Below are 144,179 nucleotides of genomic sequence, written 5' to 3' on the forward strand. Positions count from 1 at the left end.
TGCTTTTTGGAGCAACTAGGTGGTCCGGTGGGTAGAGAGCTGGGCCTGGAGTCAAGAAAACTCATGCTTCTGAATTTAAATCTAACCTCAGATACTTACTAGCTGGGTGACCCTGGGCAAGTCACTTAAGCCTGTTAGCCTCAGTTCTTTCATCTGTAAAATGAGCTGGAGAAGGAAATGGAAAACCACTGCCGTATCTCTGCTAAGAAAATCCCAAATGAGGTCACGGAGACTGGTCACGACTAAATTGACTGAATAACAACACATTGCTTGTTCCTTCTCCACAGGAAAATTTCAGTACTCATTTCATCTTATTCCTTGACTGTCTTCAGGGAGCAACTTCTTCCTTTCTTTATTCAAAACCCCCCAAATTCCGGTATTTTCACCTCCTTCAGGAAACCTTTCTTATCTAAATAAGTTCCCTTTCATGTCAGCCTTACCCCCTCCCTTAAGTATACATGACTTCTAGCTTAGTGATTTCCCTTAATATTGAATTAAATAAGCTTATTTTCTTTGCAGCAGCATAGTAGGCTTAACTGTGAATTTGTTCAGTTTTGTTTCCTCTGTATGTCTTTAGTAATTCTGTCTGTGCTTGTGTTCTCTTAGATGGGAAATTAATAGAGGGCAAGGCTTTGTCTATTGAAATCACTTTCCGTGATACCATAAGGATATGCTGGTGACTAATGATAAAACACTAGATAAGGCCTAACCCTTAACATTACGTGACTCCTTCCTTCTGCCTACCCAATTCCCATTCCCAGGCTGCTGAATACTACTGAAGAAAATAGTGGGATTGTGCTGATGACAGATTTGTGCTAGCTTCAGCTGGGCTCTTATTGCAACATGATAGTCCGAGTCATCTCTTACCTTATGACTTCCTAACGACTCTATTATAATCTCCATAATTACAGAAATCAGACTCTCAGAGCCAGAAGGGATCCCATAGCGGAACAAGAATCCTCCCTTCGATGTAATGGACAAGCAAACAGTGAATCCATTTGTCTTGAGGTTCTTCAGTGAGAATGATCCCACCATCTCCCAAAGAAACCCAGTTCATATTTGCATAGCTGTAACTGTTAGGAAGTTTTTCTTTGTGTTACAACCTCTGCCACCACAATTCAGGCCTTCCTTCATAACCTGTAGACTGTACTGTTTTAGTGGCTTCCTATTTGGTCATCCTGCCTCATTTCTCCCCACTCCAACCCATCATCCACACAACTATCAAACATGTTTTCTCCTTGAGCACAGATTTTTGAAACTCCATTGAGTCTAAGGTAAAATATTAACTCCTCAGTATGGCTTTTATGGCCTTTCACAACCTGGCCCTAACCTTTTTTTCTAACTTTCTTGTATTTTATACTGTTCTACACTCTGTGGTTCAACGACACTGGCCTTCTTTCTATTTTTCAAACATCACACTTCATCTCCAGTCTCTATACCTTTTCATGCATCATCCACCATTCCTAAAATCTCCTCCTTCCTTACTTCTGCCTAATAGAATCCTTTCTTTTCTTCAAGACACAGCTCAAGCCCAGCCTTCTCCATGAATGAAACCTTTCCTTATTCCTCCCTCCCAAATACTAGAGTCCTCCTTTCCTCATTCCTCCCTCCCATATACTAGAGTCCTCCTTTCCTAACCACCTTGTATTCATTCTCTACATATTCACATATTTATATTTCCTCTCCCTCTAAGAGCTGTAAGCTCCTAAAGAAAAAGGATTTTTAAAAAAATATCTTGAGTACTGTGCCTGACACAGCAAGGCACTTAATTAACAAATGCTTGTTGATTAGTTGAAACCTAAATTTGCCTCTTTGCAGCGTTTATTCCTTGTTTCTAGATCTGCCCTCTTTGGCTTAATAGTGCAGTAAGTTTTAACCATTCTTCCATTTGACAACCAAACCTTACATGGCATGATATGGAGGCCCTTTATTATCCTTGTGGCACTTCTTTGAATATTCTCTAGCTTTTCAATGTCTATCCAAAATACGCTGATCAGAACTGAACAAGTATTCTGGGTGTGCACCTCAGTGTTTTGGAAAAATTGTGCTTCTCTGACTGTAACCCAAGATGGCATTAACTTTCTGGGCTGACATAATGCACTGCTGACTCATTGAGCTTGTAGTCTATTTGCTCCCCTAGGATTCTGTCACGTAAGTGGCTATCCAGGTATGCTTCCCCCATCTTGTGTTTATGAAATTGATTTTTTGAGTCCAACTGTAAAACTTGACATTTATTTCTATAAAATTTCATCTAAGTATATTTGATGCAACATTCCAATTGGTCAAGATTCTTCTGAATTACGACATAGTCATTCAAATATTCAAATTCATATGCTAACTGTCCCAAGATATACGGTACTTATCAACAAAGTTGATAAACATTTTATCTACACTTCTTCAAGTTACTAATAAAAATATTAAATAGCACAGGGCCAAACACAAATCCCTTTGTAGCTCCACAGATTCCAAACCGACCTTCTTGTTGTTGCATCATTTCAATTGTGTCCAACTCTCCCATTCGGGGTTTTCTTGGCAAAGATAGTAGCATGGTTTTCCATTCCCTTCTGTAGCTCATTTGTACAGATAAGGAAACTGAGGCAGGCAGGGTTAAGTGACTTGCTCAGGATCACACAGCTAGTAAGTGTCTAAAGGTAGATTTGAACTCAACCTCCTGACTTCAGGGCTGGTGATCTATCTACTGCACCACCAAGCTGCCCTCCAAATTAACATGGTACTATTAATTACCACTTTTGGGCCCTGCCGTTGAATTGCGTTTCATTTGCAGCCTTTATTCTTTTCTCTGTTTTAGATATTAAGACAGCCTTTGCTCTTTTCCAGTTTTGTAGTACTTCTCCTATTTTCCATGATCCTTCGCAGATGACTTTCCAGTTGTTGTATTACTCAGGGATGTTGTTCATGCAAATCTAAGTAAGCACTTGAACTCTTCCTCAAGAGCAGCTAGTTGCACTTTTATCCCCTCCAGATTTTACATGGTTACCACTTTCCTACTAGTCATTTTTGTTCTGGTCTTTTCCTTTCCAAATAATGTTCTGCTTGGCAGAAAAAAACATCTATGTAAACAAAATAAGCATTGAGCAGGTAATACTCCTCCATCATAATTATCTGTGGTTACCATTGTCCTGACCACCCCTTAGTAGTGGTCACTACAGCTAGGTGACTCAGTAGATAAAGCACTGCCCTTGGAATCAGGAAAACTCATCTTCTTGAGTTCAGATCTGGCCTCGGACACTTTTTAGCTGTGTGACCTTGGCCAAGTCATGTCACCCTGTTTGCCTCAGTTTCCTCATTTGTAAAATGAGCTGGAGAAGAAGATGGCAAACCTCTCCAGTGTCGCTGCCAAGAAAATCCCAAATGGGGTTACGAAGACTGACTGAAACAACTGAACAACGATGGTCGAATCCCCTCCTTTGATATTCTTTTCCGCAAGCTTAAAAAAAAAAAACCACAAAGATTTTCTTCCTAGACTCAACTCGTTCTAAGACTGAAAACTTCTGGCACTGTTTTTATAGGTCTGTGTTACCTTCCCTGGTTTCTGTCTTCTTCCTCTGACCAGAAGTGTATGCTTTCTCACTTGACAGCACCTGTAGATCTCCATCTACTTAGAAGACATGCAGCTTCTTCCTCTTCAGAGCAGCCTCATCACTTTTGTTAGATCTACCCAAGCCAGCAATCCTTCTTTTCCGTGTGGACATTCGTGTACCTTCCAATCTCCTGACAATAGGTCAAGATCTCACTGGCTTCCTGGACTTTCTCCTCGAGTCCCAACTCAGATCTCATCTTTTTACAGCAATTGTTTTCTAACCCCTCTTAATTTTAGTGCCTTCTCTCTGTTAATTATTTCCTATTCATCCTGTAGATAGCTTTTTTTTTTTGGCATATATTTGTTGACATGTTTCCTCCCCCATTAGATTGTGAGGTCCTTGAGGGAAGGGACTGTCTCTTACCTTTCTTCGTATCCCCAGTGCTTAGCACAGGGCCTGGCATGTTTGATTGTTTCTTTGATTTCATATTGAAGTCTTTCTTCCATTTTTAAAAGGAACAGTTCTTTTCCTTTATAATCTATAGAGTGCAGAGGTACATGATACAAAGGTAGGGTATCAACCATGAGCTTATGACCTGAGTTTATTGATGACTCTTTGTTTTGGAAAAATAATTGCCTTCTTTTTTGCTCACCAGGAATGGGATCCCACAGGTCATTTACACCTGTTGGGATAGTATATGCGTACTGTTTGGTAGAGTTCATCTATTATCCTGAACATCTCAGGCCGTCTCAGAGACTTTCAACCTCAGGTGCCTGATTTGTCCCTCTAAGATGCTGGGATGTGAATCACTTTAGAGGATCATACAAATAGTTAGCATATTCAAATTTCATTCATTATTGGAACTAACTAAGCATGTCTGTCCTCTAGCTAAGATCAAATCAAATCAAATACTATCAATCTGTCAGCTTTTCTTTGTCCAGACTGAGGGAGTCTGGACACATTAAGTAGCAAGAGCTATTCCTGGTGGTTCTGTTCCCACAATCCCTTCAAGTTTCTTCTTCCATGAATATCCTGTCGAGAACCCAGATTTTGGTCTCCTGAAAGCTGCCTTGAAGGTCACATAAGTGATTTTTTGTTTGTTTTTGTTTTTAATGAGAGTAGAGGAGGATGTGATGCACAAATAAGCATCATATATTTAAAAGAGATAATCGTGGGTAAATACAGGAAATTAGGGCAGGGTCTAGGAAGCATAGTAGAAAACATTTGGATTTTCAAATATCTTGGGCAAAAATAGGGCAGTATTGTCATCAGAGTATACTGCATTACATCTGGGCAGCAATAAGAAATAGAAGAGGAGTTTGTGAAAGTTAACAAAGCCACGATGTAGTAATGATGGGCAACTCCGTGAGATTCATGCTCAACTTTGTAATAATTGGAATTAGGACCACTCTCTTTTTATCTCAGTAAAAAAAGAAGGAAATAAGCTCTTATGGAGTGCCTACAATGTACCAGGTATTGCACTAAACTATTTTACAAATATCTCACTTTATCCTGAGAGGTAGATACTGTTATCATCCTATTTTACAGTTGAAGAAACTGAGACAAATGGAGGTTAACTGACTTGCCCAGAGTCACACAGCTAGTAAGTAAGGTAAGATTTGACCTCAGGTCTTCCTGATTCTAGCCCCAGCTAGAAGCCCTGTTGCACCACCAGCTGAAGTCCTCCAAGCCTCAGTTTCCTCATCTGTAACATAGGTTATTGTAAGGTTTGGATGAGATTTAATTTTTGTGAAACACTTTGCAAATCTTAGAGCATTATATGAATATTAATTATCGTCATTCATTATATCCTCTCGCCCTTGGTGGAATTTATCCACTTCAGGGTTTCAGTTATCACTTTCAGGCAGCTGACCCTCAACCTGTACCCCCACTTTCAGCCAGTCTCATATTTCCAACCTCCTGAGGGAAATTTTCTCCTGCATCTCTCACTGGTATCACCAGCTTAACATGTTTAAATGGAAATTCTCATCTCTGAACACGTTGCTGACCTACCCCTCCTCCTAACTTATCTGTTTCTATTAATGTACCAATCACCGTGTCCCATCCCCTCCTCGCTTCCCCCCTCCATGCTACCAACCTGCCCCCTCCTCCTGGGCAGTCCAGTCTTTTGTAACCTTTAACTCATCTGCCGTCTCTTACTCTTAACTTATTATTAACTGTCTTTGAGTTTTTGTTGTTCAGTGTGTTTGGTCATGTCAGACTCTTAGTGACCCCATTTGGGGTTTTCTTGGCAAAGACACTGTAATGATTTGCCATTTCCTTCTCCAGCTCATTTTACAGATGAGGATATGGAAGCAAACAAGGTTAAGTGACTTGCCCAGGTCACACAGCTGCCTGAGGTCACATTTGAACTCAGATCCCCCTGACTCCAGGGCTGGCACTCTAGCTTCTTTTATATGCCACACAAAGGCATATGAAAAAACCCTTTAATGTATGTATGTATAGTTATTCTTTATTCCAACTGACCCTAAACATGGTTCCTTCTTTTACCCCTTTGTAGCAGGCTCCCTATCTCCTTCCTCCAGCTATCAGCCAAGCAGCTGTTCTGTTTTACTGAACTTCATGTCCCCTCTTTAAATCTTTGTTCCTATAATGGCACAGCAATTTGTCTGTCTGGTAACCCCCCTCCTGGTTTATGAAGAGAGAACAGAGCCTGGTACATCATGTGTTTTGATAAATGCTTCTTGATTGTCTAACTTCGTATTTTTCTTGGAGGCTTTTGATGTAGGCTCTTTGACTTTGTTGACTTCTTCTGGCTGTATGTTTTGATCTTCTTTGTCACCAAAAAAGGAATCTAGAGTCTGAGTTTGAGCCTGAGTTTGTTTTTGCTGCCTGTTCATGTTCCCAGCCAACTACTAGACCCTTGAACTTTTTGTCAGGGTATGACTGCTTGTAGAGTAGAGAATACTTTGTCCCAAGCTTCAGGGTCTGCACCACTGTTTTCAGTTACTTCTACTCCAGCGTCACCGCAGGCTGTGCCACAGCAGCGCTCCTCCTCCCCAAAGAACCGCTAACCAGGACCATAATGCAGATCCAAGCAGGGCACAGCGAGAGAACCTGCCTCTGTGCCCAGAAAGCGCTCCTCGCACTCCCGCTCCGATCCCCTGCTAGATGCCTCCCACCGTGTGAGCCAGGGACTCGGGAAGCAGCTGACACTGGAGCTCTGGAAGCAGCCTCAGGCGCTTCCTGCCGCTGCCACTGCCACCACTACCGCTGCACCACCTCCACCACCCCCGGGGCTGGTGGCTGGACCGCTCTGAACTCCATCCCGGAGTTTCCCACTAACCTGCTCTTTGGGTTTGTGGGTTGAGAAGTCTGGTAACTGCCACAGCTCAATGATTCATGGCCCTAAGGCCTACTCCAGCTGGCTGACTCCAGGTCTGGTCTGTCCCGGCGCAGCTCAGCTCCCAGCACTGTGCGATAGACCCTTCCCAGCAACCATCCAGGCCGTCCTGGGCTGGAGCCCTGCTTCCCTCTGCTATTTCGTGGGTTTCGCAGCTCTAGAATTTGTTCAGAGCCATTTTTACGGGTGTTTGGAGGGATCTGGGGGAGAGCTTAAGCAAGTCCCTGCTTTCTAGCCGCCTTCTTGGCTTCGCCCCCCTTGATTATCTAACTTGCTGGCAGAATAGTATCAAACATAATAATACCAAGCATATATGTAAGACGTTTTGAGGTTCATAAAGCCACATACATATCCCATGTCTCACAAGTACCCTGCGAGGAAGGTGCTATCCCTTTCCCCTTTTTACTGATCTTGAAATTGAGGCCAACAGAGGTTAAGTGACTTGTCCTGGAACACACAGCTCGGAAGTATCTTGAGTCAGAATTTGAACTCCAAACCCACCCACCTAGAAGATGAGGTCACTAGCAAAAATACTATCTGATGGTAGAGAGATTGTAATGTGATCATCTCTCCTCCTTTAAAAAAGAGGGAGGGCAGGAGCTTTTTATAAAATTATTAATTAATGACTTATTTAGCACTTGCCAAAGCAAGGTTAGCTAACTGGTTAGATCAAGAAGGAGGCACAGCACACAGTTTAGATGGGGGTGGGGGTGGAAGGGAGGGAAGGATAGGACACAAATGAGGAGAAAGGAAAAGAACCTTCCAGGTAACTTTTAGGAAGCTGTCCAGGCAGATTTTTGCCTGAGGCTGCCCCTGGCTATTCACCTGGACTTCCCAGTTCCCACAGGTTGCTGCTGACCCCTACTCCCAGTGATTTACCAGGGAGATAACCCCTGTGTTGTTAGAATGCAGCCGGTGGTTAAGTTCAGACAGAAGGAATGCTTGGGTTTTGAGTTTCTCTGGTTTAAACCCAAGTCACAGTTTATTTCGGAAGCATCAACTCTCTCTGTTCACGAGGTCTGTTTTCTCAGTGCTATAATTGGTCAGAAGCATGTGAACAAATGGATCAGAAGAATACACTTGAGTCCCTGTGGTACGTACATGCGCTCTCTCTCTCTCTCTCTCTCTCTCTCTCTCTCTCCCTCTCTCTCACCATCTGTGGTCTTAAGAAACTCACTAAGATAACAATACTCTTTCTTTTTCTTGTTCTTTTACCTATATAAAAAACCTGGGGCTTTTGCAAACTCTCCCTGCCTCCATTTCATTGGTACAGGGCACCCCCTCAACTACACACATGTATATCTTTACAGCAACTTTTCTGAGCAAAGATGCAGATCCAACCATGCCATCCCTTGCATCCCCCCCTCCCTCCACTTTATAAATTTTAATAGCTCCCTATTGTTTCCAAGAGCAAATACAAAATGCCGTGTTTGGCAGCCAAGGCCCTTCATCACTTACCCTCCTACCTTTCCAGTCTTCTTAACTCCCTACTCCCTAATGTGTACTCTTCTATCTAGTGACACTAGTCTCCTGGTTGTTCCACATACAAGGCACTCCATCTCTGGCTCTGGGCATTTTCCCTGTCTGTTTCCCATACCTGAAATGCTCTCCTTCCTCCTCTCCAACCACTGACCTCTCTCCCTGGGTTTTCTTTAAGTCCCAAACAAAATCCCACCTTCTACAAGAAGACTTCCCCAACCCCTCTTAATTCTAGGGTCTTTGCTCTTTTAATTACTTCCTATTTATTCTGTGTAGTGCTTGCTTTGTATACATTTGTTCGCATGTTGATTCTTCCATTAGATTGCCGACTCCTTGAGGACAGGGAACTGTCTTTTCCCTCTTTTTGTAACACCAGAGGTTATTACCGTGCCTGGCACATAGTAGGCACTTAATAAGGGAACGTAGAGTAGAACTTGAGACCGCTGGAATTTTTACATAGGAGTTTGAATCTGAAATCATAGTAGGTTTTCTAGAAGCATTAAGTTACATATTCTCTATATTTCCCAAGCTGACCTAATGGGTCTGTATTAGGAGGGCAGAGTTTATAATCTCAAAGAGGATCATAAACATGTCTGAAACGTTCGGAACCGCCGGATATAAGAAACTCTCAAAGTAGAAGGCAAAAGAATCAGAACATATATTTAGGCTCCACAGTAACCAACCCATGAACCAGCAACCCCATTTTGATATATTGATCAAAAGCTTCCAGGCCCAATAAGTACGCCTTGAAAGAGTAACCAGGAGGCTACAGAGAAGCATGATTGCGTAAAGCAAAATCATGTTTCCCCCTCTATGGTAATAAGATTACCCACTGGACTGAAGTCTTTGTTCAGCTTCCTCCCGTAGGTCAGCTCTGCTACTGGCAGCTCCTGCTTCAGCTGTGGCTGTGGCTGTAACTGTAGCTGTAACTGTCGCTGTAACTGTCGCTGTAACTGTCGCTGTAACTGTCTCTGGCTCCAACCGGAAAAGGAAAAGAGGATCTTCAAGCTGTCCTCTCCCGTCTTATAGAGTTTTTGACATCATCAAGCACCGCCTGAACGACCAGGGCCGATTGGTTCTTGACTTGGCCCCTCCCCCTAGCATAGCCGTTAACACCTCCCCTCAGCCAGCCCCATGACTCCTCACACAGGAAGTTGTCTGCTTCCTGGAATGCTCTTTGGGCTTCCTGCCCCGGAAGAGCAAGCCACAGTGTCCAGAGGCTCAATGAGGTAAGCTGAGTCATTCAAAGAAAACAAAGGCCATTCTGGCTACACTCCACCCCTTGTTATAGGATACATAATCTAATCAGCCATGTATCCTAGAACATACATTGTGATCCAATTACAAAGGAAACTAAAACATATCATTCATTATAAAGCAAAACATATCATTTGGTGACATTCCTAAATATTGGTTTACGATTCAAATGTGATCCACCCCTAGGTCCCAGCAAGATAATCTCTTCAATCAATCATCCCCAAAATAATTATTAATAATTCAAATGTCCACCCCTAAATCCTTGTATCCATTACATAGGATCAATAATATCATAACAATAAAACAACACAGCAAGGATAACACAAAATAAGTAAACAGAACACTATCATCATTTCCACCCCCCTTGAACGATTGGGGCTCAAAATCTTGGGGTGAGGGGTGAAGGTCTCATTTTCCATAGCTTCTTCATGCTGAAATTGGATGTAGAGATGGCCCTGCCCCCAAAAAGTCCCATTCCAGAGGTCATTTCTTTAACAAGCTGGCAGGAATTCCAAGAATGCTACATGCTTAGGCAGTCACCGGAAAGTGCAGGGTGCTTAAGCCTGAAGGAAACAAAACTAGCAACAAGGTTAGCCAAAACAAAGGACAAAAAGAATAGACAAGTATGGACTATAATTCTTCAAATAAAATCATCTCAAGTTTGGTTGAGATTTCAGTTATGCAAAGATCCAACATCAGAGCCAAACTCAGGTGGGAAATGTTTCTTTTCAAAAGGAACATAATGAGGAAGCCAAGAGGATCCCACCCTAGATAGAGACTAAGATTGTCCTCTCAGCCTTTCCCCAAATGTACAAGTTTTCATCCGTTAATCACACAAGGTCACCTTCAGTCTGAGTGGCTTGTGGGCTTGCAGGAGCAGTTCTTATTTCCCTATTTCTCGTGTTATCAAGTCCTCTATACATTCTGTATAATTCATTGGTTGGAATTCCATCTATCATTTCAAAACCTACCCCTGCTCTCAATAAAGCAGTAAACATTTCTTTCCTTGTTACTCTCCTTTGGCGCCAAGTTTGCTGGTTATTCACCCTTCTCTCTCGAGGAGATCTATCCCTTCCCCAGTCACCTAAGTCATGTAACTGTAAAATCTTATTTATCACTGTTGTAAGACAGCTCCCTACTTCTCCAAGTAATAAATTCAAAATTAGTTGTTTATAAGCAGGGGGAGCTGTCCTAATTATTAAATTCCTATGAGGCAGTCCCATTGGATCATTGTAATATTTGTCTGCAGTTCCTATCATAATGGCAGTCTTCATTACCTCCTCCTTTAGTCTCATGATACAATCTCTAAGTGAATACCAGGGTCTGTGCTCAGTGGGCCACATAGAATCAGTAGCATATCTCTTATTGCATCCCACAGCGGCTAATGCCAACAGAGTAGTCCTGCTATCACCATCTCCTTGCTGATGATGTTCCCTAAAAGCTTGTTGAACTAGAGGATCATGGCTGATACCTATGAATCTCATGCAGTCTGTCCTATCCACTGATATTCCACTGGCCCCTTGATCACTGAGTCTTACCATCCAAGATATCAATGGTTCTCCTATTCTTTGGCTGAATCTACTCAAAATATCTGTGACCTCTTGCGGTGAGAAATCTTCCTGAATTTCCCTTGTAACTGAATCTTCACCTCGGGTTTCTGTCTTCCTCCTTTGTATGGGTCGAGCCCTTGTCTGATCATTTAACCATCTCCTATTCTCTGTGTGAGGCACATCCTGAACCCCAGTAGTGTTTTGTGCCTCAGCCCCTAACATTGTCTCATTCTCTCCCCACTCACTTCCTCTGCCACCATGGCTAGGACGAAGCAGGCAGTCAGGCTCTTTCTGGGCTGGGTTGAAATGCACTCTGGGCTTTTTTGGTCTCCTGTTGCTCTTAGCCACATTAATAGAAAAGTTCTCATTTGAGTCAGTTTGGTCTCCTGCTATCTGAGATTCCCCTTCTTCCTGTGGGGTAGGAGTGCCCCCATGTCTTTCACTTAATCTCAATCTTTCGTATACTAGCCGGTAGGCTGATAACACTATCCAGCTTTGCCTAGATAGTGATGCCCCTGACTGAATCCCAACTTCTCGTAAACACTTTTCCAAATCCCTAGGATCTCCTCTCCGTAGCCTTGGTTCCCAGTTTTCACAGGGTCCAGCTTTTTTAGCCAATTCTTTTGCTAGGGAGGAATAAAATGGATCCTCCCATCCTGGGATATTCATCTCTTCCTCTGGAATTGTTCTGCTTCTAAATAGAGATCTTATACCTAGCGATCCCATCCTCGTCGCCAAATGTATTAGGAGGGCAGAGTTTATAATCTCAAAGAGGATCATAAACATGTCTGAAACGTTCGGAACCGCCGGATATAAGAAACTCTCAAAGTAGAAGGCAAAAGAATCAGAACATATATTTAGGCTCCACAGTAACCAACCCATGAACCAGCAACCCCATTTTGATATATTGATCAAAAGCTTCCAGGCCCAATAAGTACGCCTTGAAAGAGTAACCAGGAGGCTACAGAGAAGCATGATTGCGTAAAGCAAAATCATGTTTCCCCCTCTATGGTAATAAGATTACCCACTGGACTGAAGTCTTTGTTCAGCTTCCTCCCGTAGGTCAGCTCTGCTACTGGCAGCTCCTGCTTCAGCTGTGGCTGTGGCTGTAACTGTAGCTGTAACTGTCGCTGTAACTGTCGCTGTAACTGTCTCTGGCTCCAACCGGAAAAGGAAAAGAGGATCTTCAAGCTGTCCTCTCCCGTCTTATAGAGTTTTTGACATCATCAAGCACCGCCTGAACGACCAGGGCCGATTGGTTCTTGACTTGGCCCCTCCCCCTAGCATAGCCGTTAACACCTCCCCTCAGCCAGCCCCATGACTCCTCACACAGGAAGTTGTCTGCTTCCTGGAATGCTCTTTGGGCTTCCTGCCCCGGAAGAGCAAGCCACAGTGTCCAGAGGCTCAATGAGGTAAGCTGAGTCATTCAAAGAAAACAAAGGCCATTCTGGCTACAGGGTCTTAACTGTAGATAGCTGTAGATAAAGCTGAATAGGCAGCTGAAGTTTCTGGGCGCTTAATAATTATCAAACACGTGCTTTGTGTCCCTGGAGCTTACCACCACCCCTGGTATGTAACAAACCCTAAAAGTCTCTACAGATGTGTGGACTTGTCTAGGCACTGAGAAGGATATGGTGTTTAGGGGATAAATTGTCCTTGACCTCAGTGAACTTGAGTCTGTAAGTGTGATAGAGGACAGCTGGGATAGTGGAGAGTTCAAATCCGGCCTCAGACACTTACTAGCTGTGTGACCCTGGGCAAGTCACTTAACCCTGTTTGCCTCATCTGTAACATGAGCTAGAGAAGGAAATGGCAAACCGCTCTAGTACCTTTGCCAAGAAAACCCCAAATGGGGTCACAAAGAGTCAGACGTGACTGAAACTACTCAACAGCAACAAAATGTGATAGAATTGATAGAATTTGAATTTTTCAGTGAGATCGTGGGATTATCAGCTTAAAGCTAGAGATCTCCAGGCTCATTTCTTCATTTTACTGGTGGAGAAACCGAGGTTGAGACAGAGGAACGGACTTGACCCCGGTTGCACAGATCATAAATAACTGAAAGGATTCAAACTGACTCCAGACGCGTTGTTCTTTCTACTGTACAAAATGCAAGACAGGTAGGAACTTTGTGGTGAGTAATTTCGTATTTAAAATAGATTTGACATTTCCAAAGGTATTAAATCCATTATTTCCATAGTTCCTATCAGTAAGGAGACACGTCAGCATCTCCTTATAAGTCCGTGATGGGCTCTAGATTTTCCCCCTATCATCCGATGCTATAGATAGACTGATCGAGTACTTCCTTTTGGTATTTGAGAGCTTTATTTTTATATGTGTCCTTGGCAGTCTTTTCATCCCGCCGGCAATTCCTGTTTCGTAAAGCCAGTTTAGGAGTGATGGCACAGGGTAAGAAACTTATGGTTTGGGGAAGTTTTGTTTTCTTTTTTTTTTTTTTAACGATGCCTTTGTGTGCTTGGATTGTTGTTTTATTTTAAATTGTGTTTTAGTCCTTTTTTCTTCCAGCCTTAATTTAATAGGTTAGTAGGGTTAACTAATAATTATTTAATAATGATTTAAAATAATATATTAAATGTAGTTAAGTAATATTTATTTAATATTTTGTGTATTTAATAGAAAGAAGGGGCCTTTTGGCACATCTAGCTATGATAACAGTAAGCACAGTTTATTTTAATCATTTGATTAGATTACGTTATTATTATATATTTATTTTTCTTAGATATATCTAGTTTCTTTTGGATTACTTACCTTTTTTTGTTTTCTACAATCAGTCGGTCAGTCACTTTCCGTTTTAGAAATTAGGCTTGTATTGGAGTATCTTGAACTATGGTCTGGTAACAGCTCTGATTTGAATAACATGAAATCTTCACTGATAGCCACACCGAGATCTTTTAAAATACAGTTTGTAGTTCTTAGTATCATAAATGGCCATGTTGTCCGCAATTACTGTATTGTTTCATGGAGCCTAAGGCAAACCAGGAACAGAGAGAATCTGAGTCCAAGGTGTCCCAGTGAGCAATTGGCCGACCCAAATGGGCCAGAGCTGATTGGAACTCAACCCTGAACCCTAGTCTTCTTTCCATGAAGAAAATGAGAAATAGTACATTTGTTTTCCTTACAAGGGAGTCATGTCCATTTTCATAAAGGATGGTAAATATTTATGATCTTTATTTGTTTTACTAGTTTAAGAAGGAAAATCTACCACAATTAGCTAGAAAGCAAAATAAATGAGATACAATATGCAGTGAACTGGGTTTTGAGAATTAGACCTCAAGTTCTTTCTGTTGCCTACTTATTTTAGGAGGGTCAGTGTACTTACAGATAAAAATCTTTTGAAGTTTTAGAAGTCAATCTGTCTAGCTAGGTTTGCACAGCTAAACTAAAGTAAGTTTGTTGTTTTTTTTGTTTGTTTTTTAAGGAAGTAGGCATCACATGAATTGGAGGAAAAATAGTTTTGCTGACTTTAAATTTCTTAGATTGGTCGCAAATGAACTATTTAAAAAGATTAAAGAGTACATCTATTTTAATATTTCTTGTTGTTGTTAAGTAGTTTCAGTTGTGTCTGACTCTTTGTGACCCCATTTGGGGCTTTCTTGGCAAAGGTACTGGAGCTGTTTGCCATTTCCTTCTCTAGCTCATGTTACAGATGAGGAAACTGAGGCAAACAGGGTTAAGTGTCTTGCCCAGGGTCACACAGCTAGTAAGTGTCTAAGGTTGGATTTGACTCAGGTCTTCCCCATTCTAGTCCTGGTACTCTATCCACTGTGCCACCTAGCTGCCATTTTGATACAAGATTATTTACATACATATGCCCGTGCATGCACACGTGCACACACATACAGACAACACACAATTTTTATGTCACTTCTACTTTGTAGACCTGGCATATAAATATCTTATAGTAAATAAGTAACTGAGAGACACGAATGGACCAGTGCTCACCAGATTCCAAATTCTCAATCAGGGAAGGTTGGAGGAACGTTGAGAAATAACATAGATATTTTAATTTTTAGAATGGACATCTCTGCAGAAGATAGGAATTACCAGATATTGCGAAGGAATAATTGCATAGCACCTTAAGTTTTGCAAAGCATTTTACATATATTACCTCATTTGAGCCTTCCACCTCTCTGAATTAAATACTTTGGGTATTATTATCCTAATTTTGGCAGATGAGAAAACTGAGGTTCAGATTTAACTACGTGCCCATAGCCATACAACTAGCAGATGTTAGACAGCATTCAATCCCAAATCTCTCCCAAGACCAACCCAAGTACTATTTCCCGTGTAGAGTGTTGCCTCTCATTGGCCTATTAAGAAATAGAGATATTTAGAGATAATGTTAGAGATATATAAATATATCCTTATTTGATTGCCTCATCATGATATAGACCTGACTGGTACCCTGAAGGCTATAACAGAAGAGAACCAACTCTTTCAGATTCTGATACACTAGAAAGACAAAAGTTCCTAACCTGGGGTCTTTTAACTTTTTTTTTAATGTTTTGATAGATATTTTAGTCAAATTGGTTTCCTTTGTAATACTAATTATTTTATTTTATACATAGAAAAATTTTTGAAAAGAAATATATATAGGTTTCAGCCAGATTGTGAAAAGAAGGCTGTGACAAAGTATGTTGGGTTCAATTTAGGCTGGTGACATACTAGCTGGTAGCCAAATGTGGAGAGGATTGGTCATTAGGTTTGCAAGAGGGTGGTGGACCCTTCTGACCCTGGCTATTTAGGGGGGCCGTCCACCCAACTGAACAGAAGATACAATTTCTGTCAGTAGAAGAAGCCCCGTACTGATAGAATCACAGATCCTTGGTGTATATCACAGGCATAATGGTGTTTTCATACAGTTTTGATAAATATGTCCAAATATCTTAGTCTATGTTTTACAGCACTTCTTGTACGATATGGAAAGCAATGAGTTGTAGGAACTCGAGTTTAATGAGGTCATAGAACTTTATGTCTCTTTAGTGCCTTTCTTTAATTTCCTGTCAAGCATAACTAGTCTTTCCTAACAATTTGCTTTGGACCCTGAAAATGTCAGTTAGGAAACAGTGATTAATCAGGAAATAAATGTGTGTGTGTGTGTGTGTGTGTGTGTGTGTGTACGCACATGCATCTTCTCTTTAATTACAACAGAACAGGAAAAACTTAAACTTCTTTAATGAATATGTATATAAACTCATTTCTGTTCTTTCCATTCTATCTAGAAGGTTGGTGGGTAGGAGAAAACCCATGCATGTTTTTACAAATGTTAGCAGTGCCCCAAATGGAAAAACAGAGTAGGGAACAGCGGATGATATGATGTGGCATCACCAGATTTGGTCCAGCGGAAGGAGTGCTAGATTTGGAACGCGAAGACCTGGGATCAAATTTGGGTCCTGCCACTTGTTACCTGGATTACCTCAGACAATTCATTCAACCTCTATCGGTTTCAGTTTACTTGTTTGTAAAAGGAAAGGGGCTCTGGGTTCGATGTCCTTTGACGTCCCTTAGAGCTCTAAAGCTATGACCGTAATCTCTGTCAGGGTACTCAGCCACAAGGTGAAGATGTTGTAAGAAACTCCAAAAATCTGCTAATTTCTCCAGTGGTGTTTGTTGGCCTGACCGCACCCCAGATATAGAATGAGGACGTAGCTAATGCAGAGTGTTACCTAGCTGGGCCTCTGCTTCCTGACTCCATTCTTTCAGGTTTCTCAGGTAAGGGATGGAATCCTGTGATTAAGGTCCCCACAAGCAGCGGTGTCAAACTCAAATAGAAAACAGAGCCACTAAACTGTACATAAGGATCCTGGCTGGCCACATATTGACTTAGAAAACCACATATCAGCATTATCTGTGTTCTATTGTATTTTTATTTATTTTGTTAAATATTTCCCAATTACATTTTAACCTGGTTTAGGTTCCACTAGGGAGTGTTGCCTGCTGGTTTGTTTGATAACTCTGCCCTATAAGTGACCTCCTGCTATCACAATTTATATTTCAACAGCCTTTTGCTATATCTCAAGTCAGTTATAATAACAACTCACATCTCTGGTGTTTTCAAATTCACCAGACTCCCCCTTAATAATTCTGTGAGGTAGATTGTGTAAGTATTTTTATTATTGCTACTATTAAATATGCCCATTTTACAGATAAGCAAACAGTTTCAGAGAGGGAGAGTAACTTAATGCAAGGTCATACAGCCAGTAAACAGCATCGTCTAGCAAGACGCACACTTTCCAAGTTTACTAATCTTTCTCCTTCCCTGTACTGCCTCAAGTTAACAATTATTTATTAAGCACTGAAGAAAGGGTAACCGGACCTATTCTTGGAGTGTCTTTCTAGTCTGGTTTCTTTGGAATGCTAATGCCTTCTAGCAATCTGTATTTTTCCCTCCTCCTGGTTCAGTATAGTAGAGAGCTGGTTTATTTTCCTAAAGCCCATCCTGCTTCTCTTCCCCTCCACTTTTTCCGCTCTCCTCCCTGATACCCTGCAGTGTGAGATTAGTACCGTTGGATAGAGGATAGAAGAAAAATACAACGAGGATCTGAAGGGCGAGTCACGCTATGGATTGCTTAGTTTGTTTGCCTCCACACACTAGCTGACTCTCCACGTCTGGATTCCTTCCAGTATTATTCTGGAAAGCAACCTTTAAATTTACTTTGGTCGATTTAGTAGGAGTTGTCTGATTATAGCTTGGAATCCATAGCAGTTGGCCTAATGAGGTGTTAAGATAAAAACATTTATTTGTTCATGCTAGCACAGAACCATAGCCTTGACACTTCAACATTTTTCACAAAAGCATGGCTTGTTGGAGCTTGTAGATTGACATTCCTTCTTAAAGGGCCATCACAGGCTGACTTTCCATGTGAGCATATGTGTTAAGATGGTTATTGATCCCGATTTCTCCCACCATCCATCTACATCAAGCCAAGCACACTTGCATTTCAGTCGCCTCTCCTGTCTGCCTTCATGGTTCTTTCAATATATTGCATGGTGGATGGGGAGTAGAAGGTAGGCTGGTAGGATTGGTGCTGCTTCCTGCTAGGGCTCTCTTCTTCCCCATAGAATGCAGGAGGGCAAACCAAGAGGGCACAAGGGCATTGAAAAGGAAGATTTCTGTCATTCAGAGATTCTGGCACCAGTCGCCTCCTTGTTATGGTTGCCTTATAACTCCAGGACTGGAGGGAGAATTGGGGGTGGGGAGGAATGGGTGGTAAGGGAATGGCCTGCCGTTTCTTCACATTTCCAAACTGTAAAGACCTAGAGCATACCTAATGTTTTGCCTGAAGTTCCAACACTTCAAAGGAAAACTTTTATTTTGTTTGTTTCCCTTAGTTTTTATATCCCATTCATTTCTGAAAAAGGTCATCACCTCTTGTCCCCCAAGTTTAGTCATTATAATTATGTGACATTCTTTTACTTACTTTGTGCGTACTGTTTTCCTGGTTTTGCGTACTTCTTTCTAGACCTATTCATGAGATTGTAGGCTCATAGATTTAGAGCAAGAATAGGCTATAGAGTCAATCTAATTCAGTCCCCTAAAAAAAAAAAGATGCTTTCTAAGTTTCTTAGCGCCTCTAAGACTCCATGATTCTATGTACTTATTCAGCTAAGTCATCATCGTAGCCTAGTCTTTTGACAGACCAAGCATTTTGTTGAGGTTTTTGAAAATAGTACAAATGGACCAAATCTGCTTGTGATTCAGTACTGAAGAGAAAAAAAAGAATGTGAGCTGGTTAATATAATGAGAAACTTGTATAATGTCAGTGTTTGATACCTTAGGGCAAGGGTGGAGAACCTGCAGACTTGAGGCCATATGTGGCCCTCTAGGTCCTCAAGTGTAACCCTTTGACTGAACCCAAACTTCAAGTCTTCAAGTGTGGCCCTTTGATGAAATCCAAAGGGCCACACTTGAGGACCTAGAGGACCACATGTGGTCTTGAGGCCACAGGTTCCCCATTGCTGCCTTAGGGTGTCAAATAGTGAAGCAGGAATATCCTTTAATACATATGATTGAATGTAGTCTGTGTTCTGGATGTCACTGTTCTCGCATAAAGAAGTTAATTAGCTAGACCCTCAAATGGAGTTGTTTTAGGGGAATTTGGTTTTGTATTACGTTGATGATAAAAATGACAACTTAACATTTTAAGTGACTCTTCTATTAATATGCCTCTCTGCACTTAACTGGATAGGGCCTTAGAATATAGACACAGCCCTTTGACATCAAATAATTTCCCACCTGGTGTCCCATAAAGTCAGTTCCTTCTGATTCACTTACACTGCTACCAGTCTAGCTCAGCCCACCCCCTGGATCACTTCATGAATGCACAAAGTGTCTGTGGGCAAGGGGGAGTGGTAGAAGGTGGGCCACAAACTTACTGAAGCCTACATGCTTGGGGCAGTTCACTGCTCTGGGCTTTGCCCTTGGATATGTGTCTGCATCACATGTCTCTTTGGGCTGTACTTCCACCTAATGAGCTTCCCTTCTCTCCTCCTGGTCCTCCTGTTACTCTGCAGTAAGGCCTTTTCTAGCTCACAGCGGCCGGAAGCCTGGGGTCTGCAGAGCTTTACAGGTTCTAGGTATGCTCCCTCTGCTAGGCACTGAGACAATACAACTCTTTCAGGGAAAAATCATTTTCTTCAAGCCTGGGCTCTATAAAGCTATTCAGTTATGCTTTCCAAGGACTTTTGAATGGTCTCCCCCTCTCGAGTCATTTTGTTGCTCAGTCATTTTCAATCATGTCCGACTCTTTGTGACGGTTTTCTTGGCAAAGATATTAGGGTAGTTTACCATTTCTCTCTCCAGCTCATTTTACAGATGAGAAAACTGAGGCCAACAGGGTTAAGTGACTTGCCCAGGGTCACACCCATAGTAAGTATCTAGGTTTGAACTCAGGAAGGTGAATCTTCCTTACTCCAGGCCTGGCACTCTGTCGGTTTCTCCACGTATCTGTCCTAGCCATAGAGGCTGGTAAAGGACAATGCAATGGGTTCCCCGTTCTCAAGCTGCAGATAGTACTAGAGAGCAAGGCATTCTTTCTTATTTTCAGCATCAGTCCTTCATCAAATCAGATCAGCTCCCACACAGCTTAAAGATTCATGTCTCTAGCCAGCTGTGTAACCGTGCTTAGCCCCGATAACTTCTGAGCTCTGTTAGCTTCAGTTCCTTTTTTTGGCTTTCAGCTTCAGTGTCATTTTGCGTAAGTCTTCTCAACTGGCTTCCAGTGTGTCAAATCAGTCAATCAGTCAAGCAATGAAAAGGCCAGGCACTGTGCTCAATACTGGCCTTTCTTGTGTATAGTGACCTACATCCATCCTAAATCCACATTTTTGACAGATATGACACAAATAGTTAATATGCAGTAATCCCCAAATAGGTTTTTGAGTCAGAGTTTTCCAGCAATAAACTTTTGGGTCCCAAAACAGCGGCATATAAATTAGTTGCTGCAAAATTAATAAACTGTAGCAAACTTTAAAATCAGAACTTTTACTTCTGAGGGACAGGCTTTTACTGTAGCTCTGTCAGACATCCCTGTGTTCCTTGGGCTCTGTAGTTTTACAAATGAGGAAACTGAGTGCAAACAATGGCTGTCTTAAAGTCACTTATCTAGTTAAGGGGCAGGGTAGATCTTAAAATCTTGGATCCTGACTCCTAGGATTTTTTTTCCTCTACTCCCTCCCTTTTCATTTGTTTTTGCTGCTTAGCCGTTGTAGGTGAAAGCTGTACTACTTCAAAGCACTACACACACACTACGCACACGCACGTGCACATGCACACGCACATGCACACGATCAGAATATGGGATTGGATGTCTTTTTCTATGACTGTTTCTCCCTCTGTCTCCATCTGTCTCTATGCTGTCAAATATGTAATGGCTGACCCTTTTGTGAAGATATGAATTTCCAGTGAGAATATCATTAAAATAGAAACTAGAGGTTGCAAGTATAAATTTCCACATATACTTTCAAACTCACATAATTCTTTTTTTTTATGAATTTATTTTTAGTTTACAACACTCAGTTCCACAAGTTTTTGGGTTCCAAATTTTCTCTCCCTCCCTTTCCTCCCCCCTCCCTCCCCCAAGATGGTGTGTAATCCAATGTAGGGTCTACATATACCTTCATGTTGAACTTATTTATATAACAGTCCAGTTGTAAAAAAGAGTTATAACCAATGGAATGAATCACGAGAAAGGAGAAATGAAACCAAAAAAGAAGGAAAAAAAAAAGAGAGAACAAATAGTTTGCCTCAGTCTGCATTCAGACTCCATAATTCCTTCTCTGGATGACTTGCACAATTCTTGATAACTCATTATGAACTGTTTTACCCTAATAGTTATACTCCTCCTATGATTATATTTTTATTTTGAAATAGGAATACGGGAAAAGAAATGGGAGGAGTTGGCCAATTAGAAGTGAAATAATTGATAAATTGTATTTAATTTATATAGATTGACATGGTCAGATAGTTGAATAAGAATCAAAGAAAGATATACAAGTAAAGTCTCAAGAAAAAGTACCCCAAAACCTCCTCAAAATTGCCTCTCAAACAAAATCATTACATATACGTTTCTGAGCCTGGCATCTAAAGCTTTGACAGTCTGGCTTTCCTGTCTTCATGTTTCTCATTCCTCTTCGCAGAATCTCCATTCATACACATGGTCATTCCAGATTGGCAATTGGGTTTGTGTCATAAAAACCTTTGGTGTAGGAAGTATTCTTAGTTCATGGGTCTTTTTATGATGGAATAGATGTTAACTTAGTGCCTGACACATAACAGGTGCTTATGTTTATTGATTAATTACGTGTGAGGTACTACGCTAGGACAAAGGAGAAAGAGAACATAGAAAGGAGGAGAAAGAAAAAATTAAAAACCTTATTTACCACTGTAATAATGGGACTAATGAAAAAGCTCATTAACGGAGGAAGTTGAAATTTGCAAATAAACTTACATTTTTTAAAAATTCCATTTGTGAGAACTTCCATTTTTTTCATGTTTCCCTAATGGTAAAGGATAATGGAGTATTTGAACATTTTAGCTTTGATGTTTTAATTCTCATACTTGAGAGGTTATTAAGCCCCTGTTGCTACACTCAGCCTTCCTTCTCTTTCTCTCTCTCTCTCTCTTTCTTCCTCCCTCCTTCCCTCTCTCCCTCTGGTCTAGGGTTAGGCTTGCCCTTTGACACGGTACTTCCTCTGAGATTTTGCTTACTGTTGGGTACTCCTGTTGAGTTTTTCAGAAAAGGTCTTTGACACACCTTGCCCGGTTGAGACCAAAATAATTTTGCCTATATCTAAGTCACCTCCTAAAAGCCGTCTTCAGTATTAAAAATAAAATAAAATTAAATTTTTGTAAGATAATGTTGGGATGGAACCCATCAACAGCAGTGCCTCTTCCGGGGAAGAAGAGGTCATCCAGGGACTACTTTTTGACTCTTTCCCACCAACATTTCTATCCAATGAAATAGTTAAAATAAACATCATTGAAAATGGTACAAATGGACCAAATCTGCTTGTGACTCAGTACTGAAGAGTAAAAAAAGAATGTGAGCGGGTTAATATAATGAGAAACTTGTATAATGTCAGTTGGAGAGGAAAAATTCCCCCAAAAGGCAGCCACATGCATCCTGAGAGCTATACAGAAGAAAGAAGAGGGGACACTGTAATTGTCTTCCGGTGATTAAAAGGCTATTCAGGTTGGCCCCAGAAGGCAAGACTAGAAGGAGGTGTAGGCTGCGCAGAGACTAATGTAAGCTTGACGGAAGAAAGGTCTTCCTAAAAGTCAGAGCTGTCCCATAATGGGTGGCCTCAGAAAGCTCTCATTGGAGGTCTTTGAGCAAGGTCTGAATAACTCCTTTTTAGGCATGTCACAGAGATCTTAGTGCACTCCAAGGCTCTTCCAACCTTGAGATTCTGTGATTCTGAGAAAATGGCAGGTCATGTGGCAATGGAGAGCTTGTTTGTACATACGTGATATTCAGGCTTTTTTTTTTTTAAGCCATAGTTTGAAGGGCACTGACATTTCCTTCTCTCTTAAATCACTGCTCTGAGGTGACATGGAGAATTGATAGAACAATGGTTTGGGCAGAGCTTATGGCCCTGCCCTCAGGATCCCGGTGCTAAGGAGGATAACCAGAATTAAGAATTTGTCTGTGCCTTCTTCTGAGGCTACTATCTAATTCTAAGCACAGGATCCTAGATCGGGAGACAGAAGAGATCTCAGAGACGGTCTAGTCCAAACAGATAAGAAAACCAGACCCCATGGAGGCAGTGACTTGCCCAGGGTCACACAGAAGGTGACTCTCATAGGTAGAATTTTTGAACCCAGTTTTCCTGGGTTCAAAAAGTCAGTGCTCGTTCTACTGGACCCCTGATATTGTTGCATTTATTTGTTCATGGGGTGGACTTTAAGCTCTTCATATTAGGATATCTGGAGGTTCTTTGAAAAGGCCAGAGATTGTCCTAGCCTGTACATTTTTTTCAGTACAGGTTATGAAGGTTTTGAGTGATTTTTGGTCACGTTACATAGATTCGGTGGATAAATGGTCTCAGAAGTCATGGAATCCAGTCCTCTTATTTTACTGATTAAAAAAAACAAAACCCAGAAAAGTTAAATGACTTGGTCAATATTAGTCAATAAACATTGATTAATCACCTACTGTGTGCCAGGGACTATACTAAGTACTGATGATACAAAGAAAGGACTACCTTCAAGAAGTTCTCATTCTAATGGGGGAAACAGCTTGTAAATCACCGTGTACATACTAGAAATATCTGTAGTGAATAGCAGGTAATCTCCACCCTCCCTAGCAGGGTGAGGGGCTGTGGGGAGATGGGGGAAAGCTTCTTAGAGAAGGTGGGATTTAAGGTGAGGCCTGAAGGAAGCCAACTGAGAGGTGGAGATGAAAAGGAAGGGCATTCTAGGCTTGGAGGACAGCCAGTAAAAACCAGCGTCAGGAGAGGAAGGGTAGTGTTCCAAGAACTGTGAATAGGCCAGTGTGCCAGGATCGCTAAAATTCAGGAAGGGGAATAAAAATGTGAGAAGAAAGGCAGGAGCAGGTCAGGTGGAGAAGGACTTTAAATGTCAAACATGAGAATTTATATTTGATCCCAGAAGAAATAGGGAGTCACTTCTGTAACTCAGGCAGTTACATGGGCAGACCTACAATTTAGGAAAATCCCTTTAATAGCTGGATAGAGATTTGGATTGGTGTGGGGTGAGTTGAGGCAGGGGCTCCCAGTTGGAAGGCTGTTGGAGTATGCCACTAGGGTGGCAGCTGTGTGAGTAGAAAAATGTGTCTGTGTGTGTGTGTGTGTGCGCATATATGTATATGTATGTGTGTGCATATATGTATGTGTGTGTATAGACACATACACATGAGATACTGTAAAAGTGGAAATGTTAAGATTTTACAGTTGTATATGTGAGGTGAATGGAAATAAAGTCAAAGATGACCTTGAGGTTATGAGGCAGGGTTACTGGAAGGATAGTATTGTCCTTGATAATAATAATAGGAAAGGGGCAGCTAGTTGGCACAGTGAGTAGAGCACCTGCCCTGGAGTCAGGAGGACCTGAGTTCAAATCCAGCCTCAGACACTTGACACATGTACTAGCTGTGTGACCTTGGGCAAGTCACTTAACCCCAATTGCCCTGCCTTCCCAATCAAAAAAAAAAAAAAGAAATGAAAAAAAAAATAATAATAATAGGAAAGTTGGAAGGGTTTTTTGCATGTGAAACAGTGACTTCTGCTTTGGACATATTGAACTTGAGGTGCCATAGGACATCCAGTTTCAGATGCTCAAAAGGCATTTATTTGGTGCTGCCAAACTAGAATTGAAGGAGAGAGACTTGAGCTGGTATATCGATCTGGGAATGATCTTCATAGAGATGATAATTGGACCCTCATGAGATCACCAAGCCAAATAGTATAGAGGGAAAAGAGAAGAGAGCCTAGGGGTGGGGTGGTAGCTGTCCTGAGTAGGCATAGAATGAATACTGAGAAGGAGCAGTCAGACAAGTAAGAGGAGAACTAGGAAAAAACAGCATCATGAGAACCTAGAGAGAATAGAATATCCAGAAGATGGTAATCAACAGTGGTGGAGACCATGAAAAGGTCAGATTGGATGAGAATTGAGAAAGGACCATTAGATTGGTTGGACAATTTAAGAGATCATTTAATTTTGGAGAAAAGTCAGTTTCAGGTGAACGATGAGATTGGAAACCAAATTATAGAAGGTTCAGGAGTGAAGGTAGAAGAAACGGAGGCAACTTTTGTAGATGAATTTCTCTAGCAGTTCAGTCAAGAAGGAAAGGAGAGATTCTAATGATAAATAGTGGGAATGGTCAGATCAAGCAAGGATTTTTGGTTTGTTTGTTGCTTTGTGTTTGTTTGTTTTGGACAAGGAGTTCATAGGAATGTTTGTAGGTAGCAGGAAAAGAGCCAATAGATTAAAGATTAGAGACAGGGTATGTTACTAGGGGTAGTCTGCCATAAAAGACAGGAGGGAGGGAGCAGATGGGATCAAAAGGTAGGTAGAGGTGTTAACCTTGTCAGTGAAATGGGCCACCTGTTCATTAGAGACCAGAAGTAAAAGAAGAGATAAGGTGCCGGAGGCAGGGTGAAGATGTCTGAATGATGTGAGATGAAGAGGAGGGGAGAAAAGAAATAAATAATATATAATAAAACAAGGATGAAGGCCTGGGTGCTCCAACTCCAACCCTATCTTTCTTTTCACTGCACCCCCCTGTGTCCTATTGACTGTTACACCAAGTTAGATTTGTCGAATGCTGTGTTTTAGGGGAAAAGGTGTGGACAGGATGCTAAGCACATTCACCCACTTCCTAGGGTTGAACCAGACCTGTTCAGGAACAGATGCCAATGAGCCATCTGATGCAGTGAGGCACACCCCGCCGTAGGCAGATGAGCACAAACATGACTCAGGCTGAGTCACACATGCCAAGATCGTGCCTGCCGCAGCAGGCTTGCTGCATTCCAATGAGAAGGCAAAGCCACCATTATTCTGAGTTTTCAATGGAGCACCAGCTTAAGTGAGATTTGCTGCTCTTAATGAAAAGCATCATTCAGGACCTTCTGGTTTGACTAGTAGCTTATAGAAGGAGTACTTGAACTTCAGTCACGTTAATGCTAGGACGCATGTGAGACTTTCACCCTACAGGTTGTTTTGGGGACTCAAATGTAATCTCTTTGCAAGTACAGGTTGTTTCTTAGGAGTTGTTTTCAGTCTTCAATGTGATCTTTTTCCAAGTACAAATTGTTTCTATCATATTAGCATCTGGTACAATCCCTGGGACACAGAAGACATTTAATGCTTGTTGATTGGTAATAGGTGTGATTTAATGGGACTGGGCTCACAATCATTAGGTTTTGTCTCATTATTATGAGGAAACTGAGGAAGAGAGGTTTAGTGAATTGTCTGAAAAAGCCACACAGCTAGTCAAGTAAGTGTCTGAGGAAGGCTTTAAACCCAAGTCTTTCTGACTCCCAAGTCCAGAACTTTATCCACCATACTACTTTGCTGCCTGGGATCATGGATCTAGAGACTGAAAGGGACCTCCGAGGCTATCTAGTCCCAACTCTCTCATTTAACAGATGGGAATATTGAGGCCCAGAGATTTTACATGATTCACCAGAGGTCACATAGGTAGTAAGGATCAGAAGGAGGATTTGAACCCAGAAACTCTGACTCGAGATCCAGAGTTCTTCGAAGGGAGGAGAAAGAGTAGTCATAACTGCAGGTGTTTGAAGAGGGATTGCCATATGGAAGAGAAATTAGAATTGTCTGGTCCTAGAGGACAGACTGAAGGGCTGTGGGTAAAAGTTGCAAAGAAGCAAATTTAGGCTTGATGTAAGAAAACACTTGGGCAGCTAGGTGGTGCAGTGGATAGAGCACCAGGCCTAGAGGCAAGAAGACTCCCCTTCATGAGTTCAAACCCAGCCTCAGACATATACTAGCTGTGTGACCCTGGGTAAGTCACTTAACCCTGTTTGCCTCAGTTTCCTCATCTGTAAAATGAGCTGGAGAAGGAAACAGCAAACCACACTGGTATCTTTGCCAAGAAAACCCGCGATGGGGTCGTGAAGAGTTAGACATGACTGAACAATGACAAGGAAACGCTTTCTAATAATTAGAGCCATTTAAAAGAGCAGTGGGCTGCTTTCCTTTTCACTGGGCGTTTTCAGGCAGCAAGTGGATGATCCCCTGAATTGTAGAGGGAATTCTCTTGCAGGTATGAATTGAATGGTCCTTGATGTCCTTTCCAGATCTGAAAGAACTTTGATTTGTGAAAAGGAAACAGAAGGGACAATCCCTCCTCTTACTTTTCATACTGGTCACCCTTGAGCTTGTCATTACTCTTAAATTAGTCACCAGAAAAGACAGGGAAGCTGATTTGGAGAAGAACCATTGTGGGAATTTGGTGGTTTTTGTTTTTTTGTTTTGTTTTGTTTTGTTTTGTTTGTTTTTAGCTATAACAGAAAAGTAGAATACTATTGCATTCTAGGAAAAGTTTTACTAGAAAAAGTGACGAAAACATTTAAACCACAGTAAATTGTACATACTACATGTACTTAACATGTCCTGAACTCATGTTTGGTCTCTATCATCTTTGTCTATTCCCACGATCCAAGTTGGATTCCTGATCTGTGAGTTTTAACAGTTATCACCAAGTCATCTTGCAATAGAATTCCTTGATGATAGGAACCATTTCTTAACTAACTTTTGTCACTATATCCAGCCCCACAATACTCTCTTTCACTACTCTCTCTTTCACACCTCTCTCTCTCTCTTTCCCTCACTCTCTCTGTGTATGTATATGTGTGTGTATATATGTTGTATCTGTGTACATATATGTACCCACCTGTATGTATATATCATAGCTTTACATATATGTGCATGTATTACAGCATAGATATAGACACTATATACATATATATGTACATACAATGTGCACTATATAATATACAATCATTTGTGGTCATATATTACATGATAAATAATATACTGGATTAAATATACAATCATTTAATCACATGATATATGAGATAACATGTATACGTATATATTTATATATGGTTAATAAATGTTAACTAGATGAGATGGTCATATTTATGGATAGTCTCAGACAAGTTCCTAATGTATACCCTCTAAACTAATCATACATATATTGCAGTAAGTCAATCAGTAACATGCTATTACACTCCTAAAGGTCACTAAAATAATTTCCTCTAAATAAAAACATCAACACATAGACATTAGGAATTTCTTCTTAAACTCAGTAGTGCACCTCCCCCCCCCCACCCCCCACCCCCACCCCCACCCCCACCCCCCCACCCCGCTGTCCTGAAATCTAGCTTCCTTAGGCAGTCACTTTTGCCTTTATTTAAAGTTTAGATTCTGTCTTCAGCCCACATTTGTCGTCCTCGGAGATGTCTCTGCTCTTGTGAATTTCTTGGAAGGAAACCCTTGTCTCAGTTCTGTTGAGGTGTTTTGGGGGTCGCTCAGGGCCCTGCACTCCAACCTCTGTGGTGAAGCTAATGCAGCCTGTGCAAGCTGACGGCACTGTTTGTTGGCCTAAGGACGGCTTTCACTAGTCAGCCCTGTGGCACCGGGCTTTTGTGGCTCTTAGGGAGCTGCGCCTGGCTTAAAGTGATTTATAGCTACTGGAAGTGGCTTAGAGAGAGTCTGGGTATTCCTTACACATTCATACCTAGTTTGATTGTGTGTTAGAAGTAGGGTGTGTAGGATGTATTTATGGCAAATGGGTGGAATAAGTATAAGAAACAAGTTTCTGTTATTAAATATTTGTAAAGCATTCCGTGAGCCTGAATGATCACGGCCAAAACCACAGGTCTCTTACCAGGAGAGTAGACATAAATACTTCTGAGAAGCAATGTTAAAATTTGTTTTACTTCATTATCTTAACCTTCTAACCACACAGTTATTCTCATTTTTCCTCCCCCCGCCCTCTTTTAAATCCTTTACCCATGATATCCCATAGAGTCTTAAATTTAGTTAAACCAAGGCTTTTTTTTTTTTCAGCTTAACATTTAGTAAGTGCCTGCAGTATATACAAGGTACTGTCTTAGGCACTGGGGATCGAAAGACAAAAATGGAACAGTCTCTGCCCTCAAGGAACTTCTGCTCTTTCAGGGCTGGACTTCAGTAGTAGTTTTAATGAGTCCTCATCATTCGGTTCTTTTCAGTCTGGGACTATGGAAGTCCAGTTCCCACGTGAGTTGTTCCTAGAATAAATGTATAAAGTAACAAAATGTAATTCAGAGGGGGAAAAAAAGGCTAATAACTGGAAAGATCATGAATGGTCTCATGTAGGAGGGCAGCACCTGAACTGTGTTCTGGGAAAAAAAGCTAGGGTTTCTGTAAGGCAGGTGTGAAAAGGAAGGGAGGGACCAACCACTACAGGGGAATGAGGAAAGAGATATAGGGGCTGCCTCTGACACTTACTAGCTCTGACCCTGGGTAAGTCACATAACTTCTCTTTGCCTCAATTTCTCTTTGGTACAATGAGGAGATTGGATTAGACCTTGATTAGTGATTGAGATTGTCTCTTCCTCCTCCTCCCCTTTCCTGCCCCCATTAGAAATGATCCAGCCATACTTAGCATATAAGTTATAATTGTTGCATGTGACCCTGCCATCTCCCATCACCAAGTCTTTGCACTAAGTGTCCCCCTCCTGCCATGCCTGGAATGCTGTTCCACCTCATCTCCACCTTCTGACTTCTTCAAGGATCGGTTCAAACCCCACCTTCTATAAGAACCTTTCCTGGTTCTCCCTTAATGCTGGTGCTTTCCCTCTAAGAATGCCTTCTCTCTGCTTTTCTGTATATGTCCTTTTTTTGCCCCTATTTATGTACATGTTGTCTCTCCCATTAGAACGTGAGCTTCTTGAGAGCAGGGACCGCGTACCTGCCTTTCTTTGTCTCCCCTGTACTTAACTCAGTGCCTTAGCACATTAAGCATTTAATAAATTTTTGCTGACTGCATGCAATACTTTACAAGACTGAATACTAACATAAGCAATTTTATGTACATAATAACATTTGATATAATTTATTTGGTAAACGTTAAGATTTAAGATTACCCAGTAATTTCTTTGGTACCTAGAAAGAGCTGTGATTTCATCATTGTGAGCGCTTGCTCCCTGGACATTCTGTTCATTCCCTATAAATAGATTTCATGTGTTGCTGTAGATGTCCTCTTCCTGCTACCATCACAGTCCTATCCCCAATGCCACCTCACCCCTCCCAGGCCCCCCTCCAGAAAAAAGATTACCTTGAATAAGTCAACCTTGTGATTTCTAATCTAAGCCTGGCTGGTCTTCAGTAATGGACACAGTCTGTCATGAGGCTCGTCCTCCACATGTCTTTAACAGGCATGGGGCACATCCATGCCCCATAGGCTCATAGATCTAAAGCTGGACGGAACCTCAGAGACCATCTAGTCCAACCCCTTATTTCAGAGATGTGGAAAGTGAGACCCACAGTGAGGCATCCAAATAGGACTTTGGAAGAGGGCTTGATCTCCCTCAGTGGTAGATTTGCTCCCTTATATACCAGCTAATCCACAACATGCTTTTCATGTTCTTAAAAACATCTGGCAATCTAGAAAAAAAAAATGTGACCCTTCTTGCTTGAGGTCAAGCTCCCCTAAGGAAACCCCAAATGGGGTCACAAAGAGTCAGATATTATTGAACAACAACATTAGGAGGAGGAGGAGGGGAGAAAAGGGGGAAAATAAATTTACATGATAACCTTTTTATGTATTTAGAAGGAATAGCAAGTTGTATATAATAGATTTGCAGCTCAGTAATCTTTCATACTGTGTTATGGAAATGCTTGTTTTATTCCATGAATTAAAAGTAAAATAAATTTTAAAAATAATTAATGGAGTTTGCAGTAGTTTTCTGTTCAAGTCAGGGCAATTGGAGTGCTAACCTTACAAATAGGTTACAGGTTAGATTTTGGCAAAGGTCCAGGGAGGTGGTGTTTGTGTTTATTGAGTAGAAGGAGCTCAGGTTTAGACATCAGGGCCTAGTGGCCCTGAGCAATCTCTTCTGGAATTACCTCTGCCTCCACCCAGCTGAATGACCACAAGAAAGTTAAGTAATTTTTTTGGTTCTCTGCTTCTTTATCTGTCAAGTGAAGAATTAGGACCTGGTCATCTTTAGAGTTTCTTCTTTAAGCTTAGCTCAAGCATGACCCTCCCAGATGAGAGCGCCTTCTTTCCCTCAATTATCTTACATTTATGGGTAGTTTCTATGTAATTATAAATGTGTGTATTGTCTCCCCTGATGGAATGTAAACTCCTTGAGGACAGGGACTTTTTTTTCTTCATGTATGGCACATAGTAGGCACTTCATAAATATTTGCTCTGTGTGTGTGTGCATCTTTGTAGATGATGCATATTTCTACACACATATACATATGTATGCACACATCTGTGAGTGTTGTATGGATCCATATAAGTACATATAGATAATACACAATGCATCATAAGGTTATTTGGCTGTTTATATATCTTAAAAAGTGAAGCCTGGCTTTCTTTGATTTCCATTTTAACATAGTGATGGGCTTATGTATATTTTTTTTATTCCTTTTTCACATACATTATTTTTCCTATCTACTTGGTTTGAAATATGACTTTCTTCTTTGCAGAGGGAAGGATAGGTCAGGGCAGGGGGAATAAGTATACCCAAACTGACAGCTAAATGTGACCTCTCCCCTTTGCAGTCCTAACTCTGAGAGACTATTTTCTTATTCTAATGAGATTTCTATCGTGAGACATTTTTTGGTGTGCTCTCCTTTGACCGTCCTCACTGGTGGCAAATCTGCATCATCTGAGGGTTTGTATGAGCTCAGGAAACCAAGCTGGTGAAAAAGGTGGATGTTCAAGCTGCATTATATTGGTTTTGGTTTTTTAAAGGAAAAAACCCACTGATGCATTCATTCTCAGTGCTCAGCACAATTTTGGAAGTCTTCTCTTGCTTTAAGAGAAAGTTTATGGGCGGCATGTAAAATTGCATAACTCATTTTCATGTGGCCCTGTAAACTTTCTCTTAAGGCAAAAGAAGAGTCTCACAATTGGGTTGAGTGCTGAGAATGAACGCACTATCTCCCAAGGGAACTTTGAAGGAAATGATACTTTTTGGGGGTATATGATTTTTAAAATCAGGCTTATATAGTACTAGGGATACGGAAATTCTGAGATGTGAATCGCAGTATTCCTTACACATATATACTATAAATTCATCCTACATACTCTGCCTCTTCAGACTATCAGACTGGGCATGGATGTGTAAAGATTCCCACCCATCCCCCCCCCTTCCCCCCCAGCCACAAAAATTAAATTTGAATTTGACACACACATAGCTGACTTTTGTAGGATTGTTTTGAGGAATTAGGTGAGACCTAGTTCGGTTTTTTTTTCTTTTTTTAATGACTATTTTTTATGTACATTTTTTTTTCCACTCTGGAGCTATGGGATTCAAACTCCCAGATAGCCTAAGGATTTTATGGGGTTATTTTCTATTATATTAAAGAGCTATTAACAACACCTGCACTTCCATCCCTAGCAATAAACAAAAGGGAAGACAAATTATTTTTTGTTCTGCTAATGTTTCCCAAGGCCTTTAAAAGAAGCCCATGATAAAGTGTTCCTTCTTCGTTGGCAGCATTAGGGTACCATTGTACCGCTGAAGATTTACTAGTTGGCATGGCCAGAGAGGAGAGAGGAGCCACAGTTTGAGAGATGTGTTACTGCCAGTGCTTTTCTGATTTTTCTGACTGTGCTGATGCAGGAGGCGCCATAACATTGAAAAGAAAGAGGCCTCACAATTTGTGGCCACCTGCCACTGAGTCAGCCATGGACGGTAATGGGAAAAGTGGAAATACAATGTCAAACCTGTTCTTCCCCACAGATACTGCCTGTATTCATTCTGGAAACATTCTAGGAGATGACTGCTTAATTAGAGTGTGCTCTACTGTTTATAAATTAATTTCACGCGATACTTGAAGGACTGAGCTAGGTCTACAGACAAAACAGCTACTGCATTTATGATTGTCTATGTGGGATTCCTTCAAATTATTATGATATACAAGGAGTTATATCCCTGATGGTTCGTCCAAACATATATTAATTAGTGATATGTGTATATGTCTGTGTATTTGCATATAACATGTATACCAGAGTCAGAAATCCAGAGGTAGAGGCTTCAGACCATCTCAAAGACCTCCATTTTACTGATGAGAAAACCAAGGCCCATGGAGAGTGACTTGTCCAAGGTCACTTAGGGAGTAAGCCTCTTAGCCACAGGGTTTCTTTTGTTGTTCATTTGTTTTCAGTCATGTCTGATTCTTCATGATGCTATTTGGGGTTTTCTTGGCAATTTGCCATTTCCTTCTCTAGCTCATTTTACAGATGAGGAAATCGAGGCAAACAGGTTTAAGTGACTTGCCCAGGGTCTCACAGCTAGTAAGTGTCTGAGGCCGGGTTTGAACCTGTGAAGATGAATCTTCCTGACTCCAGGCCTAGCGTTCTATCCAGTGCACCATCTAGCTACCCCTGCCACAGTGTTTGCTGCATACCTAATGACAGACAGTTTGAACTTATATATCTGTTTGGTGGAAAAGCCAAATCTCAGTCATTTGCCCATGTGCAATAAGAAATTTACTCACAGTTTCGGGCCAAAGGTGAATGTGAGAAATTCCAGCCCTGAGATGCAGGGAAGGAGGTTTGGCTATTTAAACCAAAATACCTGGAGACATACTTCATTCACTCGTAACACGTGAATCTTGTCTCTGCTTGCTTTCCGTGTACCCATACAGTTTTAAATGGCCGTATTTACTTGAAATTTTGAAGTGAAGATACAGAAAAGCAAAGGGCACTTTAAAGGGACTAGTAAACCCAGAGCTCATACTCGAAGAGGGGTAGTTGGTTTTTTTAAAAATTGGTGTTAGTTGGTTTATCCAAAGTAGCCTGATTCTGGACATTGACCAGATTCTAGCCTTATCCTCCTCACCACTCCACTCACCACCAAAGCTTTGTTTATTGGGGGTTTTTAATTCATCGGTACTGTTCAAGATAGTAGAACCTCTTCTATCCCCCAAATCCACTGCTATTTCAGCCAGCTATTACTCTCCCAATTAGACCCACTTGAGCTAACATGGCCCCTGTTGCCAAGAGAGTGTCAGCTGATTGTCACATAGTATGAAAAGACTAGAACCATCCTATTACCTAACAGCACACTTGCTAGCTCGAGTGAAGAAGGCCTGGGGGAAGTTTGCTGAAGCCACCCTGCCAGGGTTTTAGCATTAGAGCTCTCCCTGCCTTTGCATGGACATTGCAGTTGGGAAGGCGGTCTAGCCAGCTCAGGAGGCTGCGTATTAACTCAGCCGTGAGCAACATTATTCCCTTCCAACTTTTTAAAAACTGTATTGGGTTTCTTTCCTAATAGAGTGTCTTTTGTAGTTTTGCACAGGTATCTGTTATCAGGACAAACCCATTTGAAGGGCAGGGGAAATTCATTGGCCAGGTAGTAAGAAAGTATTGCCCTAGACTGTCAAAGCTATCAGTCATTTCCTTTTCTTTCCTGTTTATTTGGGTGAGAAACAGGAGTTTGAAATATAAGTAATATAAGCCATTTTGGCCCAGCTATTTTGTTTTTGCTCAGCATCTGTAGTATGTTTTCTGATAGTTTCTTTCTAGACTCTGGGGTTTCCCACCTGTCTCTGTTAACTCTCAAGTGAAATGGATTTAACCAGTTTTACCTTTTTTTTTCCTTTTTTTCTTTTTCTTTTTGGGGCACAGAGGTAGAGCTGGTGAACATTGGAAACTGGTATGTTGCTGCTTACCGGAATGGTATAATAGAAAGAAAGTATGCCAGACTCAGTAAATTTGAGATTTGAAGGGTTTCTTTAATCAGAGATATGCTGGTAACAGCCTGCTCTCCAGTGGGGGAAAAATACACAAAGTAGACATTTTAAGTTTAGTCTTGATTTTTAACACTTTTGCTGTTCAGTCATTGATTCTCTCTGTGACCTTGTTTGGGGTTTTCTTGGCAAAGATACTGGAGTGATTTGCCATTTCTTTCTCCAGCTCATTTTACAGATGAGGAAACTGAGGCAAACAGAGCAAAGTGACTTTCCCAGGATCACACAGCTAGTATCTGAAGTCAGATTTGAACTCAGGTCCTCTTGACTCCAGGATTCGCATTCTCTCTACTTTGCCACCTAACTGCGCTCAACAAAACAATAAATCAAGCCCCGTCTTATAGTGATTGCTAATTTCATTGGTGTCAGTGCTCACACTAAAAATTTAACAATCAGCTTCTTCCAGCTGGTCCAGCCCATAGCTGGGTCTAAACCCCTAACCTGTACCTGATAGAGAGGAAGAACTCATAATGCAGAATGGGACAAAAATTTGGTTTTTTTGGGAATGACCAATGTGGAAATTTGTTTTGATTGATACTTGTCTGTAATGGATTTTGTCTTTCTTTAATGTTCTCAACTAGGGGTTTGGGGTGGGAGAGTGAGAAGGCAGATTTTGACTGATTAAAACAAATAAAATACGTATTTTTTAAATGATAAGATTGGATTCAATAACCTCACAAGTCCCTTCTAGCTCTAAATCTGTGACCCCATGAGATTTGTTTATGATACTTCCATTGGGGTTAGATAATTCTAACAATTGTTTGGAAATCTACAGATGTAAATAAAACTACAAGTGCAGTTAATTCAGTCACCTGGGGTATTTTGTTGTTGTTTTTTGTTTTTTAGTTATCTTTTAGTTTGCATTGTGAAACATGTTAGGAAACTTATGTTCCAGAATGATCTACCCAAATAGCTGAATTTCCTACATATTTACTTTAATTTTTAGAAGAGTAATATAAAATAATTTTTTAAAATTGTTAAAGGTGAATAATGTATTTGTATTGGCCTTGTGTTCACCTTCTAATGTCAATGTCAGTTTTAAAAGTACGGGCATGAGTTGAACCATACTTTCTTTAGAAGGACAGTAGCAATAAGAAGTCATTTATTATGGTGGTCATGTCCATGAATGTGACTCGTATTGACACCTGCCTCCCGTCCCCTTTCTTGGGCTTTCTCTTTCCAGGCTACTTCTGCATGACCCCATGGAGCAGAAAGAGGAACAATAAATAGAAATTTCAGGAGGTAGATTTTTGCTTAATGTGAAGGTTTCTTACCAGTTAGATCTTGCCCTAAATTAGAATGTCATTTTGAAAGGGGGAGGATGGTTCTTTATCTTTGAAAATCTTCAGGCGTCTAGAGGCTGGATGACCACCCGTCAAAGGTCCTGAAGGGAAGGATCCCTGTTCAACCACTGGATGAACTGACTAGGGTTAGCTGAGATTGCCCTACCTAGGTTGACACGTTTCTGAGCTTCTGAGTAGCTAGTGAGCAGTTATGACTGAATAAATTATACTTACCCAGTATCCAGGGACTAACTAGTTAAAAATCTCATTTGATATTGTTTTGGGGTGTCAATGAATAGACTTTGCTAGTCATATTATTATGTCCTGCATGGGAAGTCTTCGAAAAATGATTGGCTATTCCTAAGATTCAGTGTATCTGTATTATGTGCAAAATGTTATGGTGCTTTCTCTGTGTTGTTACAGGCTGGACACGTCTCAGGACTTGATGGGACATTTGCATGACTCCTAATTCCTTTCTGGATTTGGCTTTGAATTCAAACACAGATGTCACAAATGGCAAATGTCAATCTCTGTGCCTCAGGTAATTTATTGATTTTTTTTTTCTGTTTTGAACACTTTGCACAAAGTAATTTTGCTTTTAGTGATGTGAAGACAACAATATACAGCAAAAGTCACTAGAAATTTCAGAATAATTTTCTACTCATGGATGTTTGCTCTAGATTCTCCTAAGAATTAGTCTTTCTTTTTGGGTTTTCTGTGTATTGAACTCTGTTGGCAACTGGCTTGATTGTTCCTATCTTTGTGTCAGAAAATACGCATGAAATCCAGCAAACTGGTACAATAAACAGTCTCTACCACCTATCTTCTTTCCAAGGGCTTGACTGAGTAACGAGGTTGGCCATTTAAGTATCGATTCATAAATGTAAGATGTCCCAAAATTCTTAGAGCATTTTTAAGCTTTAGACTTTTGGGATACTATGTATTTTTAAATTTTCATTTTTGTGATTTCTTTTTTAAAAAATTTGACATTACTTGTTTTTACAACACCTCAGTTCCCAATATCTCTCTCCCCCTCTGCTACCTCCAATTTCTTTTAATAAATAATAAACTAATTCAGCACATCAACCAAGTCCTTCACGATATGCTCCATCCCATACCAATCCTCTATTTCTGCCTTCTGATAAATCTTCATTAGAGTCAATCTTGGTCATTGTAATTTCACTTTCTCTTAGTTGTAATTGGGCATACTCCACGGGAGGGAATGCCAAGGTCCTGTCACTGTAACTACCCAAGAGACCTGACATACAAATTAACTGATAAGAGAGGAAGGAAGGCGATGGAATAGAAATTTCCACTCCACATACATCTCTCTCTAGAGCTCCATTTGCCAACATCACTAAAAATCTAATGTCACTTTTGGCATGCATTCCATAGGTGGCTAATCTGTGGCATAGAGCCCAGTCAATTGGCGGTGTCGCTGGTTATTCAGAAACAAATGATTTCAACTTGCCCATTTCTTCTTTAACTCCTTCCTTGCCCTGCCTGACTTTTGACAAATTTCAGTCCTCATAGGAACACTCTCCCGAGAGTGAATGGGCTAAAGATGAGAAATGAACCCCAGTTTTCTTATTAAAAGATTTAGTGTGGAAGGCTTTTAAACTTATTTTAAAATAATCGTTTGAACAATACCTGTAGATTTTTTGTTAAATAAGTTGTTCCTCTCCCCACCACCACCGCCCTCCCCCCACCCTAGTCACTAAGGCTTTGACTGTCTTAATCTCAACGCCATAGCATTTTATACACCTGATCCCCACAGTTGTCCATTGATTTTCCATTTTTCTTTGCTCAGAAACAGCATTGACCTGGGACTTAGGAGGCCTGGGTTCTACCCCCAGCTTTACCAGTAATTCCGTATTCTTGATTAAACCTTTCTTCCTCTTCTGTTTCCTCATTTATAAAAATAAAGGGTGGAGAGTGGGAGTTGAGCCAGATTCAGCTTCAAAATTCTATGAATCTGTACTCTCATCATTCATTTTGTATTTTTCTGACTTATTACTCCTGCTTTCACTCCTATCAGACTTAGATCAGAATGTAGGTCTCTTCACTTCTACCATCTATGCAGAGTGCTTTTTCAGATGGAGAAATTCTTTGTACTATATTCTTTTCTCTTTTGCCCTGAAGGAGATCAGCCTTTCATTGTATTGTCAGGAAAAATATTCTAAGTACATACATTAGTCTTAAAACATCACAGGAGTTGAATGCAAAGAATGTTGGAATAAGTTTGAATTCTTGCTCTTCCACTTAATATGTGATTGTGGGCAAATACCTCAGTTCCCCCTGTAGATTAAGAGAGTTTGGACAAAATGATCTCTAAGGTACCCTTGAGCACTAAGGTGTGTTCTTTTAGGAACAGCCCTTCACAGTTGCACTAAAATACTCCACCCTGCTAATGTTTACAGGTATAATTTTTGTTTTCATTTATTTCAAACAACATTTCATTCTTTTTGAGTGCAAGTTGGTGTCGCTTATAAATGTCATGATATGAGCCCTATAAAATGGTCATGATTATTCATTTCTTTTAAAGCTTGTGATTAACCAAGGGTGTTAGAGAATCACTTCATTTAAAACCAAAGCAATCAGGCTTTAAGGTTGGGACTATTTCTGCTATGTTTTCAGTTACTTGTGTCTTTATAAATTTGCTCTATTGATACTTTAAAGTTATAGAATTGTAATTTGTGTTTGGAAAAGTTCTTAGAAACAAAGTAATATGAAGCTTAAATGTATAGTGAATATATGTGTGTGTTGTGTTACATATACACACATACATACATGTATACATATACGTACACACACATATAAAAACACAACTACACTGCACAGCTCTCCCTCACTTATATCCAATTCACGCACAAGTCAAGACATCGCCCTCATGATATCATTGGTCCTCTTTGAGAATGAAGTTATGAACAGCATCAGCAATGAAAACGAATCGGTGAAAATGCATTTATTAAGCACCTGTGTGTCCAGTGCCAGAGATACAGAGAGAAGACTGACATAGTCCCTGCCCTCAAGGAGCTTAAATTCTAACTAGGGGAGATATGAGAAAGTTTCCTTGCAAGGGGTATGGAAAAGCTCCCAATCCTGAGGTTATAGCAGCATGTGAAGATGACAATGCCGTTATGTAAGGGAAGCTTTGAAGCGGAAATAAGATGGGATATTGAGATACTTGGAAAAGTTAAAGGCCTTGAGCAAATGTAAGGTGGCAGTATTGCCTATATTATTTGCATCAAAATGGTCATCATCCATCTATTAACAGGCATGTAAGCATCTGTTACTGTGTGTCAGACTCTGTGCTAAGAACTAGGAATGTAAATCAGTCAGCAAACATTGATCAGGTTCCATCGATTTGCTGGGCACTGTGCAAAGGGCTAGAGATGTAGCTCCTCAAGGACCTTACATGGCAGTGGGGAGGGGGGCAACATATAACATAGACGTATATATGTGTGTATACATACAGAGAGTAATTTTCAGGGGGAGGCACTGATAGCTCAGGGGATCAGTCATGACCTCACATAAGATGTGGTTCCTGTGCTGTTTTGAAGGAAACCTGGAATTTGAAGAGGAAGGAGTATATTCTAGATAAGGGGGGGACGGACCCTTGATAGCCTATGCAAAGGTATTGAGATGCAGTGTTGTCCATGAAGAGGTTTTTATTGTTGTTGGGTCGTTTTTTAGTTGTGTTTGGGGTTTTCTCAGCAGAGACTGGAGTGGTTGGCCTTTTCCTTCTCCAGCTCATCTTTCAGATGAAGACACTGAGGCAAACAGGGTGAAGTGACTTGTCCAGGCCCACTCAGTTACCAAGTGTCTGAGGCCAAATTTGAACTTGGGAAGGCTTACTCAGGCCCAGCACTCTACGCACTAGCTGCTCTGAGGTTAGTTTGTCTTCACTCTAAGGGCCTGGAAAGGGAGATTTTAGCCAGGTTTGTGAATGGTTTTAAATGCCCAACAATGAAGTTTGTCTTTGCTCCTGAATTCTACAGGGTTACTTGCTAACATCTCCCCACACACTAATTTTTGAGCTTTCTTTATCCCCTTTTCACTCCCAAGTCACAGCGTATACAAATATGCACGAGGTGCCAGTGGACAGGGTTAGAGTCAGAAAGACCCGAGTTCAAATGTCGCCTCAGACAATTACTAGCTGTGTAACCCTGGGTAAGTCACTTAACCACTGTGTGCCTCAGTTTCCTCACCTGTAAAACAGGGGTGATAATAGCGCGCACCTCCCAGGATTGTTGTGAGGATCAAATGAGATGGTATTTGTAAAGTGATTAGAGCAGTGCCTGGCTTTATATAAATAATACTATTATCACATAGTTATTTAAGATGCACATTTTTTTAGCTGCTTAGCTCATTGGGAGAAGGAAATGCTGTTTTTTATAACCCGTCAGCTACTTGTGTCTGGAGTCTGACAAGTCTAAGCTCAGAATGGATGCAAAGGCCACTGAGGAAGGTTTGATAGAGCAGAATGGGCCGAAGATGGCCTAAACGCTGCAGTCCTGTCCCCACCCTCCCTCCTGCCCTGGGTCAGTATTGTCCTGGGCAGGAGCCCCTCCTCCTACAGGACTCTGAGCCCACTCCAGCAAGCTTTAGAGCAGAGTCACATGGAATTCGTCAGTATAAAACTGGATTGTACAGACTTGGCTGGCTGTTAACTATCCTTATATCTTTTGAAACCAAGTGTTCCTGAAGTTAGAGGAGAGTGGAACTGACCTCATGTGTCACAGATGTGGTGCCCTCCGGGGCAAGGACTGATTGGGAAATTGGGGAGGGGGTGCTAATTAGAGCTCAATCATCCTGAGGAGGAGATTCCAGGGAATCCTTGTACAGCTCCCAGAAAGGATGAGGACCTACATGCTTTGTCTCTCTGACTTTCTCTTAGGTAATGGAGTTAATCAGAGATAGGGGTAAAATTAATATGGGGACCAGGTAATTGTAGGATTTAAAAAGTGGAAACAACACACCCCTGCTGGAAACTAGAAATAAAAAAACACTCTAGGATTATAGATTGAGAGATTGATGGGACCTCAAGGTCATCTATACAGAGGTGACAAAATCTGAGCAGTGCAACCCTGCACGCCCCCCCCCCCCATTAAAATGTAATTAGGACATGCTTAACAAATTTTTTTTAAATATAATACAACATAGATAATGTTAATTTGTGGTTTTCTAAGTCAACATGTGGAATCAAGGATCCATTTCCGTTTGTGTTTGATACCACTTATATAGTCTAAGCCTCTTCATTCTAAAAATGAGGAAAATAAGGCCCAAAGTGGTGAAGTGATTTATCTAAGGTTACACAAGTAGTGAGACAGGATTTGAACCCAAGTCCTCTGACTCTAGAGCCAGCATTCTTTCACTGTACCATGCTGCCTTTCATCAGTTTTTTGATCATTTATGGAATTGTACCATTTGACTTTTCTTAAGGAAATAAGAAATAGAGAGCTGTTAGAAAGAGAAGGGGGAAAAATGAGAAAAATAGGCAGGTTAATGAAAACCTCTGGAAAAAGAAAAAGTTTAGTAAATAATGATTGGCTTCCTCCCCACCTGTAAGGGTCCTGTGTAATGTGAGATTTTTAAAATACTGTATGCATGGCCAATTTAACAGAAGATAAACATTTGCATTTATAATAAAAAGCATCTTCTATTTATATACCACTTCCTGCTTTTCAAAAAGCACTTTGAAAAAATTTCACTTCACCTTATTAGTTAAGATTTCTGCATTTGTACAGTATATTTAGTTCAGCTCTTAGTGTTACTGTAGGTGGGTTAGTTGTACAGTAATAGAAATAGAGCACTAATTAATAAGCCAGAAATTACTTTTTTGCTTCTTTTAAAAACAAAATCAATCATGTTTGAACTTTTAAAATGCCAAAATACCCTGGATCATCTGCAATTAGGACCCCATAAGGTTCAGTAAGAAATCACTGCATTAACTGAGAACCTAAAAAAAGTTTCTTCAGAGTTCTCAGCCTCTAGTGGGGCGTGTCTGCCTTGCAAACCCTTAAGGCTTACAGTTAGTATGTAACCAGGCTCACCTTGTAAGTTTTCTTCCTTCAAACCTTAAGCAACTTCTAATGGGGCAAGCATCAGATTTCAGACACAGATGACTAGCTCTCCTGCTAAACCAAGGGCAGGTGATTTATCTTCAGATGAGCAGGAGCTAATTTGAGTGTTGGAAGCCTGCAATCTGGTCTCTTGCTTCCTCTCTGAGTGCCGAGCAGAGATAAACTTCAGAGGTCTGGGGATTTCTACCCCAGGTACCCTTTTGGATCATTGTTAATAAGGAAGGGAGAAAAGTGGATAGGTTGGCCACCTTCAGAACTTAAGCAGTGGCTGTCATTCTTCTAAAGAGATTCATTGGATTTTCTGTAAAAGGATTAAACCACTTCTTGCTGAAGGAGTTTAGGATACCACCCTATGGTAACCTGCAAACTTACTGAGTGAGTATTGAGAATTTTTTGTAATTCAGTCTTCCTACCTCCAAGGACAGACTGGGCATGGAGCTATCTAACATGGGGATGTTGCTGGTTTCTCCCTTCCTATGGTTCCCTGTCCAACAAATGCTTTACTATCTGGGTCCTACCCCTTCTCAAAAAGCTTATGGTGTTGAATTTATGAGAAAGGTTCTGATCACCTTAGTTAAAAAAAAAATCTACATTTCTCCCTTGGGTATCTTGGTGTAGAACTAATTTCAAATTTAGATGTAGTCTGAAAAAAAAAGAGAGTTGTCACAAATCTTGAGTTTTAAAAAAAAAAGTTTCCTTCTAAAACTTTTGGCAAAATGATGATCATAGATTTTTAAAAATTTCTCTTTGAAAAATGATTTTTTTTGCTTAATCAAAGATTACTTAACTGTTCTCACACTCAAAAGTCACACCAAATTGATTATACTTTTTTCATTCTGTAACTTAATCAAATATTTTTGGTCTGAGTCACAAGCTTCGTTCTCAGATTCGTTCTCAGATGTTTAAGGCATCCTATGTTCATGTTTGAGAGACTGGGTCTCCTTCCTATTTTGGGGCTTCATTTTCATTGAATTATGAAGTCTTTGGAAACAAGAGGTTAAAATGTGCAAATGTTCATTTGTAAACCTGGCCTGCTGATTTTTACCAACTGACAGTTCTATATAGAAAAGGTGATTTCACTTCCTAAAAATATGTATCATGTTACTTCAGATATTTTTCCAGTGAGCATATTTTTAATCTCAGTATTTCTGAAAGCTGTCACTAAAACAGGGTAGGGGGGTGGGAGGTGGAAGAATAACTATTGTAAGCAAATATATCAGAGTATGGTGGAAAGAAAGAACTGGGTCCAGGAGCAGGTATTTTGTTTGGACTATTTTGTACATTAAGTACAGGATGGTATTTTTGTGGCATTATCCATTGTCCTGTAACTATAGCCTTTGGGCCACAAGGCAGACCTGAAGACTACAAGTAATAGATAACAGGGAAGCTTACTCACTGCTGTGTTAGTGGTCAAGAGTCTAGTTACACTTCCACTACAGACCATATGTATGTAAAGGGCGTTCTGTTGTAGTCCTGTGAGAGTAGTTTTGCAAGTAGCCATAAACAATCACACATTGAAAGTTTTTTTTGTTACTTATGAGTCATTTTAATTGGGTTGTGATGGGGAAGGCTGGCCCTCTGGTAGTATGTACACTCTTTGCCAAGAGGGACTGCTTCATTCTCCATACTTGTCTCCAGGACACTTAGCACGGTGCTTGGCACATAGTGTCCACTTTAAAAGAGCCTGTTGGTTGGTTGGTTGGTTGGAGGTGTTTTCATAGGACCATAGATTGAGTATTAGGAGGGGCCTAGGAAATCATCTTAGCAAGTGGTTCTCAGGGTGTGGTCCAGGGACTCTTGGGGGTTCCTGAAACTCTTTCAAGTGGCATATATGGTCAAATCTATTTTCATAATAATACTAAGATGTTTTAGTGTCTAATATAATAACTATTGATATAATACACATAATTGAAAGCACTTTGGGGGGCATCAATAATTTTTAAGAACATAAAGGGGTCCTAAGATATTAATTTTATAATATAAATTTATGTTAATTTTATTATATTAATTTAGTAAAATTAATATAATATTTATATGATCATAGTGATTCCCTACTTGTTAGGGTGGGGCACCAATTTTGGTATATGTGGTGTGAGTTCTACAGGTACTTCTGCATATATTTCTGCCAGGGCACATGAAGGGTGAAAAAAAATCTAACTCATATTTATTTTATTATATTATAAATTATTTTAATAACTCTTATTTTACAGGTGGAGAAAGTGAGACCCAGGCAGATTTTCTTTTTAATGACTTGCCCAAGGTCACACCATATTAGTCGTTAAAGATATAGAAGTAACTTGGTCCTCAACAATACCACGATGCTTCCTTCCTTTGACCCCAAATCCGGGACTTTTTCCATAGTACCATACTGCTTCCTTGCTATTCTTTTTTCTCCCCCATTAAAGCAAAGTTAATTGTCAAGGTTTTAACATCTAGAAACACTTAAAATATTTCCCTCCCCCACTCCCCACACACATCATATACATAAGAAGTTGTTTTTCTGTCTAGAATCCATAAATTTATAGATGTACAACCTTCAGCTACTCAACTATGTCGGTGGTTCTTTCCTTTTAAAAAATTCACCTATTTCTTTCACCTGTCTACCTCACGAAGGTATGAGATTAGGAAAACACTTTTTAAATCTTAAAGCCGATCTTTCTAAATATAAGAATTTTTTCCCTAAAACTTTGTTTTGCTTATTTTTATGGGGTTTTTTTTTGGGGGGAGAAGGCAGGGCAATTGGGGTTAAGTGGCTTGCCCAAGGTCACAGCTAGTAAGTGTGTCAAGTGTCTGAGGCAGCATTTGAACTCATGTCCTCCTGACTCCAGGGCCAGTGCTCTGCTCACTGCGCCACCTAGCTGCTCCTTTATGTTTTTTTTTAATTGAGTTACTCGATACGTAAAGAGAGGCAATTATATCAAAACATTGTTTATGAAAACTATACTCACCCACTTAAGACACCCTGGTTTTACTTAACTTCTGTCACTTATATATCTCTAAGGGCAGGAATTATTTTCTTTCTTTGTATTCCTAGTTCCCAGCCTGTGGTTGGCAGACGGTAGATGCTTTAATAAAAATGTGTTCACTAATTACAGGTGAGAGTATTTTTTTTTCATCTAGTAATATACTCCTAAATTTTGATGGAAAAATACATTCATAGAATATGGAGGTTTTATGGTGAAAATGGGAAGACCACTGTCTTTGGAAGTATAAAACCTCAGTGCCACTTGCTACTTATATAACCTTGAAAACCTCATTTAACTTCGGTGAGCTTCAGTTTTCTCATCTGAAGACCCTTCTAGCCTCAAAATCTGTGCTTTTAGAAGTAGTTACATACCTTTAAAAAATGTATAAATATGCCAAGAGAAATTCTGATAAAATTCTTGATCCCAAGTCAACATCATATAGTTATATCTTCCTTTGTTAGCATATGCCTGAAAATTATTTAAAAATAGGATTAGAGAAAAAATAGAGAAAAAATGTGTCTCTTCTCCTTACAAGACAACTGAAGAATCTTTTTTAATTTACCATCTCCTCCTGTGTGTGTGAAGCCTTAATTTTTTCTGACCGGTAGAGGGAGCAGCTAGTAAATTTCTTTCTTGCTTCCTAAGTGAACTGAACTGTCTGACGTCTATACGCAGAAAGTAGCGTGTTCATCCCTCGGGTTTCATTACAGGATTTGAAAGGAAGGAATTAGCATTCAGTCACAGGAAGAAAGTAGGAGACTACGTCAAAGACACGTGAATATTGAGTCTCAGGGTTTCTTTGGAAGGTAAAACTGATAAAGGCAGACCCTTTAAAACCCTTCTATTTGTGCCACTTGGCAAGATGTGAGGAGACTTCTCTAGGACTCAGTCCCAGTATGGAACTCAGTGCCGTGAGCCTAGCATGTAGAGAAAATGGAAAACGCCAACAACGATTAAAATACCTGGCAATTAGTACTTTAGGGTTAACATGCTACTTCACATAGACTGCATTATTTGAGATAATGATGCCACAGGCATAACTGCCACCTGAATGTTCCCCCACAAATATTTTGGGGCCCACAAAATAAAACAGGAATTGGCGCCTAGATTGAGGTTGTTTCTGGGGCAAAGGCAGACTGCAGATAGAGTTTAAACATGTAGCATTCTCCTTGGCATTAGAGGCAAGAGTTATATTCTAATTATGAAGGATCATAGGCCTTGGGGATGACTTAGTCCAGTCCCATAACACTGTTCTCTTAATATAGCTCTCCTGTCACTCGATACATCACCCCAGCTTTGCAAAGAGCTTTTACAAATCACCAAACCTGACAAATTTGCCCCAATCCTCCCCACTTTTCTCAATGCCCATCTTAATGGTCTTTTCTCGCTGCTTCTTGACCTCTAAGCTGCAACAAAAACAATGCCTTTTCGTATCAAATACATCTGTGGATTTTTTTGGGGGAAAAATGTTATTATGAAAACCTCACAAGGCCTACAAAGAAAATCAAAGGACCATAGATTTAGAGCTAGAAGCAACATCAGGACCACCACGTCCAACCCCTTGGTTTTGTAGATTGAGGAAGGTGACTTGTCCAGGGTCACACAGCTAATAAGTATCAGGGTTAGGATTCCAACTCAGGTCTTCTTGACCCCAAGTCCAGCCCTGTATCCAATAAGTCACCTGGTTTCCTAGAGAGGTTTTGCTGAATTTCTATTAGGTCGGCTGCCTGAAAAGCCTTAAAAGCATTTATTTTTCAAAGCTGTAACATTTGAATGAGATTCTTGACGTTTTGCCTCAAGTTTGGTTTCTTTAAATAAAAGGAAATTTTCTTCCTGCTGTCAGTGTGTGCCCTTTACCCTCCTCTGCATCTATCTGGATTCAGTTTCCCCAACATTGTAGACTCCACAGACCGCCCTCCTATTCAAATGAAGGTGGCTCCAGGGAAGTGTTTTCTTTGGCCATCGAATCTAACTCAGAGGACAAAGGCTGTTTTTTTTTTTTTCACCCTTCATGTGCTCTGGCAGAAATATATGCAGAAATACCTGTAGAACTCATACCACATATACCAAAATTGGTGCCCCACCCTAAGAAGTAGTGAATCACTATGATCATATAAAACAAACCAGGGTGGGGACCTGGAAGTTTGTGGGGTGGGGGTGGGCGGGGGATGATGGTGGAGGGGGCCTTGGTTTGCATGTCGTCAGTGAGGCTTAAAGGAAAATTGCAAAATCCTAGGGCACCGTGCTACCAGCTTTTCCATTAACACACCATGCATGTTTTACACAGCTTCCAGATCTGCCCCCGGGTTCACATTTGGAAATGGGAAAGAAAACGGACCCATCAGCCCAGGTTGAGTGGTTGGTTATCTCCCCGTTCCCTTCTGAATCAAATAGAGCCCCAACTTCTGAACTTTATGCTTACATGTAAACACACGCACAGACACACACAAACATACACACGTAGAAGTAATAACTGTGTGTTCTCTAGGAGGATACTAGGAAACTCTCTTGGCACATGAAGAAAAAACAGTAGTTGGAATTTTCACCACCCGAGGATATTGATTTTAAGTAGAAAAATAGGAGACAGGGAATCTCCCTGGCTCCATTGAACTCTGAAGCCTGTGAGGATTTAAGGCTCTCCCTCTGGGGCATTGTTTTTTGGCTGTCTGTGGCTGAACTGCTTGACTAAGAAAGAGATTTTGGGATCATAGCTTTAGAGTTGAAGGAGACCTTAAAAGCCATTTAATCTAACCCTCTCATTTTATGGATGAAGAAACTGAGTCACTTAGAGGAGGGATTAAAACACAGAGGGTAAAAAAAAATTCTCCCTTTCTGGCAATGCTAGAAATTCAAACCTGAGGTCTGCCAATCCAGCATTCTTTTCACTTTAGTGTGCTGGAGAAATTTTGGATTTTGGCAGTTATAGATTTTGGTGGCATTTGGGGGAAGTTCAGCAAAATAGGGGAAGAGTTAAACAAACAAAAAAATGTGTGAAAATGGAGTAATTTTCTAATACCACGTGAGTCCTGCTATCCAGCCCTCTGCTGATAAATGACTGAATAGAAAGAAAAGTTATTCAGTGTAAGAATGGTCTGATGCAAACTACCAAGAGGAATTATTCCACTCCCTTCTTTGTAGGCAGGACACATGGTGAGATTAAGTGAAAGTTTTCCCTTCTCATATACTCTGGAATATTTAGTCTCCACACAATGCTATTTTGTTAAGGATGGCTTTTAAGATTAGAGGTGGCAGAGTGTTCTTCTGTTATTCTAACTTCCTTTGAGTGGGATCAGGCGACATCCTCCCCTTTCTTCTTCTGTACACTGCCTTTGGCCTTTTTTTGACCTGTTCTATTCTTCTTTCCCAGGCCAGCTTGTGTTTTCTCACCCTGATACGTAAAGTAGGGTGATAAAGTAGGGTGAGCTTTCTCAGGCTTCCAGTCCATTGCTGTATATACAATTCTCAGTAGGAGTGAGCTCTTCTCGCCCCATCTTAATAATCTTTGTACCTCTCTGTGGATTTCCACTAGCAACTCTTCTGCATAACAGATGTTTGCTCTGGCTCCTCAAGTTATTTTCCTGAACTCTCGCCACACGAAGCCAATCTCACTTCTCCGTTTCCTCATGATTTGAATAAGGATTATAATAATTTATTTTTCTCTGTGCCCCTGTTAATCACCCACAGTTGCTATGAATAAACTATTGTTGAGAGAACCCAGCACTTGGGGTTTGAATTGAGTTTGAATTCTGCCTCGGTCATACTTCACTCATTTTGGTGACCCTGAGAAATCAACTTCAACTTTCCTCATTTGTCAGAAGGCTGCCTGCCTCACAGTTGTCGGGAGGATCTGCTAAGATAATATACATAGAGCACTTTGCAAGCCTTATAAGCCCTATATGAATGTTAGCTGTTATTAATATTTTTCCGTTTGTCTCATACCTTAAGTTCCTCTGAGAGGCAGTTAGGATGGGATTAGATAAGACTGGACTTGTGATTTCTTCCCTGTAGGTTCTGGGTGTTCCAGGTAAGGAACCTCTTTGAAGTCAATGCAGATCAGTACCTTCTCTAAACACACTAGAATTGCCTGGAGCACTAGGATTAATTGACTTGCCTGGGGTCACACAGTCAGCTTTTGCAATGCCACACTTGAACCTAGGCTGGCTTTCTAGCCATTTGCTGTGTTGCCTCTCATAGGTCACGTATTACAAAATTTTGTAGAATTTCATCGCTCAAGGAGAACTGTCATTTAGACCACCCTTCTCATTAAATGCTGGCCAGCAGAATTAGGACTCACACCCAGGTCCTCAAACCCGGTACACTTTGTAATACATGTTTTGCTTCCTAGTCTATGAAATGTCATTGTCCTTATAACCAGTATCTGATTATCTATTGTATTTTCAAGACCACTTTAGGTATTTTTCTCTGTCTTCTGTTACCCACTTGGTTTTACCATTTAACTTTATATAAATACTCCAAACACAATTAGAGGGGAGACTTTTTTAAAAGGGAGGCAGAGAATAAAATTCAAAGAAGTCCATTTTACTATTTGCTTTCGGCTAGAAGATTTTAGTAAAGGAAGGGGTTAAACTGTCAGTTCAAATGGGAGTTCATAAATCATAGGGCCATATAGCTGAAAGGGACCTGAGAAGTCATTTAATGCAACTTCCCCACTTCACAGATGAGGAAGCCTGAGGCCCAGGGAGGCTAAGTGTATGTGCTTAGTCACACTGGGTAGGTTAGCATCAGAGGTGGCATTTAAACCCAGTTCCTCCAGTTCCAGAACCAATGTCTTTTCCACCCAGTATCAAAGTATCAAAAGAAGTGACTTGGCATCTCAATTTCCTCACCCCCAGTTCAAAGACGAGGGTGAAAGTGAGAATATGAATAATGAATTCAGCCTCATTCTCTCTCCTGGCCCCGCGTATTTAAGTCAATGCTTGTTTGTTTTTGTGCAGCTGAATCAGTCTTTGGTGACCTCATTCAGGGTTTTCTTGGCAAAGATACTAGAGTGGTTTACCATTCTTTCTCCAGTGAATTACAGCAAATTGAGGTTAAGTGACTTGCCCAGGGTCATAGCTAGTGAGTGCCTGAAGCTGGCTTTGAATTTGGGTCTTCCTGACCCCAGGCCCAGGGCTCTATCCATTGAGCCACCTAGCTTCCCTTAGTCAATACCCAACTCTGAACACTCAGACTTAATTTTTTTTTTCTACTTCTTTATTAAGGTCTTTATGGATTTTGAGAGAGTCTCCTCAACTGACTCTTAGTAAAACGAGAATTCCAAACTATAAAGAATCCCAAATAATCTTGGAAAACTCACCCTGCTTCCAGTTTTAAGGCTTCAGTTATTTTGATGGGATTGTTCCCTCTACTGTAGCTTTCTGTAGAGTTGGAAAACAAGAAGGAGTAATCCATTTTATTCCAGTTAAGCAAGTCAACAAAAATTTGTTATGTGCTGATTGTGTGCAAAAGGACTATATTTAGGGTTCTGTATTCATAGATTAAAAAAAAAAGATGTGCATACCCAAGGAGGGGTCCATTATGGCGCGGACAAAGGGAAAATCAGAGACACCACTAAGTACAGATATGTTTGATGGAGCAAGGAAGACATCCAACGTACTTAGGGAAAAATTGAGAAGGTGGGAAAACACATTTAACTCAGTGGATCAAGGAAGACTTTGTGGGGAAAAATGGCATTAAGCAGAGCCTTGAAAGAAGTTAGAAATTCAAAGAGGTAGAGATGAAGATGTCATGGAATTTATGAAGATAAGAGAATATAAGTTCACAATAGAGGGAAGAAAGGATGTTGAGTTTGGTTCTCAGCAGGTTGAGTTTGAGGTGCTGCTGGGAGGGATGTGAGGTTTAAAGGTCTACTGGGTGGGAAAGACTGGGGCTGGAGAGATAGATCTGGGAGTCATCTACATAGAGGTGGCTTTTAAAATCTGTGGCAGCAGATGAGATGGGCATTCAAGAGAATGTAGAGAGTGAAGAGAAAACGACCTAGAAGGGTGCCCACACTTAGGAATGGGGAGAGACAATGAACCAGTGAAGGAGACTGGGAAAGTACGGTTGGACAAGATTAGGAGAACCTGTCTGGCAGGTCCCACAAGTGACCTCATCCATAACACCCTCTATCTCCTGTAGTTGATACCTGCCTCCTGATTCTATTGTTTTGAACCTCCTTTGATAAACAGAACTCTTCCCTTCTCAGAGATGTTCACTACCAGACAGACTTCCTTGAAATCCAGTGCAGTTAATACTCAGCAATATTAGCACTTGTTCCCATCAGGCAGGGCGTGAGAGGTGGAGAGGAATTTTTTTTCTTCTGCTAATACCTGATGCTTTGTATACACCCAATAGAAAAGAAAATCTAGGAGCACTTGTTGGGCTGGTCTTTTTGATCTACCTCATTCTTTGTCAGACCTCTTGGGCAATGCTTGCCGGGTGGGGGGGTGAGGGGGGTGGGAGGGTGGTATTAAGCCATGACACTTGAAACAAGAGCTGGACCTTTATTCATCCTTGTGACCATCAGCTTTCTGCCCCTCCCTCCAAGTTTGATCACCGTTGTCTATCTTTACACCTTCATACTTTCAAGCACCAGCCCAAGTAGATAAAACAGATAGGTAAAACTATCCTATTGGTATACTTTTCTATGCAAAACGGATTTAGTTCTTGTTTTAAAAAAAAAATGCTTTAGCATCTCACCTCTCCTAACTAACTTTGACTAAGGCATAATTCCTAGGTTCTATTTGTCCATAATCATGATTTTTGCTGTGTTCATTCTTTATATTTCTCGAAATAAGTGTGCTTTAAACTTTACAGTGTTTTATAAAAGAAAAATTAAAAGAGAACTCTGTAGTAGGTGGGACAGTTTTTTTACATAGATAGAAAAAGATACCATTTTGCAAACTTTTAAAGACATACTTAAGTATGGTTCACATCATTCATTCTTCGTATTTCTAGAAATAAGTATGCTTTAAGCTTTTTTTGTTACAGTATTTTATTAAAAAATACTCTTGGAAAAAGCTAAATTTAAATATTAAAAGAGTACTCTATGGTAGGTTGGGTGGGTTTTTTCTTCCCCTAGATAGAAAAGATACCACTTCATAAGCTTTTAAAGACATACCTAAGTATAGTTCACATCATTGTCATTTGTCCTTAACGTTATCACTACTTAATTTTTAAAAACTGGTTTTCTATGTAACCTACCCTGAATTCTTGTGTCACAGTCATATCTTTCTGGGATAATTTGGCATCAAAAAACCCTTTCAGGAGGTTCTACTAATTTTTCAGTAACTTCTTTAGAAAGGTCTAATAAATAGATCCTTTCTTGACTGATCCATCAACTAATTAAAGGTTTAAAATTTGCTTTTAGGCTTCTTGTTTTTTGAACACTATGAAACATGGTGGGTGGTTGGGTCAGGGGGGAAGTCAAAGAGGGGAAAAGCAGAGGCAGAAAGGAGGTTACAAGGCCATTGAGACAGTTCGGGTTGGTGCTAACGCAGGCTTGTACTGGGCTGGTAGCAGTTGGCATTGAAGATGAGGGGAAGAATGTCAGTGATAAGGTTCTAGAAAGTCAAAAGGGCCTGGCATTTGATGTAAGAGAAATGGGAGAAGAGTAATGCCAACATTGCGAACAGTATTTCCAGGGAGACAGAGTTAAGACAATGGAATGAACAAGTTTTGTTGCTGTTGGGTGTTTTGGTTTTGAGATTGGGGAAGGGGGGTTGTTTTCTTTCTTCAGAAAAGATAATAAGGTTCTGACTCTTATTTTCCAATCAGAAGGGAGTGGTTTTCCATCATCCTCTTGAGTATGCCTCCCTTCCTAATAAGTATTTTCAACAGATAGGTGTTGCCCATCATTTGCATATGGTGACTTTTTTTTTTTGCTAAAGTTACCCTAAACAACCAACCATCTTGATGAAATGCAGACTATTTTAGAAAAAAAATTCATCACTGAAAAAAAGAAAAGTTATTGATCCATTTTATTCTTAAATCATAGTTATTTCTGGATATATAACCACTACTAGCCTCCTACTCCTACCCCTGGATTGAACTCTGCCTTTATAACAAAGAAAAATAGTTAAGCAAAACCAGTTGTTGGTGTATGCCATATTCTGCCTTCTCCATCTCTCCTGTAAGGAGGGACGTATGTTTGATTGTTCTCTGGACCATTGTTAAATTAATTGGTTTTTCACTTAACAACTTCCTTTTAGTGATAAGTTGTAGTAGTTGTGAATATTGTTCTGCAACATAGTAGGTGTACTGATACGGCTATTGTTTGAATCTAGTTCTGCCTAGTTTATATTGCATCAGTTCATACAAATCTTGTATGAATACCTCGCCTTTATTATTTGTTGCTGAACATTGACCTTCCACTGCGTTATGTGTTCAGTATTTTCCAGTGAAATGGACACCTACTTTATTTACATTTATTTTCTCCCACAAAAAGTGCTGCTACAAATATTTTGGTATATATCAGACCTTGTGTCTTTGTCCTCCTTTCAGCAAATGCCCATTAATGAGCTCATTGGTTCAAAGAGAAGAACCAGTTTAGTCACTTTTTTTGCAGTTCCAAATTGCTTTTCCAAATGATTGGACCACTTTTCACAGTTTCACTGGTGGTATATATGTATGCTTGACTCCCCACAATTGGTCTCCAACATTGACATTTTACTCTTTTTTGGGGGGGGGCGGGATCATGTTGGCTCATCTGCAGGGTCTCACCACTAATTTTAAAAAGCTCTTTCATCCCATAAAAACAAAAATGTTTCTTAATAACATTTTAAAAGAGAACGCTTAATTAGTTTGTTTTGTCTTTTTGATGATACTGTTATTTTTTCACTTCTTATCTTCCACTGAGTCTTTAAAGAGACTTTTCCCCTGAGGCTTCTCCAGATGGGACTCCACCTCAGTGTTCTTTTGATCTTTTCTAGGCATATAATTTTCTGTTATGCACTTAAATATTTTGAACAAAAAAGGCACCAGTGAACATCAAACTTTATTTGTTGTACTCAAAGTTCAAGTCTTTGTCAGTGTATCAGCATTTGCTTTTATATGTATTTCACAAAGTTTTAAATTAGATTCAAACCAGTTTTATCAGAGACCACATTTGGATATATATTGACAATTTCAAAACTTTTTTTTTCCTTTTTTAACAACAGCCTTTGATGCTGCCATGTTTGCAAGTAATGCTTTGAATTTAAATTCTTTCCACAATCAGAGAAAAGAGATAATTTGTTAAAAGCAAAGGTTAGACTCAGGCATTTTACCTGAGAAGTGGTCTGAAATGGGGAAGATCTCATAATTGAAATCATCATTTAGTTTAAAGCTTCTGGTTCCTCGTGCTGTGGTTCCAGCACCCAGTTCTTTGTGTCTATCTGAGCCTGTCTGCTCAATTGGCTGGTGTAATCAAGCACTCAGTGTAGTCTGCAGACCCTTCAAAGTCCCTGAGACTCTTTCAGGGGAATCCACCAGGTCAAAATTCTTTTCCACAATAATACTATGATGTTATTTGCCTATTGAAATATTCTTCCCTTTTCCCGCAACACGTCTGTGTGAGGCTGTGTTTTCTTCATATACTTCAACCAAAACACCATATCTCAACAGATTGAATGCAGAAGCAGATAGGAGATTCCAGCTGTCTTCTCTTAAAAGAGATTTGTGTCCCCCTCCTAAAAACAAAATAATGCTACTCTTCTTTTTTTCCTTTTGGAAAATAAATTTTTAAATAAAAATATTTGTTAGCATGTCATGGTTTTAATATTTTAAAATTTTATCCATTATAATTTCTACTAAGGTGAATATTGCTAGATTTAATCCACAAAAAGCAAAGATCTCTGGGGTCCTCAATAATTAAGAGTTGTAAGGTGTTCTTGGGACTAGAACATTTGAGAACTGCAGGTATAGGGGCAGCTAGGTGGCACAGTGAGTAGAGCACACCAGCCCTGGAGTCAGGAGGGCCTGAGTTCAAATCCAGCCTCAGACATTTGACATGCTTATTAATAAACTCCTTCCATAGGTTTGCTGTTGTTGTTCGCCCGTTTCAGTCTCTTGTGACTCTTCGTGACCCCATTTGGGGTTTTCTTGGCAGAGATACTACAGTGCTTTGCCATTTCCTTCTCCAGCTCATTTTACAAATGGGGAAACTGAGGCAAACAGAGTTAAGTGATGTGTTCAGGGTCACACAGCTGGTAAGTGTCTGAGGCCAGCTTTGAACTCAGGAAGATCAGTCTTCCTGACTCCTGGCTCTATGTACCACGCCACCTCGCTGCCCCTTCTGCAGATAGAAATCAGCAACTTGTCTTTTGAGCTATTTGCCTGTGGCACTGAGTGGTTCAAGTGGCTTGCCTGCAGTGATGCAGGTAGTCTGTGCTGACATTCAGGTCTTCCAGACTCCCAGTCTGGCTCACTATCTGGTAGACGAGCATGACTCCCTTTTGCTTCTTGATGGGGAATCTGTATGTTGATGGATTGCTCTCCCTCTTAACTCCGGCCAAGCATCTGGCAAAGTTTATGTCTGGCCATAGTCAGTAGGTGAGAATGTGTTGGATGACTTGGCTCAGGCTAGGGGGAAAAAACAACTCAGAATGTATGCCCTTTTCCAAGTAGGGGTCTCTGACCTTCTTCTTGTCACACAATGTGGGACGTACCCTCAGATCTACAGATTCTGCAAAGATTAGAAATGAAATGGCTTTTTGCTTTGTGCACAGCACATTTAGGTGAACTTCTGGAAATAACTGACTGCTTTTTCTAGACCTTAGAAAATTCCCAGGGATCCCTTTGGGAGAGGTTACAGGTGTGATGTGCAGTGAATTTTACAAGGACCTCATTTATAATCGTCCATAAACATAATCTCTGATCTGAACTAGCTCTGCTTGTTTGCCCAGTAAGACAGTTGATTGCTTTTGCTCACTGTATGCATTTTAGGCAAAGGTGAATGGAGGGCTAAAAATATGAGCCTCTTTATCTAAGGTGATTATAAAATATAGGTCATCCACAAGGTCTGAGCATGCAACTTAACTAGCCTTCAAACTCAATGGAGTTAGTTTCAAAAAAAAGAAAAAAAAATAAGGCTTTGCTGAAAGGTTTTTTAAATTGTTGCTATTACTGGGAAACCAAGTTTTTGGAATTTTGGAAGCCAAGAAGTATATGATCTAGTTTGGGTGTTTTGCTTGGCTATTTCCTCCCTGCACAATCCTTCCAAACCCACCTACCCTCCTAAAAAAAAATGGGTCTGTAGGTTATAAACACTGAATGTTTTTAGCCTTTAAATTACATGTTGAATTAAACAAGAGTAACCCAGGGAAAATAGGCCACTTACCACCAACCCACCCACACTGGGTACAGCTTAAACCTGAATCATTTCCTTCACAGGCAGCCTAGTATAGACTAAGGTCTGAATTATATCAATGATCCCTTCTGTGCACTCCAGGCAGGGAGTAGGGAAAGGGAAAAAAGGCAAAGGGAGGACTAAGGAAACAGCTGCTGACTTTCTATTCACATTTCCTTGTCAGTGATAGGCTTTATCCACAGGATTTACTGCTGCTTTTTTTTTTTTCCGTATCCCCTAAAAGAGTTTAGTAGTGGGTGATTTGTTCTATTGGGTTTACTTTGGTTGGAGAATTGAACTCCTCACAAGAAACTTTGTTCACTGGTGACTATAGCAGTTTCACTTGACGTTGAAAAACACCACAATGAAACTCCAGCGGCTGACAGGCTCAGGCTCCAGCTCCATCAGGAAATTCCAAATGGGTATAAATAAATTCTGTGAGGCAGCTCCCAGGCACTCTGCCTGCTGATGTGTCCGGAGCCGGTGTGCATTCCCTAGCACGCTGCTGAGGAAGCATGCTTGGGACGCGACTTCCTGCTGACTGAAAATTGTGTTATTTCATTTTGGGGTTGGGTAAGTAAGAATGCCAGTGCTGAATAACAGGGGAGAGGAAGGCTAAAGTGGTGTTGGAGCTGGGCAAGTGCAAACTTGGGGCGGGGGGAGAGAGAGAGAGAAAGAGAGAGAGAGTGTGTGTGTACGTGTGTGTGTGTGTGTGTGTGTGTGTGGTGTGATGGTACCAACAGTATGTTTATTTTTATGGTAGCCTGGAAAGGAACACTCAATTTCTTGTTTTCTTTTTCTTTTTTTGTACATTGGAAATTTCGATTGGAGCTGCCACTTGAACATAAAGATGTTATTGTTTGGCGCACTGTGGCTACCTCCAGCCCTACAGACAGGCCAGTGATGGCTTAGCCAAGTTCTCAAATTAGCTGTCATGGTTAAACTGTCTAGGTACATTTTTGGCGGTTACTGTTTACATTTATTTTTAAAAACTAAATTTTTTAAGGCATTTTTCTTTTTCTATTCAAATAGAAAAGTATTTAGAATGCACTATGTTCTGTAGATAGTTCAGTCTCTTTTTAAAAGCCTACAGTGGCTTACTGGAAAAGGTTTTTCATTTTATGTGTCTGATTTGAGTCACTCTGTAATTTTTTCAGAAAATTACCCTGTGAAGTGACACATTTCCTCCCCATCGTTAAAGCTACAGTTTTATATTTTTAAAATTAATTTTGAAAAGCATCTTTCACAGTCACACAAAAGAAAACTTAAGTGTGTTATGATTTGGATGTTATTTCTAAACTAATTTATTCCAATAAGGCAGTGGGCTTTGCAAAAAGCCACAGAATACTGAACTAATGAACATCTACCTGGATATAAAATGTTTCAGGTTAGGTGCCGCCTAGGTAACTAGCTGCCTCTGCTTGTAGCTGGCTTTAAACAGGCCAAGATACAAACCACAGGACCTCTGTGGCTGTCATTTTTCTACTCTCTATATTAAATTATTTTCATAGTACATGAAAGATATACTTTATGAAAGTATGTCTCCCCTTGCCTCTTTGGAAATCTTTGATTTATAATATCTATTTGATATCAAATCATATTCATTTTTTCTTGATCACTCACCTTCAGAATGGCTTCTAAAATTTCAAACACTTGTGTCAGCAGTAAAAATAGAGAAGGGAACTAACCCTCTGGGATCTGTAGCTCTAGAGAATGGTCATGTCATAATAGGAGAATTGGTAACTAACAGTGGTACGCCAGGTGGTTCGGTGGACCCAGTACTGGAGCTGGAGTCAGGAAGACCTGAGTACAAATCCAGATTCAGACACTCACTGGCTAGCTGTGTGACCTTAGGCAAGTCACTTAGCCTCTTTCTTCCTCAGTTTCCTTATCTGTAAAACAGGAATAATGGATAGCACCTCTCTGCTAGGGTATTATGAGGATAAAATGAAATAATATTTGTAAAATTTTTTGTAAGTCTTAAAATATTATATTAGCTATTATTAAAATACTATATTAGCTATTATTGTTATGGCGGGAGTGGTGGTGGTTCAGTCATGTCCGACTCTTCCTTGACCCTTTTTGGCGTTTTCTTGGCAAAGATATTGGAGTGGTTTGCCATTTCCTTCTTCAGCTCCTTTCACAGATGAGGAAACAGGGTGAAGTGACTTGCCCAGGGTCCCACAGCTAGTGTCTATGGTCACATTTGAACTCGGGCCTTTCTAACTCCAGTCCTGGAGCTCTATCCACTGTGCCAACTAGCCGTCCGTTGTCATTATTCACACTTTCATAGCGCTTTAAAGTTTACAAAGCGGAGTGGTAGATGTTGCAGATATTACCCTCATTTTACAGAGAAGTAAACTGAGGGTCAGAGAAGCATTGGTGCTGTTCGGTGGTGAAGGAAACATTTTTTACCCAATGATGGTGATGTCATAAAGCAGAGTAAGATGCTATAACTAGCAAGTAAGTATCGGGCCTGGGATTCAAACCTAGATCTTTCCTGATGCTACAACCCCGCCCTATGTGCCAGTGGCCTTTTCACTGTATTATGCTCTCAGTTATGAGAGCATGATTACATGTCAGTAAGGAGCTGTCATAAATGTTTATAAGGTGTTGTCCATCATACAGTTAGAACCATGGAAGGAATCCGGGTGACCCACCAATTTTATGGGTGAGGAAACCAGCAGTAAGTATGACCTACTGTCAGTATCTGAATCGTGTCATTATGTAATATCATTCCGCTCCTTCTGCTGCGGAATGATTAAATATGCCTTTTTCCATTTTTCTTTTAAAATGTATTATTTTAATCCAGGGGTGGGGAACCTGAGGCTTAGAGGCCACATGTGGCCTTCAGGCTGCACGTTCCCCACCCCTGTTCTAATCTTAAGTGTCAGAGTACAAATTTTAGACTACAACAATACTGATATATACTTATGTGTGTATATACTAATATATACTCTTTTTAAAAATATATACTTAGGTAGTATATACACGTATGTATAAAATATGTATATACTTATATATACACTCTTTATTTTTTTAAAAAATCAATTATCTATATGGTGTGTCCATGCAAGGCCTGTCATTCGGTTTTCGTTAGAAGTTGCAGAAACGTGCTACTTTGAAATCAGTTTATACTTTTCTTTCTCTCAAGGTAAAATAGCTATGACCATTCGGCTGTGGTATATTTATGTTTAAAAACAATTCCTTTTAACATTTAGCCAGGAGGTTTTAGCTCTCATTTCTCCTTCAGTAACCAAGCAGCAGACTTAAGAGAGACTTCCCTTAGGACCTCAGCTCTAACAATAGCTGTGTTACCTTAGATAAGTCTCCTGACCTTGGAGCTTCACTTTTCTTCATTTGTAAAAAAAGGCTAATAATACAGTTATCCCTTCCACATCACGGGGCTTAGGGGTGCGCCTGCAATCTGGAAAATCTGTGTAACAGTTTTCCTCTCTTTGTAGCAAAGAAGTAGTTTGAATTTTTTTTTCTTTTTCTTTTATGGGGTGTTTACAGTACCTTATTGTAAAATTTGAGTTAAATTTTTGGTCATAGGCTCTGTGTTGTCTGCTGGCCTTCTTGTGTTGTCTACAGCTTCCATAAAATTCCCTCCAAATTCCCACTTAATTTCTTATGCTGACTAGTGATATATTGAAACCACGATGGGGAAAATTGCAATGTGGAAGGATTAACATTATATAATTGCAATAATTTTTCGTAGAGTTGTGTAGAAGGCAGTGTGCATATCTGAAAGCATGCTACAATTTCTGTTATTTCTTCTTGGCAGTAAGAATTAGAACCAAAATTTCACTGAAGAGTTAAATCACTGTATTTTAAAACGTGTTTTGTGTATGCTTATATGTGCATGTTGTTTCTCTCAAAAGAAAATGAGCTTCTGGAGACCAGGGAATATTTCACTTTTTTGCCTTTTCATCTGGCACATAGTAGGCACTTACCAGAGGCATGTAGTTAGGTCATTAGGGCAGTTCTGCAGTGAATAAGGGGAGTGTTGGAACACTAGGGAGCTTGCTTGTCATGGCTGAGATGCCTCAAGCAGATGCTGGATGACCCTTTCTTTGGGATATTGTAGGAAAGGTACAGATTATTTGACCAGACGAGGTCCCTTTCATCTCCAGGGTCCGTGATTGTATGGGTAGGTGTGATTGTACTGGTTGGGATTTCTTTCACAGAAGTGCTATACACACACACACACACGCGCACACACACATTTTCAAGGAGCTATAACTATTCAACAGGCATTTATTAGCCGCCTCCTGTATACCACTGGGCTAATTCATGGGGATACAAATATAAAAAATGAAACAAATCTCTACTCTCAAGCAATTTGTCTTCTAATGGGGGAGACGTGTGTGTATGTGTATACATACATGCGCACGTACGTATACAGAATAAACATGAAAAAAGCAAATAAATAGTGATAGCTACCATTTATATAGTGCCTACTATATATCAGGCACTTTACAAATATTTGATCCTTGAAACAACCTTGGGAAGTGGGTATTATCCCCATTTTACAGAAGAAACTGAGGCAAATAGAGGTTAAATGACTTGCCCAGGGCCTTGTGATGTGGCTGGTAAGTGTCTGAGACTGGATTTGAATTCGGGTCTCCCTGACTCCAGGCCAAGCGCTCTATCCACTTCACCTAGCTGCCCCACAGTTAAGTTGCAAGGTAGATAGGTACAAAAATAAGTAGGGAGGGAGGGAGGGTAATAGCAGTCAGGGAAACGAAGAAAGGCCTTATGTAAGAAGGTGGTTCTTGAGCTGCTTCTTAAAGGTAGAGAGGGATTCTATGAGGTGTAGGTAAAGACAGTATCCCAGGCAAGGGGTGCAGCTAATGCAAAGGTTTTGAAAGGGGAGAGGGGAATAATACATAAAGGAGCCAGTTTAAAGCTAAAAGGAGGAGTTGGTTTTCTTTTCTTATCTTAGAGATGAGAGTCTGTGGGGTTCATGCAGTAGGAGAGCAACATGACCCGGTCTGTGCTTCAGGCGCATCCCTGGCAGCAGTGAGGAGGACAGACCAGAGTGGGGAGAGAGTGCAGGCCAGGAGAGCGGTAAAGAGCCCATTGCAATGATCTAGGTGAGAGATGATGGCACCTGAACTAGGATGGTGGCTATGAGGGCAGAAGAGATTGGACAGAAGAGGTGCTGTTGAGGTTAAAAACTGCAAGATTTGACAACTGATGGTATACGGGGTGAAGGAGAGTCAGGTGAAGAAGGATGACACTGAGGTCATAAACCTGGGAGACTGAAAAAAAAAATGGTGGTACCTTTAACAGAAAGAGGAAAATTTGGAGGAAGATTGAGTTTGATGGGGAAGATAGGTTACGGAAGGACGTAGAGAAGAAAGCCTGTCCTTCAGAGTAGGCCTCCAATGTCACCAAGATCTCTCCCCCTTCAGAAAAAAAGCATCATCTTAACTCTTACCTAATACCCACATATGCATCCAGTACCCACGCATGCATCTGGCACCCTCCCCCTCCCCAACCCAGACACACGGAGAATCTATCCAAATGAGCCACAGTGGTTGTTGAAATGAGTCTTAATAGACTACACCAGCAGTCGGTGGTCCCATTTTAGCCAGCAAGATTCCAGCAGGAAAATTTGTGCAGGGAAGGGCCAGAAATTCCTTCTCCTCTAGCTTGAGAGACAGAGAATGCTTTCTGCATCTATGCTCTAAGGTGCTGCTTTTTAGTTATTTCAGTACTGACTCTTCGTGACTCCATTTGGGGTTTTTTTTTTAGTAAAGATACTGGAATGGTTTGCCATTTCCGTCTCGAGCTCATTTTATAGACTGAGGTCAGCAGGGTCAAGTGGCTTGCCCAGTAAGTGTCCGAGGCCACGTTGGAACTTAGGTCTTCCTGACTGCAGTCCTGACACCCATCCACTATGCCACCTGAAAACATAACTTGAGATGGGTTGTTACTGTTCAGTTGTTTGTAACCCCATTGGGGGTTTTCTCAGCAAAGATACTGGGGTGGTTTGCCATTTCCTTCTCCAACTCATTTTCCAGATGAGGAAACTAAGGAAAACAGGGTGAAGTGACTTGCCCAAGGTCACACAGCTAGTAAATGTCTGAGGCCAGATTTGAACTCAGGAAGATGAGTCTTCCTGATTCCAAGCCCAGTCTTTATCTACTACTCCACCTCGCTGAGATGCTGGAAATAGAAATGTTAATGGTCGTCAGGCTCCCATCACCACAGCTGGTCCCATTTTCACTTGTCTTAGGTTTATAGGTCCGTGTAATTACAGGTAGAAGGGAATCCACCACCACCACCACCACCACACCCGTCATTTTGGAGTTGAGGAAACTGAGCTTCAGAGCAGTCGAGTGTCTTGAGCAAATTCACATAGAGAGTAAGTGGTAGAATCACGCTAAGTTCAGGCCCAATGTTTAGTTATCAGCGAAGGCATAAAAGACCTACTTTACCCACAGCTGGTATAAGCATTACAAAGAAGCGGCCAGTGTTGCCATGGAAGCACCAAACACAAAGTACATCAGAGAAGTTGAGTCATTCATTTTTGCTACTCTCAAAAAATTTTAGTCTTAATTTTATGCCTTTTGTAATCACCTTCCTTTTCAAATATCTCCCTACTCCACATAGCGAACCATCCTCTAAGTCAGACAACACGCTGTTATTTAGAAGCCTCTCTGTGCTCAAAGCTCTCGGGACACAGAGGCAAAGATGATAGCCCCTGCCTTCAAGTAGCTGATAACTCTACTGTGGGAGACAACATGCACATATATAAATATATATAAAATATATGCAAATATATACACACGATACACACAAAAGGTGGAAGCACTAGAAGCTTTGGAGATCAGAAAAGGTTTTACACAGAAAGTGGTGCTGGGGCTGAATGTTGAAAGAAAGTAGTGGTGAGGGAGGAGTCTCCTTCATCCATGGAGGACAACCAGTGCCAAGACCCAGAGAATGTTAGTGGAATGTTGTATGAGAGAGAAGCCTGGTACTATAGAGGGCAAGGAGAGGGTTGGGGTATAATAGGGTTGGAAATGTAGGTTGGTGCTGAATTGTGAAGAGTTTGAAGAGCAAGCAAAGGAGTTTGTACTTGCTCATGGAAGTATCCAAGAGCCATTGGAATTTATTGGGGGGTGGGTCACATGGTCAGAGGTATACTTTTGGAATATCACTTGGACAGCTGTGCGGAGGATGGATTGGAGAAGAACAGGATTCTAGGTTAAGAAACCAATTAGGAGGCTGTTGAAATGGTCTGGGCAAAAGCTGATAAGGACCTGAATTTAAGCCATGTAAATGAGAAGGGGACAAGATTTATTGACTCTATGGGGAGGGAGAAGGTTGCAAATCTGACTGATTGGAAGGATGGTGCTTACCCTTAACGGAATTACGAGGCAGCTAGGTGGCAAGGTAGACGGAGCTCTGGGCTTGGAGTCAGCCAAAACCAGCCTAAGACACCTACTAGCTGTGTAAGCCTGGGCAGATCATTTAACCTCTGTCTGCCTTGAGTTTCTTTTGAAGTTCTCAATGTGAATTGGATATCTTAAAGCAGCAATTCTAAAATTTTTTGGTCGCAGAACACATTTACTGTCTCAAATATTATTGAGGACCCCCCCCCCAAAAAAACCCTTTTGTTTATGCAGATTATATCCAATGGTGTTCTGGAATCGCTTGAACCAGTTTGGGAGCCAATTGTTAAATTTTCAGTGTGAGCATTTATAACTCAAAAATTGGCAAATACTACAAATCAGGACTTGATTTATTGTTTTGTAGATTGTCTAGACATAAGAAAATGATGATGGAAAATGTTAATCAGAATTTAAAATGTTTCATGTGTCCTTTCTTCCCCCTTCGGGGAGCCAGTTGTTCAACATTTACCAGTACAACACTGCTTATGTCTAATGATGTTTTACCATATTAGAGATTAAAACAGGTAAATTATAAAACATTCATTTAAAAATTAACAATCACAAACTCATTACATGTTAACACAAATCACATTTTAATGAGATATTATTTGCCACAACAAAATTTAGTGAGAAGAGTGGCATTGTTTTACATATTTTTTTAAATATGTAAATATTTGATATTAATATAAAATAATAAAAATAATAATTAATTAATTAAATTAATAAAAATTAATAAAAAACTGGATTCTCATATCTGCATTTACACTCAGTCTACCGTCATATGTTGTTTTAGTTGAAGTACGTGAAGAAAATCTAGCCTCACACAGATACTGAGTTAGAAAAGGGAGTAGCACTTGGGCGATAACGTCTTAAAATTATTGTGAAAATAATTTTGATCTGGAGGACCCTATGAGAGGATCTGAGGGAACTCCTCAAGTGAGAACTGCTGCCTCTCTGAGACTAAGAGAATTAACAGCCAGAATTACTAAGCTGATTCTACAGAGGAACAGAAACCAAATTTCTGCTTGTCAGATTTGACTCTGGTGAATGGAAATACTGAATTGTGAGTGGAAGAGGAGTGAGACCAGATGCTGTTTGTTCAGATGCTGTTTACTCTCTCCTTCCCTCCTCAGATTCCTGGGTTAGCTCACTTAAGCTCCCTGATCAGATTAACACACACACTTAGGATATGAAGGTTTATAATGGAAAAAGCAGTAGACAGGGAATCTTTTAAAAGGCATGAGTATTAGTTTAGCCTTTTTCCACTAACTTTAAATGTGTGATTCTGGATAAGTTATTTCTCTCTGTGTTCCAGTCTTGTATTAAGAGAGGGGTTCCCTACAACTAGAACCCTCTGGGATTCCTTTAGTATGTACATGTCATTGTAAGCAGTGAGGTTATTAAAGAAAAATAAGAAACACAGATCCAGTTCCTCCCCTCAAGCTGCTTATAATTTAATTTGAGAGACAAGGCACATATTCATACATAGGGAATAATTAATTCGTAACATGGGTGAGTGTCAAAATGGATGTTACAGACAAATGATAGAGGAATTCAGAGAAAGGATTAGTGTGAACTGAAGCATTTAGAGATAGGATCTGAGCTGAGCCTTGAAGGATGGACAGAATTTAGATGTTCTATCCATCTAACATTTCTTCCCCTAGACCAACCATCTAGTATGAGGTCTGGAGATTCACTCATGGATTCCTGTAATCCAAATATGGTGCTGCTTGGGCATCTGAGAGACTGGAGATAATGGAACAGATGTGGGGAGTGAAACAGCCTGTAATTTATGTGACATATGGGGAAAAAAGAAACGTCGTTATCATTCGTGAAAGGAAGTCTGGGGACTTGGGACCAAAGCTAAAAGGGTTCATCGACGTGGGAAACTTTATAACTGTTTACTTCATTATGATTTAGCTATATTTAAGGAATTGGAAAGACTTCTGGTTTCATTTTGGTGTGGGTATTCCATCGATTGATAGAGTGAATTGTGCACATGGGAAGGCGCGTGCACGTGCACGCACACACACACACACACACACACACACAAAACTCAGCTTAGTGGATGGTTTCGTGAATCAGTTCCATTAATTGGTGGACAGTTCTGATGAAGAAGTGAATTTAGCCTCATAAACACTTATTTTAATATTTAGCACAGAGACGTGTTGATGTATATCTGTGTATTCTCTCAGGCCGGTAATTTCTTATGACTTTTTGGCATAGTAATCTATTTCCTTAATGTTATTATTACCCTTACAGGAAATGTTTTGGAGAACTGCATAAGTCCGGGTCAGTGGTTAACTTAAAAGGTAGTCCTGTTTAATCAAATGGGTAGGGGGAGGGGGAGGGAGCAGCTTTTAACAATACTGCTTCATTACTGAAAGTCCGGTTGACAGGACCAAGCCGTACTTGTGTAAAGGTTAATAGCCACATTGTTCGTCACCTTACAGTGACAGAGTCGTGCTCGCCTTCTTATCGAGCCACCATTTCTATAATAGACATGGATACACAGAAGCTCTTGGTTTTTCAAGGAGCTGAATGCCAACAACTTCCTCAGGGAAGTCTTCCTGTTAAACCTGTTTAAGATGGCTTTCTCTGCCATTTCACCCTCCTCTTCATCCCACTGCTCAACCCTCCGACAAGCTGATTTGTTAACTTAATTACTTTAATGATCAGAGAGTCATTAGCTTCTTGAGAACATCAATCCCACATCTTTCCTAATTCATCTCAGGTTCTTTTTTATTTTCCCACCACTCGACCCCAGTTGATACCGCAACTTTTAAACGGCTCAGTGGGCAAAGTAGTTGTACCACCTAGTCTGTAGGTCCTTCTCCAGGTCTGGCTTAGCCATTTTCCTTCATTGTGTTCATACCTAATGAGATACTGTCCTTCATAGAAATTGGCCAGGCCCTGGAGCTTACTCAGCAACAGGTGGAGCTTCTGGGTAAAGGAGACTGTGAGCATCTCAAAATAATAGGAAGACAAGGTTTGCTTGGAGGGTTTCTTCACAAAGTGCCTTCATTCTTTTGCCTTTGTAAGCAGGGTTTCCTTTGGAACATCAGAAACACTGTCTCTCTGAAGGGCTTGGCACCTTTCTGGCCATTTATACTAATAGTTTCTTTTTAACTTCATCATTCATAGTTCCCAACAACCTCCCTGCTTGAACAAGGGCAGTCTGGGGGTGTGTGTGTGTGTGGGTGTGTGTGTGTGTGTGTGTGTGTGTGTAACTACATATCTATATATATATACACACCTGCATGTATATATGCATATATATGATATATGTGTGTATACACTCATTGTTCTTTACTTGAAAGCCTACCAACATCATATGAGGTTATAAAGCATTTACTAGTCTATGGTTTTCTAATTGTTTATTACAAGTGTCATTTAAAGCAATAATCCCTGTTTTGTTAGTTTGGGCTTTTTTGCTGTTATTTTACTATTATTTTAATACTTATTCTTAAAAGAACCATTATCAATGCATAAAGCATTTTATTTTGTCAGGTTTTTGTTCATATCCAACCTCCTGCCTAAACTCAACCCTTTTACTATTTATACTTTACTTCAGTATACAGTTTTGGGTTTTTTTTGTTTTTTTTTTTTTTTTTTTTTTTTTGCTGTCTAACCTGATATTTAGATAATGTTAGTCACCAGACTTCCATTTTATAGAATGGTCTATAAAATAGAATTTTATAGAATAGTGTCATGGTACTAACATTTCCATTTTGTAATATAGCAGCAGCGTTCTGTCTAAGAAGTCAGAATGTGTGCTGTTGCCTTCTGCCTTTGAATCATTCGGTAAAAAATTATGTAGCATTTGCTGTGTACCCAGTACCAAGATGCAGAGGGAGGTGAAAAGTATGTAGAAGACGTGTCCCCTGTCTCATGAAACAAACATTTTCATCAAGAATATAAAACCTCCAGATAGTAGAAAGATAGAAAATCCAAAATTCAAAACTACGCAGGCACTATAGCTAAAAAGTTTATGTTTCAAGAGCATAATAGTTGTTTTTAAAAGTAATGACACTGAAATACTTTTAATTTCAGAAATAATTGGGCCGCTAGGTGGCACAGTGGATAGAGTGCCAGCCTGGGAGTCAGGAAGAATAATGAGTTCAGATTACGTTTCAGACACTTACTAGCTGCGTGACCCTGGACAAGTCACTTAACCCTGTTTGCCTCAGTTTCCTCATCTGTAAAATGAGCTGGAGAAGAAAATGGCAAATCACGCCAGTATTTTTGCCAGGAAAACCCCAAAGGGGGTCACATGAAGAATCATACACGACCGAACAAAAACAAAACAGAAACAATTAAGAACAAAGACGTGTAGGGACAGCCAAGTGGAGCGATGGATAAAACCAGCCTTGAAGTCAGGACCTGAGTTCAAATTTGGCCTCAGACTCTGTGTGGCCCAGGGCAAGTCACTTAACCCTGACTGCCTCCCCCTCAAAAAAAAGGACCTATAAAATTACATCTTTAATAACACATCTCCCGTTTTCTAATTGGAGAGGAATGTAGCAAGTACTCATGACAAGAGACTTAAAGTTCCTTGCCACTGAGTTATTCTCTCAATACCAAATAAACAGTGATGATGCAAACTTTGTCCAAGTCAAAGACAGTCTTCGGGCAGACGGTATTTGTGCACAGTCATGTCCTGGCCAGCATAGTGGACAGAAGTCTTGCACCCAGAGTCAGGCAGACCCAGGTTCGAATCCCTCCTCAGATATTATTAGCTATGTGACTCAGGAAAGAAATCAGCTGCCTTCTGTCAGTTTTAATTTCCCCACCTGCAAAATGGGGTTGATGATAATAACTATAGCACTTCGCTTGAAGGATTGTTGTGTGGATCAAAGTAAATGTTAGTGCTAATTATTACGCTGAAGCTCAAAGCTTTACTGAAACTTGGATTTAGAAATTCCAAATTAATTCACACTAAATTGCCATCTCCTGTGGGTCCCATGATCCTGGCAAAAACAACCCCAGGAGGTTTTAAATAACTTGCCAGGGAAAGTGCTGGCTATTTAGAATGATGTTTTGTGTTAGGCTCTCAAATCCTAAAGTCAAATGGGTTCCTTTTAAAAAAAAAAAAAACCTTTTCAAAATAAAGGGGGGAAAAAGCTACCAGTTGAAAAAAGCTCCTAGCTTCTTTCCCTCAGTACCAAAGAAGCACAATTGTGGTTATTTCTAAAAGATGACTACTTGTTCCTTGCACACCAAAGTGTTGAGGAGAGAGCCAGACTTCACGTAATACTGTAAAGCTAGCCACTGTGTACCCTCTACTCACTGCAAGGCTGCTCTTCTGGGAGGCCGTGGAGAACACTGAAATCTATTGTGCCCTTGCCCCCTCTAAGGTGGTTGAGGGTTTGTGTTCCTGCCCAGTTTCTGGCAGAATACAAACTGTCTTTGATTGGTAGAGTAAATAGTCACTGCCGGTTACAGTAGATAGCCTTTAGGTTGGAGGTGTTTAAATTCCTCTTTGTTTTAATTGGAGGAAAATTGGGCAGAAGAAAATGGGCTTCTCTCTCTCTCTCTCTCTCTCTCTCTCTCTCTCTCTCCCCTTCCTTTCTTTCCCCAGAATCGCATTTTTCTATTTTCATTAAGAAGACAGGGAATGCTGAGTGTCCTTGGGGCTGGTGCGAGGAGCAAGCAAGAGAGTTCATTGGTGAAAACTCAGCCTATGACATCGTGTGCTTGGCTCGGCTAAGTTTACACTAATGTAGAATTTCTTTTCCTTATGGGGTGAAGGATGAGGACGTTTAGAGGCAGAGCTTCAGCCAGCTTGAAAGCTTGTTTATGACAAGTCACGCTGGCACGACAGGGGAGAGGGAGAGGGGCCGAAGGTTACTGAGTCAAGTGTGCTTCTGGTGACCGCTGAGAAGAGGAGGGACGTGGTCCAGCTACAAAACTGCGTTTTCTTGTTGCTTGGTCAGCCAGCGGCGGAGAGCCTTAGGGAGAGAGACTGAACTCCTGGGACTTTGTGCTAGGGTCCGGGGTGCCCGTGGGTGTGAGGAAGAACCGTTTGCCCCTGCCTGACACATGAGCCTGCACTTTCTCTTTTGACTATGGAATTCAAGACAGCATTGGAAACGGGTCTAACTGCATACTTTAAGTGAGTATGTTTTTGTGGAATTGAAATAGGTATATTTTAAAAGGCACCTTTATGAATAGCGTGAGCCTCCTTGTTGTATATTTCTAAGCAGAAAGAAATTGCGTTGTAGTCGAATGTTAAAGGGGCCTGGGATGGAAAATACTGCCTAATATCTAAATAGCCAGAGGGATTAAAAAAACACAGGAAATGAATGTATAACTCTTCCATTCCCTCTTAAAGGCCTCTTCTTCCTATTTTTCCTTATAAAACAAGTAAGGAAGGAGAGTTCAAAAAGAAAAGCAAGAATCTAGGAGACAAAAGCAAGTTAATAGGTTAGCAAAATAGCAAAACCTGTCTCAGCTATAAATATTCAATGGATAGGGGGAAAGGAACTTCTGGAGGTACACTTTCCTTTACGTAGTATATTTTTTAAATTAATGTTTTTATTAATACAGTTTGCTTTGTATCATCTAGATTTCCCTCTGTATCTTTCCCCCTCCCCTTCTCCTCCAAGAGAGCCATTCCTTTATACCAAAGAATTTTTTTTTTTAAAGAAAAAAAAGAAAATTACAACAAGTACTTTGGGGAAAAAAACTATTGTTTACACAGTGTTCCATACCCCATGGGACCTCAACTTCCCGAACTCTGCCCTGTTAAGGGGTCTCCTGAATTTGTATTTTAGAATTGAGGGAGGTATCTTCTCATATATCTTCTTTGGAGCCAAGCTTATTCTTTACAGTTTTATAAAATTCATTTTCGATTGTTTGTGGTACTTTTCATCTTACATTAGTGAAGTCTTAGTGATTGTGTATATTGGTTTCCTGGTTCTGTTTACTTCCCTTTGCATCAGTTCATGTTAGACTTTCTACACTTCTTTATGTTCATTACATTCGCCCTTTCTTTTAGCATAATAACATTTTGTTACATTCCTATACCATAGTCATTTAGCCATTCCCCTAATCAGTGGGCATCTACTTTGTTTCCAGTTCCTTGCTACCACCCAAAAAAATGCCCAGGCGGGGTGTGGGGCAGGGAAAGAATACCTAGCAGTGGAATCTCTGGGTCAAAGAATATGAATATTTGTAGGCATTTTATTTACATAATTCTAAATTCTACAATTGTAACCATTTTATTTACATAATTCAAAATACACAAATTCAAAATACATAATTTTGCATAGTGGTTGTAATAATTTACAGCTGCACCAACAATGTACTATTGTGTTTGTCTTTTCACAACCCCTTTAAAATAGACTATTTCAGGGGACACTTAGGTGGCACAGTGAACAGAGCACTGGCCCTGGAGTCAGGAGGACCTGAGTTCAAAGCCGGTCTTAGACACTTGGCATTTATTAGCTATGTGACCTTGGGCACATCACTTAACCCCGATTGCCTCTCCTTCCCCCTCCACAAAAAGATAAATAAATAAAATAGACTATTTTCATCCTTTTGTCATCTTTGCCAGCTCTCTGGGTATGAAATAAAATCTCAGGATTGTTTTGAATTGCATTTTTAACATGGTTATTAATAGTTTGCAATTGTTTCTTTAACACCTTGGACTATTTTATCTATTGGACTTAGGTTTTTTGGGGGGGCAGGGAGTGGAGCTTTAGTTTTTAGAGATGGTTTTCATTTTCTCTAACACAGCACCAAAAGAGCTTCCCCTCTCCGCCCCCCCGCACCCCCCCTTTACATCCCTGACAAAGTCTATAGTTAAAAAAGACAAACATGCGTCCCGTTGATGTTTGGCAGGAACAGATAGACTGTTCCTATATCCGTAGGGCTGAACTTTGGAGGTTCCTGTAATTTCTTTTTTAAAAGAAAGTCTGCTGTTTGTCTTGGTTCAGTTTAGTCAGAAACAGCTTTTACTAAATGCCATGCGGCTGACTCAGTGGTCTGAGCATGGTTTTGTCATTATTTTCATTGACTTCATCTGTTCAGATGGACCATGGAACTGAAACATTCCACGTTCTTATTGGTTGCATTAGTCTAAAAAGTTGCAAGCAGATGATGCTTCTTAAAATGAAGGAACTTTTTTTTTTAATAAGTAGACAGTTAATGAGTAGAATTAGGATCGTAGTCTCATACTGTAGTCCAGCCCCCTCATCTTTGGAAATGCTCAAGGTCACACAGTAGTGAGTGCAGAACTGGAATTTGAACCCACATCCTTTGATTGCAAATCCAGCAGTCTTATCATTATGCCACGCAGATTGCTGGGTATAATCGGTGGGAGGCTGAGCTCTGCATCAGAGCCAGAATCTCTGGAATCTCATAGGGTGGAGCAGCCTAGAATTCTGACTATTAATTGAGAGATTTGGAGAGATCGTGACTGAAGGGGGACGGTCTGCTTCCGATGCAGAACAAATCCTGTGCCACAGTCTGCACATTGGAAAAGTAAGAATTATAAATATCTGGTCCTGATTATCCGCACTGCAATAGGGGTGTTGAAGACAAGGCAGAACTCATTTTCCTTCCCCCTTCCTCCCTTCCCCTTCAGAGACTCATAACCTAGGAGTCATCCTGGATTCCTCACAGCCCCCATAACCAATCTGTGAGTTTCACCATTCCAGTATCTCTCAACTGTACCACTTCTCCTTTTGCCACCACTTTAGGGCATCACCTCGTCATCTGGACTAGTACAATAGTCTGCCAGTAACGCCTCGAGTCTCTCCTCAATTCAGCCACTAAAGTGATTTTGCTAAAGCCCAAGTTTGATCACGTCACTATCCTATTCAATAAACTCCAGTGGCTCCCTATTGACTCCAGGATCAAATACGATATGCTCTGTTTGGTGTTCAAAGCCCTTCATGAACGAGTCCCCTCCTATCTTTAACACTTCATTCCCCGACACATACTCTTTAATCCAGTGACACCGGCCTCCTGGCTGCTCCACCAACAAGGTATTCCATCTCTTGGGTCTGGGCATTTTCTCTGGCTGTGCTTTCTTTAAGTCTCAACTAAGATCCCATCTTTTATTGGACATTTTCCCCAGTTCCTCTTATTTCTAGTGCCTTCTCTCTCTTAACTATTGCCTATTCATTCTGTACAAAGCTTACTTTGTATATATTTGTTTGCGTGTTGCTTCCCCCATTAGATCACAAGCTCTTTGAAGGGACGGTCTTTTCCTATTTTTATACCCGTAGCAGTTAACACAATGACAGTCACATTCCAGACAATTAATAAATGCTTATTGAATGACAAGGGAAACATTGGCTGTAGGATCATTGAATGCTAGAGATGAAATAGGCCTTGGAAATCACCTAGTCATTGTTTTGAAGGTGACAAAATTGAAGCCTATGTCTGATGAGTGGCAAAGCCAAGGGTGAAATCTGACTAAATCCTAACTCCCAATCTGGCCGCTCTTTTGTTATACTTTGCTGTTTTAGAGAAACTTTGAAGTTTTAGTTTTTTTTGTAGAAATGTACATTTTTTATAATTGCCATTACAATAAATACATAGCATGAAAACTTTTTTCTCTCTCTCTTGCAGGAAAATCAGAGAGTGTGCTGAATGGAGACAGTGACAAAGAACAGAGAGATCCTTATTTTGTGGAGACCCCCTATGGTTATCAGCTGGACTTAGATTTCCTCAAGTATGTAGATGACATACAGAAGGGGAACACCATCAAAAAGGTTAACATCCAGAAGAGGCGAAAGCCGGTGCCACTACACACAGGAACCAAGGATATCCATGGCCAGCTAGGTGTATGGACTTCCACTGAATCACTCTCCTCTTCTAACAGCGATGATAACAAGCACTGCCCCTCCTTCCTAACAGCCAGGAGCCAAGTAACAGCCTCTGCAGCCACCAGGCAGCCTGCCCCTTCCGAGACCTCTCCTACTTTCCTCACCATCCCAGAAAACAGACAGTTGCCCCCTCCCTCGCCCCAGCTCCCCAGGCATAACCTTCATGTCACCAAAACTCTGATGGAGACTCGGAGAAGACTAGAACAGGAGAAGGTCATGATGCAGGCCACCCCGGGAGAGTTTCGGAGACCCAGGCTGGCCAGTTTTGGCGGTCTGGGCTCCACAGGCTCACTCCCCTCCTTTCTGGGGTCTGGGAATCACAATCCCGCAGCGCATCAGCTTCAGAATGGGTACCAGGGCAATGGGGAGTACAGTGTTTACACCACGGCCGCGACCGCCTCTTCTGTGGGTAGTTCTCTCCGGCACAGCCCGATGAGCTCTGGGATCTCCACTCCTGTGACCAATGTAAGCCCATTGCACCTGCAGCACATCAGAGAACAGATGGCGATTGCCCTGAAGCGCCTCAAGGAGCTGGAAGAGCAGGTGAGGACCATTCCAGTGCTGCAGGTCAAGATCTCCGTCCTGCAGGAGGAGAAGAGGCAGCTGGTCTCCCAGTTGAAGAGCCAAAGGTCGCCCTCCCAGAACGATGCCTGCGGTGTGAGGCAGAGATCCTACAGCGCTGGAAACGCCTCCCAGCTGCAGCAGCTCTCGAGGGTCAGGAGAGGAGGTGGAGGGGAACTGTACATAGACTGTGAAGAGGGGGAGATGGAGAGCGTGGAACAGAGCACCCAGAGGATAAAGGAGTTTCGGCAGCTCACCGCGGAGATGCAAGCCTTGGAGAAGAAGATTCAGGACAGTAGCTACGAGACCTCGCCAGAGATAAGGGAGAATGGGGAGTGTCCCTCCAAGGAGCTCAGGTCCGTTGCCGTGGGTGCTGATGACAACATGCATGATGTTGTCCTGTATCACAGGTCCTCTAGGCCGTGCAGGGAAGCCGCTGTGGGAACGGAGACAGAGACCAGGAACTCTGGAGTTGGGGTAACAGAAGCGATGCTCGGTGTCACCACTGAAGCCGATAAGGAGATTGAGCTGCAGCAGCAGACCATAGAGGCTCTGAAAGAGAAAATCTACAGGCTTGAGGTTCAGCTCAAGGAAACTACCCATGACCGGGAGATGACCAAGTTAAAACAAGAACTACAGGCGGCTGGGTCCAGGAAGAAAGTTGACAAAGCCTCCATGGTCCAGCCGCTTGTCCTCAGCAGGATGGTGGAGGCAGTGGTGCAGACGAGAGACCAAATGGTGGGTAGTCACGTGGACGTGATGGATGCTTGTGTGGGGACTCAGCTGCACACATGTAGCATAGGCGTCTCCTGCAAGCCTGATTGGGAGAACAAGATCGTCGGGCCCGAGCTGCCAATGAATTGGTGGATTGTGAAGGAGCACGTGGAAACGTGTGACCAACGTGTTGGAAGGTCCGTGGAGATGTGTGACAAGAGTGTGGGTGTGGAAACCAGCGTCTGTGTGACAGGCAGTAATACAGAAGAGTCTTTGGAGGATCTGACTCCTTGCAAGGCACAGCTGGATACCAAAGAAGTACGGTCTGTAGGTTGTGGGGACTGTTCTATCAACGTGACTATTTGCTCTCCAAAGGAGTATGATTCCCGGAGCATGAACACGGAGTCTGTTTTCCTGGTGGACTCCTCCGTCATGGCTGTGCCTCACACCATGAACCAGCATACCACGACAGTATTAGAACAGGTAAACCAGTTCACTAACACAGAGGTGACCTCTCTGGTGGACTCCAGCACTAACACTTTCCTAAGCACTTTGGACAAACAGACTAACACCAGGACTGTGGATGTGCGGACTGTGGCAGTCGGGGAGGGCAGGGTCAAGGATGTCAACGCTTCCACCAAGACTCGTTCCATTGGGGTTGGGACTTTGCTTTCCAGCGATTCTGGGTTTGACAGGCCATCTGCTGTGAAGACCAAAGATTCAGGAGTGGGACAAATAAACATTAACGAGAACTACTTGGTGGGGCTCAAATTGAGGAATATGGCTTGTGGGCCTCCCCAGTTGACTGTGGGGTCAGCGGCCAGCAGGAGGAGCGTAGGTGTGGGAGATGAACCTGTGGGTGAATTGGTGGAAGGTCCCCCAAACCAGGCTCCTTCTGAAATAATGACTGGTTTAGATCACTACATCGAACTTGTCCAGAAGCTCTTGGCAGAGCAGCAGACACTACTGGCTGAAAACTATAGTGAACTGGCAGAGGCTTTTGGGGAGCCTCATTCTCAGATTGGCTCGCTTAACTCACAGCTCATTAGCACCCTGTCGTCCATCAATTCTGTTATGAAGTACACCAGTACTGAAGAACTAAGGAACGTAGACTTCCAGAGACAGAACCTGGACAAGATGGCAGGTAGGCTGTGTTGGGGATGGGCTTGGATGTGGGGAGAGGTAGCAAAGAGGTCTTTGTGAGCCATTCTTTGGATTATTTGAATCGTGTGTGTGTGTGTGTGTGTGTGTGTGTGTGTGTGTGTGTGTCCAGGAGTTCTTTATGGGTCATGGGGCTGAAGATGACATAGTCTGGCCTTCCCATTTGATTTGCTTGATTTATGTTTGTTTTATGAAGAAACACATGAACAAATTCCTTACCATTTGTGCCCATTATTAACAGTATGTTAGAATTCATTTAATCGAAGATTCATGTAGGTGAAAGGGGTGGGAGGCAAGAGGAGCCATGAAGACCTGGGTTCAGGTCACCTCCATGACACAGAGAGATCCTGGGCAAGTCACAGCCTAGTGCCCTACAGAGCTCTCCAAGATGATATATAAGTGTAGTGCCCTACACAGCTCTCCAAGATCATATATAAGCTGAACAGTTGCTAATTTACACCGGTAAAAGGATTTTTTTCACTAGGAATTCCCTACATCAGTGAAACCAAAGGTTTTTACCTCCCCCCTCATTTCCCTCCCCCCCCCCAAAAATGACAGATGCAAAATAACCCTCTAAGAACTTTCAGACGTGGTAAAGTTCTTTTTACTGTTCAAATCTGACAGCAAATATTAGGTTTTTCTGCCCCCCTTTCCTACAGAAAATCCTGTTAGCACCTGTTTTTCTTTAAGCTAATGTTAAATAATGTCTCTAATCCCACTGCAAGATTTCACGACCAAGTTATATATGCATTTTCCAGTCATCAAGACAGTGGAATCATTTTCCCTGTTATAACTAGTATAAGAGAAATTTCCACCAGTTTTTCTAAAAGTGGCAATTACTGACTTGGCAGTCCATTAAATGCCATTTCTTTCTGTTCATTTTAAATGTTTATGCAGGTTTGGGGGAGTATAATGAAATCCTACTTTCCAATCAAACTGAATACTGTGGGAGAAAATAATAGAGATGCTTCTGGTGATGTTTGTGTCACGTGGAAAATAAGTGTTTCTGAACATATTTTCTTGCGCTGAATATTTATAATAATAACTCACATTTCCCCACAGGGCTTTAAGGTTTTCAAACCCCCCTCCCAATAATCTAGTGAAGTAGGTATTGCAAGTATTGGTGGTGGTGTTCTTTCAGTCGTGTCTGACTCTTCCTGAGCCCATTTGGGGTTTTCTTGGCAAAGATACTGCAGCGGTTTGCCGTTTCCTTCTCCAGTTCTTTTTACAGATGGGGAAAACGAGGCAAACAGGGTTAAGCGACTTGTCCAGGGTCACACAGCTGGTAAGCATGTGAGGCTGGATTTGAACTCTGGAAGACTCATCTTCTTGACTCTAAGCCTGGCACTCTATCCACTGTGCCATCTAGTCACCCTGCAAGCATTACTGCTACCGATATTTTGCAAATGAGGAGATTGAGGCTGAGAGATATGAAGGGACCTCAGCACTCGTGTTCTACCACACTGCCTCTTTCTCTAAATAAGCCATTATTTAAAATTTTGAAATATAAGAACTTTAAGCCATCATAGCCAGGTTTAAATGCCAGCTCTTCAACTTCCTACCGGCGTGACATTGGGCGAGTTAGTTAACCTCAGGGGGTCCCAGGTTCCTCGTGTGTAACAGGAGGGGATTAGTCTAGATAGTCTGCTGGGTCTCTTCCATCTTTAGTCCATGACCCTGTGATATATGTGTGTCGGGGTTTTAAGTTTCTCTGAACAGGCAGCTGACTAAGTTGGATTAGACTTTTCTCTTGTTTATGTTTTAGCAAGGATACCCTAAGAAAATCTGGGCCCAGAACACCTTTTAGTCATTTTACACAGCTGCGTAGCAAGATATTGTTTATACAATTTAAAAACCAGCTACCTCCATCCTCCAAAAAAATGACACTCTGGACGATGAATGACTTAACTTTTTCTCTTTCTTTGACTAATGAACGATTAAGTGTGCTGGAAAGTCTATGGAACTGGAGATAGGAAAACAGATTCAAGGTTGTTAACACAAAAATCTAAATAATTGTGAGTCTGTTTACTTTTGCCTTATTCTTGACACATACTCACAAACGTGTGTGTATCTATGTATGTGTGTGTATGTGTGTATATATATATATATGTGTGTGTGTATATGTATGTATGTATGTATGTTGGCTATATACAGCACATTAGGAATATAGGTGTTTAGGGAGATTAAAAGGTTACTTAGGGTGACATAGTCCCAGCCCTTAACGGAGTTTACAGAAAGTTGGATTAACACAATATTTTGCACTATAAATGTACTTGAGAAAGTAACAAAAGTGGGGCAAGCTGGATGGCACAGTGGATAGAATACTGGCCCTGGAGTCAGGAGGACCTGAGTTCAAATGTAGCCTCAGACACCGTGACCCTGGGCAAGTCACTTAATCCCAGTTGCCTTATGTATAAGAGAAATGTCCGGTACTATAGAGGGCAAGAAAAGGATTAAGGTATAATTAGGTTGGAAATGTAGGTTGGTGCTGAATTGTAAAGAGTTTGAGAAGCGAGAGAATGAAGGAAGACTTCTTGGAGGAGGTGGGCATCCCATTCAGAGCCCGTTTGAGTTGGGCTTTAAAGGGTGGGTAGGCGCTTGAAAGGGGAAGCTGGAGGAGGGAAGGCATTAAAAACATGATGTCAGATCCTAAGTCCAAAATAAAATCTTTAAATATCTCTAGACACAGGTGCAGCAGAACATCATCTATTAATAAAGACCTTTTCTAACTAAGCTTTCTGTTTCACATTCTTGCCAAAAATATTGAGGTGTAACATCGTAATGACTGGTCTATAAAGTCATTAACTGGGAACAGAGAGTAACGTGTGTCTGGGCACATTACACAGCACACATCATTTTGACTATTTCCAGTTATACTGACTCTTCACACTCCTATAAACACGTATACCTCACTAATCGTTAAAAATTGTGTCAGGTGCCATTAAAGCATCAACTTTTATGAAACAGTATTTATATGCTAAAAATTAGAAGCATCTCTAAAACATAACATGTCTTGTCCCTTTAAGGCACCCTGGAACAACTTTGTGTAGTCCAAATCTATATTCATATGTGTGTTTTTAAATCATATTATCTCAAGGTGCCTTTCCCATGACAATTCAGCAAGGATAGGGAGCTTTGGGAAGTGCTGTGGATTGCCCTCCCCCCCTCCTCTTCCTGACCCATTTTACGTGTTTAATAGTTGAGACTAATTATCTGGTAAATGGTTAACACAGTTTACAAATTACAAACAACCAGAGATCACCAAAAGCAAGTGAAGGGGGGAAAAATGAAGCTTGGTCAGAATGCAAAATGGATCACCCTTAGTTCAAAAAATGAACCTATTGAATCAAAGCATTATATTTTGTTTCTCGTGTAATCCTTGGATAGAAATTAGGCCGCAGGGAGTTGTTGCTCTGGCATGAATAAATACAAATAATTTACTTACACAAGGCCATTATTTTGGATATTTCAACAAGTACTTGGAAAATAACCAGATAAATCATATAGAGGTTATTTTGATTATATGCAGCTTCATATTATTATAATAACATTTTCAGTAGTCAATATAAATACATTATGTCATCAGAAACCACAAGCAATTTTAACAAGAGATTTGCCTGGTACAGAAGAGAATCCTCAAGGCAAAAAGGGATAAGCATTTTGTCCAGTCACATAGAGTCAGTGGAAAACCTGAGGATACAACCCAAATCTAATAAATTACTGAAAGGCCGGTGTAATGTGCTGTAGAGAAACACCTTGGGTTTCATAGAGGCAACCTAGTCAGAAAGGTCTAGATTTCAGTCCGGAGGGCAGGTTCACATCCCAGCTCTGACCCCCCTTGCTGCTCATTTGACTACAGGCAAAAACCCTGTCACCTTCGCCATTCGGTTTCCTCATCTGCAAAAACAACCAGCTATTCATAACAGAGATGATGGATGGAGAAGTGGTCGTGTTTGTTGATATTTCTCAAGTTCGTACTAATTTCAAAAAAAAAAATTTAAATGAGGGAATTGGATTGAAGGAGACCTAAAGACTTTTTCCAGTCCCAAATGTGATGTGAATCCCAGATCACGGGCAGGGTACATTTGGTTGTAATGTGCAAAAGACAGTGCACACTTTACGGGCCAGTTGAATTCTGTTACCCTGATAGGACATGTATCTTAAGGTTTGCAGAGCACTTTACATGATGTTGTCTGTTCATTTGTTTTTCATTTGTGTCTGACTCTGTTACCCCGTTTGGGGTTTTCTTGGCAAAGATACTGGAGTGCTTTGCCATTTTCTTCTCCAGCTCATTTTACAAATGAGGAAACTAAGACAAACAGGGTTAAGTGACTCACCCAGGATAACACAGCTAGCTGGCGTCTAAGGCTGGATTTAAACTCAGGTCTTACTGACACCAAATCAGGGGCTCTATCCACTGCTCCACCTGGCTGCCTAGGCATTATGATGCTGTAGAAAGACTGGATTCAGGAAATGCCTGGGTCCTCAAATCCAGATTCAATACTGCTGATTGCATAACTATAGGCAAGTCAATTCTTGGAAGCTTCCTCTTCTCTAAAATAGTATTTACCCCACTATAGCTGTTCTAAGGAGCAAATGAGGTAATATAGTTAAAGTGCTTTGCAAACCTTTAAAAGACAAAGTAAATGTGAACCTAGGTTCGCAAAGGCTATTCCTAACAGCTGTAGAACTCTACCACAGTGGAGAGTATGGGCTCTCTAAGTGACTCTGTTGTTGAAGGACCAACCCATGGAGAGGTTCATGACCAGAGGGTCGATTATCAGGCTTTGCTATATGTTATGTTTCTAAGTGATAAGATTCAGTCTATAATATAACCAAATCCACTGAATAACCAACCAATAAAGTATTTTTTGAATACTAGCTATATGCCTGACAATGGGCTTAGACTGGAGACACTGTCATCACAGGGTTTTACCATACTAAAAAGGGATTACTCCAGAACCCACCATGGTATAGTAGAAAGAAGACTGGCTCTAGGGTCAGAGGATCTGAGTTCAAATCTGCCCTTTACTACCTTTACTACCTGCTTCCCTTGGGTAAACCTCCCTATGCTTCATTTTTCTTATTTGTAGAACGAGGGTCTTGAATTGAATGACCTTCTGAGGTCCCTTCCACATCTAGATCTGTGATCCTAATGATTCTTTATTAATGAATTTAGCAAACAAATTTGAAATGTTTATCTCTGAGCTGTTGTGTTCTCATCTGTCATCAAATCAGATATTTGGCAAGTGCTTAAATTTGCAAAGCACTTAACATAGTACCTGGCATAGTGTAGGCACTTAATAAATGCTTGTTCCCCTCCCCCTTCTTTTTCATGTTGTGGAATGATCCACTGTCTTCTGGTGTCATGCATTTTATTTTGCAAAAATGAGGGGAAGCTCTTTCCATCAATTTCTCTAGAATGTGAGACTTAGTGCCCCCGATACAGCTGAGATTTGGTGACTTGATATGTTTGAAATCCTCCTTGGCATCACCAAATGATCAAGAGGAAAGTAAGCCTCCATCAGCTGTTCTTTTAAAATCCTTTGAAGAAACAAACAGTTGTTTTTTTATATAATTGGCACTGGGTTTGGTTTGAGAGGCCATGGTGGTTTTTGTTTTGTTTTCCTTTTTAAAAAGAATGGGGAGAGTCTAGACACGCTCACTGCTGTTACAGATGTTCTAAAAATATAGCTGTCGTGCTGTCTCGGAGCAAATGTAAATCAAATTTGTAAATAACAGCTGAACTTGGCTTGGATAGGCTGCCGGCCATAACTTTTAAAAAATCCATCCCTCACAAGTACAACTTCTCTATTTATAGTCTTCTTTATCTTCATTTTGTTATAAAGTGTGTGAATTATAAGCAGTTTATATAATTGCAAAACCCACTTGGCGGGCACGGACATTGAGCCAAGGCTGGATAATCTATGTAAATTACCATTTGTTTCTAGTAGACATGTCCGTATTTTCTTCACTCCGCACCCCTCCCCCCAACCCAGAGAATGCATCTGTTAACTGTCATGGTATGCATTCCCGCCCCCTCCCCCACACACACACACAAAATTTCAGTAACATTCTAAGATCAGAGTGGATTGTTTTGACATTCCATAGAACATAAGCTCCCTGAAGGCAGTGGCCTAATACAGTGTGGCATACAGTAGGTGCTTAATAAATTACTTAGTGATTGACTGCAAGGGCCACAAGAAGTAAACATAAAACTGTTTCTGGAATTAAAACTTAGGAGAAAGTTCAGTATTGAATCTAGAAATCCTAGAATGGAGGTGACAATAATTGTGTATGATATTTGCAAGGCCCTTTTTATATACAGTTATCCCTTCCACACCACAAGGGTTACAAGCGTGGCACTCCCATAATCTGGAAAATCTGCATAAACTTTTTTGGCCCTCCCTTCATAGCAGAGAAGAAGTCTGAATTATTACCATATTAAAAGATAAAATATTATGTTGGTATTATACAATACTGTACATATATTTTATGCATTTCTGAGTTTCTAAACTTTTTCTCTATGTTGCCTGCTGGTCTTTGAGTGTCATCTGCGCCTTCTGCAAAATTCCCCCAAAATAAATGCCCATTTAATTTCTTATGCCAACCCATGATATATCAAGGCCACAGTGAGGAAAGTAGTGATGTGGAAGCCATAACTGTATGCTATCTCAACTGATCTTTACGGCAACCCAGAGATATAGGTGCTGTTACTACACCTGTTTTACAAATGAGTAAACTGAGGCAGACCAAGGTTAAGTGACTTGCCTGAGGTCACAGAGCCAGTAAGCGTCTGAGGAGAGATTCAAACTCAGGACTTCTGACTCTAAGTCCAATATGTTCTTTCATTTATCTATTTTTTCTACATTTTTTTTTAAATTTTGAATTCCAAATTCTCTCCTTCCTTCTACCCTCTACTCTCCCCATTGAGAAGTCAAGCAATTAAGCCCAATCCAGTATATTCTTTCCACTGGCCACCAAAGAGGTAAAGATACTTGTTTAAAATTTGTTAGCCTAATTATTAGATGAGAAATCTTTTTCTCCTCTTGTCAGAAGTTTTTAGCGTGGTCACAAAAAATTCCTGCAACTTTTTTTTTATTATCGCTAATACATACCCATGGCTTAAATTTTGACTGAGTGTGTCGGCAGAAAGGCCCCGAACTTCACAGAATTCTAATCTTCAGGAACTTTTATGTGATCACTTTTATGGAGCTATTTATTTAATATTGCCTAAGGTGATCTTTTAAAGCCTTCTGTGGTGGGACTTAGGAAATGAAAATTCACTTAAACTTTTGGAAAATTACAAGTGCAGTCTACCAGCATGCATTTATTAAGTGCCTCTGGTATGCCAGGACTGTATGAGTTGCTGGGGATACAAAAAGGAGCAATACAATGGTCCTTGTCTTTAAGCAGCCTTCATCTTATTAAGAGAGATACATACATCTCTTAGTCATTTATAATTGTATTTGACTTTTGGTGACCCTATTTGGGGTTTTCCCGGCAAAGATATCAGAATGGTTTACCATTTCCTTCTCCAGTTCGTTTTATAGATGAGGAAACTGAGGCAAACAGGGTTAAGTGACGTGCCCAGGGTCACACAGCTACTAAGTATCTGAGACCAGATTTTAACTGAGGAAGAGGAGCCTTCCTGGCATGAGTTAACAAATCTGGGGGCAAGGGAACAGGGTGCTACAGAATCTCTACTATCTGTTGGCTATTGCTCCATCATATCTATAGTTCTTTATTCAGTGAATACCTCTTTGTGAAGCACTGTGCTAGGCACCCTTGGGAATACAACCATACACACCAGACCTTACCAGTCCTCTGGTCTAGCTGAGGAGAAAAGTTGAACCCTGGAGAAGGTAACCCTAGAAGGCAGTGTCAGAGTTCTGAAGGATAGTGTTAAGGAGAAGGGAAAAGGCCGGTTGTGGGCTGGTGTCCTCCTAGAAAGTTTCAAAGGTGAGACTTCAGCTTGGATCAGCAAAGATGTAGAAGTTCATGGGCTTGACCCCACCTTTGGCTAATCCAGTATTTAAGTGGGTTTTCTGGGTCAAGTTTTGGGAGAGTATGTAATTAAAGTGGGTGGGGTAGTGATGAGGGAGAATCTGATTTTTAATCCAATCTGGTTTGGTTTTTTTAGATTGCTTCTAGTTAAACATCTGCCCTTGTATTTATATGTGAGAATCCCAGGCATGTCTTCATGAAATAAAAATGACCCTAAAAGTGCCCATATTTAGGGTCTGAATGTTTAAGCAGAAAAGTGGGTGTCAACCCTTCGTCTTGACTAGCCATTTTGGTACAAACACTGCTTTTCAAGAGAATATTCTTAGGAGAAACTCTCAAAGAATACATTAACAGGAAGAATATTGACTTTACTTCCAGAGTGATTAAAATATGCAGAAAGAGAGTAAGTTCAAGTATTTCTCCTACCTCATACTCCAAAAAAAAAACAAAAACCACATCTGGCATGAGACAAATGACCCAATGTCCTGGCCGAGGTGCCATTATGGTCAACATCAAATCAGTTCTTTGCCTTTGGACCTTCAGACATAGTTTGGCCAGAATTCCAAAGTGAATGCTTGGAATGCAGCATCAGTGTAGCAAGCTTTAGCCCTAGGTAGGGCTGAAGACCAGCAGCATCTTAGGTATTGTTTGAAGAGAATCTTGTACTGAACTGAAAATTGGTTTCGTAACATGGCTAATTAGTACATCTGTGTTTTTCATATCAGCATTTTCAGAAGGTAGATACAATTAAATACAGAAATATGGATTGACATGCTGAGCTCTTTTGGAATAAGTCAACAGAATACAATTGTTCTTTGAAAATTCCATTTTGTAACATGGAACAGATGAATTAATGTATACCAGTAACTGATACACATTCTGAATTAATAATTACCATAAATGCAGCTGGAAGAGAGAATCTCTCGAGATATTTTCCAGCTTCATTATTCTGTGATTGTGTAACATTTAAATGCTAGATTATGCTTAATATTTGAAAATTTTTATATCGTTTATATCATGACCCTCAGTTCTCATAGGCTGTTTCTAAGGGCAACAGAGAACCAACTTGGGCAGCTTCTGTCAAATAGAGAGGCTTTGAGTTGGGAGGCTAGGTGGTGCAGTGGACGGAGCACTAGGCCTGGAGTCAGGAAAATCCACCTCACCAAGTTCATATTTCTAATCCTGTGACCTCCCAAAGCAAAAAGTTCCATTATAACATTAACAGTCAGTTTGCCCCTGGGAAGCTTCCATTTCTGTTGGTGGAATAGAAACTTTGTACAAAATTTTTGTATGAGCATGGCTCTTATCTAGTTGGACATTTGCATCTGAGAAGTTTTCATGGCTTTGCCTGCCTTACAAATACAAACAAAGGCCTGCCCATGTTCTGAGAACTGTTTGATCTATTCAAGGTCAGACAGAATGTAAATACACTCTGAAAGGTACTCGATAGTAATAGAGATAAGTTACCTTTGACTTGAGCTAGAATAATAAACTATTAAAAAAAAATTCCTGTCCAAATGGGAAGCACAGTGTTGGTAGTGAAAAGCTCACTGGCTCTGGCTGCTTATGAGGCAGCTAGGTGGTACAGTGGCTAGAATGATGAGTCAGAAAGTCCTGTGTTCATATCCAGCCTCAAAAAAAAAAAAGCCAACTAGTTGTGTGACCCTGGGCAAGTCACTTAACCCCTGTTTGCCTCAACGTTTCCTCAACTGTAAAATGAGTTTATAACAAGGATCAAATTTAAGGATCAAATGAGATAATGTTTGTAAAGTGATTAGCACAGGCCCTGGCATGTAATAGGTGGTATATAAATGCTTATTGCCTTTCCTCTTTTACCTGTGTGACTTTGGGAAAATAATGGACGTCCGTGTCCTTCCCTAAAAATAGAGAGTTGGACTAAGACGACATAATTATTTGTTTGCTTGTGGGGCGTGACCTAGCCCAACTCTCTCATTTTGCAGATGATAAAACTGGAGCCCAGAGAGATCTGTACAAGCCTGAGCTCAAATGTGACCTCAGACCCTTAATAGCAGCGTGACCCTGGGCAAGTCACTTCACCCTGTTTGCCTCCGTTTCCTCATCTATAGAAGGATCTGGAGAAGAAAAGTGGCAGACTAGTAGAGTATCTTTGCCAAGAAAACCCCAAATGGGGACCTGACAGAAATGACTGAACACCACCACCACAAGCAGGGGTATGTTGGCGCCTGCTCATGCAGACTCATGAGAAAGCTGGTTGTTAAATTTTCAGAGTGAACATTTACACTTCAGAAACTGGTGAATCCCAGGGCTTGATTTATTGCTTTGTTGCTTTTCTATACTTGAGAAAGTGATGGTGAAAATGTTGGTAATGCAGATTAAACTTAAAAGTGTCTGGAACCTACCTCCCTTCTTTCCCTATGGGAAGCCAGTTGTTAAACATTTACCAGCACCCCTCTAGATACAAGTCATAATGTTAGAAAGTCGAAGAGCTGGAATCCAAACTCATACCTACTGACTCTGAATCCAGTGGTCTTTCCTAGACGGTGCTTAAAATCCCTCCCAGCTCTATCTCTGTGATCCCATGAAGGGAGGAGGAAAACTAATTCTCAGTCTCTCTCTCTTGTCTTAAATCATCGCAACAGAGTTCTCAGTTTGCATATAAAAGCGCCTTAAAGTTGAATTCAAGCAATAATGGAGTATTGATGGTGCTGCTAGCCACTGAAAAGGACATAAAGGAAGCATGCCAATACTTACAAACCTGAGTGGGAAAACAAAAAACAGTTAAGAGAAAACGCAAGCCAGTTTTCACTCTGTTTGATCAGCCCTCTGAAAGTTTAGGAAAAGGAGAACTGGTGGAAATGTAGCATTGTTGGTGATGTCTTTTGGAACATGGTTCCTATTTTTAGCTTTTTTTTAACCAAATACTGATATTTTTTTTCAGAGCCAATTAAACATTTGGCTCTACAAATAAGGGGGAAAGAAAGGGGAATGAGAGAACAGCCACAGCTTGACTGGACAGGCAGCTTTGGGCAGTGAAATCATGGGTAAATAGGTAAGGTAAAAGCCAAATTGTAGAGGGCATTACAAACCTCAAAGGACCCTGTAGTTCTACTGTCGTTCAGTCGTGTCCAACCCTGTTGGGGTTTTCTGTATGGGATTTGCTTGGCGAAGATACTGGGGGGTTTGCCGTTTCTTCCTCAGGCTCATTTTACAGATAAGGAAACTGAGGCAAACTGGGTTAGGTGACTTGCCCAGGGTCACATAGCTAAGGCTGGATTTTAACTCGGAGGGTCTTCCTTACTCCAGGCCCAGCGCTCTATCCCCTGAGCCATCTACCTGACTCATCTAAGTTCTAGCTCTTATAAAACGCCAGCTCTTGTTAGCGTAGGTTAAATTTAACATGAAGAAACAAAACTGCCATGTTTGTCTGTGCTTTCTTCTGTTGTTCTGTATGTTTTTATAAAGTTTTACTGATTTTTTTTTAACCAAAAAGAGGGATTAGGAATTGATCTCATTGGGGATGATTCAAAACCATTAATCGGTTCTGGAAGAGGCAGGAGACATGGGTTGTTTTTTTTTTTTTTTTAAATTGCCTTAGCCTTAGTAAAAGGAGTCTGGCAGGAAGATGAGCTGGAGTCTTTTAGAGTAAGTTAGGGACAGTGAGAGACCCACCCTTGTACCTCACAGAGCAATTTTTTTTACACCTCTCCAATACACCTACTTTGTAATTTTGTGCAAAATTATAAACTTCTTGAGGACAGAAATTGTGTCTTTTCTTTGTAGCTTTCCCAGCGTCTAGCTCAGCGGCCTGTACGTAATCAGGCTACAAGAAGTCCCCATCACCATGTGCTGGGTGCTGGAGACACTGGACAGCCCTAGTCCTCAGGGAATTCACATTCTGACAGTGAAACAACATGTAAATTACTTTGTACATACAAGTAGATGGAAATGAATCTGGGAGGAAAGGCCTTAGCGTCGGGGTGATTGGCAGAAGTGTCCTCCCGAAGGTGGAGGTGAGGGACAGAGCATTCCAGGCATGAGATGAGATGACAGCCTGATCCAAAGACACAGAAGTGGAAGATGGAGGGTGGTGTGTAAGGAACAGCAAGGAGACCAGTGTGGTTGGATCAGAGAGTGAGATAAAGACTGGAAAGATAGGAAGGGGCCAGGTGGTGAAGAGCTTTAATGACAGGACTTTATGATTCTGGAAGTATTAGGGAGTTTGGGGTAACACAGACCCATCCTTTAGGAAAATCACTTTGGTACCTGGGGAGAGAATGGATTGTAGTGGGGAGAGACTTAGACACCAAACTTTGGTTTAGCTGTTGCAACAGACCTGGCAAGAAGTGATGAGGGTCTGATGATCTAGGATGGGGGACTTGTGTAGGAAAGATGGGGATGTAGAAGTAGAAACAATAAATAATGGTTTAATTGAATGAGACACCTAACTAGGGTTGAGGGAATGGGAATTGAGAATGAATCAAGCACACTGATAAGTTTATTTGCTTAGAAAAAAATCAAAGCTTTTTTTTTTTTACATTTGCAATAAAGTTATAAGCTTTGGGGATGACACCTCTACCCCCTAACCTTCCTACCCCCCACCATGGGGTTATTGGCTGTAACATTTGATCTCCTAACTCACTGATTCATCATTGTGGTTCGGCCATTTTCAGCTTCATGATGCCATTTAGGGTTTTCTTGGCAAAGATACTAGAGCAGTTTGCCACTTCCTCCTCCGGTTCATTTTACAGATGAGGAAACTGAGGCAACAGGGTTAAGTGACATGCTCTGGGTCACGTAGCTAATAAGTATCTGATGTCAGATCTAAACTCAAAGAAGCTGAGTCCTCCTGACTCCAGCCCCAGCACTCTATCCACTATATTGTTTAATCTGTGTGTTTTTTTTTTAGAATATCTGCATTTAGAAATAATGTTTACCACAACCCTAAATGCTTCTCTCTTTGCTTCACTCTCTCTCTTTTCTACCAGGACATAATTTGGAATGTATCTCTAACAGCCGAGTTACTTCATCACTTGTGACTTCAAATGGTGAAATCACAACGCATGAACAAGAGGCTGGGACCACAAAAGGGACAAAGGTCCCTATGGTAGGAGTTGGCTCTGGCCAAGAGCCCTTCCCCTCTCAAGACACATCTTCAATTAACCTGACAGATGATCAGATTGCCGCTGGCCTCTACGGTAATTCCACACACTTGTTAGATCTATTTCTCAATACCATAATCCTTTGTCAAACATTTCTAGCCATCCAATTAAATGTAATTGGACAAACATTTATTAAGTACCTACTATATGTAAAGTCAGCATGGATCTAGTATATAGAGAACTGACCTCAAAGCTAGGAGGAACTTGAATCTGGCTTCAACCTGGAATCTGAGTAAATAACTTGTCAGTCATCTAGGCAACCTTTAAGACCATATATTACAAAGGAAGGTCCTGACAAGCATTGGTGGAGGTGGTTCCCTTACCTAGAAGTTCCTTTATTAATGAAATCACAGGTTCAGGGATTGATTCGATAGGAGAAAAACTTTCACATGCCTTTCTTGGTGTTACTTTAAAGGCAAAAGAAATTTGATTTGACAGCAGCTGTTTTTCTACTTCAAAAGTGATTTTTCAGTTTTCTTCTTTTTTAAATTATAAACTTATAAACATAAACATTTGAACAGAGAAAAGGTGGGTTATATGTGAAATTGTAAAGTTCCCTTTGTTTTAGTGACATAACCAGGTGGTACAGGGGTTACAGCATGGGACTTGGCATCAGGAAGACCCAAGGTCCAGTATGGCCTCAGACACTTTTATGTGGCTGTGTGATTCCCAAACCATAAAGCTCAATATAAGTGGTAGCTAACATTAATGTTTCTTAAATTTCATACGAAGCAACAAAACTATCTTGCTTGTCTGTGCTTTTTTCTGAAATTCTTATGTTTTTATAAAATTGTACTGATGCTTTCTCTCCCCTCCCCAAGTAGAATCCCATTCTTGTAACAAATCAAGATACTCAAACAAGACAAAGCCACACACTGAAAAAAAGTATGGTCTCATCTCACTCTGTTTTTAATATAATTTTGAAAGAATGTCATTTTCTCTATACACCCACAGTTTTCCAACAGCCTTTGCTTTATTTTTTCAAGCATACTTGCCCCAAATTATATGATATTATACAGAGAAATATAACAAATGTATGCGATGATTTTTGTCTTTGAGGCACATTATCAGCCTTTTGTCCAGTTGGTACTGATGTATGTTCCTGGATGTTGTTTTCTTTTTCACAGTATGTACCAATAATGATAGTACGCTGAAGTCTATTATGAAGAAAGATGGGAAAAAAGAGTCCAACAGCACAAAAAAAAATCTTCAGTTTGTTGGCATCAATGGAGGGTAAGGCAAAAAAAAGAGGGATGCTATTGCTCCTCCTGATGGCCTGTCTCCTTTCCTTCTTTCCTGTAACGAATCACCCTCAAGGTTGCTGCTAGTCTAGCCTATGATTGGATTTAACAATACCTTGGAGATTCTTTTTTGCTTATCTTCTTGATAATTTGTGTCTTTTATCTAAAGAGGATCTGATGAAAATGAACAAATTTCATCTTCAGTTCTGATTGATTGCTAACAAAAATAACCCTTCCCGAAATATTACCATCAGCAAATTTCTGGCTAGTCCTCGAATAGTGCACACTTAACTTCTTGTCAGAATTCAAAACATAACAGAAAAAGGAAATAAAGTGCCTAATGGAATTGGCCCCCTGCTTTAAGATGTAGCTTTCCATGCTTGATAGACCTTAGACATTTTAATTTAATGCGTAGCCATGCCAGGGACCTGATTATAGTATCACCAGATAGAGTGTGCTGTATTTAATTTTCATTGGTTCACAACCAATGTTTCTGTTCTTCCAAAAGATCTGCCTCTCGTAGTCTGGCCACTTTCCCCACAAATGACCCAGGACAACTAACCAGTCTGAAGAGACCCAAATAAGCTTTTTTGAAATTACGTGCATAAAAATTATTGTAGAGATATTTGCAAGAAAAACACAATTTAGAATGAGCATTGAGGCACGTAAAGTTGACATCTGTGTTTTGATCCATTCTGTTCTATCTGATCCTCCCCTACCCAAAAAAAGAGGAAAGAATGAAAGGAATGAGAAATAAAGTTAAGAATTGGGCAACTTCAGACCTGGTTGGCTTTTGAACTGGGTTCATAAGTATGTTTCCTTACTTTGCAGTAGATGTGATGGAATTTTTTTAAGCTATGCATCATATCCATTGCTTGCCCAGGACATTTTATTCTTTTCAGAATTCTTTCAGTGTCCTCAACTCATAAAGCCACAGGATTTTAAATGACTTTTAAAAGGGGTCAGTCTTTTTAACTTGGGACATAAAAGTTTTAAGTCCTCAACTATTGGTATTACTTCAGGAGCTCTCTTACATAAAACTGTAGAGTTGAAAAGGACTTTTGAGTATCCTGTCCATTCCCCTCATTTTACAGATAAAGAAACCGAGGCTAGAAAAATTAAGTGCCTTGTTCCCAATCACACAGGTAGTGACACACAGGACTAAAATGTTGATCTTCCAACCCTCTAAACCAGTATTCTTCCCACTAACCTTCATGCCATGTACCCTAATAGAAACGTCTAAGTCTTATCCCTCCCTGGGTCTGTCTAGACACACATATGCATCTCCTGAAATCCCAATTGCCACCTAGGTATGAAACAACCTCAAGCGATGACTCCAGCTCGGAGGAAAGCTCTTCTTCCGAGTCAGATGACGAATGTGATGTCCTTGAAGAGGAGGAGGAGGAGGAGGTGGAGGTGGAGAAGGACACTCAGGGAATGGCGGAAGGGCACCATGCAGTTAATGTTGAAAGTTTCAGGTCCGTCGGTATGGAGGAAAATGAGATAAAGGTTCCAGAAAGCAAACCAGAGAAGGTGGAAATCAGAGAGAGGTGTGGTACATTCCTTTTCCCTCCCCCTTCCCCTTCGTAATATGTGTAATGTTTACTTCGGGTGCATTGGTGTTGTTTAACTAGAACAGTCTTATCCAGAGCGCCTTAAAAAGGAAACCTAACAAACCAATGTTCACATTTCTAGTCATTCTATTAACAGGCAAGCCAGGGAACATGACCACATGTCTTACGGTGGTGAGGACTATTTGGCTTCTGATCACCACAGAGACTCCTGAAATCTTTGTTCTTCAGTTTCCTGGACCAGATTTTACACTTGAGAACACCACTCACATGTTCCTCTAAAGCTTTTATTGTTTGTGTGTCTGTTTTACTTCTTAGACAAATTGAAATTTTTTAGTCATGGAAAACGGTGGTGAATGATTTTTTTAAAAATAAGCCAATATTACAGAATTGTTGGCTGTTGAGTAGGAATTTTTGTTAGTTTTCAAAAGTGAAAATCACAAAGATGAACTGTGTCAGGCAGCTTTCATTATTTTGTTGTGAGTTGAAGTAGACCTGGGAACACCACCAATAACTAACTGAAATAAAATCCCAAATAAAAGCTCTGATTTTCTGAAATATACTTAGCTTTTTAAAAAGGGAAAATAAAGCCAAGGATTAAAGGGAATAGACAATACACTGTGATACTTCGTTAAGATAAGTACAAACAGCCCCTTCAAGATCCATTCATTTTTATTTGGCAAATAAAAGTTCAGCTGCATTAGAAGGTAAGTGTTATTGGGTCTGCATTTATCTGCAGGTGTATTCAAGGAACTCAATCTGGAGTTTTCACTTCCTTGAAAGAAGCACTTTTTTTTCCCCAGCAACTAAAACAAGTACTTAGTTTTCTGATCCATAAATGTGTTCCCATTGTATGGTGTATCCTAGTGTATAAATAAAAATAAAAAAAAAATATGTAATAATCCTTGTGTATGAATAAGAATAATAGAAATTGTTTATTTTACCATTATAATTATAATCATTTTATTTATATGTATGAATATTTTATTTATATATGATCATTTTATTTATATGTATGAATAACTTTTATTTATACATATAAATACTATTTAAGCCTATTATCAGGAAATAAATAATGATTTTTGAAACTAATCCTTTTGTTTTAATATTTGTGTTCAGAACCATTGTAAAAGCAAAGGCCATTTCCACTATAAGAACTAAACGCTCAGCAAAGATTAAAAGCTGGAGGTGAACATAAAACCCCCAGTACAAAGTTTCAAATAGCAGCCAGCCCTTTTCTTTGATCCTCAGGGATTATACCTGAGGCCTCAGCTGGGCCATTTGGCCTCTTGTATTTTAAAGGATTAAAAAAAAATTTGTAAGAATTATTCTTTATAAATTTTTTTATCCTTTTATCCTTAGATATGAATTAAATGAAAAAATGCTATCTGCATGTACTCTACTGAAAAACAACATCAATGATCCTAAAGCCCTGACCAGCAAAGATATGGTAAGCTAGACCAACCCATCACTGGTCCCTGTAAAGTTGGTGTTAATGTGAGCCATCACTTACATACTAGCCAAAGTCTGCCTCTGAAGCTGTTTTCCTTTGCAAACTTCTCCTCCCTTGAACCATAAATGGAATGAGGGGGCCACGCACCACCAACACAGTGACCATTTTACTTCCATCCTGTCTCTGGAGATTCTTTACCCACCCTGTACTTTTCTTGGGAGTGTGCATTCATCTTTGAGGCATGCACTCAGAAATGGAAGTGTAAATGAGGTTCAGGCTCTTTGGATCTGCCTTTGCCACTTCTGTTTTCAGGATCAGCATGCCAGGATTTGAGGCACATGTCTTTTCATTTTTTTTTTTTAAAGCGTCGTTTGGGCAGAAGTCAGCATTCCTCTTTATTACAAAATATTCTGGTGTGGCATGCATACTGCAACTATTCTTAACCCTGAGGACAACCACAGTGGCCTTCTCACATTTCGAGAAGGTTCTGAAACAACCGAAAACAAGTGGATTGAGGTTGCGTTGCTAATTAGGAACGTCCTAGGAAAGGTTGCTTTTGTGTTCCGCCACAGGGACTGAATCTGACAAACCAGCTCCTTGGGTTTGTGACTCAGCTGAAACCATGACTCTTCCCTTCTCTGGCAGCCCAGAGCCCGGGGGCATTCAGACAGCTCATCTTGACAATCACATGCATTTGGGGTTTTTCTGCAGTAACTGGTACAGTTGCATAACAACTGAGTAAAGAAGAAATGGTGAGCTAATGAAAAAGATTGATTTTTAAACTCACAGCATCAGAGAAAGTTAGACTTAGAAGAGATTTATGGACTAGACCATACAAATGGGACCGTTTATATTCTTGCATATCTGTACTTGATTTTAAATAAACTCTGAAATTTAAAAAAAAAATCATGCTATCATATATCCTATGCCGGTCCATTTTTGGAACACCCTAGACTAGCCCTGTCATTTTACAGGTTAGGAAACTGAAATCTAGATAAGTTGTGGCTTACCCAGGGCTGGCCACTTAATAATAGAGCTGAGATTAGAACCCAGGTTGCCTGGCCCCTCCCCGCTGTCTTGGGCTTATAAATATAGAGCCTCTCTGCTTCTGTGATCAGTAAAGTAGATTTTCTTTTAAAGATACCCTGTGGTCATTTCAGATATTTGATGTAATTCAGATAAACCCACCCAAAACAATTAGTAACATCACCAGAGTGGGGCAGAGAAAGGGGGACAATGAGCTTTAGAGATGAATATTTTTAAACAAAGCATTCCCCCCAAATTCCAAAGATCTAAAAAAACACAACGGCTGTGTTAAAAAAAAAAAAAAAACAAAGAAGAGAAGTAGCATTTTTAAAGTGCCTACTGTGTGATAGGCCCTCTGCTATGCACTTAACAAACATATAAACACTCATTTTTTCCTCACAACAACCTTGGGAGGTAAGTACCGTTCTTAACCTCCTTTCACGCTTGAGGAAACTGAAGCAAGCAGATGTTAAGTGACTTGCCCGGGGTCACATAGTTAGGAAGTGTCTGGGGCTAGATTTGAACTCAGTTCATCCTGACTACAGGTCGGCTCTCAGTAAATAGCTGTTGGATGAATTTCTGTGCAAGTAATGTGGTGTTTTCATTGGTAGAAATGGGAAAGAAGACAGTTTTGTTTTTTGTTTTTAATTTGCGAGGGTTTAGAGGGATATTTTGTTTTGACAGAACCCAACATTCAAACAAACCTACTCAACATATTGCGCTTTTTCCAAACTGTTCAGCAAACCACTTAACACATGACTACAGCTGCTGGTACTTACCACTTCATACTTGAGGGAAAACAATTTAAAGAGCCTCGGGCTTGGGTTCATGCCCCAGCTCTTACTAACTCTGACCTTCACCGACTCAGACTTCCTGCTGTTCAGTCGTGTCTGACCCCATTTGGGGCTTTCTTGGCCGAGCGGTTTGCCATTTCCTTTGCCAGCTGGTTTTACAGATGAGGAAACTGAGGCAAACAGGGTTAAGTGACTTGCCCAGGGTCACACAGCTAGTGAGTGTCTGAGGCTGGATTTGAACTCAGGAAGATGATTCTTCCTGATTCCAAGCCCAGCACTCCATCCATTGCACCACCTACCTGCTCTTCCTCAAAAGTAAGTTGCCTAAATCTGTAAAACGGGCATAAAAATTAATACTAACTGTTACAATCTTCGCAAGATAGCTCCAGGGATCAAGTGCGATGCTGCATTTAACAAGATCTTTTAACTATAAAGCATCGTATAAAAGTTTTATGCTCTTGCTGCTATTTTTAATATTGTCCAGTGTTGTGACTCGGGGTGTGGTTGGTCAGGAGGAGGCAGTATTGCCAAGTACAGTTGGGGACATTAGAGATCCATTCTACTGATGGTTTTGGGGGGAGGGGTCATTTTTAAAGTATGTAAAAAGACTTAAAATGTACACATTAATTTAAAAATTATTTTAATTGCTCTCTCTTTATATCACTTCTATTTAACCATTTGTTCTTCTTTATCTATCTGTTCTATTAAGCAACCCCTTAAAATAAAGAAGAAAAAACTTCAGCAAAACTAACCAATACATTGATAAAGTCCAATGTTCTATGCATTACTCCAAACCCTTGGTACCCCACCTCCTCTTAAGGAGTCAAGGGAAGGTGTCTTCTTTGGTTTGGGGCCCATATCAGCAACTCACCTTTATGTGGTGCCTTACAGTTAAAAACCAGGTTAAATGCAGTATCTCATTTGCTCAGTCATCATGACAGCACAGCAACGTGTGATTTTGTTCAACATTGGCTCAAAAAAGAGGTAGAAGCTCCTAATTTGGGATTGGTTGTTTCTGACACCAGATTCTTGCCTACACTTGACTAAAAAAGGCCTGGTTTCCTGGACTGTTAGCTTGGGACTTAGAAAACCTATAAATAGAAGTGGGGGAAAATGATTGCAACCCTTTTTTTTTTTTGGCAGAGATTCTGTCTCAATACCATCCAGCACGAATGGTTTCGGGTATCGAGTCAGAAGACAGCTATCCCTGCCATGGTTGGAGACTACATCACTGCCTTTGAAGAGGTCTCCCCCGAGGTCTTGCAGTACATCATCAACATGGCAGATGGTAATGGAAACACTGCCCTCCACTACAGCGTCTCCCACTCCAACTTCGAGATTGTGAAGTTGCTTTTGGATGCCGGTATGTTGGCTGCCCCACTCATCTCTCACAATGAAAGACATTCCTCAGAGGGCCTGTGGGAGGAGTGGAAAGAGAACTAGACCCTGAGAGAAAATCTCAGTTCTTTAACATTTCGTAGCTAAGAGCCCTTGGCCATCCTCTGTGAGATGCAGTTTTAACATCTGTAAAATGGAAAGGTTAATGTTTGTGCTACCCAGCTCACAGGGTGTCAGAGGTGGGATTCGAATAAATTAACAACCTCTTCTCCACAGAACCGAGGTGAGGTGCTGCCACTGCTGCTGGCATGGCGGGCGCAGGCCCCACCCCTGCTAACAACCAGATAACCGAACTCAACCTCAAATTAGGTCCCGGTTCTGCCCAACCTGTGCGAACCAGCTGAATCCCACTACTGGGTGCTGTGCTATATTTTCTCCATTTTATATATGAGGAAACAGGTTAAATGACTTGCCCAGAGTCACATAATTGGTAAATATCTTGAGACTGGATGTCAACTCAGATCTTACATAGGTTATTATTATTATCTTCGTTCATTTGTATCAGGACTAAATTACTTTTTTTCCCTTCCGTCTTCACATAATATAGCATATGTCTACTTAGTTCTGGAACAAACATGTGAAGCTTAAAATCTAAGGAATACTAGATAAAGAGTATGTGTCGTCTGCCTAGAAATGAGGTTTTGAAGACCATCGTGCTGTAGTCAAATTGCAGAAGAGGCAGTTTTTTTAGTAATATTATAACGTCTTGTGATGATATTAGTGATATTACGATATTCTTACTCTTGGATTACTTAGTGTTACATCTATAGATAGTGATTTAGTGTTATATTTTCTTACTCTTAGGTGAACCATTTAAGCTTTTTTGGCCTTATTTTGCCCGTGTATCCCTAACTCAGTTGACCGGATTTGTAAACTAAAGAAGCACGAATTATGGATTTGATTCTAGGGGCAGAGTAGGCCATGGCTATAGACTGTATCATTCCAGCCAGCTAGCTTGCAAAGGTAGAACATTTATCATAAAAAGGGAAATTCACTAAGAGACTACGCATGTATTGGTACAGACCTAACTAGTGGAAAATGAAGAACCATTAGATCATAGATATTTAGCGGGAAAAGACTTTAGAGGTCATCTAGTCCAGTGGCCTGATTTTACACATGAGAAAGGCAAAATGCTGTGTCTAGATTCATAGTACTAGCAAAGAGCAAATCAAGATTTTAAGTGAAATTTTCTGACTACAAATTCAGCTCTTTACACCTTACCGTACCAGCAGGATTTTAAGGCCAGTATTACCCTTATCAGAGCTGCAGTTAAAATTGTGTCAATTCTAGAAAACCAAGGATAGTCTCTCTGTGCCACAGGACATGGATTGGTATGGGACCAAAATATTCCTTAATCATTGAACCATCTCAATGAACCTTTCTGATGAAGAAAAAGAATAGTAGTACATATGTATATGTGTATAGAAAAACATGCATACGTGTCTGTGTACACATATATACATATACACACATCTATCTGTACACATGCATGTGTGTGTTTTCCCCCCAAAATAATTATTTTGGTTTTAAGAGAGGCAGCATGGCATACTAGATAGAGAACTGACTTTGAAGCCAAGAAGACCTGGAAACAAATAATAAAGCCCAAAGAGACAGATCCGACTTGAAAAACTGCAAAATGATCCAAGTTTTCCCATTCCTATTTTCCACCTCCCTACTCAGTTCTACCATTTGCCCCGATTCCATGGAAAGGATGGTACACTGATCACTTCTTAGCTATGCAAAAAGGGAGCAGCCTTGGCAGAGTTGTCTTTTTTCCGTCTAAGCTTGCTTGGTGTCTAGCTCTATCTTGTCTGGTGACCTCTGTCCCAAATGTCCAAATGGACTAGAGCCCTCTGAGCTCGTATTGGTCTGATCAGCCCCGGTCGGACACATTGTACCTTGACCCCAACATAGGGATGTCATTTTAGTTCTCTTCAACAACATGCCTGGTAACCTAGGTGATAATTAATTACTTTGATTCAAAAGAATCTGAGACCTTTCCTTTCTACTCCATGATAATACCAGAAAAGGAATTCTTGAAGTGAAAATGTCAGAAGATAGTTGAAAATAGATTTGCAAAAAGCTGCAACATTAGTTGGAGAATGTTAAATATGCTGTGGAAAATAGTTAATGCCATTGCTGGAAATAGAGAATCCTTCAGGGTAGACAAAAAAAATTCCCATAGCTAGCTTAGATCAATATATACATAACTTATATGCATACATATATATACATATGCACACACGCACACACACACACACACACACACGAGAGAAAACAGCATGTGAGAGGAACCTAGTAGTAAATATAAATATTGAAGGGCCCCAGCATGCATCTTTATGCATGTTCCACGTTTGTAGAGAACACAGTGTCCTTGGAATGTAGGCTATTGAACTGATGTAGTGTCTCATCTTTAATGTCTTAGCTTAAACATCTGGTCTTACGCAGATGTCTCATAAGGCCCCTCTCCTGCCCTTCCCATTCCTTTCCTTTAATTAGCATGCGCTAGACACATTTAAAACCTACTGGATGGTAAATTAGTAAGCCCCAGAAGACTTCTTAAGAATTATAGGAATAGAAACTTGTCTGGCTTTATTAGGTGTGTACAGAAAGAATGACTCGATTAGCTCTTGGCAGTTTCTTAGAGGACTTGGTATATCCATTCTCAGACCAAATAGGCCTGGGGCTCAATGTCATTTAGTTGGAATAAGACTTCTAAAGATCCGAAGACATCAAAAATAGCCCTTTGTGAGTTCTAAAATACTTTGTGGCCACAGCAAGTAGCCACAAGGAACATCCAGTGTCCACACAAGTTCTTTTTTTTTTTTTTTTTTGGTGGTTCTCACAGACTCACACAGTTCACTTCATCTCATCTTAGATGTTTACTAGCTCCGTGACCCTGGGGAAATCCCATAATTTTAATTGTGCCTCAGTTTCCTTATCTATAAAACGAAAGGTTTGGACTCAGTGGCCTCTCACATCCCTTCTAGGTCTTAGTCCATGATCTTAAGATGTTGCTATGACATCTGGACCTCACCACCTTTATTTTTTCCCTCCAGGACCGTCGTTAACCTAAAGTGGTCTCAGGGCAAGCTCTAGAATAGAATGATAGAAACAACCTAGGGGGAGAGCCTCTATGTGGAATACAGAGGAAAGAGAGAACTCAGATAATTCTAGGGGTCATGAGTGAGAGAATGAAGGTTTAACAGAGAGGATGGATCATTTGAAACGTGGACAGAAATCCTTTTTTGCAAAGGGGAATCTACTTTACTGAGAGGAAAAAAGGTGGTGGTGGGGAGGGAGCAGGGGAGGATAGAATGCTGGAGACTATTTGCCTCAGTTTCCTCATTTGCAAAAAGGAACTATTGTAAAGTACTTTTAGCACAGTGCCTGGCATATAGTCTGTGCTGTATAAATATTGGCTATCATTATTATAACCACATAAAAGTAGGAACTAACAATAAGCAAAACCCCAAAGGGAAAGGGGTAACAAATGGGAGGAAGGGATCAAGAAATAGAGGAACATAGCCAATGGAAACAGGCTACTTTAAAAAAAAAAAGATCAAAGCAACTAAAAGAACAGTGAAAGAGGGGGGGAAATCTTAAATCAAAATGAAAAATATTTATTAGAGATGGAGATAAAAGTCATCTCCTACCATCCTGAGCTGTGATGGTTGGGGGATTTCCAAATCCCGTCGTCTTTGGTCACCAATTGCAAACAAATGGTGACATGTGCTTTCTCTCTCCTGTATACCAGGGGTAGGGAACCTGCGGCCTTGAGGCCACATGTGGCTCTCTAGGTCCTCAAGTGCAGCTCTTTGACTGAATCCAGACTTCACAGAATTTCTCTGAAGGACCTAGGAGGCCACATGTGGCTTTGAGGCTGCAGGTTCCCCACTCCTGCTTTTTTGGGGTGTGGGGATAGGGACATCTCATTTCCTCAGCTTTCCTTCTGGCACTCATAGTCTTTGAGTGCCTGCTACGTTTTTGCATCAGAGGTCTCAGTGTGTGGGGGCTGCATTCCAAAGGGATTCCTCTTCTCCCTTGCAGATGTGTGTAATGTAGACCATCAGAACAAAGCTGGCTATACCCCCATCATGCTTGCGGCCCTGGCTGCTGTGGAAGCTGAGAAAGATATGAGGGTTGTGGAAGAACTTTTTGGCTGTGGAGATGTGAATGCCAAAGCTAGCCAGGTCAGTACTGTTGCTTTGTCATATGCAGTGGGTCCATTCTAGAAGGTGAGAAGACTGGGGAAGAATTATTGTTATCATTTATTATTTTATTATTATCATATTATTAATTATATAGTAGATAATAATAGATAATATATTATATTATTTATTATTATTGTTTAGCATCTTGGAATGGCAGGCACAGATACCTAATTTTCCTTTCTAGTGAAATCAGCCCCTGGCTAGTCATTGCTACACTCAGGAAATCTCTGAGTGCAGGACTGCCCAGTCACCAGTCAACCAGAGACAAATCACTGAAATGTCAAATCGGGATCTTCGTTCATCCTCTGTCTCCTTTCCCTCGAATCCTCCTATATATAAACCTGCATTTGATGCCCTTTATTTGATGGTTGTCTTCCAGAAAAACTGTATTGCCCTCTTTTTAGGATTCTTCCCCCCTTCATCTTTTGGTCACTTGGATCCTGTCCCTGTCTCTAGTCTGACACAGACTCTCAGCCCCTTCAGCTCTCTCCAGATAGGATCCTTTCCCTGTCTCTAGCCTGATACAGACTTGAGGCCCCTTCAGTTCTCTCCCACATGGGCTCTGTGGCAGTTTCTAACTTTCTGTTGTGGGGTGTTATGTGTGTGTGTTTTTTTTTTCCTCAAGGCTGGGCAGACAGCCCTAATGCTTGCAGTCAGCCATGGAAGAATAGACATGGTGAAGGGTCTGCTGGCCTGTGGAGCAGACGTCAACATCCAGGACGATGAGGGCTCAACTGCCTTGATGTGTGCCAGTGAGCATGGCCACGTAGAGATAGTCAAGCTCCTCCTGGCACAGCCTGGATGCAATGGTACCTTGGAGGACAATGTAAGTTGAAACAAAGACCTTAAGAATTGTCCCTTCTTAGTTAGAGGAGGGGGAAAGAAAGGGAGTGACACAGGAAGAGGATACTGATAATGTTGATGGGAACCTACATGTTATCAGTGGGAAGAGTAATTGATTTGGAGTTAGAGGTCCTGGGTTCAAAGCCCACCTTTGCCACCCGTGTGACATTGGGCAAGTCGCTGAACCTTTATAAGCCCCATCTGTAAAATGAAGGAGTTGGACTTGGAGAGTGCCCTCCAGGACTCAATTTTTGTTCCTGTGTTTTAGATAGGACAAGAGAACAAAGTACAGTGAGTTTAATAATTGGCATGTAAAGAATTACTTATTAAGCCAAGTGCTGGACCACATATGAGACAAGAGAACACTGACACAGTCCCAGTCCTCATTGACCCTGTCTTTCAGGGGCATATACCTCCTACAACTGGATGGTATAGTCCGTAGAGCGCTGGGCAGTAAGGAAGACCAGGGTTCAAATCTGGCCTCAGACACTTGCTAGCCGTGTGACTCTGGGCAAGTCACTTAACCTCTCTTTGCCTCAGTTTCCTCATCTGTAAAACCAGGATAATAATATCACCTACTATTAATAATTAATAATAGCACCTAGGTTGTTATGAGGATCAAATTAGAGATTTATGACATACGTTGGAAACCTTAAAGCAGAATTTAAATTCTGGATATTATTGTTACTACACAAACACCTAGAATGCATAACAGCACAATAAGTGAAAACAAAGGACATTGTGCGTTCCAAGTGTAGAAAGATCATCACTCACTTAGGGAGAGATCTAGGAAGCTTCATGGAAGAGATGCCATCTGAGCTAGGACTGGAAGATTGGACAGGTTTCATTTGGCAGATGTTAGGGCGGAGGAAGGAGCACATTCTGGGCATCCGACTTGAGGGCCCAGAGTCAGGAAATTGGGACGGCTTTTAGTGAGAACATAGCATATACTGAAGAGGGAAATGGTGTGAGATGAGGCTGGAAAGCTAGGGTGGCGCCGTACTATGGACAGTCTCACAGACTGGGCTTGGAGTCTGGATTTCACTCATTAGGCAGTAGGGCTTAAGGGAGAGGTTTTGAGTAGAGGGACCAGGTCTATGAATAATGAAGATCAGAGTGGAGGGCATAGACACCAGAGGATCAGGTAGGAGGTTATTGTAGTGGTCCAGGTCGGCACCTGCTCTAAGGTGGGAGCCACGAGGCTAGGAAAGAACAGATATGAAAGGCATGGCGGGAGTAGAATGGACAGGACCTGTCAGCTGGTCATATGTGGGCAGTTTGGGAGGGGGAAGAGTCACAGACTTGCACATTTGACTGCGTGCATTTTCATACACCCATGCACTTTTCACAATTTTTTGCCTTTTGATAGAAGGGACGGCTGACGAGGAAGCTGCAGGATTGCTTGCTCTACAACTTAGCTGTTCTTAGCAATACAAAGATCCAAAATAATTCCTATGGACTTAGGATGAAAAAAGCTATCCACTCCAGAGAAAGAGCTGGTGGAGTCTAAAGGCAGATTAAAGCATACATTTATTTTTTACTTTATTTTTCTTGCGTCATTTTTTGTTTGTTTTGAAGTTAAGTACATTGCCATGATCACAAAGCCAGTCTGTGTCAGAGAGAGGATTTGAACCCGGGTTATCCAGATTCTCAGGCTGCTTTTCTATCCATTCCTTACCCCACTTTAATTGGTACTACATTTACTTTTGTAGATGTCCTGCCCTCCTGCCACTGGGAAAGAAAAGTAAACAATTCTGAAATCTTATTCTAGGGCAAGGGTGAGGGTCAGCGAGGGAATTAGCACTGGGGTATGTGTGGGGGGTGGGGGGGAGTCCATTGAGAAAGGCACTGAGGGACAGGCACTGGTCCTTGTTTCTCTGATTCTGAAAGGCTTATCTGTGGGGAACATGGCTTTTGACCACAGCTTTCAGTTGAGTGCATCGAAAAGGTGGAAGAAAAACGTCTTCCTTTGTCTCAAACTCCAAACCACTCAGTAGGGTCTAAGCCAGCAAGATAAAAAAGTCAGGGGAGGGTTGTATGGGCATGAAAAATAAGCTGCTATGGGATTTCTGCTGCCTCTGTGGACTGTAGAAATCCAGCCTTTAACTCTGCCCCAGAGGAGCTAACATTTCCCCCTCTACTTTTCCTCAAGGAAGGAGATGTAGGTTATTTTTTTCTCTCTGGCTAATATCAGGGAAGGGCAGCTTGTGCCAATGTTGTTAAAAGGTTAATAGAGCCATACGGACTGTCCAGGAAGTTTTCAGATTGAGTTGCCTGTCTTTAATTAACTGCCTCTTCATCCTCATCTATCAAAAGGAAAAGGGTGGGGAAATCAGGATGAGGGCGATGAATCAGAGCTAAACAGTGAAAAAGCAGAAGCCAAGCAACTGGTTATGGTCGCTGTTAATCAAACATTTCATTTAAACAGGCATTTGTAAAGAACCTACTCTGCGCAGGGCATTAGGGTAGGGATACAGAAATGAAAGGCTCAAAGGACAGCATGACCAGGCCTACGAATAATGAGGATTAGTCAGGCAATGGAGTGTGAAAATGGACTGGAAGGCAGAGAGCACAGAGGCAGGAAGACCAATGTGGAGGTTATTTCAGTGGTCCAGGTGTATGGTGATGAGTACCTGTAGTAGGGTGGGAATAGATAAGAGACTACAGATATGAAAGCTGTGGTAGAATGGATGGGGCTTGTCAACAGGAGGGAGGTGAGGGAGTGGGGAAGAGTCAATAATTGTCCATGCCCTGGTATCCTTTTAATAGTGATGTGAGATATGAGCAAATTAATGTGATAGAAGGTTGAATGTTAGTGAAGAGCAAAGTAAGATAAAGATGGAAGAGTAGCATGAAATAAGACTGCCAGAGAGCTTGGAGCCAGACTATAGAAGGCCTTAAATGCCAGGCTAAGGAATTAGCATCTTTTCCTGGAGGTTTCTGAGCAGGCAGTTGACCTGTCCACACTCTTCCATAAGTAAGATCATTTCAGTAACCTCGTGAAAGATAGGTTGAAAACAGGAGAAAGTGGAGGCAGAGGCCAGTTGAGGAGGCCATTCAATGACCAAGGAGACCCTTTTTTTTTTTTTTTGAGCTTATGGAGAAAATAAATTGAATTACATCATGATGACATTTTTTTCCTATCAATCTCAGTTCCTGTTATTTAAAAGAGAGAAAGCATTCAAACAGCGTGGAAATAAATGACATTCTGAGATGGGTGAATTTTTATGGAAGAAAATAAATTATAATTCCTTTAATTTTTGATATCCATGATCAGTCTTTTCCTTCTCTGTCTCTGGGAAAAAAACATTTATGTAAGCCACCAGGAATCATATTAGTTCATCAGTATAACTTGTAATGTTACTGAGATGACAAAGGATTTAAGATTCCACATTCCTCATTGGTGAAAACCTAAGAGATCTGTGAGTGTCACTGCCCCATAAAACAAATCATTCCACGTCAAATTTATATTTTTATATATATGTATGTGTTAAATACATAATGAAGGAGCTATCAGGTGATTTGAAGTAGGGGAGAGCATTAACAGATGGTATCTGGGAAATCTTTGTAGAGAAGGTGACACCTAAGCTGACCCTTGAAGGAGAGGGGTTTGTGAAAGGTGTAAGTGAAGCACAGAGAAATACTCCAGGCATGAGATTCCGAGTTATAAAGAATATCTAAGAGTCGGTTTGCTGGAATGCAGAGTTTGTGAAGGAGAGAGAGAAGGCTGGAAAGATAGGTTGGAAACCAATTATGGACGTTGTTAAATGCCAGGCTAAGAAGTCTGTATTTTATCCAAAGAGAACCCAGAAACCATCAAAGACTTTTGAGCAGGAGAATGCCACGGTCACACCCAGGCTTTGGAAAAATTGTATTTTGGCCATTGTGTGAAATAAGGTTAAGAGATGAATGACACTAGAAGCAGAGGGAGAGACAATTAGTGATGGAGGCTTGGACTGTGATGGTAGCTGTGTGAAAAGGGTGGATACAGGAGACCCGAAGGAGAATCAACAAGATGGGACAAGTGATTGAATGGGGATTGGGGCTGAAGGGAAGAGACAGGAAAACTGAGTTTCAGAACTTAAGTTAGCTCAGTGAACTTGAAGTCAGGAGAACCTAAATTCAAATCCTGTCCCAGACAATAGCGGGGTCTCCCTGAACAAACAGATCATTTAATCTCTCTAGGCCTCGGTTTTTGGAATTGTTCAAAGTCTAACATTTTATCATCCAATGAACTTGGTCATCAGGGAAGATTATAATGCTCTTAATGAAAATAGTGAAGTTGGGAAGGGAGTTGAGTTTGGGGGAAGGAGAAGAAGTTCCATGTCAGCTTTTAAATGCTAGAGTTTGGTTGGCTCCTCCTGCCCCTTTTAATTTAGATGAAGGAACCTAAAACTTTAAGACTTTTGACTTGGTTTTCTCTCATTTTTTTCAAGGATGGAAGCACTGCCCTCTCTATTGCCTTGGAAGCAGGACACAAAGACATAGCTGTTCTTCTTTATGCCCACGTCAACTTCTCCAAACCCCAGTCACCGGTCAGTGTTGAATACTGAAGGTTTAGAGATAGGCTGAAATTCCCTAGGTGGATTTCCTCTTATTTGGTGGAGGCCTAGGAGGTCTAGGTGCTCTAGTGTCATTTATAAAGCTTGAATTCTCAACTACCTGGGCCTTGTATACAGGACAAAGCAAACCTGAAACAGTACAGGTGTCCTGGACACCTCCTTATCCTCTCTGAGATAGTAGTTGGACTGTTCTGTTAGCAAAAAGTGATTATTGTCTTCTTTGTAAACATTGTCAAAAATTACTTGAGGACCCAGACCATGAAATGTCTGCCTTTCTCTCTTCTTTTCCACTTGAGGGAAACAGGTGGTATACATGTTAACTGAGTTTTTGTCTTGGGAGGAATCATCTTAAATGGAGGTTGGTGGGAGGCAGGGGAATAGTTTCACGATTTCTGCTGCTTTTAGGGATTCTAGAGCCCTCAAATCTCCAGTGCCTGCCCCCGTTCAGAGGTTTGGCCAGTATTATCTTAGCCCTGCTAAGACATTTGCTTAATGTGAGGCATTTTTGTATGAAAGTGAATATGTTGCATCAGAAATCAGACCAGCCTAATACATTGCTTCCTCTGTTTAACTAGCCAAAGTCATTCTTAATAACACCCTCCCCATTTTTTTTTCCTTCATATTTTCTAGGGCACACCTAGGCTTGGAAGGAAGACGTCACCTGGACCTACCCACAGAGGGTCGTTTGATTAATGATGGGCAAATATTCCTGCATATTCATGCCACCATTAAGCTGCTAACTGTTACTGTTTTTATGGTGACAGAAACTGAATGTAAATGTCTTGTGCCTGAACTCACCAGCAGACAGGGAGCAGAAGCCCAGTGTGAAAGGCAGAAAACATTTAAACTTAAAAGAAATGGATGGACAGAGCACATTAGTGCAGGTAGTGCTGGAACTTTAGGCTATTTTTCCACCTCTTTAGGCCCCACCATCGTCCTATTCTGTGGCTGTCTCTTATGTTCCGTTATGTACAGTTTTCAGGAATTGTAAACTCACCTGAGCAGGCTGCTTTTACATCGTCACCCTCCTCACCTGCCCCCAGCCCTGTGACATCCTTGATAGTGTCATGGTCTCAGTGACAGCCCTTTTGTCTAGTGGCCAGATTTTGTGTACGTGTGGTTTCTTTTTCTTGAAAGGTATTTATATTTACTAAATGTGGAATTTGCCGGCAATAATGCTGTTAAATTCCATTCCAGTTTTTTTTCTTTCGTCTCCATCATTTTAAGCTGAGAAAATTGGAATGGCTTTGGTTGTTTAAGCTCCCTGGGTGTAAGCTGGTGGGTTTCTTCAGATTTAGGAAAGGAAGGTAGAACTCTCCGAAGTCTAAAACTCACTAAAGAAAATGTCTACAATTCATTGTGTCTGTTGGATGTATTATGTAACTTTTTATATAAAAGATAACTATATGAAATTAATTCACACAGTATTTTCAACTTTTATATTCTCTAGTAACTAAACACATGAAGAATTATGTGTAATATTACCATATTTTTATTAATAATTGCACATCCCTATTCATAGCTAATGTTTAAAATTTGATTTATGTTAGAGGGATCAGGAATATATTCATCTGTAGAGGAAAATAGTTTAGTTCTGCATATTTATGGAAACCTTTATATCATGTCACACTCACTTTAGGCCTATATGTATTTAAATGTTTGAAGTGCCTTAGACTCTTGCCATATTTTCAAAATAAAAATTCATTATGCTATTTTACTCTTCCTCTGCCTGGCTTTTGATTGCTGTCCTCTCCCAACACTGTTGAGTTACGGCAGAGGCAGTAAAAGCTGATAGATGTATTGAGCGAGGCCACGAGAGTGAGCGCTTCACCAGTCTGGGACCACTGATGTGGAGAAGCCGTCTTCTGAGGGCACTGGTACCCCTCCTGCAGGTTGCATGTCATAGTTTTGAAATTTAAGACTTTATTAACGGAACAGCTCTTCAGACAGGTAATCTCCAGAGGGAAGCCTACAGACTTGGTTATTGTCATGTCCAAAAAAATATACCAGCCTTTGATTTCTAATTTTTACTGCTATGACCGTGTGATATACAGATGATAAAGGAGTGAGGCCAGGTAGAATCTCGACTTCCTTTTTGCTCTTTTCCCATAGCACCTGTGAAGCTGTGCGGGTTGTCACAGTGGGAATGAAATCTTCACCTTTGAATGAATGAGATGCGATAGCCAAAGTGTGAGCTAGGGGCTGTGGCACAGGAGAGAGTTGTGAATTTTAAAGGCCAGGTATTTGTGTGGACACCCCCACAGAAATCACAATGGGGGGCAATTAGGTGGTACAGTGAGTAGTAGAGCATTAGCCCTGGAGTCAGGAGGACCTGAGTTCAAATTCAGCCTCAAACACTTGACACACTTACTAGATGTGTGACCTTGGACAAGTCACTTAACCCCAATTGCCCTGCCTTGCCCCCCTCCAAAAAAAAAAAAAAGAAATTTCAATGGAAAGTTTGCTTGACACATTGCTTTTCATTAAACCTTGTTGGGACAGAGGGAGATGTGTCCAGAAATCATTTTTCTAAGAGCTGGATTATAATCTGAAATATTATCTTGTAAGCTCAAGAGGGATGATTTTTACAAGGAGCAGCATAGGAAAATGGGCTAGTAATTCAGAAAAAGGTTTCGAGTCAGGACTCGGCCAGTTTCCCCCTCGATATCGGAAGGCCTCTCGGGGCAGGAACGCTACCTTTTTAGGTGAACTCTAAAAGTGAGGTCTCATTGGAACTCCTGAAGTCATTTTTCTGCCCCAGGATAGAACTGTTAGCTCTGGAATTACAGCTAAATTTCAGCTCCAGCAATAATTTAAGCCCAAGTTTCCCCAGGTCAGCAATGGCGAGATAAATTAAAATGGCATGTTATTGTGCTTGTTTGTAAAAGTTGTGAGGTCATAAGATTTTTAATTCTTTTTTTTTTCAAGCAAGATGATTGGGGAAGGGGATTCGAACAAGAAAGGTCACAGCTTTCAGGTGGCTCGGGGTACTGAGAATTTATCTCCTCTCTAAAGAAAAAATGCAGTTGCTATTGTAAATCTGTATTAAAAATATATTTGCACCCTGAATAGTTTTTGTTATACAGTGGTGGGGGAGGGGAGAATAAAGAAAAGGAAGTGGGGTTTGGGGCTTGTTTTGTTTTATCTGTTCAAGTGTTATCCAATATACATAACCTTTGGCTCATATAACCTGATTTATTTCTTGTTTGCTTTAATACCAAGCACTCGGAGTTCTTTTTCTCTTGAGATCTAAGCTGTATAAACAAATTTGATTATCCCCCGTTGGTATGTCTTAGATTTATTGAGGCTAGTCTATGAAAGAATTTGTATCAGGAGATTTAATAAGTTCAGAAAGAGAGGTCAGCAGTTGAGTAGGATGTAGAAACCAGGGCTCCCAAGTTTATTTTTCAGCCCATGTCAAACCAAGGCTGCTCTTTTAAGAGATCATAAAATATAAGAACCAAGAGAGACCTTCGAGCTCAAAGTACTGAAGGATCATGCATTCGTGGATCTCCTGGTCCAACTCTCCTCATGAGGAAACTGAGACCTGAGAGATTGTGCTTTACCCAAGCTTAGAGTATCAGGCCTGGGAGGTAGACCCTGAGTTTCCTGTATCCAAGGCCAGTGAGCTTTCTGGAGCTAAAGCCAGAACCTAGAATCCACAGCAGGGGTGCTACAGCGGTGACTTTGTGAAACCATGGACTGAGTGGAACATAAAGACATATTGTATACTCTAATCTCCAATTCTGGGATTTAGAAACAGGCTTTACAGTTTTCTGCTTAAAAATCTTTGATGGTCTGAGGACATCCGGCTTTTAGTAATACCTTTCTTTGCCTGTAGAAAATAACACCAGAGGGGGAGGAGTGGTGAATCCAATCCAATTACCATGTGTCAACTTCGGAAAAAAATGTTTGGAAGAACCAAGGAATCCTCCCTCGTGATTTTAAAAAGTACAGTATTTTCCTTTTTAATATTAAAGGTCTCTTGGATTTTACAAGAACACTATATTTCTGAGTTGCTGTTCAGTTTGTCTCCGTCAATCAGTTCATCTTTCATAGAAGTCACTTCCATAGGGACTGTCACTGTATATGCAGGTGCATTAAGCAGCCTTACACAAAACGAGTGGTTGGTAGATCTAGGATTAAGGACAAAAGAGCTGGAAAGCATTTTAGAGGCCACCTGGTCCAACCTCATTTTGCAAGAGGAAACTGGGTCTTAGAGAGGCGGTAACTTAAAGGTCACAGATAATAAATGACTGAAGTGAGATTTGAACCCAAGTCTTCTGACTCCAAATTCAATGCTTTTTTCCCATATTACATTGCTATCTCACATTTGATGATTTAGGCAAAAGCAAAAAATGCATCAAGCAAACTGGTTCTTCTAGTAATTTTGCCAGGCTTATCTTTTCCCTTCCCAACTCCTCGTAAAGCAGGAATTTATCCCCTCGGTTCAGAAGAGAGCACTCCAACTCAGAATTTGTAACCATATCAGTTTTACATTTTCTGTTGTACTGAGAAAGTACAATTTTTATTTAGCGCTGGTCTGTGACCACAAACCACTCACTTCTTCTGTTTCCTGCCATAAGGAAATTACTAATCATGTGTTTGCCTCTTTCTTATTTATCACAGCCGCAGATTAGAAGCCAGTGAGTTTTGCGTATCTATCTGCAAATCATGGGTTGCCTCGGCCAAAAATATTTCCTCACCTCACGTTCAGCTGACTCATGATGAGCCTGTCTTTGCTAGGTTGGTCCTTGAATCATAGACCGTATTCTGTCCCTGGAATAGCATTGAAAGACTTGCCAGAATGGTGGAACCTAACAAAATTTATACTCCACTGACAGAGCCTCCAAGAACTCCCCAGAGTCACTGCCCCAACACAATGATACATCCAAGTAGGATTTTGTTTAGTCCTGCACTAGTCCCCTAGAGAAGGCCTCTAGCATATTGGGCAGATAATATATAGAAGGCCTATGGGAAAACATAAACAAGAATGGCATAGGATGAAAAGGCTTAGATGGGTTGTACCATGATTTCTTTGGAAAATTATTTTCTACAGTCTAGCTCAGCTTCGACATCAAAGCCAGGTCACAGAGGCTGAATGGGTACAAGAACATGCCAGATTTGGAGAATGTTCAGAAGTCAGAAAACAAGCATTTGTTATGTGCCTATTATGTGTCAGGCACATGTGCTGGAAGGAATTGACATTTAGAGGAAGCTTTAATGTTAAAAACTTTTGATGAGAACCCCCAGTGGAAAATGGGTTAAAGAAACGTTTGAGGAAGAATCAGAGAAACCTGGGAAGAATTATATGAACAGATGTGCAAAGTGAAACGAGGAGAGCAATTTATATGATTACTCCAGCATTGTAATGCATAATTATATGATCAAAATGAAACTTAGGCATGACTCCAAAAGACTAATGAAGAATGCTTCTCAACTCTTAGCAGAGAGATGATAGACTTTAGGTGCAGAAGGAGACATACTTTTCAGACAAAAACAACATAAATTTGTTTTGCATGACTAAATTATACGGAAATGCTTTTGGAATAGGGAAATGGCAGGGCAGTAGTGATTAGAGATTTTTTTTTAAAAGAATAGCAATGAAAAATTTTTAAAATTTGCCAAAGAAAGCAGAAGGATGTTCACAAGGGGACAAAGGTAAGGCAGTACTGGTAACTAGTTTGTTAAATGTGCTATCTAAATAAAAGATAAGCAGTTATTCACAATAGAGACTTACATTTCATATACAGTACTCTTTTCTATTTTTACACGAAGATGTTCATTTTTATTGTTGTTTGTCATGTGCTGCATAATTCTTGAAAATAGAAAATTTGGGGGGAAAATGGCTGAGATCAAATTGCAAATTTATGATATGGCCAGCACAAAAAATTTCAGCCTTCCTGAAGTCTCCAATTTGTACATACCCAAAGCTACCTGACAGCACTAAGCTGTTTACTTGAGAGGGTCAAGTACAACCTAAGATTGCCAAAGTGCTACCAGGCATCATCGTTCAGGAAGCAACACCTGAAAGTGCCACATCATGTGGAAATATACTGCAAATGGCCAAGAACAAGCTTAGCTGGCCCTTTGTTCACCCTGAGTTTTCTGAGCATCCTAGAAACACAGGAACCATCCTTATCTCTCTCCCAGCTGTCCACACTCCACCAAGTTAGGAAGATTCTATCCATTTGATTAATGGAAATAAATCATCATTAATTACCCCTGCATTTCCCTGCAGGCTCAGATAGCTCACTTCCCTCCTCTGCTGGGATATGTCACCCTTTAAAAGTTTGGTCTTTGGACAGGAAGCACACAGGAAGTTGACAAGGATCATCTTTCCTGCCAACAATTTTTAGCATCATCTGTCAGTACTTGGAAACTCCAGCCTCAAGGGGCCAAATGCTCACTTAGCTACAAAATGCTGGCTCCCCTTGGGATGTCAGTGAACCCAGCCTTCAGCCACTACTGCACTATGAGCCTCATTCCCACAGAGGGAAGCCCCAAAACAACAGGTTTTATCCCTAGGGGTAAATAGAACTTTCGAGCACATGAAGTTCCACAGCTTCATGGGGTGTGGAAGAGAGAAGGAGAGACACAAAAGGTGGGAAGAAACAGAAGAAAACTTCAATCTGATTTGGAATTTTGAGTGGAAGATGAAGTGGGAGCACATCCCCATTCTGTGGCATAGAGAAGATAGTAGAATAGTCCAATAGAGTGGGATTTAGCTCGATTGCTCCTAACCACCCCCCCCCAAAAAAAGATTATGTGCCACTTAATAAATACTAACTAAGTAATGCTTATTTAATAAATGTGTATTCTCGTCTTTCTCTACTCCCTACATTTACTTAGGCACCTATTATGTGTAAGGTACATGAGGCACCATGGCATAGTAAACAGGAAACAGGCTTTGAAGTCAGGGAGATCTGAGTCTTGCCCCTGATATATACTGACTGTGGGCAAGCCACCACTTCTCAATGGTCATGGCAGCCCTCTAGGGCTATAAATTATGGAACAGTTACTGATCTGAATTGGTAAAGGGATTTTTCTCCCTGTGAGTTGCCTAAAAAGAATAAATCACAAGCTTAACCCTTCCTCTATCCCCTCCCCACCCCGATTTTTTTTTGCAAGGCATTATGCTAGATTCTTGATATATAAAGGAAAAAATGCAAGTCTGTGCCCTGAAGGAGCTTACATTCTACCAGGAGGATACGACATATAACAAGAAAAATGCTAAATGCATACAAAGTCATTTCAAGAGGTAGAGAATATTAAGGCAGGGAATAGAGACAGGGAAAGGCCTCACTTAGGAGGTGATCCCTGGGTTGTGCTGTAAATGAAGCCAGGGCTTCTAAACGGCTGGCAAGGGTGGGGACGAGGGCATTAAAGACTGCAAAGGCATAGAGTTGGCAGATAGAATATAGCCTACAGGGAACAAGTAGACAAGTTTGATGGGAATGATGAGTGTATGAATGGAGGAGGGATATGAAGTAAGTTTGCAAAGGTAGGTGGCAGTGAAATGTTTTAAATACCAGGCTGAAGACTGGTGTTTCAGCCTAACTGCAATAGGATGCCTCTGAAGAGCTTTGAGTGGGAGAATGACTTGGGTGCATGTGTGTTTTAGGCATTTTAATTAAATAGTTGTGGAGGGGATGGGTTGGTGAGAGAAGAGACTAGAATCAGGGAGACCAATCAGGAAGCTGTTGGCAATAGTCCAAGGAAAAATGAGAGCCAGCCTAGAGTATCCGCTGTATGAGTGGAGAAGAAGAGAAGCTTTTTATGAAAATAAATGGTGCCTTACAACCTCAAGTGAGGGATGAAAAAGACTGACAGTCCTATGCCTAAAAGACAAAATGAAGAAACACAGAGGCATTCTACATACTCGTTGAAGCAATCAGATATAAACATGAATTCATATTGAGGTGTGTAGGTAAGGGAAGGAGAGAACACAGGGGCACATCAGAGCATAATCAGGGAACCCTCTAGGGAACTGAGACTCAAGAGATGTGGGTTGTTGGAAACATTAAAATCTGAAAGAAAAAAAAAAGACCAGAAAAGAGCTATGCCTTCTACCTTTTGTCTTTATCAGTGTTAACAGCCGGCTTTGTTCTAGATGGGTAGTGTGGTCCTAAATCTACGTGTCTTTAGTTTCCCAGTACACAAAGTTGCAGCACAAGGATCCTGGATGCGAATATCAGCCAGTCAGAGCATTTTCTCAACTTCCCTGGTCTGATCCATCCATTTAGCTTTTCCTGCATTTCACATGGGGAATAGAACATTTTCTATGTAACATAGCAAATCTTTCTTCCCAGTAATTCAAGTCTATGAGCTAACATATATAAAGCCCTTTTGCCAACCTTAAAGGGCTATGTAAATGTTAGCTGTTAGTAACTGCAATCATAGCTTGTGTTTAAGGGTGTTTATTATTTATCCAAAAGGGTGAAAGATTAGGAGTTAGCCCTTATACATGCTGGATGAGCGCTGGCATTTTGCCCTATGACCCTTGACTTCGTTTACGGGATGCTTATAAGCAAAATGATTCAACACAATCACATGGAGAAAAAGGTCCTTGTGTTAATTCAAACCATTTTCACTCTTTGTGTTGACTCAATGAATACTGATTTGAGTGGGATGAACTCTTCTTCTAGACTCTGAGACACACAGAAGACAAACAGTGGAGGGAGAGAAGGCTGTGCCAATCTGCGTTCCCGCAGCTGTTCCCTTCTGAATTCTGACTTTATGTACTTCATCTGAATTGGCAAAGAAGCTACAATGATTTGTCTCTTCAGGGTTTTGACTGCTGTCACCCTGGATGTGCTCACTGACTAATGAGAGACAAAAGCATTTGCCAGAAGACAACAGGTGCCTGTGGACCCAAGAGCCAACATGGAAGAATCACTCGATCTGAAGTCATACCATGTTTTCTCATCTTAGCTATGGGGTTCATTGATTGGATGGAAATGGACAATAAGAGGGAAAAGAAATTATTACTTCTCTGGAAAGTCCTTGCTGTGGATGGAGGGGTGACTTGTTCGCATCCTCTCCAGCAAGTAATCTATGAGAGTTTCAGGTGGGGCACTCAATGCCTTCAGGGCTGTCAGAGCTCTTCAGTCACACAGTGCATTAATGAATATCCTGCCCTTGGAGCTTCCTTTATTCACTTTTGGAATATGAGACCAGATAGAAGGTTTGTTCTCTCTTGCAGAATACATTTTTTATTTACATAGGGATAGACACTGAACTTGTAATTTCATTGGTATAGAGATCCACTAGGTGGGGAAACTCCCACCAGCTTCTCTGCAACTTATGGTCTTATTGAGTTACCTAGAGCAGTGAGAGGTTAAGTAACCGGCTCAGGGTCACACAGCTAGTCGGGGCCAGAGGCAGGACTTGAATCTCTATCTTCTTCAGTTGAGACCAGTTCTCAATTCCCTGCACCATGGTTGCCTCTCATTTTTACTTATATAAATATGAAAGGACTTGTCATGCTATGTCTTCCTTTACTGCAGTCATGAAATAGGTGTTTCAAACTATGGCAGGTAGTCAAAGAAGATTGTTCCTTTAAAGTAATGGAATTCAATATGGCAGTTCCTGGGTATTACAGATAGTACATCCAGAAGGGACCTCAAGACCATCTGGCCTACCACCTTGCCTTCAGGTGTCATTGTACAGGTGATAAACTTAGGGCTTAGAACCAGTAAGTGGTAGAGGGAAAACCAGAGCCCAGGTTTGCCTCCGTCTTCTGCATCATGATACCTCATTTGTAGAGCAAAACACACAATATAACCTAACCATAGCCATTCAGATTTTGTTTACAATATTGTATGGCTGGTGGAATAATGCAAACACATTTGTACACTCTGAGAGAAGGAATCAACTTGAATCACATTCCCAGTTTTCTTACAGCACCTTATCTTGCATAGAGATGAGTAGCCCCCCACCTAAATATTTATAGGATCATAACCTACTAGCAAGATTTGACAAAGCAAATGAATGAAAGTCACAATGTGACCAAAAACTCAATCTACTAGGAGTAAAGTTGTAGGGAAGTAGATTTCCACTGGATGTAAGGAAAAACTTCTTAAGAACCACAGTGGTCCAAAAGTGAAATGAGCTTTCTCAGAAAGCAGTGGGTTCCTCCTCACTAGAGAACTTCCAGTGAAGGCGACCACTTTGCTTGCGGATGTTCAAGAAAAGTCAGTCAATAAATACCAACAACTCCAAAAGACTCGTGATAGAAATGCTGTCTATATCCAGAGGAAGAACTTTGGAGTCTGAATGCAGATAGACGCATACTGTTTGCTCTCCTTTTCTTTTGTTTTTATGTCTTCTTTCTCGTGGTTCCTCCCATTAGTTCTAATTTTTTCCATCACGACTAATGTGAAAACATGTTTAATATGAATGTGTAAGTACAGCCTATGTTAAATTGCATGCTGTCTTCGGGAGGGAGGGGGAGAAAATTTAAAACTCAAAATCTTATGGAAGTGAATGTTGAAAATCAAAAATTAATTATTTAAAAAGAATATTTATCAATTGCCTATGTGCTAATCACTAGGCAGAAATGGATAGAGTGCTGGTCTTAGAGTCAGGAAGACTCATCTTCCTGAATTCAAATTTAGCCTCAGCCGCCTAGCTATGTGACCCCGGGCAAGTCACTTCACCTCTTTGCCTCAGTTTCCTCTTCTGTGAAATGAGCTGGAAAAGGAAACGGTAAACCACTCCAGTATCTCTGCCAAGAAAACCTCAATTGGGTCACAGACAGACAAGACTGAAAAAATAATTCAGCAACAACAAATATGCTAGGCACTGTGTTAAGGGCTGGGGATGCCACAAGAAGCAAAAGACGATCCCTGCCATGAAGCTTACAGTCATAGGGGGTGGGGGGGGCGGGGCGGGTAGTTGTTTGTCCTTCATTCTCAAAGAGGACCATGACATCAGGAAAGTGATGCCATAACTTGCAAGTGAGTTGGACTTAAGCGAGGAAGGGCTGTGCAAAGTCACCAGCCTCACTTTCTTCTCCTGAGCCATCTGGGTCCGGTGGCCTGATATTCCCCAGGACGACCGGAGCTGGCCCCCATGGATATAATGATAGCAAAATGAGAAGAGGAATGCAGAGGATGAGGGGGATAGATAGTGTCATGGAAACAAATGTGAACTGGGACGGACTTCAAGAGATAGTGGAAAAGTGATATACGCCTGGTGCGCCTACAGGTCCACAGGGTCATGAAAAGTCGGGTATGATTGGACAAATGAACACTTATTAAATACCATGTTCACATGGGGGAGACAATAGGCAAACAAATATATGAAAAGCAAACTATATACAGGATAATTAGGAAACAAAAAAAAGGGAAAAGCACTGGAATTAAGAGGGATTAGAGGAGGCTTCCAATAGAAGGTGGGATTTTAGTTGACATTTAAAGGAAGCCAGGGAGGTCAGTAGATGGAGCAGAGGAGAGACAGCATTCCAGGCATGGAGGACATCCAGAGAAAATGCCCACAGTCAAGAGATAGAAGTCTTTTTCATGGAGGCCAGTGTCACTGGATTGGAGAGTGCATGTGCTGAGAATAAGAATACTGGAAAGGTAGAAGGGGGCTGGGTTATGAAGGGCTTTGAATGCCAAACACTATTTTGTATTTGCTCCTGGACATAATAAGAAGCCACTGGAGTTTACTGAGTAGGCAAGTGACAAGAAAATCACTTTAGTGGTTGAATGGATTGGAGCGGGGAGAGAGTTGAGGCAGGCAGACCCACCAGCAGGCTATTATAACAGTCTAGGTGTGAGGTGATGATGGCCCACCTCTGGGGGGTGGGGGACAGTCAGAGGAGAGAAGAGGGCATATTGAAGAGCTATTGTAAAGGTGAGATCAGCAAGCCCTGGCAACAGTTTGGACATAAGGGGTAAGATGATAGCGAGGAGTCTAGGATGACTCCTATGTATTAGCTGAACTAGTGAGCTTCTGGGGCCCCTTCCAGCTCAGATTCTACAGTTCTATACCCCAATGACAGTAAATATTTGGGTTTCTCCTTCCACTGTCATTCCCTCAAGTGGTCTTCATTATGCTTCCCCCTTCTAATTCCTGAATGTAACAACAGCATTGCAAAGTGCTTTACAAATACCTTGTTTTATCCTCACCATCTCAGGAGGTAGATGCTATTATCACCATTTTGCAGATGAGACAAAAGAGGCAGACAGATATTAGGAGATTTGCTCAGGGTCCCACAGTAAATGTCTGAGGCCAGATTGACCTCAGATCTGCCTGACCCCAGGTCCCCCACTCTATCCATTGTGCCATCCAGCTGCTAATTTCCTCACCTAAATTTATATTTTAAATTTACCTTGTTATTTCACTATCCCTTTAATCTCTCTTTTTTAGAAGAAGGTATACCTGTCCATAATCATATTCAAGTCAAGAATCCTATCCCACCAAGTTTTAATGGTGCTTATGAGGTTGAATTTGCATCCTTCAGCTGGAATTTCTAGTACACTTCATTTATTACCTGTACTTGTACATTTGTGTATTATTATCTGAGGCTTTATGCCCTTTTTGCAAAGTTTATTGAAGATTTTTGTTTGCACATCACATTTATTTCCAGATATCTCTCTCCCATCTCCTCCACGCAGCCAAACTTCCTTTGTAGCAATTATTTTAAATATTAAAATATAACAATCAACACATTGACTACATCTGACTGAATATGCAACATTCCATTCCCTTAGGCCCTTGCTGTTCCAATTAGAAGTACATTTTCTTAACTGTGCTCCAGAAACCATTGACTTTTTTTATTGATTGCTCTTTTTAATGTATATTTCACATGAATTGCTACAAACCTCTTTGCTCATATTTTCTTTCTACGTTGAAACTACTACTCTGTCTTATGTCATTTGGCAGATTGCTATGGGCAAATTTCTATTTTTTTTCTTTTCCCTCCATTTTCAATTTAAAGTCCTCACAAAGGCAAAGTTCACACACTCCAGGCAAAGAAACTTTTACTGACCTATTAGATGTACTACATCCCTGCCTAGAAACCTGTTTGCCGTGGTCCAGAAATCCAGATCTACTTCTCTAATGTCATTTTCTTAACCAGCTGTTCATTTCCCAAATCCGCCTGGTTTCTTAAGCTCCAACTTTCAGCTGGCTCTAGTGTCAAGAATACCACCTGTGTTCTAAAGGGCTTCAATTTCCTTCCAGGAATTAATAGTGCTTAATAATACTTTCTAGTTTCCTTCAAGTGGTGTCATCACTCTTTATGAATTATTGGGAATGGGTGGGGGGCATCAAGTTTGCCATGACAAGTCTCAGGAGGCTGCCTGTCTTATCCTCGATATATGCCCCAAGATGACAGCAGAACTCTGTCTGCTTTGGGTCAATAAGTGGTCTTGGTACTCCTCAACAAGGAATCACCAACTACTACTATTTATCTCTTACTATGACCTCCCTGATCTAATTTATCATCCATTACACGAAGATCTATCTCCTAAGAGCCACTGGGAATCCATATCATCAGCCCTTGGAACACAAAAAGTTGCTTCTTTCTCAGAGGGTCCAGCTCTTCCTTCTACAAAAGAGGCCTAAAACCCATTAGGCAGGTCCCAAGGTTCAATGGTCCTTCTTTGATTCCTCTCAGTCATTCTTCTAGTCTTCAATCTATTGACCCAGTTATGGTCCCTCTGTCTCTTCCGATTCCTTTTGTTCTTTGCTTTCTCTTTGAAACCACCCAGGAATCTATGCATCCTGGGCCATCTCCAGTTGTCCTGGTGAATATCAGGCCACTGGACCCAGCTGGCTCTGGAGGAGAAAGTGAGGCTGGTGACCTCGCACAGCCCTCTCACTCAAATCAAAGTCAACCGCAAGTCATGTCATCATTTTCCTGATGTCATGATCCTCTTTGAGAACAAAGGACAGGCACACACAATTTTTTTTGTTACCTCACTCAAAGTGAGAACCTGAAAAGACCTTAGCCTGAAAGGGCCAGGGTCTCCCAATGCATCCTTGGCCATTTCCAGTCATTCTGGTGAACATCTGGCCACTGGACCCAGATAATTCTGGAGGAGAAAGTGAAGCTGGTGACCTTGCACAGCCCTCCCTCAAATCAAAGTCAACTGTAAGTCACGTCATCTTTCCCTGATGTCATGGTCCTCTTCAAGAACGAAGGACAAACACAACAACCTAGGAATCTAGGTGGTGGTACACTGGATAGAGTGGAGGACCTGATGCTTCCTAGCTATTTAATCCTGGGCAAGTCAACCTCTGTCTGCCTTATAAGATGGGGATAATAATAGCACCTACCTCCCAGAGTTGTTGTGAGGATCAGATGAGATGTTTGTGAAATGCTTTGCAAAGCTTAAAGTGCTATGTATGCTAGCAATTATTTGAAACGCTTCTCTCAAGGAACTCAATTCCACCTGGTAACTTGAAAAGCAGAGGCATTCCTCCAACCCTTTCAGCTTTTCCTAGGAGACGGAGCAACCTGTGCTTTGTACTGCAGCAATACTAACCTTCTGCAAGTTGGTACAAAATCTGCGCTTGCGAGATCTGCATTCCTCTGAATTCCTCATTGGTAGGTTTCAGACCAAATAGCCTGCTGCTGGACGGAAGGCTTAGTTCCTGGGGCCTTTTGAGTGAAGTTTGTTTAATTTACAGAGGTCTTCCCAATTCCCCTTTCCCTTCTCCCTTCTCCCCTCCAGAAGTTAGTCTTCTCTGCTGCATTTACTTGGCATTTTCTCTGCTACATTCATCTGATTCCTGCTACAGCCCCCGTGTATATATTTTTATATGTATCTGTTGTCTTCCCTCATTAGATAGTAAATTCCTTGACAGCAGGGATTGTTTCATTCTTGGTCCTTGTACTCTCACTGCAAAGCACGGTGCCTGGTACATAGTAGGCTTAACAAATATTTGTTAGTATTTGTTATAATTATATATAATATGTAAGAATATTATATAATTAAATAATAATAATTTGTTCCTGGGTAGCAGAAGCTAACTCCAGCTTTTGCCTGCAAGAAAGTCCAGCAAAATTCAAGTATCAGCCATGTCCCAGCTCTTCCAACTTCTCTTCCTGTACTGATTTAAATTCGGATACTTCTGTCCGTATTGCTGCGTCTGTGCCACAATATTCTCTCACCCTGCTCAACAGGATTCTTTCCTCAAAGGCATAAGAGGATGGCTTGAGTGTCCCAGTGCCAACCTGTTCTCTATCATTTCTTTTTTTAAACTATATTTTTATTACACTAAATATTTCCCAATTACATGTAAAATTTTTTTAACATCTATTTTTTAAAATTTTGAGTTCCAAATCTCTTCTTCCTGCCTGCCTCTCCTCCACCCATTGAGAAGGCAAGCAATATATTGATTATACATATTAAGTCATGCAAAATGTTTCCACATTAGTCATGTTGAAATAGAAAACAACAAAAACAGGAAAAATAAAGTTTAAAAAATATGCTTCAATCTGCACTCAAGAGTTCATCAGTTCTCTCTCTGGAGGGGAATAGCATTTTTCATCATTCTCCATCATCGGCAAATAAACTACTCTGCAGAAAGTTCTAATATATTCTTTGCCATTGATAGAACTATAGAAGTCTTCACTTCTTTGCCAAGTCACCTCTCACCACCTTTACCCATTCATTCTCCAGTTTCTGCCAAGGACGCTGAACATGTCTGAACAGACAAAAGGCTGCGGCACATGCAGAGTCAGGATTCTGGTATCCATTTGAAGACATAGTCTCTAAGAGCACATCGTGCTGGAAATCAGGAACTGCCTGCAATAAATTTTCCATAGAAGCAGCAGGCTCTGCCTTCTAACCGCTCTACACACCATCCCAATAAACTCAAGCAATGATGTTCACAAAAAGCATGTCCATAGACCTTGGTAGTTTCCTCCAATACAGGGCGGGGATGTTGAAACTGACCCCTCTTCATGGCAATGGTATGAAGACCAATTGCTGCTTGCAACATCTCTTTAGAGGTCCAAATGAAAGGTGTGCTGATGTATGTAAGTGATCGGCTTTATCACTGTCATCACTACCATTATCACCAACAGCAGAGCCAATAACATTCTTACAACAGAGTAAGACTGCTGATAAGTGGGACTGTAGCAGGAGGCACCATGGTAACTGACATGAAACTAATCAACCGGGCTGTGTCTGGTGCAACAGCTTGGTGAGGAGTACTGGGGGGGGGGGGGGTTGAGATGGTTAGTTGAGTTTCTTTCAAGGGGTGTTTCCAGGGAAGGGATGTGACATTGCATATGAAGACCCAGAACTGGAACAACGCAAGAATCAGTTGGATTTCCCCAACATGGTCTTACCAAGGACCTACCATCGTGAAGGCTCATGGGTGCAACCAGCTTTGTCTTTTAATGAATGTGTACCATCCCAATAAATTCTAGCAATGCTGCATTTCTAGATCAGATCATTTAGTCTCCGTAGCCTGTACTGGGGACTTCCGAGGATTGTATTTCCAGCTTTAGGAACTCAGAGACAGGGAGTACAGGGAGTGTTGGAGGAAATTCACCTGGAATATGAAGTATATTCCAGGGAAATGCAGTTAGATATGAGTTATATCTCTCTTTCACATACACCCCACCACTCAACAGTTTTGACTTCATTACGTGGCTCATATGACTAAGGTAATTTCTGCACAAGATAATGAATAAATCGTTGTTTACCCCACAAATGGCAGAACCACAAAAATAACCCAAAGACTCAGACTTAAGTCACTACACCTTGCCTGGACATAATAAAAGACAGAGAAATCAGGTCGTGGCACTTTTGCTGTGTTTTTTTTTGGGGGGGGGGCAAGGCAACTGGGGCTAAGTGACTTGCCCAAGGTCACCCGGCTGGTCGTGGCGCTTTTGATCCTACATTTTATCTTTAAAACGTCCCGATGTACTTCATGCCACCTTTGGGTGTTTAATTTTACATCTCTTATTTTTTTCTTGTTTTTTAAGTACTTTCACATATTAGCTCTCATCGTATTTCACAACAACTCTATAAAGTACATAGGGTAGTTGTCAGCATACCCGTTTTAAAGATGCAGAAATAAAGACTGAATTGTGACTTGTCCAAAGCCACATGAGTAGGAAGTGATAGAACAAGGACTTGAACCCAGTTCTTGGTCTAGTATTTTGTTACACTATGGTTCTGTACCCATGACTCAATTAATGTTAAGTGTCTGGCCAGGAAGACCCAAGTTCAAATCTCGTCTTAGACACATAAGTGTGAAGGAAAGGAAAATTGGATTATAGATGCTTTTTATAGTTTCTATTTTCTGGTTCATGACAAAGTTTTTTTTATTTAAAAGAGAGAAAATAATGAAGATCAGCACTATAGAAATCTACAGGCAGGGGTGGAGGAGTGGGGGGTTGAGATGGGAGAATGGGAGGTGAAGTAGCTCTAAGAAATTCAATTATCTCAATCAGTAAGAATAGTCAAGCACAGTTTGGGAGGGAGGGAGTATTATTCACTATAATCAGGAGACCTGGGTTCAAAACCCACGCTTGGTGCTTACTACCTGTGTGACCGTGGACAAATCACTTAAACTCCCTACCAGGGGTGGGGAATTTGAGGTCTTGAGGCCACAGCCACATGTGGCCTTCTAGGCCCTTGGGCACAGCCTTTTGACTGAGTCCAAGTTTTACAGAACAAATCCTTTTATTAAGGGGATTTTTTCTGTGAAGTGTGGATTCACTCAAAGGGCCGCACTTGAGGACCTAGAGTGCCACATGTGGCCTCGAGGCCACAGGTTTCCCACGCCTGCACCCTAGACCTCTCTTTACTTATCTATAAAATTATGTTGGACTAGAATGCACCTAAGGTCCCTTCTATCTCTATCCTTATAGTCCCGTAATCAATCAATCAGCAAGTATTTGTTAAAGCCTCTAAGTAACTAGAGTCAGCCCTGAAGCTTTTGGGGTGCTTTATCGCCATGGAGTCCTGAGTTCTGAGTCACAGAGCCGGGCTAAAGTCCTGCCTCTGACACATAGACTGATCGTGCTAGTTACTTCACCTTTCAGCGCTCTCTGCAACTCTCTAGGACTATTTGTTGAGGAGAGGTTGCTGACCTGCATTGGCAGAGAGAGTTTCCTCCCCTGAGATTTCCCCATACCATTTGAAATCCCAGGTCCAGTCCCTGTCCTTATGTGTCGGGTGCTGTGCTCTATTCCTTACAAGGGCAAAAGTCAAATAGCCCCTGGTCTCTACAGGCAGCTAGGTAACACAGTAGAAAGATTCTGGAGAGCAGGCCTGCCCAACTTCATATTAGGCCTCTTGATCTCTTCTTAGATGGCCAGTGAGCCCTATTAGCTGTGTCTGAGAACAGCCTCGGGGCCTGAGGAGGACCTGAGCCGTAGTTACATGCTCCACATTTTTGGGGTTGCAAGTGCACCCCGGCCGAATGTTGTGCGGGCCTAAGCTAGAGTCAGGAAGACCAGAGTTCAAATCCTGTTTCAGAGGCTCACTGTGTGACCTTAAGTAAGTCACTTAACCTCAGTCTGCCTCTGTTCCCTTGACTATAAAAAACAAGGATCCTAATTGTTGAGAGGATCAAACAATAGTTATAAAATGCTTAGCCTAGTGCCTGGCACATAGTAAGTGCTTAATAAATGCAGATTCCTTTCCCTTCCCCTTGCTTTTTGTTTTGTTGTTTAGTTGTGTCTGACTTTTCGTGACCCTATCTGGGGTTTTCTTGGTAAAGATACTAGAGTGATTTGCCATTTCCTCCTCCAGCTCATTTTAAAGATGAGGAAACCGAGGCAAACAAAATTGCACGACTTGTTTGGGGTCACACAGCTAGTAAGTGTCCGGGGCTGGATTTGAACTCAAGTAGATAAATCTTCCGGATTCCAAGCCTAGCGCTCTGTCCACTACAGCACCCGGCTGCCTTCAAGAAGTTTATATTCTGTATAAAAGTCAAGAATGTATGTTGCCTCCCATGGAGACACGATCCAACATCAGATAATGTAGAGTTAGAACTTTTAATAAGCTTTCCCTTCATAGGTTTGTTTCCTCCATCGAACACAGCAAAGGAGACAGTATGAGGCTTGTAGGCTTCCTTGCCTTCAGAATAGAGCTCACCCTTACAGAGAGCTTCGAAATATTTGCACTACTTATCACGCAGAGTAATTGTGAAGAAAATGTCTTTCCAGACTTCAGAGCTCTATACGAATGTGAGTTAGTAGCCTTAAGAATTCCCAAGAGCCCCTGGGAAACAGGATTCCAGGGTTTAAAGTTGGAAGCGACTTTTTTTTTTCCTTTAAGGCTTTAATTTCCCAGACACGATGAAAACCTTTTTACCGAGACACATGGAAAACTTAGACATGACCACAGTTTTGATAACGGATAAGCAATCAACAGATATCCCACCATCAGAGAGGTGAAAACAGAGCCAGGCCCACCAAAGCTGTGGCAAATTAAGCAGCCTTGAAGACCCGTGCCCCAGCCTGCCTGCTTCCAAATGCTGTCCAGAACCATACCAATGACTTCCTTTCTAGCAGTGGAGTGAGTGCCCAAGGGTATCGTTTCTGGCAGCATCTTCCTTGCCAGGGATTAGTTGCTCAGGCTAGAAGAGCTGGCAGTAGGTAACACACTGAACTTCCTCAGTGACCCTTGGTTCTAAATTACAAATTATGCCCTGGGGACATGTCTACCAGCACCTGCTTCGCTGAAGGAAGAATTAAAGAAGTTATTATCTCCTTCAAAGGCACCTAGGTTGCACGGTGGATAGCACACAGAACCTGAAATTAGGAAGAGGGGAGTTTGAATCCAACCTCAGATACTTCCTAGATGTGGGTCCCTGGGCAAATCACTTAGCTGCTCTGTGCCTCAGTTTCTCCATCGGTAAAATGGGGATGACCGCACCTATGTCACAAGGCTGCTGAGGTTCCCTCAGTCAGGATCAGATGAGTGGACCTATGTAATGTGCTTTGTAAACCTTAAGGGGCTACGTAAATACTGTGCTCAGTTGTTTTTTCAGTCACGTCTGACTCTTCTGGGATCCCATCTGGTGTTTTCTTGGCCAAGATGCTAGAGCGGTTTGCCATTTCCTTCTCCAGCTCATTTTACAGATGAGGAAACTGAGGCAAACAAAATTAAGCGACTTGCCCGGGGTCACACAGCTAGAGCTAGGTGTCACAGTGGATACAGCACCAGACCTGGAGTCGGGAGGAGCTGAGTTTAAATCTAGCCTCAGACACTTATTGGCTGTGTGAACCCGGGCAAATCACTTAACCGTGTTTGCCTCAGTTTCCCCATCTGTAAAATGATCTGGAGAAGGCAATGGCAAATCGCTGCAGCATCTCTGCTAAGAAAACCCCAAATGGGGTCGTGAAAAGTCAAACATGCCTGAAAAACGACCCAACGACAACAAATGCCTTTTCCCAGAGTGTTTGATCTTGAAAAAGTGAAATACCACTACTAGTATTAACAAAAATAGTTAACATTTTGTAGCTCTTTAAGCTTTATAAAGTGCCTTGCTTATGTTATCTCATTTAATCTTCAAAACAACTCTGAGGCAACTGCTAGTTTTACAGATGAGAAAACAAATGAGTCCTGCCCAGAATCACAGCCGTGTCTGAGGCAAGATTAGAACTCGGGTCTTCCAAGTTCAACACTTTCTCTACTATATTAAAGCACGATTTCCAGAATCCATTTCTTATGTGGGTGCAGCCTAGATAACCACAGACATGCATTTATGTATATATTTTATACATGTATGTATAAATGTATAACATATATACATAAAATATATGAAATATATATGTATAAAATATATATTTGCCAAGTTGTCCCAGTCCTTTTCTTACCAGACAGCAGCCATTATACATAAGCAGTGGTTTGCCGGCCAGGGCGTGGATTTAACAAGTGTATCATGGGACCAGGTTGGATGCTAATCTCTCTGAAAGACCTACAGCTTTTTATTTAGTACAAAGGATCCCATGGGATCCAGATTTCTCAGTTACGTGACAAGTTGATGGAAGAGGCAAGGACCACCATGGTATTAGAATCCATTCCAGGGAAATCCCCAGGGTCATTCATACCCTAATGCCTTTTTCACTTTGCTTTAGTAAAGTTCTCACACAAAATGATCCATCAAAAAGCATTTATTACTTTCTTACTATGGGCCAAGCTCTGTGATAATCACTAGGGAAAAAAAGAAACAGCAAAAATAGTCCCTGCCCTCTGGGAGAATTCTAAAGGGGTAGAAGATATGTATAAATTAGTACATACAAGATAAACATGGAGTAGATAGAGGGTCATCTTAGAAGAGATGTCACTAACAGCTGGGAGACTAACCCAATCCAATAAGCATTTATTAGGTGCCTGTTTTGTGCCAGGCACTATGCTAAGTGCTGGGTATATAATTAATAAAAAAGATAGTCCCAGCCCTCAAAGAATTTACAGTTTAAAGGGGGAGATAGCACATAAATGGAGGGAGGGACACATCAGGAGATGCCAGGCATGGGAGCATCTTGGTCTTTAGAGCTGAAATCAAGTGCAAACCGGAGATGCAAAATAGGGTGGGCTGAGAGTCTGCTTTCTGCCATCTATAAAGGAAGGCATTGTGAGGAGTTTGGCACACCAACCTCCAGCCCTCCAAAAAGAGGGAGGCTGAGGGAGCCAGGTGTCAATCAAGGCTTGAATGAACAGCTCAGTGAGGAGATTAGAAGTGATGAGTTTATCCTAAGAGGAGAATAGTGGAGTTGAAACCAGGACAGAAGATGCAAAATAGACTAGGAAATCTCTGCTGGAAGAGTTGATGCTCCAGTTCAGCCTTAGAAGAAGGGTCACCTCCAGTTGTCCTGATGAATACCAGGTCACTGGACCCAGATGGCTCTAGAGGAGAAAGTGAGGCTGGTGACCTTGCACAGCCCTCCCTCACTCAAGTCAAAGTCAACTGCAAGTCATGTCATCATCTCCCTGATGTCATGATCCTCTTTGAAAAAACGAAGGACAAACACAAGAAGAAGCCAGAGGAGGGGAAGACCTTCAGGGTTTCTGGTCAAAACAGAAACAATTGCTATTTACACCCACTCAGAGCCATCAGAATACAAACTGACCAAGTGTTGGCTAACCAATGAGAGCCAGAATGATTTGGGTTTAAGACATGGTCCATCAAAAAGAAATCTAGCCCTTAAACCCTATGATATCTTGTTGTTATATTTCAGCGATCAAAATTTATATTACTTTGGGCAGACAATTCTCAGGTAAGGGTATGATTTCCTATGTGGACAGAGGGAGAGGAGGGAGGGGAAGGACAGAGAGAAAAGGAAGAAAGGAAGGAAGGAAGGGAGTAATGGGGGAGGGGGGAAGGGAGGCAGGAAGGAAGGAAGGATTTATTAAGCACCTTCTACATGCCAAGCACTGTGCTAAGAACTTCACAGTTATCTCATTTAATCCTAAGAGGAAATGGCAAACCACTTCAGCGTCCTTGCCAAGAAGGCAGTGGACAGCAGAACTAAACGACAAGAAGTGATTGAGAAATCAATCAAGCATTAATTAGGTACTTACTACGTGTTAAGCACTGAGAACACATATAGTCCTTTCCCTCGCAGAGATTATATTCTATACCTTACAGTTTGTATAGCCCATTATTACCACTTAAAAAGCACTCTTCTGTGGGTTGTCTCTTTTTCCGTCTGTAACAATGCAGAGGTACACCATGGCTGAAGGGATGGAGAGCTGTTTTCTCTTTGTCTAGAGACCTTACTTGTAGCACATACTGGCTGGGTGACCCTGGGGAAGTCGGCTTAGCTGCTCAGTGTCCCATACAGATAAGCTGCAGGGCAGTGCCAATCTCTCTTAGTGAGGGGAGTTTCCTCACTGGGACTGCTCTACAGAAAGGAAATTGCAGATCTAGTCTCTATCCCTTCTTGGTCCTCCTCCCCCCCAAAAAATCTTCCTCCCAACCTAATATTTTTTGATAGGGCAGGAACTATTTGCCTTATTTTACAGATAAGAGAATAGGCTCAAAAAAAAAAAGAAACTAAGAACGACACCAAGAAAATTCAAATGATTTGTCCAAAGTCACATGACCAATAAGTGGCAGAGCCAGGACTAGGGTCTCCTCTACTATACCAGAAAATAAACTAAGTCTTTCTGGTTGCTTTTCTTCAAAATAATTATTATGATGATAACATATGTATAATTATATATAATAAAATACATAAAAATAATAATAGCTAACAGTTATACAGCACATAGTTTGAGCCAGGCACCAGGCTAAGCACTGGGGATGTAAAGAGCAGCTAAAGACACACCCTGCCCCCAAAGGGGTTACACTCTAAAGGAAGGGACGATAATAAACAAATGGATAAATAAATGGGTAAATAAAAATAGCAATTATGTAGCGCTTACTACATGCCAGGCTCTGTGCTAAGCCTTTACATTCTCATGTGATCCTCATAACGACCCTGAGAAATAAGTGTTGTATTAGCCCCATTTTAGGGATGAGGAAACTGAGGCAAACAGAGGTTAAGTGATTTGCCCAGAGTCATATAGCTAGTAATCATCTGGGACAGGACTTGAATTCTCTACCCACTGCACCACCTAGCTGCCCCAAAACTAATTTTATGGATGTATTTTGTCTTTACGTTACTATTTTTTCTAGGAGAAAACATTCTCCCTCCTCAATCCTCTAGATTGAAGCCTACTTCAACAAAAACAAGCAAATAAAAATCCCCAATTAAATACCAAATTGGAAATTCTGAAAACCAAAGGAGAGACGAATAAACTTGAAATTAAGAAGACTATTGAACTAATAAATAAAACTAAGAGTTGTTTTTTTTATGAAAAAAAAAACAATAAAATAGACGAACCTTTGGTTAATTTGATTTAAAAGAAGGGGAAAAAAAAAGAAATTATCAGTATCAAAAATGAAAAGCGTAAATTCACCACTAATGAAGGGGAAATTAAAACAATAATTAGGAACTATTTTGCCCATAAATTTGACAATCTTAGTGAAATGGATGAATATTTACAAAAATATAAATTGCCCAGATTAACAGGAGAGGAAGTGAAATAGTGAAATAAACTAACCCCACATCAGAAAAAGAAATTGAAGAAGAAAAACAAGCAAACATTCTTGATGTGGTGACCTTTCTGACTCAAGGACAGTATGCTTGACCATCTCCTTTCCTGGACCATCATCGGTTTTTCAGTCGCTCAGACAGTTGGCTGCTCTAAGTGGAACTTTCACCTACGTTGTTGGAGTTGTGCGCATTTTGGTAGCTTTGAGATTTAAAGGGTTCTGAGTTCTCCACAGAGAAACAAACTCACGGCATGTGTGTGTGTCCATGTGGCTACGGTCTTATTACTGAATTGTATCAAGTGTGCTCGACAGATCAAGAAAAGACGCTCCTTAGATTCTATCGTTAACAAAAGATCAAACACAGATTTGATTTTCTTTTCCTAAGGAAAAGCCAAGAGCCGTGTCACAAAAGCAGGTTAGTAAGGATAACAAAGAGGAAGCTCTGTTTTTATCAATTGATACTCGTTCTAACCGGCCCAACCTGCCTTTTGACTCAACCATTCATTTGGAATTCAGGCCATCAATGTGAAGATGAAATCAGGCTTAATAAGGGACTAAACAGAAAATAACAGCCTCCCTCACAAGAATACAGAGATAGGGGCTGGAAAAGCCACCATCTGTCGCAACTCTTGACAGTTTTCAGCACGGTGTGGGTGGCGTCCTCATTCCCCCAGTGCACACCGGACCAGGAGTTTCTGAATCCTGTGGGAGGCAGGAAGTAGGTTGGTGTCTGGTTGAAAACTCTCATGGCCGTTAGCAATGGTACCTGAGAAGGTCTGCTTCAGACCCTGGGGTGTTTAAGGGAGGGTTCTATTAGGAATTACCAGCTCCTTTCCCAAACGACCCTAAAAAGAAAAATCTAATTACCTTTATCATTAGCAACAGAAAGACTGCAATTTTTTCTGGTTTCTAGTAGAGGCCTAAATCTATGCTGTCTCACAGATAAACAAAACCAAACCAAAACAAAGCAATAAAATCCTTAATTACTCACACAGTTTCCAGAAAATCTCATTTTTTCGATTTTATGGTTTAGGCTAGTTGAAAAGCACCCAAATAAAAACAATTAAAAATAAAATTAAAAAAAGAAAAAAAAAGTACCCAAATATTTTCTTCTTCTTGCTCACTGGATACCACCTCCTTCAGCCCACAGGAAGGGAACAGCAAGGGTATCTTGGATCTAGCCTAGGCACTTCTCAGAGATCATCTTCCAGCCTCCTTGAATCTCAGAGACTCTTGGCTCTGGGAAACAGTTATTTCACTACCCCAGGGCTGAGAAGCTTGCCACTGTTTGCGATCGGTTTATTTTCATTAAATCTATAGGGCATGTATCAAGAGGCGATGCTATTTAGGATTATTAGGAAAATACAAAATGAATTTAAAAGTATTAATAGCAATATAATGAAGGGTAACAAGATGAGAATGTTTACCATGTCCCACCCCATCAGGTAGACCTCTGTAAACTGATGCCTTCTTGCCCATACACCTTCTTCCAGAATACAAAGCAGTTTTTCTTTTTTAAAGGGAAACTAGGTGTTGCATTGGATAGAGCGCCATGCCTGAAGTCAGGAAGACTCATCTTCCTGGGTTCAAGTCTGGCCTCAGACACTTACTAGCTCTGTGACCCTGGGCAAGTCACTTAACTGTCTCAGTTCCTTATCCGTTAAATGAGCTGGAGAAGGAAAACACAAATTACTTCAGTATCTTTGCCAAGAAAACCCCCAATCTGGTTATAAAGAATCAGACATGATGGAAACAACTGAACAACAACAGATTTCTTTTTTAAATTAAAAACATGGAAAATAGGACTTCAAATAACCACAGTGCTTCCAGACCTTAGATACGAATTAAAATACTTATGATGATATTTGTTCATGTTCTAACTTAAAACATCATTCAAAAAATAATGCACTAGTGGTCAGATTAGACATTGTATGTCACCCAAATAGCAATAGATGGGGCGGGGGGGAGAGTGGAGGGTGAGGAAAAAACAGTCATGAACAATAAATTGCGTACACAAAGCAGGGTAAAAGGGATCTTCAAAAAATGCATGACCCCAATAGAGAGTGGAAATATTATTTCTCAAGAACAAGGTACACTAAGAATTAATAATAGCTCTTTGATGTTTACAAAGAAATATTATCCCATTTGAGACAACAACACTCAGAGGTAGGTGCTATTCTCATCCCATTTGAAGAAACTGAGGCAGAGGCTAAGTGACTTGGCTAGAGTCACACAGTATGTGAGGTCGTCACATTTGAACTCAGATCTGCCTGACTCCAGGTCTGTGCTCACTAGTGCCACCTAGCTTCTTAGCTGGTACTGATTCATTTCAAAAGTAATTAACTGTACCATGGGTCCTTTAGTGTGAGCTTTTTTACACCTTGGAAACTGACAAATGCTACAAATCAAGGCTTGAGATGTTGTTTTGACTGTCTGGACCTAAGAAAGTAGAGAAAATGTTACTAGTTCAGATTAAACTTACAGTGTGCTCTGCATACTCCCCCACCACGGAAGCCAGTTATTAAATATTTATAAGCATATTCCTAGACTGCTCTGTGGAAGATTTTGGGAAGACATGAAAAGAGTCACCTTGGATAAGGATTGCCTGGGTTGTAATGTGTATTACTGGAGGAAATGCCCATATCCGTGAGGTCACAGATCCATTAGAATCTTGAAGAAATATTAGCAAAGACCTCTTCCATTCAAGGTTTTAGTAAACATTGAGATTTCATCTTTGTCACCTTTCTTCCATTTTCTTTCCCCCACTTTGGCTTTTTTAACTGGCTGTAACATAGAACTGATTGTTTTTTTAAAGAAACTGTTGTATTTGTTGGTTTTGCCTTTTTTTCTTTTTTATAAAATTACTAATGTATTTTTTTACACCACAGCTTTCCTTCCTCTCTGTTTACCCTCTCTTCTAAGAGAGAAAAACAGTAAAACCAAAATGACCAGGGTGATAGCATTTATAACATTCCACTCCCACAGCCTCCCTACCTCTCTACTGAGAGGAGGACCAAAATTGGCCATTATTAGAACAATTAATATGTTTGGCAGATTTTAATGTCGTTTTTATGTCTTTTATTGTTGTTTTGCTTTTTTTACATTATTGTGGTCATTGTATATACTCTTCTGGTTCTGCTCACTTGACTCTATATCACTACGAGACTCCACCATATTTCTCTGACTTGTTCATGCTATTTTCCACAGAACAATAATATTATTTGTCAATCATATACAATAAATACTGCACCCATTCCCAAATCAAAGGATACCCAGTTGGATTGCAGCTTTTTGCTACCACAAAAAGTCCTGCTACAAATTGTATGTATATAACTTGTCTTTGACCTCCTTGGGGTGTATGTCCAAAGGTGGGATTTCTGTTTTGTCCATTTCATCTGTTCATATGAACATTTATTTTTTTCCACATAAACATTTATTACGTGTGGAGCATTGTGCTAGTCATGGAGGAGAAGATCGATGGTTTTGATAATTCTTAGTCCCAAACAAATCTGATACAACTATAGTTAGAACAAATCTTTGCAGTAAGTTTCTCTGATGAAGTTCTCATATCCAAGATATATAAAGAATAGATCAAATTTATAAGACTAAGAGCCATTCTTCAATAGATAAATGACTAATGGTAGTTTCCAAAAAGAACAGGTAGTTTCTAGAAGAAAAAAATGCTTTGAATAACCATATTAAAACGCTCCAAATCACTGATAATTACAGAATACAAATTAAGGCAACCCTGAGGTTCCACCTCACACCCATCAGATTGGCAACAATAACAAAAGAGGAAAAAATGACAAATGTTGGAGGAACTACAGGAAATAGGCACACCAATGCATTGTTGGTGGTACTGAAGATTGGCCCAGCTATCCTAGAAAGCAATTTGGAATTATATCCCAAAAGTTAAACTGTGCATACCATTTGATCCAATTCTACTGGGCCTATACTCCAAAGAAATCAAAGAAAGTGGAAAAGGTCCTATATAGGCAAAAATATTTATAACAGTTCTTTTTGTGGCAGGAAAGAACTGAAAACCAAGGAGGTGCCCACTAATTGGGATAGCTGAACAAATTATAGCATATGAATGTAATAGATTATTGTGATGCCATAAAAAATAAAATAGTTTCAAAGGAAAGTGGGAAGAACTCTAAAATGATACAGAAAGATATGAGGACAGTAGGAGGGAGAGATAAATTAAAAGATTAAAACTTACAAAGAAAAAAATGATATGGTTTTATTTCTTTTCTCTATTTGGTATTTGTATTTTAGCGTTTGAGTCTAAAATAAAATTTAAAAAAAGAAAAGACTTAGTCCTTCTTTTATTGGACCTTGCAATGTTGGGGATAGTGGTGATGGGGTGGTGGGAAGGAAGTAATAAGACACAAACAGATCGCTAGAATACACCAAATTATAACCTAAGTGCACTATAAAGTTACCAAACCAAGTTGAGGTCTAATTGGGAAGGCTACTGCCAACTGGAGGGACCAGAGAAAAGAAAATGCATTTTACTCCCTTAGCAAGGTGGAGGGAACCTCTTATTGTGGAACATCACATATACGGTCAGGCCCGCTTGGCACATTGTTTAGTTTTGCAGAGCTGCCTTTTCCCCTCTCTTTATTATTTGTTGTAAGAGAGGACTAGAGAGAAGGGGTAATATACAGAGTGTTATTAAGATATTAAAGTTTAAAAGCACTGAGACTTTCAGGATACCCCATATTTGGAAATGAAAATGATCTAAGAGCAAAAGATACCAATAAAATTTTTTTTTAATAAGAAAGAATAGGTACAAATTTGACCGTCAAGGAGGGCATCCTAGGTACAAGGAACAGCCTGAGCCAAGATACAGAAGAAGGAGAGTCCGACAGTAGGTAGAGGGCAGTGGTTGGTTGGAGAGACAAATTGGTACCAGTTTGCGGAAAGCCTTGAATGTCAGGCGGAGTAGAATAAACTTTGTTGTTATTCAGTTGTTTCAGTTGTCTCCCATTTTTTGTGACCCCATTTGGGGTTTTCTTGGCAAGGATACTGGAGGGGTTTGCCATTTCCTTCTCCAGCTCATTTTACAGATGAGGAAACTGAGATAAACAGGGTTAAGTGACTTGCTCAGGGTCACACAACTAGTAAGTGTCTGAGGCCGGATTTGAACTCAGGAAGATGAGTCTTTCTGATTCCAGGCCCAGCATTATTTTTACTGAGCCCCCAAAAGATAAATCTGAGATTACAAATATGAGAGAAAAGGTGAATGGTGACACCACAGACAAATGGTGAAGGCGGAAAGAAGATCCCAAATAGAGGGAAAGGCAATGACCTCGACATGTGGAATTTAAGGCACATCATGGAAAGATGTCCTACGAGCAGTTAGAGATTCAGGTCTGGTGTAGAGAAGGGAAGTCAAGGCAGAAAACATAGATTTGGTAGTCATCTAAAGAGCGGGGTTAGTGGAAGACCCAGGAGCAAATGATTATTTCCAGAGAGTACAGAAGAGACCTTTAGTATCAACCATAATTAGGAATTAGGAAAAGAAAGAGAGAGGAGGTAGGCACAGTCAAAAGAACACTGACAGGGTCAGAGGATCAGTATTCACGTCTCACCTCTATGGTGTTGGGCAACTTACTTAAGACACCCGGGCCTCAGTTTCCTCCACTGAAAAATAAGGCAGTTAGATTAGATGTTCTCTGAGGTTCCTTCCAGATCTAGACCTATGATTCTATGAAAAGGACAGAGAAGGAAGAAGAGAACAAGGAAAATGTAGTCACTAGTCAAGGGCAGAGAGACGAGTATTGAGAAGGAAAGGGGGGGGGGGGTTAGGAATGTTAAAAGCTGTAACGAGTCCAAAGAGGATGTGGACTGAGACATTGGATTTGGCTGACCTCTGAGAAAGTGGCACTCGTATAGTGGTTAGGGACCACTAGCCATCTCCAGTCATCCTGACCGATATCTGGCCACTGGACCCAGATGGCTCTGGAGGAGAAAGTGAGGCTGGTCCTTACACAGCCCTCCCTTGATGATATCAAAGTCAATTGCAAGTCGTGTCATCATCTCCCTGATGTCATGGTCCTCTTCGGAAAGGAAGGGCAAACTACAAAGGACCGCTAGCAATAGCAAAGGGTTAATTTAAAAAGGAAACACGGGGACTATTTTCTCTTGTAACAAAAACTAAAAGAAAATAGGTTTCTTTTGACTAACGTGGGGCTCAACTTTTTCCCACAGGCAGTTTTTAAAAAAAAGTTTTTCAAGCCCTGTCCTGCCCTGCCACAGTTGGGTGCAGTTTTTGTACCATCTTGTGGTTGTCCCAAGGAACTGCATATCAATAACATTGTGGTATCCTAGGGAAAAGCATCCATAAGTGTTCTCCCTCCCACCCCAGAGCCAAAGATAACTATCAACATGGCCCTACTCTTGAAATCTCCTAGAACAGGAGTATGCTGAGACGCCCATCCCAGCTCTCTGAACTGTTAAAATAAGAACTCTATGGTGAAGATATGAATTGGTCCAACCACTCTGGAAAAAAGGTAAGTCATCAAACATTCACACCCTGTGACTCTGTAAGTCCAGCACTAGACATATGATCCCCCCCAAAACCTGAACAAAGACAAAGTTCTCATATATACCAAAATATTCACAATTTTTGTAGTAGCAAAAAACTAGAAAGAAAGCAGGTACTCATCAGCTGGACAATGGCTTATAAGGAGATATATACGTATATAATTATATAAAAAATTATTTATATAATTATATACGTATATATCTCCTTATAAGAAATTATTTATATATATGTGTGTATATATGTGTGTATATATATATACATACACACACACACACACACACACACACACACACACACACACATCCTTCAGAGAAACATGGTCTTTCTCCCCATATACATATATCGGTAATTCTACATATATTTCATTATCTTTATTATCTATGCATATGTATAATGTACATGAATGCATATGAAACAGTTACAATAATATAAATGAAACCAAACTCATTAGTAGCAATAACCAGTTTTGGTCATGGCAAACATAATGAACTGTTTCTTTTCTCTTGGTGTAGAGGTGGCAGGGATATTGTATACATACCCGTATTCACTGTCAAATAGTGGTTTGGGTAACCATTTTTTGTTTTGTTTTGTTATACGTCTCACACAGAAGAACTCTCCCCTCCTGACCAGTATGGCCCCAGTGATGTAATGGTAGACCAGGTTCAATGCAGGGGAAGCCTGACCTCTAATTAGTCTAATTAGGCACCTGGTTCTCACATTCCTTGGTTTGCTAATAAATCCTCACCCTGATCCCAGGGAATAATAAAAGCTATAGTTCAAAAGTCTAAGGGAATCACCAAAGATTGGGGGAATAAACAGATTCTCAATGTATAAACATGAATCAGACATGGATGGGACAGGTAGTTTATTCCTATAGAGAGAGAAATGATAAAAATAGGAAGAATCACAGTACACATTAATAGAACAATTTAAATAGGATTTAGTAACTTATAAACACTGTTAGACTATGCCGGGAGGCTGGTTGTTAAGCATCACCCAGACATCATTTGAAAGACTGTTAATTAGCCATTTCGCATTTCACCTTGGCTTGGCCAACTCTGACCAGTCTGCCTACGAAAAGCTAAGCTGGGCCTCTGTCATACAGAAGCTTCCCTCTGCGGTCAGCCACCACCACTCTAAGGATGCCATTAGCCACCACTGCCATTCAGCTCAGACCACCAATGGGCACTCCTGATCTTCCAAATTCACTAGATCCTAGGATATGTCCCTTTGGGGATACTCATTCATCCAAAATAATGAAAGAACAAACAAAAAGGGCAAAGGCAGCCAGGACCTCCCAGTGCAAGCCTGCCTTCACATACATGGAGAGTGGCAGTGGGACCACCATGATACTGAGGTAGAGAAGGGGAATTCTTCTCTACTGTTAGCAAATACACAATACCTGTGTATGCTCTGTATAACCTACCAGGATGGGAAAATCTGAGCATTCTCCGTCACCTCGTTATACTAAGGGAGAAGAGTGTGTTTAATTGGGTTCATAAAAGTCAAACAGAAGGGCCTAGAGTATCTGTGATAGATGGCAAAAAAGCCTTAGCTTAGCTTGGCTTCGGTGGCAATGAGCTTATCCTATTCTAGAACAGCCCATTTCTGTTGTTACAGAGGTTGCTATTAGTTTCTTCTTAATCTAAAGGAGGATAGAGACCTGCTGCCCTCATACAAAGCTGCAGCTGAAAAGAGAGCTTGAGAGATTTCCCATTTTGGAAGAAGGATGTGTGGTTGAAAAAATATAGATCTTCACAGCTTCCTGGGGGGCCTTTTTGGGGGCCAGAACAGGTGGCTATGAGCCTGACTCATAAAAGAGCTGAAAATGTGTTGCTCAGCCCCAGTGATGTTGGCTGGGTATTCTCATTCTCTTTTGAGAGAAGAGAAGCCCAAGCTGCAATGGAGGCTCTAGTAGATAGTAGCAGCAAATGACGGTGGCAAAGGGCAGAGAACAGCAGCCCTGAAGGGAGAACGCAGACCAACGAGGCGGGCATGCAAAGCGGGCTACTCCGTGAGCAAGCCATCTAAGGTCTTTCAGCCAGGAGCATGACTTGTCTAGGGTGTGTTCCTTTGCTCTTGGGGGTGGCATGGGGAGCAGGTGGAAGACTATACCTCATTGTGCAAAGAGGAGTATTCCCCTTGTTATGTACTTGGCTAGTATGTCCTAATTAAAATAAAGTACCTGCCCCTATAAAAAAGGAGGAGGAGTCCATGAGATAATGGAAACTGCTTTGACTTGGAGTCAGAAACCAAGACAATTTGTTTCTCAGTCTCCGCTTTTCCAGACCTTTACTGGCTGTGTGACCCTGAGTAAGTCATTGAACCTGTTTGCCTCAGTTTCCCCAACTGTGAAATTGTGTCCCAATAACAGCACCTCCCTGACAGGGTTCTTACGAGGATCAAAGGAGATATTTGCAAAGTACCCAGCACATAGTAGGAACTTTGTTATTGTTTCTATTATTCCCTTCCCTTCTTCATTTGTAAAATATGTATAATAATACTTTCACTGCCCACTCCACAGGGCTATTTTAAGGACAGAATGAGAGAATATATGTATAGGATTTTAAAAACCACAGCCACGAGACAACAGAGGTGCCTGTGACCGGTGCCTTGTCTCTATCAACAAGCAGGTATTAAGGGCCTGGTGTTTCCGGGATTGTTTTGGGAAGGAAGAAAACAAATATTTATTAAGCACCTACTGTATGCTAGGCATTGTGCCAAGTTTTTTTTCAAATATTATCTCATTTAACAGACCCTGGAGGGAGGCGCTATTCCTACATTTTACAGTTGAGGAAACTGAGGCAAACGGTTTAAATGACTTGCTCAGGATCACGCAGTGTCTGAAGCAGGACTTGAACTCGGGTCTTCCTGACTCCAGCTCCCAAGTGTCTATGCACTGTGCCACAGCTGCCTCCTAGGCAGTGAAAACGCACATAAATACTGGGAACGGCGCCTGCTCTCAAGAAACTTACACTGGGAGGGGAGGGGGCCTTTCAGTCTATTGGAGCGAAGAGGAAAGTTACATTACCTTCAATAAGAACCAAGGTACAGAGTACAACCGATTAAGCACTTACCACCCTTCCATCCCACCATCCCCCACCCCCTCAACAAACACTTACCACGTGCACCACCCAGCCCCCATCGGGGAATCAGCGCACGTCCTTTAACCTCTTTCAGACTCATAGCTGCCACTCTCCCCTTGGCTCCGCCCCTTTGTGGGTGGTATCTTGGTAAGGATTATCCAATCACAACCCTATTTTATTCCCATTCCCCCCCCCCCCCGAAATTCGACTAACTCTTCCCCTTTATTAAGTCCGTGGCCACGTGCTTCACTGAACCAACTCTTAAGAACATCCCAGCTTCATAAAACATCCAAATATTTTAGGTGCTTAGTGAACAGCCTAGTTTTTTTAAGCTTTACAGATGTTCTTTGTCGCTTTTAGTGCTAAATAATTAAAAGTTTTAAATTGGATGAGACAGTAGCAAAAGTAGAAGTATTAACTCAGCATGTAACATTAGACGTGGACTCCATCGTTGGTTTGATCCCTGTTCCTAGCCCCAGCCCCTCTCTACAGAAAAAAGGACAGAAGCCCTTTCTGTCCTGATGTCTCTCTGTTTCTCTTCCCCCCCCCCCCATCTCCCCTCTGCCTGGGGGATGACAGCTAACCCGGAGACTTAGCTCACCCCTCAGATCCCACTGGAAGCGTGGTAAACGAGGCTTGTTTGTTTTTTTTTCCGCTCATTATGAATTGTTATAAGCATGGGAAGAAGCCGGAATCCACAGTGGCTCTCCCGGGCTCCGCTGGAACTCAACCCGCTCAAGCAAGAGCCGAAACCTGTGTTTATCGCACCCTAGGTGTGACAGTATTAAAAAAAGAAAAGGTCATGCCCAGGAGGCTGAAACTCATAAATCTGTTGGGGGAGGGGGAGAAGGAGGGCGGGCGAGGCAGGAATGAAACAATCCCCACTTGAAATGAGCTTCATAAAAAGGTAATTGACCTGCTGGGGATCACAGAAAGTGACAGTCATGCTGTGAACCCAGGTCTTTGCCCCCCTACCACTGGCGACCTCTGACGTGGGAAGAGGCGGTGGTGTCCTTTATTTAAACTATTTTTTTCCCCTCCAACGTTTAGTACAGTACTTGACATATTTTTTTTTTCTCTTGGTTGAAGAGAAACCATGATTTCAAATGGGGAAGGAAATAAACATTTAATAAGTGTCTTTATTACTTAACTCTTTCTGTAGACTAAGCCGCCTCCAAGAGAATAAGCATTTATGGGCCAGGTACTGTGCTAAATGCCTTAACAATATTTGATCCTCGCAGCAACCTGGGCTATTATCATTCCCATTTTACAGGTGAGGAAACTGAGGCAGAGGTTAAGTGACTTGCCCAGGGTCACACAGCTAGTGTCCAAAGCTAGTTATAGAACTCAGGTCTCCCCCGCTTCCGGGCCCAGCGCTCTCCCACTGGACTACGTAGCCGCCCGATTCAATCGGTGTAGGAATCTCCCGGTGAAGAAACTCCTTCTACCAATGCAGATTTGAAATTATTCTGAAACTTTAAGTCTTAAGAGTGTTGATTAGAGTAACCCAGTCCGCTCTGTCAGAGCCAGGGACTGGGGTCAGGCTCCCTGACTCCAAGACTGACTCTCTGCTCTCTGCCAAGAGCATGAAAGTACATGATAACCATGACATCATCAACAAAAACCCCACTGACTATTTTATAAGACTGCACTCATTTACTCAAATGAGATTAAAGCAACTGTTATGACATTGCATAGCCACTGATGTGACTTTTAAAAAAAAGATACAGAAGCACTCGTTTACCTCCATGACTAGAAATCAAGAAAGAACTTTGAGATTTGCGGCCTTTTTCAAATCTCCCTTTCAGCTTTACTGTTTCTCTACATGATGGTCCATCAGCCACACCACAGATCTGTCAAAAGGTTTCTGTTTTGTTTTTTTTTCATGAATATGACCTATTCACTTATCACTCAGGCCTGAATCCACTAGATAAATGGATTCAGAGTCTAGGAGCACATCCGCCGTTGGGCCTTCTCTCTGGATTCAAAGACTCCATTATATTTGGGCCAATAACATGTGTTTAATGAGGTGTGTTTGGTGCAGCTCAGCACAGCCAATCTCATTATGTTGTGAATTTATTATTGAAAAAGATTCATAAGAATAACACAGCCTACAGTATGATATGATATTATAATTTTGACCTAAACTTTAGCCAGAAACATTTTTATAGCCCTTTCCAAGAAATCCAGATTTTAAAAGCGTTGTTGGTAGGTTGTATATGTGGGAGGGGAAAGGAAGGTATAATTCGTAACAACAGTGAGGTTACTGTAATCATTTGACTATTTACATCCTTGGAGAAACTGAGATAGGATCAAACTAGAGGCGTCCAATATAAGAAGTGACTCAAGACAGCTATTTGCACTCTGGAGTGTCTTTTGGTAATTTTTGTAATTTGTAACTCTGCATTTAAAAGTGAATTAACTAATTTCTGGGGTTTTGCCGTAGATACTTATCTTTCTTCATAGAAACATGATTGAAGGTGGAGGAGTGTGCATCTGGCATTCTAAGTTTTCAGTGCCTACATCTGAACTGCTGCGTACTATGTATCTGCCCTCTCAAAAGAGGCCAAGCTAATCACCTGAAGGAGCGTTTATTATCTGGTGTCAGTGATCAGGAGGGGAGGCTTAGTCTGCAGGAGGAATTAAACATTCTCTTTAGAACCTGCCCTGAAACCTCAAACTGCCAAGAGGACATCACAGTCTCAGATGATTATTTAAAAAAAAAAAAAATACAAGCATTCAGAGCAAGGCATAGGAGTTTGGGCAGCCCCCTGAAGGCTTAAAAGAGAATTACAGAATTGGAGAGGTAGAGTTGGAAGGGACCTCAGATCATTTAGTTCAACACTCCTCATTTTACTGACAAATAAGAGGTTATTCGGCTTGCCCAAAGTTATTACAAGGTAGTGTGGTGGGTGAAAGGTGAAAATGATAATATTAGGATTTAAATCCATGTCCCCCGACTTCAAATCCAGCTATTGTTCCACCAGACTATTCTGCTTGCCAAATGACTGCTCTCCTACTTCACACCATTTTTGCCTCCTCCTTCTTTTTCCCCTTCAGAAAGAAGCTTCAGTTCCCAAGTTCTCTCCCTAGACAGCTTACATATCTTCCAAGGTGTTTAATGCATCCTGGTTGTACCGGTACAAGCCCACACGTCAGGGAGGTAGGGCCTCACCATCCTGGATGTTGACACCTATTCCACAGGCAGGTTGATCCTTCACCTTGCCTATATTCTGTGTTTTATTTTAAATTAAATGTTATTTTTTCAATTAATAATCATTTATTTTCTATCCTTCCCCTTTACCCCAGAAAAGAAAGAGAAAAATAAAACCCTTGTAACAAATATGCATAGTTAAGCAAAAGAAATTCCTCTATTAGCCATGTCTAAAAATAGATGTCTCATTCTGTGTATTTATCCATTAGTCCCTCACCTCTCTGTCAGGAGATGGGTAACATACTTCACTGGTCTTCTGGAATTGTAATTGGTCACTGCATTGACGAGAACTCTTAAGTGGTTCATCTTTACAATTTTCTTGTTATAGTATAAATCATTCTCCCGGTTCTGCTCAATCCATTTTGCATCAGGTGCCCATTGGCTGGGGAATGGCTGAACAAATTGTATGTATGCATGTCGTGGAATACTCCTGTGCCCTGAACAGCGAGTGGTTTTCAAGAAACCTGGGAAGAGTTGTTTGGAATTCTCCCCCTCCTCGCTTCTGCGGCTTCTGCGGTTT

General features: G+C 40.9%; 1 protein-coding gene across 3 annotated transcripts; it reads left to right on the forward strand.

Moving 5' to 3' along the window:
* Positions 1 to 36,884: 36,884 nt before the first annotated feature.
* On the forward strand, positions 36,885 to 108,490 carry KANK1 (KN motif and ankyrin repeat domains 1). Of its 3 annotated transcripts, none has more exons than XM_036737728.1 (11): positions 36,885 to 37,002; positions 73,831 to 76,506; positions 89,498 to 89,707; positions 90,799 to 90,904; positions 92,223 to 92,462; positions 93,846 to 93,933; positions 96,900 to 97,119; positions 101,205 to 101,347; positions 101,994 to 102,194; positions 106,648 to 106,746; positions 107,404 to 108,490. In XM_036737728.1, exons 1-11 carry the CDS (start codon positions 36,966 to 36,968, stop codon positions 107,464 to 107,466), a joined length of 4,083 nt encoding a protein of 1,360 aa, XP_036593623.1. In that variant the 5' UTR covers positions 36,885 to 36,965; the 3' UTR covers positions 107,467 to 108,490. The 3 variants fall into 3 exon arrangements, with proteins under 3 accessions (XP_036593623.1, XP_036593624.1, XP_036593625.1); XM_036737730.1 differs by lacking the exon at positions 36,885 to 37,002 and adding an exon at positions 70,022 to 70,363; XM_036737729.1 differs by lacking the exon at positions 92,223 to 92,462.
* The last annotated feature ends 35,689 nt before the right edge of the window (positions 108,491 to 144,179 follow it).

The sequence above is a fragment of the Trichosurus vulpecula genome, chromosome 9 (assembly GCF_011100635.1).
Source record: "Trichosurus vulpecula isolate mTriVul1 chromosome 9, mTriVul1.pri, whole genome shotgun sequence".
Classification (NCBI taxonomy): Eukaryota; Metazoa; Chordata; class Mammalia; order Diprotodontia; family Phalangeridae; genus Trichosurus; species Trichosurus vulpecula.

What these genes read in the sequence shown, in the direction of transcription:
- KANK1 (XM_036737728.1), top strand. Translation starts at nt 36,966, where the DNA reads ATGTCACAAATGGCAAATGTCAATCTCTGTGCCTCAG. An exon ending in CCCTGACCAGCAAAGATATG is followed by an intron (nt 93,934 to 96,899) that starts GTAAGCTAGACC and finishes TTTTTTTGGCAG; the next exon opens with AGATTCTGTCTCAATACCAT. An exon ending in TCTCCAAACCCCAGTCACCG is followed by an intron (nt 106,747 to 107,403) that starts GTCAGTGTTGAA and finishes CATATTTTCTAG; the next exon opens with GGCACACCTAGGCTTGGAAG.